General features: G+C 33.2%; 10 protein-coding genes, 1 long non-coding RNA gene and 4 other non-coding genes across 21 annotated transcripts; 11 read left to right on the plus strand and 4 right to left on the minus strand.

Annotated features, from left to right (window-relative positions):
• Positions 1-1,891: 1,891 nt before the first annotated feature.
• TRNAD-GUC (transfer RNA aspartic acid (anticodon GUC)) lies at positions 1,892-1,963 on the plus strand. The gene has a single exon. It is a non-coding gene; the product is annotated as a tRNA-Asp (tRNA).
• A 9,576-nt stretch (positions 1,964-11,539) lies between these two features.
• Positions 11,540-12,226, minus strand: LOC145611017 (uncharacterized). The gene has a single exon (XM_081666257.1). It carries the CDS (start codon positions 12,224-12,226, stop codon positions 11,540-11,542), a length of 687 nt encoding a protein of 228 aa, XP_081522383.1.
• A 1,117-nt stretch (positions 12,227-13,343) lies between these two features.
• Positions 13,344-18,538, plus strand: LOC145610269 (farnesyl pyrophosphate synthase 1-like). The gene is made up of 12 exons (XM_081665580.1): positions 13,344-13,466; positions 13,577-13,601; positions 13,774-13,895; positions 14,255-14,341; positions 14,436-14,552; positions 16,258-16,346; positions 17,166-17,217; positions 17,555-17,647; positions 17,886-17,930; positions 18,042-18,131; positions 18,244-18,315; positions 18,410-18,538. The coding sequence occupies exons 1-12, from the start codon at positions 13,344-13,346 to the stop codon at positions 18,536-18,538; spliced, it is 1,044 nt and encodes a 347-aa protein (XP_081521706.1).
• A 7,346-nt stretch (positions 18,539-25,884) lies between these two features.
• Positions 25,885-28,951, plus strand: LOC145610242 (farnesyl pyrophosphate synthase 1-like). Its single transcript, XM_081665540.1, has 12 exons — positions 25,885-26,007; positions 26,227-26,251; positions 26,469-26,593; positions 26,733-26,819; positions 26,906-27,022; positions 27,259-27,347; positions 27,463-27,514; positions 27,783-27,878; positions 28,307-28,351; positions 28,458-28,547; positions 28,647-28,718; positions 28,823-28,951. Exons 1-12 carry the CDS (start codon positions 25,885-25,887, stop codon positions 28,949-28,951), a joined length of 1,050 nt encoding a protein of 349 aa, XP_081521666.1.
• A 2,165-nt stretch (positions 28,952-31,116) lies between these two features.
• TRNAD-GUC (transfer RNA aspartic acid (anticodon GUC)) lies at positions 31,117-31,187 on the plus strand. Its single transcript has one exon. It is a non-coding gene; the product is annotated as a tRNA-Asp (tRNA).
• A 1,003-nt stretch (positions 31,188-32,190) lies between these two features.
• On the plus strand, positions 32,191-32,262 carry TRNAD-GUC (transfer RNA aspartic acid (anticodon GUC)). Its single transcript has one exon. It is a non-coding gene; the product is annotated as a tRNA-Asp (tRNA).
• Positions 32,263-32,299: 37 nt separating this feature from the next.
• Positions 32,300-35,622, plus strand: LOC145611220 (uncharacterized). The gene is made up of 3 exons (XM_081666516.1): positions 32,300-32,368; positions 32,897-33,839; positions 35,181-35,622. The coding sequence occupies exons 2-3, from the start codon at positions 32,915-32,917 to the stop codon at positions 35,222-35,224; spliced, it is 969 nt and encodes a 322-aa protein (XP_081522642.1). The 5' UTR covers positions 32,300-32,368; positions 32,897-32,914; the 3' UTR covers positions 35,225-35,622.
• Positions 35,623-35,772: 150 nt separating this feature from the next.
• LOC145611019 (uncharacterized) lies at positions 35,773-44,155 on the minus strand. Its single transcript, XM_081666258.1, has 11 exons — positions 43,768-44,155; positions 42,468-42,647; positions 41,374-41,455; positions 41,183-41,290; positions 40,757-40,915; positions 40,099-40,293; positions 39,804-39,894; positions 37,737-38,022; positions 37,527-37,649; positions 36,428-36,718; positions 35,773-36,283 (listed from the first exon to the last, which is right to left on the minus strand). Exons 1-11 carry the CDS (start codon positions 44,017-44,019, stop codon positions 36,080-36,082), a joined length of 1,971 nt encoding a protein of 656 aa, XP_081522384.1. The 5' UTR covers positions 44,020-44,155; the 3' UTR covers positions 35,773-36,079.
• Positions 44,156-44,927: 772 nt separating this feature from the next.
• On the plus strand, positions 44,928-47,253 carry LOC145611453 (endonuclease 4-like). Its single transcript, XM_081666784.1, has 10 exons — positions 44,928-45,041; positions 45,304-45,484; positions 45,692-45,802; positions 45,894-45,949; positions 46,055-46,154; positions 46,219-46,244; positions 46,276-46,368; positions 46,629-46,690; positions 46,789-46,862; positions 47,110-47,253. The coding sequence occupies exons 1-10, from the start codon at positions 44,928-44,930 to the stop codon at positions 47,241-47,243; spliced, it is 951 nt and encodes a 316-aa protein (XP_081522910.1). The 3' UTR covers positions 47,244-47,253.
• A 269-nt stretch (positions 47,254-47,522) lies between these two features.
• On the minus strand, positions 47,523-47,594 carry TRNAM-CAU (transfer RNA methionine (anticodon CAU)). The gene has a single exon. It is a non-coding gene; the product is annotated as a tRNA-Met (tRNA).
• A 1,594-nt stretch (positions 47,595-49,188) lies between these two features.
• On the minus strand, positions 49,189-52,443 carry LOC145612380 (uncharacterized). The gene is made up of 5 exons (XR_014106592.1): positions 52,282-52,443; positions 50,639-50,678; positions 50,450-50,522; positions 50,090-50,155; positions 49,189-49,547 (listed from the first exon to the last, which is right to left on the minus strand). It is a non-coding gene; the product is annotated as an uncharacterized LOC145612380 (long non-coding RNA).
• Positions 52,444-55,472: 3,029 nt separating this feature from the next.
• On the plus strand, positions 55,473-61,816 carry LOC145612006 (uncharacterized). The gene is made up of 5 exons (XM_081667388.1): positions 55,473-55,632; positions 56,398-56,586; positions 58,976-59,074; positions 59,187-59,338; positions 61,205-61,816. Exons 2-5 carry the CDS (start codon positions 56,407-56,409, stop codon positions 61,590-61,592), a joined length of 819 nt encoding a protein of 272 aa, XP_081523514.1. The 5' UTR covers positions 55,473-55,632; positions 56,398-56,406; the 3' UTR covers positions 61,593-61,816.
• An 861-nt stretch (positions 61,817-62,677) lies between these two features.
• Positions 62,678-68,282, plus strand: LOC145610253 (endonuclease 4-like). Of its 4 annotated transcripts, none has more exons than XM_081665559.1 (11): positions 62,678-62,796; positions 62,881-62,964; positions 63,089-63,216; positions 64,985-65,165; positions 65,430-65,540; positions 65,612-65,667; positions 66,198-66,281; positions 66,679-66,771; positions 67,150-67,217; positions 67,459-67,532; positions 67,852-68,282. In XM_081665559.1, the coding sequence occupies exons 3-11, from the start codon at positions 63,100-63,102 to the stop codon at positions 68,001-68,003; spliced, it is 936 nt and encodes a 311-aa protein (XP_081521685.1). In that variant the 5' UTR covers positions 62,678-62,796; positions 62,881-62,964; positions 63,089-63,099; the 3' UTR covers positions 68,004-68,282. The 4 variants fall into 4 exon arrangements, with proteins under 4 accessions (XP_081521685.1, XP_081521686.1, XP_081521689.1 ...); XM_081665560.1 differs by having other exon boundaries at positions 62,727-62,796; positions 62,905-62,964; XM_081665563.1 differs by lacking the exons at positions 62,678-62,796; positions 67,852-68,282 and having other exon boundaries at positions 62,803-62,964; positions 67,356-67,478.
• A 634-nt stretch (positions 68,283-68,916) lies between these two features.
• On the plus strand, positions 68,917-72,112 carry LOC145611862 (endonuclease 1-like). The gene is made up of 9 exons (XM_081667243.1): positions 68,917-69,128; positions 70,147-70,327; positions 70,446-70,553; positions 70,677-70,732; positions 70,817-70,900; positions 71,038-71,133; positions 71,277-71,341; positions 71,445-71,518; positions 71,720-72,112. The coding sequence occupies exons 1-9, from the start codon at positions 68,991-68,993 to the stop codon at positions 71,842-71,844; spliced, it is 927 nt and encodes a 308-aa protein (XP_081523369.1). The 5' UTR covers positions 68,917-68,990; the 3' UTR covers positions 71,845-72,112.
• Positions 72,113-72,547: 435 nt separating this feature from the next.
• LOC145611465 (internal alternative NAD(P)H-ubiquinone oxidoreductase A1, mitochondrial-like) lies at positions 72,548-81,975 on the plus strand. Of its 4 annotated transcripts, XM_081666796.1 has the most exons (9): positions 72,548-72,684; positions 73,429-74,060; positions 74,193-74,406; positions 74,791-74,951; positions 75,050-75,115; positions 75,196-75,359; positions 75,458-75,572; positions 75,892-76,071; positions 76,178-76,519. In XM_081666796.1, exons 1-9 carry the CDS (start codon positions 72,627-72,629, stop codon positions 76,259-76,261), a joined length of 1,674 nt encoding a protein of 557 aa, XP_081522922.1. In that variant the 5' UTR covers positions 72,548-72,626; the 3' UTR covers positions 76,262-76,519. The 4 variants fall into 4 exon arrangements, with proteins under 4 accessions (XP_081522922.1, XP_081522919.1, XP_081522920.1 ...); XM_081666793.1 differs by lacking the exons at positions 74,791-74,951; positions 75,050-75,115; positions 75,196-75,359; ... (1 more) ...; positions 75,892-76,071; positions 76,178-76,519 and adding exons at positions 80,143-80,341; positions 80,903-81,975; XM_081666794.1 differs by lacking the exons at positions 74,791-74,951; positions 75,050-75,115; positions 75,196-75,359; ... (1 more) ...; positions 75,892-76,071; positions 76,178-76,519 and adding exons at positions 80,143-80,341; positions 80,903-81,975 and having other exon boundaries at positions 72,562-72,684; positions 73,386-74,060.
• Positions 81,976-114,961: the final 32,986 nt, after the last annotated feature.

Consider the following 114,961-nt stretch of genomic DNA (forward strand, 5'->3'; position numbering starts at 1 on the left):
ATAATAAATATGTAAATTGTTCATAGTTTCAACACTAAATGTTCGAAATAATTCAACTTTCAACCTAATGAAATGAACATTTCATAAAAATATATACACTTTAAAAAATGAACAATTAGTATTAAAAAATAAAAATGTACAAAACTGAACATGCAAAAAAAAAGTTATGAACATTTAGGATATTAAAAATGAACATGATTTTCATATAGGTTCAAATTCATTGTACATAATTATTAATGAAAAAAATAAAGATATAATAAATTGTTGAAATATGTTCAATTTTTATGTACTAAACGTTCATATTCAATGTACTAAAAGTTCATTTTCTACTAGATGTTCATTTTTAAATTACTACGTGTTCATTTTTTTTTGTACAGAAATTATACTCAAGTTCGATCGTAATTATTCTAACTCCAAAAAAGTTGAATATAATCAAATTAATCCTGATTCATCATAGAGAAAATAATTATTGATTTTTTCTTCAAAAACAATAATAATTATTAATTTTCCGTAGAGAAAATAGTTATTGATTTGTAACATGATTGAGAATCTAAAAACCACCAACAAAAGAGAGAGAAAGAATACCAAGAATTTAATTATTTTCAAAAAAAATTAAGCAATTCAATTATTAGTCACATCAAAATCAGAATACCAAGAATTAAAATTAAATCATAAAATCAAAAACCAATTTATCAAGAGTATATTGAAACTCCTCAAATTATAAATTCAAAAACAATTATAAACTCATCCAAAGTCTAACTTAATTAAACTAATTGTAAACAACACAAAAACTAACCTTCATTGATGATCTCATTAAGATTAACAACCAAATCCATAGTGTTGCATATAACAGAGGAGAGAGAAAATGTCAAATGAAAGAGAAGAAAGAGGAGAGAGAGAATTTCGAATGGAAGATAGAAGAGAGGAGAGAGAAAATTGAGATCAAAATTATTATTATGAAAGTGAAGAAAGAGAATCATAAAAAATGAAACTTGAAGAAGAAGATGAATTAAGTTTGTGTTTCATTCAGTGGAGATTGTGTTTTGCCTTGATGCAGCTATCTTGGATGCATTAGAATGCAGCCAAGAATTTGTACTTAAATTTTAAACCTAATGGGTCTGGGTCTAAGTTTAATGGGTCGGGTCTGGGTACGGGTCCAAAAAATATAGACCCAGATCTGATCCATGGACCTGTTTTATTTATTGATTTATTTTATTTTATTATGAATAATAATATATATATCAGATGTAATTTTATTAAAAAAAAACCACTTAATCAGATATACTTTAATAATATACTACGGATAGACTTTAGAGAAAGTCGGTACAGCCAAGAAATATAGTTTTTAAGATTTCTTTTTTCATGCATTGTCTTTACTTTTTAATGAACAAATTATTTGTGTGTCAAAATTATGAACAAGTTTTTTTAATGCATCTTTAATTATTTTCAAGTATTAGTATAGTTATAAATTTATAATATATATACTTCGTATAAAAGATTATAAAAAATTAGTAAAAATTAAAGTTAGACCAATTTTGGACCCGTTTTAGACCCAAGACCTGATGGATTTGTGTCTAGATTTGATTTTTTAGGACCCACTAGGTTTAGGTTGGATCTGGGTCCACCTCCAAAATTTCGGGTCTGGGTCTGTGTCAGGATCAGAGTGAACCCGACCCAGACCCTACCCATTGCAATCCCTACTCGGGTGTGCTATCTTATTTTCATTATTGATGAAGTTCAACTATTATTACAAGTTTGTATAGTGTAATGAACCATATGGTAATCTATTTGATTTTGACATTCCTACTTTTTATACTACGTAGTTTTGAATGAAAGTAGTCCAGTAAGATAGTAGTATACATTCTTTCATCGATTCCTTTATTCATCGCAAGTCGTTGTAGTATAGTGGTAAGTATTCCCGCCTGTCACGCGGGTGACCCGGGTTCGATCCCCGGCAACGGCGTTTTTGTTTTTTTTTGATATATTTGAAGCATCGGACAGTTTTATTCTTTGATGCACATTTTCCACAAGTCTCTTGATACCAGCACTGCTTGGAAGGCTGCAATTGGGCAAGCAGAGATCATAAGTTGATCGTATTTATTACCTCAATATAGGCCTTTTCTACTAGGATCGGACATTCGAGAGCAAGTATATATTGACAGGTTTGATATCGAGAAAGAAACACCTAAATTGTGCAAAGAAATGCTGAAATAGTATTACATATACTGATCTATGTGGGCAATGTGGCCTCCTGCTCGAGATGAGTAAAGAAATATGTTATATACTCTCAAGTCTCAACATTATTGATAGTGAACTGTATTTTTCCCTTATTGTTGAATTTTCCACTTGTACGTTATTTTTATCAGTTTGTAAGTTTTTCCCTATTTGTGTTTATTTGTTGTTCCAATCCCAACAACTCAAATGCAATTCGCCCATACTATGAACAAGGATCTAATGCAAACAACTTGAATACTTAATATATGATCATGCATAATGCATAATAAAACGTAACGATGTTGGGATAGAAATCCCTTATTAAATAATAATAATTAAAAAAAAAAAGGATAACTAGATTGATTACTACACTTAATTTTATAAGCTTAAAAACTTCGAGTTTTTCCAAAGCTCAGGTAAGTTGAACATCGTTAGATCATTAGTCAAACCATATATTATAGGACTGTTTTGGTGGTTCAGCAGTCCCATTCCTGAGGTCGAGGGGAACATTTCCAATCTGCAAAAAAACCGCAAGTACATTCTCCGCAACACCAAGTCGCAAAATTGCACTTCCCGTCTCTAGCGACACAAGTAAGAGGTTTGGTTCCAGCACCAATCCCTTCAAACATAATGTTCGAGAGCGGATGATGGTAATCGAGTGGGCGGCCAGCCGAGTTGGTTGTCAAAACCACCAAAAAGGTGAGCATTAGTACAATACTAACACTCTTTTTCTTCACCATCTCCATCTAAGCTTCTTTGTTTTGGAGTTTTGAATAAAATGTTTTTTGTTACTTGATAGTGAGTTCGTTGCTTGATAAGATTGAGTATGTGTCCTATTTTATACTCCTTAGTCCTTACATAGATAGGCCAAGGCATTCATTTACGTTGCATGTGCGTGCAGGTGAAGTGATCAGATTTACATTACTCATAAGTATTGGTACTCGTAATTTACTCGGTAACAACATTTATTTATGTAAATATTTACTACTGTATACAAGATAGTCGTCGATAATATTCTTTATTACGGATTACAAAGAACTACTCCCTCCGTCCTATACTACATTTCTACTTCTAACATATTCCTCACATAATAGAGATAAGTAGGAATGTGATTTAGGGACGGAGGGAGTACAAAAGATCTAAAAGTTATTCTGTTTGAGCTAAGTTTGAAATGGATTAAGCTTAGTTTTAATATTTTTGTGCGAGCTTGTCTTGATAAGAGGATGTTGTCATGTTCAAGCTTTGTTCATTAATGAGCTTTATCCATTAATAGAAAGACACATGATCGATCTCACGTTTGTATTAATTAGAAGTGTTTCGGGGTTTTTTGTGAACTCCTCGGATACTGGTCGCGTTTTCCTGACAATGAGACTCGGACACCTGCAAAATTCGCCTCCGACGATCAAGTTAGAGATCGGAAAAGCTAGAGAGAGAAAGTAGAGAGAAGTTGGAGCTCTTTAATGCTCTATTTTTATGTTATGTCACAATCCACCCCTCCCATCATAAATGATTGGGGTATTTATAGGGGTGGGAACATGTGCCCCTCTAGGGTTTGTACCCTAGAATTCCGTGACGTGATTGGCTGCGCAATCAGGAGCCGCCACGTGTCATGGGGGGGCGCGTTTTACGGCTTTCAAGGTTTTCTCGGGATTTGAGCCTGATGTAATAAAGGTCTTTTTCTCTTTCTGATGCTGTATTGTGTACTAAAGGCAGCTGACACGTGTCACCCTAACAAGAGGACACGTGTCGCCCTCTCATAGGGCCACGTGTCAGTACGAGATTGGGCCACGTACTTGGGGTATTTTTACCCTAAACAAGAAGTACGATTACATATGCCTAGAGTTGACTGTTCTTAGATATGTAATCGCGTGCAAAAAGCAAGACATATATATTACATATATATATATATATATATATATATATATATATTTGACACGTATTTAAATTAATTGATTACCATTTAAAAATTTTGAACGCTCAACTATTAGCTATGCTTAGACCATGCAGAATGGGTCATTCGGGTTGGATACGAATCAAATTTGATTTTATTTTATAGAATTTTAGAGGTGTACTGTTGAAAATATTTTTTCTCTTAAATTTCGTCAAAATCTTTAATTTATTTTCTACTAAGAGCGAGTTTACATTTACCGAATTGAATTGATTGGAGCTGAAATGAACTGAATTTAGCTGAAATGAACATTTTATGAGAGAGGGAAATTAGGAGCTGAACTGAACTGAACTAAACTAAACTGATTGGAGTTAAACTAAACTAAAATTAAGTAAATGTGAACAGACCTATACAACAATTTGGATTTACAAGTGAGATTTCATTCTTGGACTTGATGTAGGTGTTTATGGCCTATTTTTAGGCTTCATGTTGTAAGGTTAATTATTGGGCTATTTAAATTCATTAATTCATTCTTGGAAATTAAATTTACTAAAAAATAATCCAAGCTATTTTTGTTGCGTGAACATTTATTGAAACTAAAAATGAATTTTGCTATTGATGATATGAATTACGGAGTATTGGCATATCTGTGCAAAATGATATGCCGAATTAGCATTGCTAGTCATTCAGACAATGAGACAAGGTTAGGATTAAGTATCTACTTGAATATGGGTGTTCAAGTGTCGGACTCGGTCATTTTATAGAGAAAAAGTGGAGTTTTTAATTAAGATGAAGAATTCGAGTTTCGAGTCCATCACAATACAACACGACATGAATTTTTTTTTTATGTAAATAAGGGTGTTGTAAGTAACATAGCCCAATTGTCATTCTACCAAAAAAAAATAGCCCAATTGTCATTTTATACGGAGTACATAGATACTAGATCATCGAACCATGCATACAACAACATATTAATGTAGTTGGGATAAATTTCCCTTATTTTCATGTTATAATACGAGTACGAAGTACGTAAGAAAACAATATAACTAAATTGAAGAACTACACTTCATTTGTAAGCTTTTTTTTTTTTTTTTTTTTTTTAAATTTATAAGCTTAAAAACTCTTAATTTTTCAATTCTAAAGGCAACTTGATCTAAACATCGTTAGATCATTAGTCAAAATATATTATTGTTGGACTTAGCTTGTTTTGGTGGTTCAACAGTCCCAATCCTGAGGTCGGGGGGAACACCTCCAATCTGCGAAAAATCCGCACGTACATCCTCCGCAACACCAAGTCGCAAAATTGCACTTCCCGTCTTTGCCGACACAAGTGAGAGGTTTATTGCCACCACCAATCCCTTCTAACATAATGTTTGACAGGGGATAATCGAGTGGGCGGGCAGCCGAGGTGGTTTGAGGTATAGTTGTCAAGACCACCAAAAAGATGAGCGTTAGTACAACAACGCTCGTTTTCTTCACCATCTCCATCTAAGCTTCTACTCGTAAGATATTTGTTTTAGAGAGTTATGAACGTTTAGTTGTTACTAAGATAGTGAATTCGTTGCTTATTGATAAGATTGAGTGTGTGCCCTATTTTATAAATGGGCCTAGGCATACATTCACGTTCCATGTGCGTGCAGGTGAACTGGTGAAGTGATCAGATTAGCATTACTTGTAGTATTGGTACTCGTAATTTACTCGGTAACAACATTATTTAATTTATTGTATTACCCTGTACAAGGATAACATTCTTTATTATTCGTACTAGAAAGTTAGGGATAGTTCAAGTGGATAAAGCTCCCCTTCCGGTTTCAGGTGATCCTAGGATCGATTCTCATCACTCGCCCTTGTGGCTCTTTAAACACCAAAAAACATTCGTTATTACTACAAATGATTGAAAGTATGCAAAGTTTATTCTGTTTGAGCTGAGCTTGAAATGAAGTAATAATAATGTGTGAGTTAGCTCTAGCTTTTAATTTTTTTTGTGAGTTTTTCTTGTTAAGAGATTGTCATATTCGACCTTTGTTCACTAACAAGCTCAATTTTGCAAGTTGAGTTAAAGCTCGAGCTTGAACAAACTAAATTCGGGCTTATAATCCTTGAGACCTTGAGTTACCACCTAAAAAATTGATTTCTTTAATTTTTTATATATCCTCACCCCATGACCATACTAACCCTGACCCATCACATCCAGCCTGCACCCTTTGATCTAATGCTAGCGAAAAATAGAATATATGAATGAATAATGTATACAAGTACATTGTAAGATGAGTAACATCTATTGCATGTATGTCTGTATGATATGGATTTGATCTTTATAATAATATATTTGTATAATCGAAGTTTTACTAGTTGATCACAAGGTCAATATGTGTCAATGAACGAACTAAGTATTAAGTACAACTCGTTTTGAATCATGCCTACACGCATCACATAACATATGCCATAAATCCACATCACGTACAGGAGTGCAAAAATCGGAACAGTATCAATCGGCTTCATATGATTTATATCAAATCATTTTATATCAAATGGAATCGTACCAAAGCAATGGTTGGCCTGAACTACTTCATGTAACACATATTTTAAATCTTTTTTTTTTTGTATGAAATCTTTAATTATTTTAGTTTAAAAGATTTTCAGATTAACACATAATATATAATTATATACTGTACAAGCTAAGAATAAATAATGATCAATTTCTAAATAAAGCGATCCGCAAAACAAATAAAAAGGCACTTGATCGATCTCATATTAGGAAGTAGTAAAATTATGCCTAAAGTTGACTTTTCTTAGATATGTAATCTCGCATCTATCTTTTAATTCTTTTATTATTAGTTAACACGTATTTATATCTACGAGGTATATTATTACTATTTTAAAAATTCCCAATTCTCAACTCTTAGCTATGCCACATCAACACTCTAAATGCCTACGTGAACAACACACATGTAGTTGAAGTTGCTTGGTTCAGGGAATTGACCTTTTAACATGAAATTAAAACCTGATATAAGTTGTTGAGATGAGTAATCAATTTTGATTCGATTTGATAGGAATTTAGAGGTGCTGAAAATATTTTTCTCATGAATAAAACTTGTCAAAATCTGCTACTAACTAGGTTAGGTTTTGTGCCATACACGAGTTTCATTATTTAATTGTTTTCAATTTGACACTATATTTGATTATAAAAATTTAATGTCTAAAATAATACTTTCTCCATTCCATTAATATTGCGACAAGGTCACAAGGATGTAATTACGTATTCCAAATCACATTTTATATGTTAATAATTGTATATAAGAGGAATTTGATATTGTGGATGTTATCAGTTGAAGAATTTCAGGGAAAAATGCAGAGAGAATTAAGAGAAATCAGAGGAAAAGCTAAATAGAATTTGTGTTTGTTTATTTCTGAATAATCGATTATTACAACTTCAGGGAATATATATAGATTCTAATACATAAGAAAAGCTAGAAGAAAACTTCTTGATCAAGCTAAATCTAGCTGGCAAAACTCATAACAGAATCTGTAATAACCCGAGCCTAGCTGGCATTCTTCATAACAAACTTTCTAACAACCCGAGCCTAGTCAGCAACCTTCTAGTAACTTCCAGCAGTATGCTCAATGCCCCCCCTCAAGTTGGGAGGTGAAGAATTCATACCCAACTTGGGCAGAAGAGAATTCAACTGGGGAGAGGGTACAGACTTAGTAAAGATATCTGCTAGCTAACAATGAGAAGGAACATAGGCCAAACTGAGAAGTCCTTCCAACACTTTATCTCTAGTAAAGTGACAGTCAATTTCGATATGCTTAGTCCTCTCATGAAAGACAGGATTCTTTGCAATGTATAGAGCTGATTGACTATCACAATGCAAAGTAACAGGTTTCAAATTTTCAACACCCAATTCTTCCAATATTCTAACAGCCCATGTAACCTCAGAGGCTGCAGCAGCCATTGCCCTGTACTCAGCCTCTGCAGAAGACTTAGATATCAGGCTTTGCTTCTTTGACTTCCAAGCAATAGGTGAACCACCTAATAAGAGAATGTAACCAGTAATAGACTTTCTAGAATCAGCATAACTAGCCCAGTCAGAATCAGAGAAAGCCTGTAAAGTCAGCTTGTTAGATGCTCTGAGTAGAATACCTTCCCAATCAGAATGAGCAACATAGCTCAAAGTATGAATAAAGGGCCTGGAAATGACTTGTCCTGGGAAGATGCATAAATTGACTTAGAGCTTGCACAGAAAAAGTAAGATCTGGTCTAGTGTGTGTCAAGAAATTAAGCTTCCCAACAAGTGACCTGTACTGTTCTGAATTTGAGATCAAATCACCATCATCATGTTGTAGCTTAAGAGTAAGAGGTAAAGGAGTAGCTGCTTTGGATTTCAAAGGAACACCACAATCAAGTAACAATTCCTTAGTAAACTTTTTCTGGCTCAGAACAACCCCTTCACTAGTATACCCAACTTCAATACCAAGAAAGTAGCTCAGCCTGCCCAAATCTTTAATACTGAACAAATGGTGTAAATGATGCTTTAAATCTGAAATAGCACCATGATCAGTACCTGTCAGAATTATATCATCAACATAAACTGCTGCTATTGCCACCAGTCCATTATTCTTCCTGATAAACAAACTGTAATCATTCTTGGATTGCTGAAAACCCAATAGGTTAAGAGACTCAACAAGCTTCTCAAACCACTGTCTAGAAGCTTGTTTCAAGCCATACAGTGACTTCTTTAACCTACACACCTTGTTCTCAGGATTAGAAATGCCTTCTGGAACCTTCATGTACACTTCCTCTTTCAATTCTCCATGCAAAAATGCATTATTGACATCAAGCTGAAAGAGATCCCAACCTTTACTAACAACAACAACAAGTAGGCATCTAATAGTATTCATCTTGACAACTGGGCTAAAGGTTTCTTCATAATCAATCCCATATTTTTGATTGAATCCCTTAGCAACTAGACTTGCCTTGCATCTTTCCAAGTCACCATTTGCTTTTTGTTGCATTTTGTAAACCCATTTGCACCCAATAGCCTTTTTTCCTTTAGGCAAAGAAACCAATTCCCAAGTTTCATTCTTAAGTAAGGCATTAACCTCTTTTTCCATAGCATCAACCCAAATAGGGTCAGCAGCAGCCTCAGAATAAGTGAGAGGTTCATGAACAACACAGGAATTTGCAAGAAAACACATATGAGTAGAAGAATAAGATCTGAAAGAAACTAGACCACACCAGTGTTCTGTATTCTGAGTGTCAGCAGTAGCTGTATGACAATGATATATGTCAAACTTGGATGGAAATTTGTGAGGTCTAGTTGATTTTATGAGAGAAATATCTTGAGAAGTATCTTGTGAAACGGAAAGTAGTAAGACAGGTGTAGTTGCAGGGAAGACAGGTGATTGTTCTGGTGAAGAATCAATATTTTGGGAAAAAGAAATCTCAGAGGTTGTGGAAGAAATAGAAGAAGAAGGAGAAGAAGAAAAAGTAGATTCAGAGGAAAAAGAATGAGAAGGGAAATAAGAATCTGAGAGAATCTCATCATGAGAAGGAAGAGAAGTTGAGGCTCGTAAGTAAATAGCAGAAGAAAGAAAAGAATCAGGATTTTCCTTTTTGTAGAAAAGGTGATAGGGAAAATGTTTTTCATGGAATTTTACATTTCTGGTAACTTTGATCTTGTGAGTACTAAGATCAAGTAACTTGTAACCTTTCTGACTCACCGAGTATCCCAAGAAAACACAGGGTTCTGCCCTTTCATCCAACTTATTTCTATGAACCCTAGATGTTGTTGCAAAACACAAGCAACCAAAAATTCTTAAGTGTGAAAGATCAGGAACAAAACCATTAAGTCTCATGAAAGGTCAATCATTGTTTATTACCCTTAAAGGCATTCTGTTCATCAAATAAACAGCACACAAAACACAATCACCCCAAAATCTATCAGGAACCCTAGACTGAATGAATAGAGCCCTAGCTGTCTCTAGTATATGCTTATGTTTCCTTTCAACTACACCATTCTGTTGTGGTGTGTCACTACAACTGGTTTGGTGAAAAATACCATGATCTGCTAACAACCTTTTCATATCCCCCTCAATCAGTTCCTGAGCATTGTCAGATCTAATCACCTTAATACTAGCATAATACTGAGTAGAAATCAAGGCAAAGAAATAAGACATAATTCCTGCAACTTCAGATTTATTCTTTAACAAATGTACCCAGGTAAATCTTGAGAAATCATCCACTATTGTCAAAAATTGATTACAACCAGTGTGAGTTTTGATAGGATGAGGACCCCAAAGATCAATATGAACAAGCTCAAAAGGGGAAGAAGTCTTAATGCAACTAGTAGGAAAGGGTAATCTAGACTACTTAGCTTTAGGACAGACCTGACAAATTGTAGATGCTAAGCAATTATTTACATCACAATCAGGTTTAATCACCTTAAAATGCCCAAAAGACAAATGACCTAGCCTAAGATGCCACAGCTTTGCTTCTTTAATTGCATCTTGACTAGCTTTATTTTCTGAGACTAATGTTGTTCTGTCATTAGCTTCCTAATCTTGAAATTTATACAGTCCTGCTCTCATATTACCAAGATGAAATAACTGACATGTCTGTGTTTGAACAAAACACTTGTCATGAGTAAAATGCAACTCACAACTCAGATCTTTGCACAATTTGTGCACAGAAATCAAATTAAATTTGAAATCAGGGACATGTAAAACATTAAGCAAAGAAATGTCATCATTCAACTTAATTACTCCATTGTTTTTAACTAGAATTCTGCTGCCATCAGGTATAGTAATATAAGAAGGTGTAAGGACTGATTTAAGTTCAGCAAACAGAGTGATGTCAGAGCAAATATGATCAGTTGCTCCACTATCAAGCAACCATTTATCAGCTGAACTAGAAAATAAGCAAAGATTACCTGCCATCATAGCATGACTCTTTGCATTGATCTCTTTAGCTTCTGCTTCCTTTTGAGACCTCATGTAAGTCATGAATTGATTGTACTGTTTTAAAGTAACATGATCAGAAGAAGCATCATCAACTTCCATTGCTTCCTGATCAGCAGAAGACATGGCAGCAACACGTTTATCCTTAAAACCTTTGAAATCAGCAGGATAACCTTTCAGTTTATAACATCTGTCAATACTGTGCCCTGGTATTTCACAATGAGTGCAATAGAACCTGGAACCAGGTTTAGCAAACCTCTGGTCACCAGTAGATGTCCTAAACTGTGGCTGAATATTAGACTTTGGAAAACCAGGATTAGGAAAACCAGGAGGTTGTGACCTAAAATTCCTGCCAGAATGAAAAACAGAATTTCCACCAGAATTTGGAGCTGAATTATAGAATTTCCTCTTATCAGCCAAAAAAGCCATAGATTTAGTGTTACTGCACATCTGAGAGATTTCCTTATGTTTCTCCTCCTAAGCAAACATCCTATATGCCTCAGTTACCTTAGGTAAGGTAGGCATCATCAACAAATTACCTCTTACAGTAGCAAACTGATCAGACAACTTCATCATGAATTGAATGACCATTTTCTGTTGATGCCTTTCTAAGACTCTCTTAGTCAATTGACATGTACAGTTATTGCAAGTACAGTAAGGTAAAGGATGAGCTTCATCAATTGCATCCCAAACAGATTTGATTGAAGTAAAGAATTCAGACACAGATTGATTTCCTTGACTAACTTCAGCTAATTTCTGTTCTAAGGCATAAATCCGAGCAAGTGAAGTGTATCCAAACCTTTCTTCAAGATCTAACCAAATATCTCTAGCAGATCTTAAGAACATGACACTACTGGCAATATTTTCATCCAAATTGAACAAAATCGAAGAACATACCAGGTCATTGCATCTCTCCCAAGCTTTGCGTTCAATTGATATCTCATCAGCAGGTCTGCAGTAATCACCATTAACAAATCCAACCTTATTTTTCGCAGATAAGGTCAGCAGCATAGCTCTCTTCCAACTGGTGAAGCCATCGCCATTAAACTTGAATGAAACTAACTGAGCAGAGTTAGCATCTGAAGGATGTATGTAGTAGATGCTAGCAGGATTCTGATCCAGAGGTAATGTAGCAGAAGTTGGAGTAGATTCATTAGTAGCCATTGAAATTGATGAATTCAGATGAAAAACCAAAGAAAAATCGATGAAACAGGAAGAAATTCAGCGCAAAAACAGAGAAATTCAGCAAGAATTATGTTAGAAGAAGATCTCAGCAAGGAAATTGAAGAACAAATCAGCGAAAACAAAGAAAATCAACAATTTGAAGGCTTTGATACCATGTTACCAGTTGAAGAATTTCAGGGAAAAATGCAGAGAGAATTAAGAGAAATCAGAGAAAAACCTAAATAGAATTTGTGTTTGTTTATTTCTGAATAATCGATTATTACAACTTCAGGGAATATATATAGATTCTAATACATAAGAAAAGCTAGAAGAAAACTTCTTGATCAAGCTAAATCTAGCTGGCAAAACTCATAACAGAATCTGTAACAACCCGAGCCTAGCTGGCATTCTTCATAACAAACTTTCTAACAACCCGAGCCTAGTCAGCAACCTTCTAGTAACTTCCAGCAGTATGCTCAATAGTGAAAGTGTTTTATGAGACAAATCTTAACATATAAATCATATTATATGATCAAATAAAAGTGAGGAATAGTGCAAAAACGGAGTAATTATTTTGATTGGGTAGGTTATTATTAGGTTTTGTCGATCTAGCTAGATTTTAACTCTTTAATCACCATGCAATACTAAATGCAATGACAAATAAAGGAGAAATGCTCATAAGTTTAATGATCACTATTTCTGATTATCATTAGGTAAAAATTATTAAAATTTAATTTTGTTAAAAAAAAAACATTGAGACTATTTAATATATCGTTAATATCATTAATATATCTAGATTTTATATGACTGTAATTTAATTATAATCACAAAAGCTAGTTAGTAAGAGTAGATCATCAATTTTAATATTTGTCAAATGTCAAAACATGTCAAGCTGTCACATTTCGTATTATAATGAAATGCATTTCGTATTATAATGAAACGTAACACATCGTTTCTTCAATTTCCAAAACCATGATTTTAGTATATATATCATTTGCATGCCTAGAAAATTGTTATTTGGTAGCTTGTTAAAATTCCTCCATTGTTTTCACAAAGTTCACCAAAATCAATCAATTAAGTTTTAAAAGAAATAAATCGGGTTAGCTAATTAAGGAAGATGGAGAGAGCAAAGGATGATATGAAAGAAAGATTAAATGAAGTATATCATGTTTTGAAGACGGAGTTGTTACAAGATCCTGCCGTCGACTACGATCATGTCTCCCGTCAATGGCTCGAACAGGTGGTTCGATCAATTCATTTGTTCTACTATATACATTTTCGATCTCTATTTTCTTAGCTAAGTTCATTGTTTCGCGTAGTTAACGTTCATTCTTTAAACTTGGTGTACAGATGATGGATTATACTATTCTTGGAGGTAACATATATATTCTTCGATTAACACTACAAATTCAATGTTTAATTGATTATTATTTTGTTAATCATATATACTAAATAATCATGTTATGATCTAATTAATTACACTATTATATACTTCGATAATTTGATCAAATTTAAGTATATATTAATGATCGAATTTGAGTCATCAGGTAAAATGACTCGAGGGCTGTCTGTGATTGAAAGCTATAAGTTACTAAATGACGGAAAAGGAAACCAACTCTCTGAAAATGGCCTTTTCCAAGCTTCTGTTCTTGGCTGGTGCACTCAATGGGTATGCTTGACTCCTTCCGTTCCTAAATAATTGACACATTCAAACTTAACACATATGTCAATGCACAGGTTTAACACCTTAAATAAATATGATTAAATATTAGTAAACAATTCAAACTATAAAAGGTTGATATCATTAAACATTATATTAATACCTAAAAATATATTTCATGATATTAAAAATATAAATTAGTAGAAAATAATGATGGTCAAATTTAGTATGTGAATAGTGAGAAAAAATAAAGTCAAACGTGTCAATTATTTAGGAAAAGGAGTAAGTGTTCAGTTGTAAATTGAATAATTTTTCTAACTAGTGTAAATTGAACTTAACTTCCTTGTCGATGCATGTTTGCATTGCAGCTAGTGGGATTCTTTCTTGTTCTGGATGATATTACGGATAATTCTCACACAAGGCGCGGCCGGCCTTGTTGGTTTAGATTGCCTAAGGTTTTTGCTGTAATTCTTAGCATACTAATGAATTGCATCTCTTTGAATTCTTCTTTGTTGAAGCAAGTTTAGGCGTAATAAAGTTTGTTTGCAGGTTGGCATGATCGCAGTGAATGATGGCATTCTACTTTGGACTCAAATTAACAGGATTCTTAGGAAATACTTTCGAGACCAACCTTACTATGTTGATCTCCTCGAATTATTTAACGAGGTACCGTGGATGAACTGTCTAGTTTTGTTGAGTTTAACCTCTAAATTTCAACACAAATAACATGATTAAGAATTTAAGATACTCAAGTAAATGATGAGTAATGCCTCTATTACATTTAAATGCATCACTTTAAGGGGGTGGTGTTTGGTAATAGTTGGTTCGTGGAGGCGGATGCACGATCCACATGGTGCATCCGCTCCAAAATACAAAAACGCGGAAAGAACATTCAGATATATACTAATGAACATGGTCATATAAAAGAATATAGTAGTCATTTATAATGTACATGGACATATACATAAAAGAACATAGTGTTCATTTATAATGTACATCAGTTTTTTATGTAACAATTTTGTATATTTTTTTTTAAATGAAATTTTGTATAATGAAATAGATAAATAGTACTAATTATTATTTTTTACCATATATTAATTACAAATCATTTCAATTTTTTTTTTTACCAAAATTTCACTTTCTCTTTCCAAACAAAACTTCAAACCCATTTAAATTTCTCAAACCTCAAACAAAATTTCAAGAAATTCGAAATTTTGAGCCCAAAATTGTTCAAGATGACAAATAAAAACCAAAGGTAAGACCAAATTCGACATTTATACTTGTTTATTTGACATTCATACTTGTTTATTTTGAGTTTGAGTGTTTGTTTTTTATAAATTTGATTGAAAATTGTAATATTTGATTTTATTGAAAATTAATTGCGATTTTGATATAATTTTGTTGTTGCAATGAGAAGTAAAATGAAATTCTTGAAGAAGATCAACCGATTAATATATTTTGGAAGAAGAAAGCAAGCAAATAGACAAATTTAGAAAAAGTTGTAGATCCAAATAATACAATGTACATTAAAATACAGTAAAATGTTCTTTTTTCATATACTTATATGATGCAAATAATACAATGTATATAAAACATGTAACCAACATTATAACATATATGTTCATTAGAATATAATACAATGTACATTATAATACAGTAAAATGTACATTTTCATATACATACATGATCATTTATACCAAATGTACATTTACTATATGAATAACATTCTTTAATATTATCATGTTCTTTACTAAAATTACAAATGTTCTTTAGATTTACAAAAAAACATATAAAACTGGATGTTCTTTATAAAATAACTATATGTTCTTTACAAAACAACTATATGTTCTTTACTGAATAACTGAATGTTCATTCCGCCTTTTTTTAAAGAACATTGGATGCACCAAGCATGGTGCATCCGCCTCCATAGAAAAAATTTCAGGTGTTTGGTATAATGATTTTAGATGTAGGAAACGGATTCAATTAAGTGTTTTCATTTCTAATTGTTTGGTATGGGTTAAAAGTAACAAATACTATTTTCTAAGGGTAACAAAATCCCCTTGACAAACTAGTGGAAACAAAATACGTTTCCTTATTCAATCACAATTTACTCAACTTGTTTCCATTCCACTAGGATACCAAACATATGGTAAGGGTAATGTTTATCATTATCCTTTCCCCTATTTATTTGAATCCTTTCCGTTTCATTAACAATGTTTATACCAAACTCTCCCTAAAAGAGAAATCTCAAGAAGGATATCCTTAACATCATGCATAAATAATAATAATAATAATAATAATAACAATAAAAGGTTTTATTTTTTATTTTTTATTTTTTTTTCTTGCTTCAATAGTAAATTTGCTTTCACAGGTTAAGCTCCAAACAGCTTGTGGACAAATGCTTGATATGATAATCACACTCGAGGGGAAGAAAGATTTGTTGAATTATACTCTAGCAAAGTGAGTTAAAATCACTTCAATATTTATAATCTTGAAAGAATCTATTTGTAAGTGATAGATCCATGTAATTATTAAATTTGTCCATCGATATCGATCTTTCTCGTTGCTAGTGAAGATTGTTCGATCCCAATTTAGTGAAGTAACCTTAAAGTGCATTTTGAATCTAGAGTAGTAACCATTGTGAGCTAAGGAAAGAAACTTAGCACTATTCAAAAGATCCAGGATGCTAGTGAAGATTGCAAATTACTGCTTTAAAATGTATTGCCGGAAAATCACAATTGCACATAAAAATAATCGAAGGAAGATAATGTATGTAGTAAAAAACTAAAAACTAATAAATTCGCACATAAGAATAAGCTTGTTGAATTGGTATGTCCCAATAACTTGATTGTTATTGGCTGATATTTAATTTATTTTTTATACGTAGTACATAGTTTTAAAATTAATTATAAATGTTTTTTTTTTTTTTTTACAATTTAATTTTTAATTTTTATAGTTAATTTATGATTTTTTTTTTTTTAATTTCAGTAATAATAAAAACTGACTTTATAAATAATTCAAAAATTATTTCAAAATTAATAAATAATTTTAAAATTAGATAGATGATTTATAATTAAAATTTGACATTAACAATGCATCAAAACCAGCCAATAAAGAATTAGTATGTTGGTAGTCATTTTAAGGATGACTACCATAAAATCATCCAAATGAAATAACTCAATACAAACAAATGTAAGGTGATAATTATTTTTCTTTTATTTAGAAAAGATATTACTCAGTATTTATTTTACATGCTAATTGATTATTTGGTGCTTGCAGTTATCGACTCATTAGCCAGTACAAGACTGCATATGGGACTTTCTATATCCCAGTAAGTGGAAATATTTAGCTCCCATGGCCTTATAGAATATTGAATCTATTTCTTGAAACATATAGCCTATGTTCTCATCACCTAATTTTCATATATATTAACAAAAGCAAGTTCAGAAAAAACTTAGAAATACCTTAGGCCAGTTCAATTCCCAAATAAAAATAAGTTTTAAGAAGTGTAAGCTGATTAAAGTTTAGATATGTTTCAAGTTCAAATTTGCGAAAAAAAAAGGTGAAGAGAGCATAGCATTTATTTGCATATGTCGTTCTCACTTGCATAATACGTGTTTACGTCAACATGCATTATTTAAGAATTTTAAATTAGAATTCTTGTGCAGTTTGCATGTGCTTTGCTCATGCTAGGTGATGAGAAGCTAGCTGATAATGTTAAGGATATCCTTCTTGAGATGGGCATCTACTTCCAAGTACAGGTACTTTTATGTGTTCATGCAGCTAGGAAATCATAAAATTCTACAGTATTTAGAAACTTGAATTGCTCCCTACTAATGTATTCTATCGATTAATTGATCTGATGCTTCGTTTATGTTGCTTGGCATGAATGAGGTTTGCACTGTCATAAATCCTCATTAGCATGTTTATGAATCCTTCATGCTTGTTTGCAAAGGGATCAATCGTATTGGAATGATTTATTTTTCTATTATTTGGCAGGATGACTATTTAGACTGCTTTGGTGATCCTGAAATGAGTGGCAAGGTTAGTTTGTGAATTGAAGTGTGATGATCAAATTGATGATTAGTTACTCAGTTCATTGGCTGATGATAAATTAACTAATTAAGGGAACTTGTAAAATTTTATACTTATCAGATTGGATCAGATATTGAAGAATTCAAGTGTTCTTGGTTAATTGTGAAAGCTTTAGAAGTTTGCAACAAGGAGCAAAAGAAATTGTTATGTGTAATAACTCTAATTCGATCTTTTTTACAAATTACATGGATAGTGTTAAAACTTAAAAGTGATACAAACGCACATTATTACCTCAATGATGAAGATGAGTCTTGTTTTACAGGATAACTATGGGAAAGCGGACCCAACAAATGTTAATGTCGTCAAATCTATCTATAAAGATCTCAATCTTCAGGTATAACGACGACTGAATATAATGATAGAAAATATCATGCACACAAAAATTGCTAATTCTTCTCCCCCTCGTTCAATAATTTGTGTTATGGTAGGGCATCTTTACTGAATATGAGATTGATGTATATGAAAAGCTAACAACTAGCATTGAAGCTCTACCCAACAAAAGTGTGCAAGCAGTGCTGAAGTCTTACTTGGATAAAATTTTCAAGAGGCAGAAATAGGCCAACATAAAAAGGGCTCCAAATTACAGATCAAGACTACTTATATAGTCATATGACTATTTTCATAGTTTAATTTAGAAAGTGAAACTCTATTATTGGTTTTGCCTAGCTTATTCTTAAGAATGGTAAATATTTACCAATTTACAAACGAGGTTTTTATTAAATTACTGTCCTTATTATTATGGGAATTGCTTTGGCTCCACGTTCTTAGTCTTGTATGTAAGGATTAATTATTATGCAGCACCAATTTTAATGGCATTGACCTATAAACATTCTTGCGAACAATTTCTAATTTTAAAAGCAAATACTTCGTATTTTATAAGCACTGTGTGTTTACTTTAAGCCACTGGCAAAATAATTTCCAATTTACATACCTTGCATTTTTTTTAAAGACATACCTTACATTTTAAATCTATTTAATTATTGTTATTATTCAAAAAATAATTGACACAATCAAACTTGACACATATCATGAATATATGATGATAATAGCAAGAGTACGTCGTAACTTTTAATTTAACCTTATACTCATGAAAATAGTACAGTGCACCCGGGTGCACCATGCGTATGGTGCACCCGGAAAGAACATTAGGCTTATTTTAAAAAGCATGAGAAAAAAAAAAGAACATATGAGTGTTTGAAAAAAAACATGCTAGTATTTGAAAAAGAACATGCACAATAGTGTTCAACAAAAGAACATGTTTGTGTTTGACAAAGAACATGGCCTCCGAAAATAACATTAGGCATATTTTAAAGAACATGGAATAAAAATAACATATTAGTGTTTGAAAAAAGAACAAGCTAGTGTTTGAAAAAGAACATGCTAGTATTTGAAAAAGAACATGCATAATAATCTTCAACAAAAGAACATGCTTGTGTTTGACAAAGAACACGGCCTCCAAAAAGAACATTAGGCATATTTTAAAGAACATGGAATAAAAAGAACATGTTACTGTTTGAAAAAGAACAAGCCAATGTTTGAAAAATTAACTTTGCTTGGTTATTTTCTAGTTGGCTTCAATTCGTTACTATTCTTCTTTCTCCTCCAATTGTTCTTTTTTGAACAACTTGTACTTCATAGCTTTATTTTATTTTTATTTTTTTTAAAAAAACCCCAAATTCACAAAATCAAACACTTTGACTTTAAAATTATTGACGAAAAATAATTTGCATGTACAAAATTTATACTTACATTTTACTTGAATCCACCATTTGTTCAAGTTTGAAGGTTGAATTGTTGAAACAAGTTCAATTTTTTTCTTGGGTTTCACTTTGAAGATGAACAATTTTGCTATTTTGATATTTTTTGAAAAAATAGAAAAAGATAGAGAGAAAAGTTCTAGAGAGAGAAAATTAGTACTTTGGAAATGGTTTTTACCCAAACAGTAGAAGAGGTACCAGTATTACGAGATTGAAGTAAAATGAGAGCAATTTGAGAACTTCATTGAAATTTTAGATGAAAACAATGGTGTAAAGAAGAGAGAAAATTGGCAGCAAGAAAGAGAGTGATAGGGAGGGAAAGAGGAGTGAGAAATTGCAGGAGAAGAGAGTGATGGATTTACAGTTGCAATAAAATAAAAACATGTTCATTTTTTACCCATGTTCTTTTAAATATAGTAAATGTTCTTTTGGGTGCACCATGTGCATGGTGCACCCGGGTGCACCAACCATAATTAAAAGTTTAATTCTCTCTTCTTGTATTAATATTCCATTAGATACTTACCTATATGGTGTTTGGGAAGTTCAAACTTCAAAAATTAATAAATAAAACGTTAAAAAGTACTCCCTCCACTTTTTAAATACTTGCTCCACTTTTTATTTTCGGTCGTTTTTTTTTTTTTTTACGAAGTACTCTCTCTGTTTTTAAATACTTGCTCCACTTTTTTTTTTTTTTTTTTGCGGCTGTTTTTAAATACGTGCTCCATTTCCTTATTTGGAAAGCTTAATAATATTTAACTAATTTCTTCAATTAGTGGGACCCAATTTTATTACTTTAAAATTTTCTCTTCTCCAATCTACCTTCCACTAACCTCACTACCTCTATATTTTATTACTTTCTCTCCGCGGATGGAGAAATTAAGCAAGTACGAGTATTTAAAAACGGAGGGAGTACAATTTTAAAATTCTTCCACCTACCCTACTACTTCTATATTTTGCTCCATTTTTTTCTTCAATTTCTTTTAAAACTTCGCGTATGGAGAAATAAAACAAGTACTTCCTCCGTTTCTTTTTAGTTGACACGTATCTTTAATCACGTTTGCCAATACACTTATTCGATCATTAATATCTTTAATTATCGATAAGCAAAAATTATGAAAAGTTGATACTGTGAAAGTATATAACGTGACGAATCTAGCTAACAATATCCTACATGACTATATTTTTCATTACATATAGAGCACAAAACACGGTCAAAGGGAGGTCAGAAAGACTTGCGTGGACCTGGTCCACAATAATATTATTGTGGACCCGAAGTTCATACACACGCAACTGACATTATATTGAATATAGTGACCCTTATTTTTGACTTAGTAATCTTATTTTTAGCATAATAACCTTTATTAAAACTAGTATAACGCTTAATATTACTATGAAGTTGAAGTACGGCGTATGATCCTAATTTTAATATAGTGATCTTTATTATTTATATTGACCACTAGATAAAATATTTCATTGAAAAAAATTAACCTCTTATAGCGTATTATTTCAACATAGTGACCTTATTTTTATTATAGTGACCTTGTTTTAATTAATAAAACAACCATAGTTTCTCTAATGTTAGTGGTCCACAATAAATTAGTGTGTACCAGGTGTGAGGACATGCGGAGGGTTGACAAAAGATTTCCCTATTACAATCGGATTGCATCAAGGGTCTGCATTAAGCCCTTTTCTTTTTGCAACGGTTCTAGATGAATTAACTAGACCAATTCAAGATGAGGTTCCATGGTGTATGCTGTTCGCAGATGATATCGTTTTGGTGGATGAGACTAAGGATGGGGTTAATGCCAAGTTGGAGCAATGGAGGCAAAGGTTGGAATCTAGAGGGTTTAAGCTAAGTCGGAGTAAGACTGAATATTTGGTATGTCGTTTTGGCACTCAGAGGGGGACAAGCAATGAAGTGGTGAGTTTGGATGGAAAGGATTTGACCATGAGTGAATGTTTTAAGTACCTAGGGTCGATCATCCAGAAGAATGGTGACATTGATCAAGACGTGACCCACAGGATTAAGTCAGGGTGGCTTAAATGGAGAGCGGCCACGGGAGTGTTATGCGACCGCAGCATTCCCTTAAAGTTGAAGGGAAAATTCTACAGGACTGCCATAAGACCAGTGTTGCTCTATGGTACAGAATGTTGGGCTTCTAAGAAAGAGCATATTAAAAAGATGGAGGTTACGGAAATGCGCATGTTAAGGTGGATGTGTGGAAACACTTTAAGAGATAGAATCAGAAATGAGGTTATTCGCAAGAAAGTAGGTGTGGCGGGCATTGTAGATAAATTAAGGGAAAATCGTCTGCGTTGGTTTGGACATGTAAGACGGAGACCCGAGGGTGCACCGGTGCGAAGAGTGGAAGAGTGGGACCATGGAGGGATTAAACGAGGAAGAGGGAGACCAAAGATGACTTGGTTGGAAGGAGTGAGGAAGGATATGAAGTGCATGGATTTACGTGAGGATGAAGTTTTGGATCGTAAGGGATGGAGGAGAAAGATTTATGTTGATGACTACACGGAATAATCAAATTTGGTTCATGTTAGCCGACCCCACTTTTGGGATTAAGGCTTTGATTGATTGATTGATTGATTGATTGTACCAGGTCCATTTAAGAATTTGTAAAGGGAGGTGGATGAATAGTGCTAAAGTCAAAACGTGTCAACTAAAAAGAAACGGATGTAATATTTAAAAGCAGAGGGAGTATAATGATAAAAATAAATACATAGATTGTACAATTTATGTATAGTATCAAATACCAATATGAGATCTGATAGTAGTATTGAAACTGCAAGATTACTACAAGTTTAACAGATGTAGAGTATGTTAATTTTTTACAAATAAGATACTATTCATTATACTACGTACATACTCAGTAAGGCAGTAACACAGAGAGGTCAAAGTAGGCAGAGTTGCTCCAGCATTTTTTTTTTTTTTAATCTTCAAATAAAAAATTTATATTCTACACAGATATTAACTCACAGATTATCAAATCTGACTAGCAATAATAAGAAGATCCGCAAATCGAATAGAATCCCAATCAATGTAATTTTAAGAACACATACCATGTAATAATAATCTGACTACACTTTTTTTTTTAATTATATAAATATTGGGTATGGAATCTTCAAAGAATCATACTGTATCATACACAGATTATCAAAGATTATTAAATCTGATTTTTAAAAAAATTAAGGAGATCCGAAAACAAGTAGAATGGCAGCCCATTAACTCATGTTATTTTGATTATTATAAACTTGACTTTTCTTAGGATTCTAATCGCACACAAATAACAGCTACTCCGTAATAATCTATTGTATTAGTAAATAGAGGTGTTCTAAATTTTATAGAAAAAAGATATATACAGCCATAATAAGAAGGTAAAAGTAGAAAGAATTAACAACAAACAAGCATATATTACACCGATTTACTCGTGAATTGTCGATAAATTGCCAACTTAGTACTAAAAAAGAAAGTATATTAAATGCTTATATGCAGCCCTTAGCCGGGCTGGCTGCATATAGCATTACCTAATTTATTTTATATACATATATATATATATATATATATACTTTCGAAACAAAATTTTATATTAGTTCAATTAATACATAATTGGATTATTTTAATACGGAGTACATTATATACTACTCAGTGAGTTTTAAGGATTGATGATAAATAAATTCAAATTTCAAAAAAAAAATAAAGATATTATATAAGTCAATTTATTTAAACTAACGTTATTTTAATTAACCTTTATTATTTACAAGTCATTTTATTATGAATCCGTGCATTACACGGGGCAGAAGCTAGTAGTCTAGTGAATAATAGAGGTGTTACAAATTTTTGAACGGTGATTTTATACAATTAAATTTGTCCAAGAAAATTTAAAGAAATTTTGATTTTTTAATTAACACCACAAAAATGACAAAAATGTTAAAAGTTTTATTTAACACCACTAAATAACAACAAAAAAAAAAAAAAAAAAAAAAAAAAAAAAAAAAAACGGATTTGAGCACCATGTAACAGATTCCATCAAAAAATCCATTTGTGAGAATCCATTCAATGGGGCCTGTATCGTGTCGGCAAAATTGATAAAAAAAAAAAATAAAAAAAAAGTCACTTATTTGCTGTTGAGGATTTTACTAAAACAAGGGTCACAAAGATGAAGGAAATTAACAACAATCGAAAACCTTCGAGGCGTGAACGATATCACTTTCCCAAAGTAATATTTTGACCCTAATTAAACACATCGGGTATCACAAAATTTACTTGGAGATACAACGAAGACAACCACAATAGTGTGTAGTTTATTTGTGGTCTAATGTAAGCAAAACTTTTAATAATTTATGATGATGATAATACAAGAAAAACGAATGCAATACAAAAGAATAAAAAGAAAGTTACTGTCCTTTTTTCATCATATGTTACTAGAACATATATATAGCAAAGCAAATAATCTCCTAGCACCGTTTGGTAAATGTCAGATACTTTGTGATGTCTTTATGAGTGGATAATGACAACCATTCTCAAGAATCTTAATTTCCATTTAAGCCAAATGATGCAATATAATTTAGTATCACAAGTCCACAACTGTCACTTGGTATTACTTGGTCTCAACCGTCACTTAGTATTATTTGGCCATTTGTGCCAAATGATATAAAGCATTATATAGCCAAATCATACGATTAAAACCAAAGACAACAGTTAATTATAGTCATTTGCTTTAACTACTTATTTATTTAATTAATAATACAACACCTTAACCTAAGTAAATTAATTAAATAACATGAAAATAGTCTACAATTCTCTAAATAATTCAACATTTGCTAATTAATTTCGAGCTTAACTTGGATCAAAATAGGATCAAAATGACGCCAAAAACCTTATCGATCTAATCAATGTCCCAAACGACAAAAATAATGACAAGCAAATTGACACAATTCTTACTCCATCTGTTTTAAAAATAATTGACACATCAACCTTTGCACGCATGCCGATGCGCATTTTGACCCTATTTTTGTATAAATAAATATAAATGAAAATTATAGTAAAAGTAATATTATAAACTTTATATTAATACCTACTATCAAACAACATATTTTATGACAAAAAATGGATTTATTATCTTTGTAAAAACTACAGTCAAATTAAGACATTTATGGTATTGTTCAGCCAATTTCGAACTTATCCAATTTCGAACTTAATTTGGATCCATAATGGGCCAAAATTACCTCCAAAATCATACCGGAGCAATTTTTGCGGCTAAAATATAATAAATTGGGATATTTTTTACATGTAAAATGAGGCATTTACATTTTGTTGTTGTTGTTTTTTTTTTTTTTTTTTCGCCAATTTTGAGCATAATTTGAAACCATTAAGGTCCAAAATGACCCTCAAACCTTACTCAAGCAATTTTCATAGCTAAAAAATAAATATTTTGGTGAATATTATTGTCTATACACTATTTAAACAATTATGACAAACTTTTTAAAAAGTTGAGAAATATTAATTAACTGTGATTCCATAGTTGGGTATGAGTCTGGTAGTCTGGGTTCAAACTTATTAAACCCAGACCCAAACCCGACCCATAAACTTTAGACTCAACCTTACCCAAACCATTGGGACTAATAAAACTACAGAAACTAAAAGACTATACCCATGCCCTTAAAATTGGGTTGATCTAGTTTTGGGTCTTGACCTTTTGTCATCCTTTCCTGTTCCCTCTATACTTGTATTAATTTCTGACTTAAAATTCTTTTATACTCTCTCCATATTTTGTAAGTGGTATCCTTATTAAATACAGCTGTGTTTTTTTAAGTACGAAGTATCACATTTTTTTCTCTTAAAATTATATCTCTGTCCTCGCAGGCTCTCATAATCCCCACCCAAACCCACTACCACCTTTTTATTATTTTTTTTTCTCTTACATTCATTATTTTTTAAATATATCACTGATATAATAGTTGTATACAACTGATAGAAAAATGATATCGTTTGCATGCCCTTGAAAATTGTTATTTGGTGTACTGTCTTGGTTAAAATTCCTTCATTCATTGTTTTCACAAAATTCACCAAAATCAATCAAGTATTCCTATTGGAAAACATAAATTGGGTTAGCTAAGCTAGCTAATTAAGGAAGATGGAGGGAGAAAAGGATAAAATGATAGAAAGATTTAAGAAAGTTTATTATGTCTTGAAGACGGAGTTGTTGCAAGATCCTGCGGTCGACTATCACCATGCCTCCCGTCAATGGCTCCAACAAGTAAATAGTACATTTGTTCTAATTCTTTCATTCATTTTTTTTAATACTTTCTCCGTTAATGGTTAATTACAACAAAGGGGTATTATTTGTGAGATATAAAATATTCCTTTGTTGCAATTAACCATTAACAGAAGAAGTAGATACTTTTTCTTTTCGGTTGTTGCTTGCTAATCATAAATTTTTTTTTTTTTTTTTTTTTTAAAAAAAAATTTGGGACAGATGCTGGATTATAATGTTCTAGGAGGTAAGGTTATTTCTGCTAGTTACACAATTTAAGCTAATAATTAGGAAAATTTGTGGGGGATTGTAAATAAATACCTTATACACTGCAAGTTTGTTTAATTTTTTTAAATAGATATCTTATATGAACATTTTGTGTTGTAAAACTAACAAACGAAATTCATTCAATTTTCATTCAATGAGATTTTTCAGCTTGTAATTGATTTTAAAATTTGCTTCAGGAAAAATGAATAGGGGGCTATCTGTAGTTGAAAGTTATGTATTACTTAATGAAGGAAAAGGAAAACAACTCCCAGATGAAGATGAACTTTTCCGCGCGTCTGTCCTTGGTTGGTGCATTCAATGGGTATGCTTGAAATTCATGTTAGAGGACCAACTCAATCAGAAGTTTTAGCACGCAGATTTTAATTTGTTAGTTCATCGATCACATGCATCGATCTTATGTGCTAAGTAATCCTTTTGATAGATGTTTGTATGCATTGCAGCTGGTGGGCTGTGTTCTTGTTCTTGATGATATCATGGATAGTTCTCACACGAGGCGCGGCCAGCCTTGTTGGTTTAGATTGCCTAAGGTTTCTTAAATATTATTATTGCTTCTTTCAATTCCTCTTTGTTGAATCTAAACAAGTTTTTATATATGTTAAATGTTTGTTTGTAGGTTGGGATGATTGCTGTGAACGATGGTACTCTACTTTGGAATCATATTAACAGGATTATAAGGAAACACTTTCGAGACCAACCTTACTATGTTGATCTCCTCGAATTATTCAATGAGGTAGTTGTTTACTGTTTTGTTGATTACAGTATACGTTTCAACCTGCAAAAGCTTTTTTTTTTTTTTTAGTCAATAATTCGCAATTATAGTCATGATTTGTTAATAATGACGAAAATCACAACATGTTGATAGAGAAACATAGATTTCAATTTGTACTAGCATGATTAAGGTAAATGAGTTGTTATTTTCCGATTTTTTTTTTTTCCCTTCTACTCCGTATAAATTTTCCTGTATAGGGCCTGTTCCAAACAGCTTGTGGAGAAATGATTGATCTAATCGACACAGTTGGGGAGGAGAGAGACTTGTTGAAATATACCCTGGCACTGTGAGTGAGATCAGAGTAACTTCATTATTCAATTTTGATGATTTCCAATTTCATCGAGTAATAATATGACTAAAGTCTTTGCTTCTTGTTAATTGATTATGTCTGCCATTTGCAGTCAACGACGCATCAGCAAATACAAGACTGCATATGGGACTTTTTATACTCCAGTAAGTAAACATATCTAGTTTCACTAAGCAAAGCTCGGGTTTACTAACTTAAATCTTACAATCATAAGTTATAAACCCATGGACCAATAAGAGGCAAAAAGGCCTTATTTGAATTTCTAACTAAATTATAAGCTCCAATAAGTATAAATTTATAAAATGATCATTTATTTCAGGAAAACATAGCGTTTCCATTGTCCATCCTATTGCAATATACGGAGTACGTATATTGTTAACATAATACATTTATAAATAAATAATTCTTGTGCAGTTTGCTTGTGCTTTGCTCATGCTAGGTAAGAAGCTGGAAGATTACAATGATGTGAAGGACATCCTTCTTGAGATGGGCATCTACTTCCAAGTACAGGTATCTTTATGTAGCATTATGCTCTTCATATCCTAATGCTTCTTTATGTTATTGCTTGAATGAACCATGTACGGATTACTCATTAAACAACAATCTTTCAGACCTTGTCAAATTTTGAAACAATAATATGAAATAAGTCTAGGCAACCCAAAATAAGGAGGAGGAGAGTTTGGTCCATAAATAAAGCTTAGGAGCTTCCATACTAAAACCAATAGGCAATAGTAGGAGTAAGTCCTCTACCTTATAAAGTGGAAACACTTCTCCTCTTTCTCTAATGTGGCACACTCACAAGTGGGCTATAATGGTTCAACATATATCATCGACAAATTGTTATAATTAAGTTAATATCATGAATATTGCCATATTGGGATGCTTATTTGCTGTTCAATGAATGATTTTTTTTTTTCTTTTTTTCCTTGTATTGACAGGATGATTATTTAGACTGTTTTGGTGATCCTGAAATAATAGGCAAGGTGAGTTTGTGAAGTGCTATGATTATAATTATGATTATGATTATGATTATTCGTTGGCCTATATATATTAGAAAATTTAAAGGAACTTGTGAATTTTGATTTTTAGATTGGAACAGACATCGAAGAATTCAAGTGTTCTTGGTTGGTTGTGAAAGCTTTAGAAGTTTGCAACGAGGAGCAGAAGAAATTGTTATGTGTAATAACCCCTTCTTCTTACCAAGTGTTTATGTAAATAGTGTTAAGAGTACTGCAGATACACCTTAGCTCGATGACGAGCATGAGTTTTGTTTTACAGGATAACTATGGGAAATCGGATCCAGCAAATGTAGATGCTGTGAAATGCCTCTACAAAAATCTCAATCTTCAGGTATGTTAAATGAACAATGTTAGGATATATCATGCACAATAATTGTTAATGCTTTTTATTTCTCCCTTAATTAACTATTTGTGGTATAAATTGTGTTATGGTAGGGCATCTTTGCTGAATATGAGATTGAAATGTATGAAAAGCTAACAATTAGCATTGAAGCTTTACCGTACAAAAGTGTGCAATCAATGCTCAAGTCTAACTTGGGTAAAATGTTCAAGAGGCAAAAATAGACAAATGCTTAAAGGGGGTCCTATTGCAGATGAAGGCTTTTTTATGAATTCCTTTACAATTTTATTTGAAAACTATCTTGTTCTTGCCTTTTAATTTTAATGTATGGATTTACAAGTGAGATTTTATTAATTGACTACTACACTTGTTGTAGGTGTTTTTGGCCTATCTGTAGGCTTCATGTTGTAAGGGTTAATTATTGGGCTATCTAAATTCATTAATTCATTTTTGGAGATTAAATTTGGTAAAAAATAATCCAAACTACTTTTGCTATGTGAACTTTGATCAAAACTAAAAATAAATTTTGCTATTGATGGTATGAATTACGGAGTGCTGGTATATTTGTCCAAAATGATATGGCCAATAATTAGCATTGCTATGTTATTCAGACAATGATACATGTTAAGGATTAAGTGTCTACTTGAATATGAATATGGGTGTCCAAGTGCCGGACTTGATCATTTTATAAAAAAAAAAGTCAAGTTTTTTATTAAGATGAAGGAATCTGAGTGTCAAGTCCATCAGATACAACACGACATGGATTTTTGAAGTAAATGAGGGTGTCGAAGTAACATAGCCCAATTGTCATTCTACCACCCCCACCCCCCCCCCCCCCCCCAAAAAAAAAAAAGAAATTAAATAAAATTAATTAATAATAGCCAATTGTTTTTTTTTTGTTGCAAATGAAGCTAACAGCCAAACGAAAGAAAAAGAAAACAACAAAAAACTAGCTAGTCTATCAAGGAGGAACAAGGCGTGGGAAACCAACACCTTGAACATCCTCACTAAGAATCCTACGAAGCTCCAAAGGAGCACTACCAAGAATACGAAGACTAGAAGACGAATGAGCCACCCCTTGATTAGCAAGCCAGTCAGCAGCCCTGTTGCCTTCACGGAAAACATGAACCACTCTAACTTCCCAATCATCCTTATTTAACAAACTGTGGCAGAAATTGATAAGGTGAGCACACTCACCTCCTCCTTGATCATCAGAATTCATGGCTTGAACACAAGCTAAGTTGTCTAACTGGACTATAAGTTTGCTAATCTGGAGATTACGTGCTAGCTTAAGGCCACGAGTAAGGGCCATCACTTCAGCACGGTAAGCTATGCAGCTACCATAGTTTGCTGAAAAAGCTGAGATAAAATTCCCAAGATGGTCCCTGATGATTGCACCCCCACCAGCAGGACCTGGAGAACCCTTAGCAGCTCCATCTGTATTCAAGACATACCAGCCTGAGGGTGGAGCAGTCCAGGCTATGCATCTCTCTATCTTTGCACAGTTAGACCCTTGCATTTGATCATCTTCTGGGTGGAAGCTACGCCAAGTCTCATTGAATCTCACATGAAGAAAGGCACCTATGTCAACAGGGATGTCTTCACCATTCCTGAACACATTAATGTTCCTCCAACGCCATAGCCACCATAGAGTGATTGCAAAGAAAGTAGGCCATTTATCCTCATCAGCAGCATCAGAATCCTCCAAGTTTTGAGTAATCCAATTTTTTAGATCACTCTGGAAAAAGGCAGGGGAATTACTTCTCCCTCCAATACGTTTCCAGATACTTTTAGCATAGGCACAATCTCTTAAAATGTGTAAATTCGATTCATCATCTTTGCCACACACAAAACAAGTGGGATTAGTGGTCATCTTCCGCTTGAATCTATTAAGATTACCCATAAGACGATCATGGCAAGTTAACCACAAAAAGGTTCTAATTCGTTGTTGAACCGGGGCCTTCCAAACAAGATTCCACATGTCTTCATTAATCACAGTTGGCTCCTTACGAATAATCTTAAGAGCCGATTTGATAGTAAACTTACCCTTTGGTGAATTACCCCAATAAATCAAGTCCTCAACATCTGGATTGTCACAAACTTCATGCGCTTGGATGAGGTGCAGGGTGCTTTGGTCCAGCAGATGAGCAAACACCTCCTGTAAGAAGACAATTTGATAATGATCTTCTTGTTAACATTTTCCAAACCTTAAAAGAAGACAATTTGATAATTTATTTTTTCTAAGTGAAAATAAGGTGATTACACATGGCCTAAGTTAAAATATAGAAATAATTAGTTTATGGGCTTCCTTTACAACAGTTGTATCTACCTTTTTGAAACTTAAGCTCTGTCAAAAATCAACAAAATTCACCACAATCTCCTCATCTAAGTCGTTGTAGTATAGTGGTAAGTATTCCCGCCTGTCACGCGGGTGACCGGGTTCGATCCCCGGCAACGGCGATTTCTTTTTATTATTATTATTTGTCTATTTTAAACAATACTAATAGTTGATAACCAAATTATAATAAATTAATAGTATTAATATTTATACCAATTTCACTTCATAATTTGCAATTTTATCAAACATTTATATGCGACATGCGGTCGTACCAAATTTTAAATATTTTTCTTCTCCTTCTTTCATTAATTTTAGATAATATATATTTCTACTTTTACAATATTCTTGTAAATTTTTGTTGATGTATGCATAGTAGTCACTTGTTAAATTTGCTTTAGGTATATTTTCATTATATCAATTCCAGCTTATGCTTATGCACCATACAATTATTGATTGGAAATTTTGCTCATTTAACTTAAATAACATATTTGTAAAATTGCATATATTTTTAGCTTATTATTGATTGGAAATTTTGCATATATTTTAGCTTATGCACCATACAATTACCGCTTGTAAAATTTGCTTATTTAATTTAAATAAGTAAAAGTTGTACATTAGTACGGAGAATAACTGACATAAAAATTTTACTTTGCTCATTTAACAAAAAAGTATTTGTTTGAAAAGTGAATAACTTTATTTAATTTGAGTTAAAAATTTGGACATACTATGGTGATTGATGCGCATAATAGCTAGCCTTATCAGAATCTCTTTCAATTGGTTTTATATCACAACTTTAGTTTTAAAAGATATAATTATCCAAACGATATTTATTAGAGTAATCTCTAACTTTTTAAAAGATAGGGAAAAAAGGCGCAAAAAGAAAATAATGTCAGTGATTTTCATGTATAAATAAGAGTATTTATATAAATAACATATATATATAAATAGACATTATAAGGGTCTAACAAATATAGTTGACATTATTCATAAGCGTTTGTTTTATAAGATAGGGGATAATTAATATTGTTTGCTGTACTCGTATTCTCGTAATAACATGAAAACGTACTTCTGTAGTAACTATTGATATTAAACAAGGATTAAAATTTTAATTTGATGAACAATCAAGTCGTTGTAGTATAGTGGTAAGTATTCCCGCCTGTCACGCGGGTGACCCGGGTTCGATCCCCGGCAACGGCGTTTTTTTTTAATTTTAATTTTGTTCTTCACTTGAACTCTGTAATCCACTCAAAAACAGATAAACCTGAGATTAGGGTTATCAAAAAGTTATACTCGTATTCATCAGGTAAATTACTTGATTCCAACTTAACTCTAAAATTTTCTATATCTTATTTCTATTTACTTATATTATTTAAGCTGAATTTTGATGAACTTAGATAATTTTTATTCTTACTTTCTGTATTATGTTCAGTTCAGTTTTTAAACGAATTGCGTTTACTTTTTATATGCAAGATTACAAGTATTAATTCGCTAAAGAGCTGAATTTATTCACTTAAAAATTACCCCAAAAAAATTGTTGAATTGGGTTTTATCTTAGCTTTTTCATTCTTTATGGTGCCAAAAGATTATGCTGAAACTTTCTTTTAGTTAATTTTTGCTTTCTTGTAAATTGGCTGATGATATATTACATTTGAATGTTTGTCCAATTTTCTGTGTTTCTTCATCATAAATATGTAATTTAAGGGCTAAATTAGCCTTTTGCAGTATAATTATATGATTACTCAGCTAGGTAGCTTTAGCTGGATCAATTTTAATTAGAAAGCAGATAATTTCATTGTTAAGTACATCACTGTGTGTTTGATTGTGAGGGTAGGTTGCCTAGAGCGAGGCGATGAAACTGTTTGATGCACATTGTCACCTCCAAGACCCCAGGATTTTAAGCCTCACCCCACGATTAATCCGTTCGTCTGTTGATACCGGCATTGCCCATTTTGCTGTTAATGGGGTTTCGGAGAAGGACTGGCATTTAGTTAAGCAGATGAGTGAGTCTTATCCTTCTGTTGTTCCGTGTTTTGGTGTTCATCCATGGTCTGTTCCTGAGAGGACGACAAACTGGTTTACCATTTTGAGACAGTTTTTTGAGTCTACACCTACTGCAGCTGTTGGGGAGATTGGTTTAGATAAAGGGTCACGGGGGAAACAGATTGATTTTGATGATCAGGTTGAAGTATTCAGGAAACAGCTAGAATTAGCGAAAGAACTGAAAAGGCCGGCTTCTGTTCATTGTGTTCGCGCCTTTGGTGACCTTCTTGATGTGATGAAGGCTACTGGGCCTTTTCCTGATGGTGTTATTCTTCATTCTTACTTGGGGTCTGCTGAGATGGTCCCTGAATTAGCAAGGCTTGGTGCTTATTTTTCCTTGTCTGGATTTCTTATGTCAATGAAATCACAAAAGGCGAAGAAGATGTTGAAGGCAGTGCCTTCTGATAGAATCCTGCTCGAGACTGATGCACCTGATGCCCTGCCTAAGTCGAATTTGGGTGAGTTGTACTTAGTGGAAGGTGATCCTTCCCTTACTCCTGAACTGCAGGCACTAGGAGAGAATCCACATTTGAGGGCTAACAGTAACGTGTTAGAAGTTGAGAAAGAAACACCAGAATTGCCAAAAGAAATGCTGAATCATCCGGCTAATATTCATAATGTACTTACCTATGTGGCATCTCTGCTCGAGATGAGTAAAGAAGAACTTGCAGGATTAAGCTACTCAAATGCAATTCGTCTGTTCTCTTATGAAGGTTCTAAAATACCCCAAGAAGGTTAGTGCATTGTTTTCCTTGTATCCGTTATGAGGATATATGTATCAGATACTTTCCATTTTCCTTCTTCTGTCCCGTCATGTTATGGCTTTCTGAATTACATTCTTTTCATAATGGTCTATCTGTGAACAAATGGTGTATAATTTTAGTAAACAAAACATGAATTAATCAGGGCACTAATGTCATTCATGGGATTTCCTTGGAATGACATTAATTTAGCTGAAGGCCTTTGTTATATCCACCCTAATTATGCATAAACTTATGTATATATGAAGGTTATAGATGTCCAGTAACACCATTATTTTCTTCCACTGAGCCACAAAAGTTGTTTAATTTCAGTAAACAGCTAGTTTTTTTCATGAGCACCGTTTGTTCCCTGTACCGAGCCCATATATATTGTTCCGCCTAAAATCTGCTATATTTCTCAAATGATTTGCCTTTAATTGGAAAAATAACTGAAGCTTTCTGAGGTCTAATCCTGCTGATAAGTATACAAATACTCATAAATTAAGGCCTTTTTTGGAAATTAGAAATTTGAACTAGAAAATCAAATCATCTTTTTGGGAACATTATTAGAGGATTGTACTTAACATGATGAGTAACCTGATTTGCATTTATAATTCTAATTGAGGCCAATCAACTGATCAATTTTTTTTTTTGAGAGAATCAACTGATTAACTTGTTGACATGATGCAGCTAATTATGGAGGATTAGTTTCAAGTCCATTTGCCACTATTCCCCTCTCTTAGCTCATGCTATCCTCTTATAAGATTTCAAATACCTGATAAATATCGTTGAAACGAAATTCCTGACTATGTGCAAGTGCAGTAGCGAGTTGCCTCTTAATATTTATATCAGCCATGAAAGTGATGAAATTAGTCTTATGTGGCTATGTTAGTATATTGTAGTTATGTTTGCTAATGTGAAGATTGCTACGGAAGGTGAAAGTCTCTGCCAGATTAAGGCAGATGAAGCTGAGTTGATATAAAAATCCTTATCAATATGTTGTTCTATCTAATTACTCTTTCATTTGAGTGATGGGGAGGTGAAAATCATGCTATAATACAGGTATTCCTGTTAAGTTAAAGTCTGTATAATATTAATATCTTAGTTATGAGGGGTACGAGCAATGTGACAGTATCTTTTTAATGGAGAAAGTACTCTTTAGGTAGTGTTATAGCCTTATAGGGATACACTAGGAATATCTGATTGATTTATTGAGCTGCTATCCCTTTCCATCACATCATCTGGTTCTCTATCTGGTTGTGTGAAGGAATTTCTATTCTCTTAGGATGTGACCCTGTTATTATCTTGATACAAGTGGCATTATATGTTTCTCAGGTAACACTGAAGGTCCTGTTCTGGAGTACACTGTGGAAAACTGAATCTCTCTCGTCTGCATCACAAACTACTCAAGATCTGTGTCAAATGTTCGGCCAACAATTGTGGCATCTGCCCTTCGCTGCTAACTCCATGTCACATACATACATCTCTTGAGTGTGGTGTCATCTCTGTGCTGTTGCTCTCCATAGTTGTCGACGTCATCTTGTGGATGTGGTTGTACTAGTAGTTTTGTATTAAGATCTCTTTGGAAGAGAGGATGTATGGAACTTTGTTTTCACCCCACAATGATGTGTACAAGAGATGTGTAAAATCTGTAAATATGTTTTGACAGCTAAATGTTATCCTATTACTTGGCAATTTTGATGAGCAGCGAGTCGTGTTAAATGCTCCCTCCATCTGAAAATGATTTTACAAACTGTATTTTGAATTGTCCCAAACAAAACTTCAAACTTCCTTTTCATACTTTGGTTATGTTTCGTTTAAAGAAAATTTCCAAGGACATCAATCAATCTCGATGATTACCCTTAGTCTTTGTGGCATTGCACCAATTTCAAGTGTGAGCTACATTTTGGAACGGAGGGAGTTTAAGTTAACTAAACCAAACGATTCTTGTCGTATGTTACTTGGCCTCTAATCTGTTAAATAATGCAGTACATTATTACATTCATTATAGGCATCGTTATTGTTCTGATACATAAGGAGCAATTCCTAAGATTCAACTAGACTATTCAATTCATCCATATTACTTCAAAATATTCAATATGATAGCATTCTAGCAATATGTTTCTCCCTATAATACTGCAAAATACAGGGCCACAACCCCAATAGTTTTTCTTCAGCTACATGTGTCGACCGAGGTCAAACTAATAAATAATGACCAAACTTGATTATTCTCATCATTCATTCTTCTTCGTTTTCCATTTACCAACATCTCCCATGTAAGGTTGAGCGCTGTAAGCATATTGTTGAAGAACAGAGAACACAACCATCTCTAAGCAAACTAGCACATTCTGGATTCCTTCTTCAATATGTTCAACATCCAGCCAGGAATATCGAGATCGTATAATTCCCACAGCAACCAGAAGCTCAAGTACAATGCCCTGACAATATTAAGACAATGAATGAGCTTTTTGTGTGAATTGAAGTGGACTAGCACAAAAACTAATGTACAAAAAGATTGCTACATAAAAGCCAGCATATTAGATTGATGGATACACACACAACATGATTTGTGAAGGTTTTACCTGCCAAAAGCAAAAGAAGACGATGCCCTTAACACATAGGAACTTAGCAAGCGGCTTGTGTGGTTCAAGTTCCTTACCAAACACATGATAAAAGACCACCAAAGAATATAGAGCCAGTGATACTGAAACATTGAGGACTATTGTGAAAATCCAGCTGATTGTAGTGGTGTATAGCCCAGCAAGTTGTAATGCTATCATTAAGATGGAGCAAACTGGCCGAATCATGACAAATTGCCATGTCCATAGCTTCAGAAGCTTCAGTGTATGGTGGTCTAGGCGTACAGTGTGAGGCTGCATTAGCAGGCCAGATCAGCATTAGACTTAGCAAGCAACTTATCAAGTTAATAAATTCAACTGACCCTTATCAAACACTCATTCAGGATTGTTCTAATTGTGATATATGCTTAAGAAAGTTCAAATATGCATGGAACCATACAAGCCAATTCCTGATCATATTTTTACACAAAATATGCTACCATTTCCATATTACTTTCTTTGAAGTCATCATCTCAACAGAATATTCATGGTCTTTCTAACAGTCACAACTAAATAAAGGCCGATGCATGCATGAATCCAAACCTCACTAGACCTAGAAAGCAGAAGGATGCACATTATGGTGTCGGCAGTGAAGGTGGTATTGAATATATTGCAGTATGATGTGTCTCACCCACAAGCAATCGGAGTACGCACTAACTTGTAGTCCTAGCTTAAATCTATTACAAAAGATGCCTTATAATAACATAAACAAAGTGTGTGTGTGTGTGTGTGCGCGCGCGCTTTTTTCTGTAACAAGACTGCTATGTGTGAAATGTGTCGATGTTATACATTTATGCTTCGGTATACTTAACATTCTAGTACGGCATCATGAAAATTTTAGCTTAGAAAACAACTTGCAAATTTCAATACTACTACTACAAGAGACTTAGAGAGACTGGGCTGCCAAGTGCAAAGTTTGCTTGCTTAAAAACTGCCAAGTTCAACAGATCTCAGTAGGATTCAATTTGTTTGCCTTGAGAAACACCTTCACAGTCCTGTTATCCTGTCCTTTATGTATTTATATTCAATTATGAAAAGAAAAACTGTCGGTATATAAACTCACCTGAAATAGTGTCATTGGAAAAGAATGGTGGATTTCTCTTCCTTTGATTTCATCAGGCACTATATTTTTGCTGATTGATATATTTAAGTAACTATACATTAATGCCATAAATTTAGCAATGACCTGCATTAAATTAATGGGGAAAATTAGATTTATAGTAGTTAAGCTAACAAATCACATCATTAGGAGTTATGCAAATAAGAAACTTACCAAAGCCTCATAACATTCCTTGATCGATTCCAAGGTCATGAAAAATGCTTTGCTGCCACGAATATCCATCAGACCCACAAAAGACACAACAGCATATATGGGAGCCATGAGGATAATCACAATGATAGCCTTTTGTTCCTTAGGGTTTTTCCAGTAAAAAAGATGCTGTGATAGAAGTTGTATCGTGAAATGCAGTGAGAGCAATACACAAAATGCATTTCCCACTATGATGATCTCACCACGATTCATTTTAGTGAAATCCAACATGGGCAACATCTTGAGGATTTATGAGAATCCACACAGCAGACCTGCTAAATGGAAATCAAAGCATCATCAAGACCGTAGTTCAAATTTATGGCACTCACTTTATGATATTACAATGAGCGGTGGTGTACTGAACTTAGAAGCAAAAGCGGAGTATATCAGAATAATCAACGATATCTAACATGTTCAGAATCAAAATATATTGCCATAAAAACAGAGACCAAATATCATTGCTTGCTTGTTAATCATCCGATTAGGCTCTGAAAGTAACCATACAGGGCAAGATCAAGTTCACACTACAGAAAGTTTACAAATTACAACTATCATATCCCTTTTCAAACTTTCTTCTCCAGTTTTAAGAAATGTAGGTTACCAATTTGCCATAATCTTCCTCCATCCCAAAGAGTTACACTGTCGGTTGCCATAATTGCTATTCACGAATATCCGAACAAGCACTTAATTCACTGGTAGTAAGTGACTACAATGTAACAACTACCCTAATCCAGCAGAAAATTGATAACATTATCCAAAAACTAATAACAAGGTATAACTTGATCATTTAAGATGACTAGCATGAGCTAAATGCTTGAATAAATCGAATTTAGAACGACGAATTAATTACGAAAATCAAAGATTACTTTATCAGTAATAGCTTCTCATGTGTCTAAATGCTTACTGCCATCTTAATTTCCCACAATAGAGGAGGTAATACAACAAACACCCCTCATAATTTCGTCAGTTTTTGCTACTGCAAATTCGAAACACCCAAACACACATTTGACTTGTATTCATCAAAATTGTGATTAATCATGGTGAAATACAAACAATTGAGCCAAATTATCTGCAGAATCATGGTAAAATACCCACACACACAAAAATAATTTAAAAAAAATATATTAAACCCTTTGATTTGTTTAGTTTAATTATACAGCAAGCTCATTATTACATTAAACCCCAACAATCTAAATCTTTATAAGATACACCAAAATTAAAGCCAGAAATAATTAAATATGCAAGATCCAGAAAGTTCCAAAACCAAAATTTTAATTCAGAAAAAGTAAATGACTGAAACAGCACCAGCTTAGTGATTATGCAAAGAAATACAGAAAATTGCAAAAAAAAATAAAAAAAATTGAATAGTAAGGACTTACTTTGATAGATTTGCAGAAAATCAATAATCAAATTGCAGTGAGTAAATGTAATTGATCAAAAAGATTTAAGCAATTTAATAGAAGCGGGGTTCAGACTTGATGTGGGGAAAAGAGACTTTGAATAGTTTGATAATTGATAGAAATAATGTCAGGCATTTAGGCAATGGGTCAAGCCTCGCTAATCACGTGTACCATATCATCACGTCTGATTTTTATTACTCGTACAGTCGTACTCGCTTTGTCCATCAATGCTACCCGTTTCATACAAGTATTATTTACAACGATTTGACGTAAAATAAAAAAGTAAAATGATCCAATCGTTGCAAATAATATGAAAAGAGGTAGTAAAAAAAACATGTTTCAAAAAAGTCAAAATAAAGTTTCAATATTTATGATTAATTTCTTTCGTTTTTTATGTTTAATTAAAAAAATTCAATCATACAACCCATGTAGGTAGATAATGTAGTAAGATTATAAGTAGTATGAAATCATATTGGATTATATAATGAAATCATACAAGATTCTACACAATCATATACTTTGTAGTTATCAAAAGATCTTATAATAGGGGGTTGATTCTTAAATAAATGTTGCATAAGAATTTTTGAATGAGAAATGGGGCGACATTTTTTGTCTCGTGGCATGAAATTACCTCAAGCTTGAATTGGCCTTTTCCTCAAGCTTGAATTGAGAAATAAGGACACTTATATAGTCGTTTGTAACAATCCATACACAAAACACCACTATGTGTACAAGTAAAACATATATGTCACATAAGCATCTTAACTCTTAAGTAAACAAACCATTAAAATCTCAACAATGTAACATAATACAATGGAACTGCGGCTAGAACAATCGGCCATTAAGGTTGTTTCTACTCTTTCTAGGGGTATATTTACTGCACTTGTTCTTTGTCGAGGCTGATTGGGAGAACCATCTCATCTATCATGGAAGAAGCAATATTTTGCCAATGTGCTTGCTACTTTCCATAAGCTGGTGGGCTTCAGCTGCCTGTGAGAGAGAAAAGTACTTGTGAATTACCGGCTTCACCTTCTTCTCTTTGATAGCAGGCCACACATTCTTCTCTACTTCCTTCACAATAAGTGCTTTGTTCTCTGGAGTTCTATTCCGCAGGCCAGCAGCTAAAAAATGTAGTGAAACGTTATTGATCAATGTAACAGTCGATCAGGAGTCTAAATCATCTTATCTTGTCCAAACTAATAAGTATGCCAATTGTAGACTTTGCAGTGGGCGGTGAAAATGAAAAACATAATTAAATGTTAGAAGGGTTTATAGGTGGAACAGGATGTTGTAAAATGTATATTAATTTTTCTTAAGCTAAGGTTATGTACTCTTTACAGAACTAGACCTGCTCCACATTGACCAACAGATTGAACAGGTCCAGCATACGCAGGAAACTATCATAATCCTCGAAAGTAATGGAGACTCCAGTGGGACATGAGGTTCCTAAAATTTGTCTATCGCTTAAAGGTAGGATGTTCGAGATCATGCTGCTAAATACAACAGTGTTGTGATTAAGAGAAATTCCTACAAAACTTTCTAGAGCAATAGAATGCCAGCTTTGTGTAGAAAAAATCTGCATACCTTGCACGGTGAGTCTCTTTGCTGCTAAACTTGCAAGGTTGATTTGTGAGGTAGATCCACCTTGGAAGCCAATAATAAAAAGCCGTCCATCAAAATTCAAGCTGTCAATGTTTCGCTGCAAGTAAACTCCTCCCATGTTGTCCAATATAACATCAACACCTGTTTGTTCAATACAATCAATTATTCTTACTAGATAGCAAAGATAAAGGGAAACATTATCCCCTTGCCAAAATAGTTCACTTCTCTGTACCAGACATTGGCTGGGTCGTAAGAAGAGTATATCAATCATAAGAACGTGGCCAATTATGTAACATCACAAAACGGAAGTGAAACAATAGATCGGTAACAAAGCAGGTTTCAGACATCAAAAAACAATTTGAATACCCCGTACTACAGCATATATGATCTGATCCTCACAAATAATACCTTTTCCAGCTGTTTCTTCTTTTACTCTCCCAACAAAATCTTCTGTCTTGTAATTGATACACACATCAGCTCCAAGATCTTTACAATATGCCAACTTTTCTTCAGAACCTAGAGAAGAGAGCAAATAACAGACCTTTAAGCTTAATTTAACCCACTCGATTCTCCAAAAAATACAACTTAAGTCTGTCAACCTGCTGTTACAAATACTTTGGCTCCATAATATTTAGCTATCTGAATAGCGAAGGTACCAATGCCACTAGATCCCCCATGAACCTGTAAACATAGTGATTGTAGAGAGAATCAAAAATTACAAGAATAGTTCATCAGCCACTTTCAAAGAAAGAAAGCTTATGAACAAATCATTAAATGAGATAGCACCTAATGATATGAACAGATATCAGAAGATGGTAATTTGACAGCAAACTTAAAACTCTCTTTGGTAGTTCTCTCAGCAGACCTTTTGACAAAAGAAAATCAAGTATTTCCCGTGTAGCATGAAAATCAATTACATATATTCATCAAAACATTCCAAAGGGATTTGAAATTAGTAAGAAAACTGCAAATCACATGTTTGCAATTGCATTTTCCTACAGCTTATGTCATTTAAATGCTTCACAGTATCTGATGATACTAGAATCTCTTGAAATTTATATATGAACCTCCATTCTCATTTAATCATGTGGGCAACAGCCAAAACACAGCCTAGAATCCTAATTGAAACAAATTTTTGTACATTGAGACATTTTAGAATGTAGGAAAGGGATACGGTCACTGTTATGGAGTCACGGAACTAAGCAGCAGTCACTACAAAGCCTCCCATTCAGGTGTACAGCAGGCGCAAGAAACAGGACAAAAGGGAAACAGCAGTATCAGAGGTCCAGATGGCAGAAGGTGACAAATATAATCAATGAAGCACGAAGTGGAGGTGTATCAAAAGCCCTGTAGTGAATCTCTGCTAAAGGGAGGTGAATGGCAAATATTTTTAATGCTGTAGTAGGTGAACAATTGTAGCTTGAGTATATATAAAGAAGAAGGAATAGTAGTATGTTTATGTGAGAATTGAGATATTGTTGGAGACTTGTAACCTTAAGTTACTTTTGAGAGTGATAACCTCAAGTATCAACTGTCTTGTATTCCTTGCCATTAGTGAATCAAAAATCAAGCTTACAACCTATATTTTTGCTCTGTGTTCGAATATATCTGTTCTGGTCTTTAGTTTATAACAGTCACATAAAACTTATAAACACTGACAAAGATACAAAATCAGAGTAGCCTTGTAAGTTACCAAAAATGCCTCTCCTGCTGAAAGCCGGCTTGTCATGAAAACAGTCGACCAAACAGTGCATGCCACCTCTGGGAAACTTGCAGCATCCTTGAGAGAAACACCATCTGGGGCAGGAAGAACTTGTCCGGCAGGAACAGCCACTTTCTCAGCATAACCTCCTCCACTAAGAAGCGCACAAACCTACATTACAACAAACACTCTTCATCATCAATATAGCATGATAGCTTACTTCTGAGACTCTGATACTCAAACACCAATTCCAATCCAAAGTACTAAATTCTTTAATAAGTATGATATAATTGATTAGACATTTTACCACTTTAAAGGAGAGCAGAAGCAAATGAGATTTATAACAGTATAGCCAAGTCTGATATCAAATACATGCACTTGTAAAACCATCCGAAGTCCGCTGTAAAAAATTAACTTACTTTTAAATGAATCTATAGTACTAGGACTCAGAACTCATGACTCAGGGTTGCTAAATAAATACAATAGTAAAATTATATTTAGATAACTACAAGTCTACAATGCTTTTGGGTCAGTCATAGTCTTGCATGTCTGCGATACATTTCTCATGTTCTTACAGAATAGCAAGTGAACAACTGCATCAGAAATCAGCAAATGATAGTTATTACGAAATAACAAAAGAGGCCATCAGGCAATCCACCATTACATTGACAATGCTATAATTGTTCACCAACAGACTATTGGGTATACTAATCAACATGCCTAGTTTACACCATTATACTCTCTATTAATTCCATAAATACCACAATGTTCCAACACAAGCACCTTTGGGGTTGGTTCCATTCTTTTAAGGTAGATCCCCCCTCTTCCCCTTCATCCATGCTTTACTTAATACAGATTCCTTAGGTTTTGCCAGCTTTTGGACTTACAACATTCAAAATCATAACTTTCAGGGACGATTTTCGGCCAGCTCTAACTGCAATTCATCTCTAGCATTACTGATTATTCTGCTACATCAAACATACAACCAGCTTATATAATAACAATTAGGTTACCTCCACTATCAATCAATCAACAATTTATTGAACCAAATTTAATCACAATCCATCCAAAATAACCCATATCAAATGCAAAGAGAAAATGCACAAATTAACATGATAAACTAATCAATTCAATCGCATACAATTAAAACTACCAGTTTATCAACACCCCCACATATAAAAAATTGACAAGATTACAACTTTTCTTTAAAATTATAAAAACCCAAATCACCAAACTCCAAAGAATAGCAAATAATAGGAAAATTGAAGCAGAAAAGGTAAAAATTTGTAACCTGATCACCAACTTTCCAGCGAGTGACATTGTTTCCAAGTTGAAGGATGGTTCCAGAACATTCTAGACCAGGATAAGGACTAGCCCCAGGTGGGGGAGGGTAAGAGCCCTTCCTCTGAATGGTATCTGCTCGATTAAGGGCAGTTGCTTCAACTTTGATTAAAACTTCATCGTCTTTGATTTGGGGGTCTTCAACCTCTTGCAGTTGCAGTACTTCTGGACCTCCTGGGCTTGTTATGACTACTGCTTTCATGGTTAATTTTGCAAAATTTTAATGGGTTTTGGGGGAAATGGAAATTGGGAGAACGATTCTACAAATGTTTATTGAAATGATGATACAGCGGTGTTTACGTTTGAGCTTTGGACACAAAGACACAAACCGATGTCTAGACTCTAGAGTCTATGACCTCACTTATATTGATGTAGTTTGGAAATAATGATGGAGCAAGCGATTTAGATTCACGGGGCAATACTCTGTACAACCTTACAATTGGAAATTACAAATGGGATAACATAACAGATCCTGATTTTTAAGCGCTTAGTCACTAAGCTAAGACCTCATTGGTATATACTCTGTATAGTTGATTACTACGAAGTACTCACTAATGAGTAGGCTAACTCGTCCAGCACGTGTGTTTTACTTCATATTTAGTTAATCTAGCAGCTTTACGTTAACTTATTGTTTTTATATCTACTACTCTACTGGATACTAGTAATCAATTGCAAGTATTAATATTAAATCCTTAACTCAATAGGGTGTATAAATTTCTGTTTATTTTAGTCCCTAAAACACAGTTCACATGTCAAATTGTCGATGATAAAGGATGTAGTAGAAAAATACAAGTAGCTGGGAGTAGCTCCAATTCAAATTAAAAATAGTACACAGTATAGAATATTGGGTAGATAATGTAACATATAATAGTGAAGTATATAAAAAATGAACAAAAAATCTCAAAGCTGATCTCAAAGTTGCTTATAATAATAAACAAACTCAAATTTCAACAAAATCGTAGTTTGATTAATCTAGCCAACCACTCTAAAACACTTCACATTGTATCTTGGTTAAGGTGATAAATGCAAATAGTTTATACAAATTTGAGTATTTATGAAAAGTTGATTAATTTTATTAAGTATTCTTGTTGGATAACAATTTCAGAAGCTATGGAGTCTATGAAGCTTAATTGGATTGCTGGGGTGCTTACTTTTTTGCACTTGTTTCCTGCAATTCTTTGTTGGGGACAACATGGCCATTATGCAACTTGTAAAATAGCCGAGGTAAGAACTCGTGTGTAATCTAACATGTACTTCGTATTAGACTACTTAGACGTGTCAAACAAGTTGTTCGGATCAGATTAAGGTTGATCAATCTAACTTTTTCGAGTTTGAAGTGAAGTTTTTATGTACCAATTTCTAGTAAACTTTCAAGATTTGACAGTCAATGTAGCTTGCATAAGTTTTATGATTAAAATTATTTATCGGATCCATATATGGATTTTGTCTGATGCAATGTTGCAAATGATAATGCTATTGTTTTTAGGAATTTCTTACTGAAGATGCTAAGGCTGCAGTCAAAGAATTGTTGCCTGAGTCAGCTAAAGGCGAACTAGCAGCTGTTTGTTCTTGGCCTGATCTGCCTGAGATTCGTAAAGGATATCCCTGGAGTTCTGCATTACATTATACTAACACCCCAAATTTTGTCTGCAAATATGATTATTGCCGTAAGCTTTACTTCATTCATACTATTTACCATGGATGCAGTGGCCGATCCAGAAATCCAGCAATAACTTGACAGTTTAGCTAGTTTTCTTTTTACTGTCAATATTGTCTCAAGACTCTGAAGAGTCTGAACTCAGCTAACCATACTATATAAAAAACTCGATAGTATAGTACAATGTTGACTTCTTATTTTCATTCTTACATTACAGGAGACTGTCATGATTCTGCTAACCAAAAAAATAGATGTGTGATTGGAGCAATGTACAATTACACCATACAACTTGCATCAGCTTACCATAACTATGGTACTCAACAAAAATGTACGTCGTATATGCTCTACAAATATGTTTATTACTTTGTCTTTCAGTTTCTATTAATCTAACTCGTAGAATATGTACTGTGTATTCATAGATAACTTAACAGAAGCTCTCATGTTCCTGTCTCATTTTGCTGGTGACATTCATCAAGTAAGTCCTGAGTAATTCCCTAAAACATTTAGTAGAGTTTCCTAACTAATTGAATTTGGCATCATCAATTTATAAATAATGGTGGAATATTTATTTTTAATGCAGCCTCTACATGTTGGCTTCATCGGAGATCTAGGTGGAAATTTGATTAATGTCACCTGGTACAATCAAAGCACTAACTTGCATCATGTACGTTGTTGTATTGGTTCCTCTTTTTCCTTCTCCTTTTTTTCTTGCTTACTGTAAATAAATGCTAAACCATTCTTTAGTCTTATACCCCGATGTATGTATGTATGTATGTATTAAAATGAATTTTTTTTCCTTAGGTATGGGACACAGAAATCATTGATTCTGGCTTGGAGAGATTTTATGATTCAAATCTGACAACCATGATAGGAGCGCTATTAAGAAATATCACGGTAGGTTTCTTTGTTGAATCAATGTTTTGATGGCCCTTTCTAGCTAAAATTCTTTATTACATCAGTAAAAATGTTTTCAAGAACTGTATGACAGTATATACTATATGGTAGATCAGAGATGTAGTTTCAGCATACTTTCAAATGTTGCGCTTGTTTGATTTGTTTCCTCTAGCATCATATTGTGATGCACTGCGCAAAACTTAACAAATTGTCTGTGTATCAACATCTAATATTCATGTTAATTTTTTGGGTATAATCAGGATGACTGGTCCAACGAGATCAAAATCTGGGAAAAATGTAATCATACAGTCTGTCCTACTCCGTAAGTTTCTACTTACACTCTCCATGCTGTGTGTTTTCAGAAATTTTCATAAGCTCCCCTGCTCAACAGAGGTAAGGTAATACTCTAAACTTGTGCAGGTACGCATCTGAGAGTATTTCTTTGGCTTGTAAATACGCGTACAAGAATGCCACACCAGGAAGCCACTTGGATGGTATATATACTTAGTTTCCCATCTTAGTATTACATAAATATGCATTTTCTTAATCAAAGAAGATACTCCATGTAAAATAGAACAAAATGTGATCTCTTGGTTGCACAGTAAAATGTAGGCTACTAACCTAGTTGTAGATAAAACTTGTCATTACACTACTGCCATACAAGCATCATTGTTAGTCTTATTGGTGCAAATTGCATATATTTGCTTCCTAAAATGGTTATCTTGGTTTTGTTTGTAACAGATGAATACTTCCTTTCGAGGCTGCCAATCGTGGAGAAAAGGTTAGCTAAAGGTGGAATTCGCTTAGCTGCTACGCTTAACCGGATTTTTGATGCCCAAGTCACAATGGAGAATCATAAACTTAGTATCTTGTAGCAGGATTGGTGGTGATAGTCAGTGAGATAACTGTTCTGAGTGCCACAAACATTTTTATCAGCATTATGCATTCAAATTAAGCTTTGATTACTGTAAGATTAAATTTGATTTTGTGTAAAGATATCAGATTCAATGCGAATGCATATTGATTCAATTTAGATTTACAAAAGCATATAAGAAAATACAGATTCAATACATGAATATTATTAACAAAAAAGTCAAGAGTCAATACATAATATTGAAAAACCAAAAAAATGGGCAGGAAGCTTTCTCATAATCTATCAGAGCCAGGTTTCGATCCTGGGACCTGTGGGTTATGGGCCCACCACGCTTCCGCTGCGCCACTCTGATGTTGTGATTATATTTACGCTTTAAAATATAAGACAGAATCATTTCACTTCATTTACAATTTTTTTTTTGGAAGACCTCATTTGCCTTTATACTCATTCTATTTTAAAAAATTTCTTTACTATTCTTTTGTTTAATTCGAATTTGAAATTTGCTTATCCGTCTTAAGATAAGATTAAAAATATTGTTGATTTTTTTTTTTATTGTTAAACTAGGTTAAGTCCCGTGCCATGCACGGTAATTTTTAATACATATCATTAGTTTCAGACTGCTATTTAATTATTAAAAAAACCTAATTGCAAAATAAGATGAAAGTTCTGTAATTACAAAAAAAATAATTAAAAAATTTATCACACTAAAGAAAATAGAGAGAATAATATATGCCCGACTAATAAAAATAACTCTGAATTACATTACAAAGTTATAGATAGAAAACTATTATTGCATATGAATAAGATATGCTTATCAAATAGGAAGTGAATTATTATTATATAGTTTGTATTAAAAACTTCTCTAAGAAGCTTTGGCCAAAAAAATTAAAAAAAAAAAAAACTTTTAGAGGGAAAATTTTTAACCAGGAAATGACATGTGTCATTTCTGGTTTCGCCTTTAGTATAAAGTTATAGATTATAAACTTGTGGTTTTAAACTTACATTAGACTATAATTAGTTTTTTTTTTTTTTTTTTTTTTTTGAAAAGAAAAATAAAATCTAAATAGTACTCCATAACTTTTTTTATTATTTTTTTTACAAGAGAAAAGATTTCATTAATGAAAGATAGCAAACGGCACTTACAAACAATTCCGAAGAAATCTAAAATTCCAATACAAATACAATTCACCTTTGAACTAGTTACATCGCAGATTCGATCAACGATCGCCTTTATAAAAATCTTCATCTGAAGCAATACAATCTGTGAGTTAGCACTAATTCGGCTTGAGATCCACATATAAATAGTTGTTTGGGTGAAAAAACTCATATGGCCTTCTAGACACTTTTATAGATTGTAAAACCCTAAATCTTTAAACTTTGACGGACAAACAAACAAATAAAATAAATCTAATAGATCAAACTCCATCATAAAGATGTGATCTTTTATTGAAAGCAATTAAAAAGGTTTTTTGGGGCTTACCACCAGTAAAAATACCGATGGAAGCCCCTACAAAAATTTACAATTGATATCAAAAGAAAAGAGATGGAAGAGAAAGAGAGAGAAGGAGAAGATTGAAGGAAACCTTCAAAAAAGTAGAGAAAATCTAGCAATGAAAACTAGAAAAACCCTCCTAAGGGAGAAACCCTCGAGGGAACCAAAAAATCCTCCCAAGGAGAAAACCTGGAGGGAACTTCTAAAATCCTTTGTGATAGATTTTTAAATAGTACTCCATAACTGAATACATCTATTTTTACTTTTTTGTATTTAAAATTACAACAATTAACATTTTCATACGGTGAAACTTGTCAAAAATTATAAAGTACTTGTTACCGTAAATCTGTAATGTGATTTTTATAAGATTAATGTTCTCCCCATTTTCTTTCTCTTTTTTTCTTATAGACACCGAAGTCGCATTTGTTGCTGGAAATGCTAACCAAAATTCAAGTTTTGTTAAGAATTTGAACTTTCTCTATTGAACTAGTAAATCCTTACATACTTCTATATAATTTTCATCTAAACAAATTCCCCTTGTAAGTATATACAAGTACAACTTTATACAAAAACAAGAAACAAGATATTAAACTACTTTCAAAATTCTTGAATCCCCAGAATTCTGAAGCTAATAAGTATCTTAGAAGTTTACTACTACAATGCTGTTCCTTTTTGCAACTACTAGCCAATTCTGAGCTGATCCTATCCACCAAAAAAAGCTCATTCCCGTTCATTCCTTTCATCAGTTTGAGTGTTAGGTTCTTGCCGTTCTTCATTCTCTGTATCAATATATGCTATTCTGTTCACTTCACTCTGTAAAGTGAAACTCAAATATCAGGAAATTCATTATTGAAGAACTTTACATAAAAGGAAGAACTGAATAAGGGAAGAGGGGGTATGTTCGAGAGCTGTATAGAATGTAGCTACACTAGCTAGTGGCTTTGCAACAACTCCATAATTTATATGCCTATGTGATTTCAATGATAAGCCTATGCTTTGTTCGTTGTTATTTTCATCCCGTTAACCCAACCTTTTACATAAAGGATAGGATTTACTAAAATGTTCCAGCGAGCCAGATGGAAGGAGTATATATGATAGTTTGGAAAGCATAATCAAATTATTTTTGGAGAATATCACAATTACAGAGAAACTATAAGGAAACTCAAAATGAATCGATCACGGAAAAGCTATAACGATAGCACTCTTAAAAGTAAAAGGATCACATGAAATGGAACAGGCTATATGTTAATCAACAAATTTGATTCAATTGTCTAACATACAGATTTAACATCAAAGTAGATATACAGCTGAAAATGTAAAGTGTAAACACATAACATCAAAATGTATGAACATACCTTTTTATTCAAGCCCAAAGCAGATGTGAGCTCATAGAATTTACGCATTAGCATTTCTTCTTCTACCTGTAAGTCCATGAGATCATAATAATCATGATTGTGCTTAAACTCATTTAAAGAGGAAAACCAAAGAAATAACTATGGTGTTCTAACAATTCAACACCAACATAATGTCAGATCCTTCAAAATGTACCATCAGTTCATGTTTGAATAAACTAGAATTAAATACAAAGATAAATTCTACTATATCTTTCCCTAAATGTCTTCTATGTTCCACCGAGAAATCATGTATGGTTAACATTGTAAGCTCCAATATCTGCAATAAACACGGATATATTAACGATTAATATAGTAAAAGACCTGCAGCCTGTGCAATTCATGAGCCATTTTCTTATGAGCATCGTCGAGTAACTCATTCTGCTTCTCCAAGTGCCTACAAAAACAAAGAACTAACTCATTAAAGAAGGACAGAAAAGAAAGTCGAGCTAATATAAATATATAATAAAAACTTAAGAGAGTGTGAAACAAAAATTCAAAGACAAAACATACTTCAACATCTCTGCAGCATTTTTGGGATCCATGAAGTTTTCTACAAAAAAAAAGATAGAGGGTTAATAAATAGCTATTTGGTACAATCACAAGGAGATTGAAGGAGAAAGAGCATATTCTCAGGTCAGGAGGAAGTGCTAAATCGACATTGCAACCAGCTACCAGCCAAGACTTGACAATAAATTTTAAACCTCAAAAAAGGCATGCACGCAATGATCAGTTCCATAAGAGAATCAATATTTAATTCCATAAGCTAGCTTAGCCAACCAGGTTACCACAAGAAGACACACATGTTAACACATACTCAAGCCTCTTTCATAAGCCGTATTATGATAATAAAAAAATATATAGGTTTTAGTAAGCATGTGGATGGCATAACATGTTAATACATATGAGTTAAAGCTATAAACATAAAATTAACCAGACAAGATTACTCAGCCCAGACTGCCAACAACCAAGGTAATGTTCAATCTGACCAAGCTTATCAGTTTCATCTCATCCTGCATTGACAATTTGACATCATGCCTCATGCTTTTATGCCAAGGGACCCAAAAATCTAGTGTACACCAGTTAATACTTGCGGCATTTCCAATTGTATAAACTCTTGGAAGCATATATCCAGCAAAACCATCTTCTCCCACTACTTCAATCTCCAAAGAACTTCTCCTCCCCCTTATTTGGGAAGAAGTGGAAAGATCAAAAAACCACTCCTGATATCACCCACCCCACCCATCACGAAACCACCAATCTACAACTGAAAATCCACAGTACCCACCCCAAAAATCACCTCACCAAGGCACATGCCATACACCCTCTTCAAAACCCCACCTCACCAACCCACAAAATTATACCCAAGAGTGAAAAATGGGAAGATGGTGGTGGTAGACCTGGTGGTGACCTCGTAATTATGGGTATTAGGCTTTTCTATTGAAACTACTTCATTTATTAAGGAGCCAGTATCTTCAGCTTCTACAGTTTAACACTTAACACGGCTTACGTTACTTAACATAAAAACCATTAACAATCAGATTCTATTTCTTCAATCAAAAATACATTATGATGAAAGGGTAAAGCTCATTAAACATGTACCCAAATACACCCATGATGCTAGAGTTAACAATACCAAACAAGTCTAAACTGAATTCGCCCAATAAGTTTAGCTATAAGCTTTTATATTCAGCCAAAACTCATTCAATTCATTCATCATAAGTTCATAACTATCCTTTTAGAATATAAAATACCCATTTCATCAAAATCTCAAACAGAACACATCTAAATTTCATAGCAACATCACAAATGAGGCATGTGTACACGATTAGGTCATATGTTCAAATTCTTCCTCTGACATTCGTAATTTATAATACCCTTGTAGCTCATACGTAAATGCAACACAAAATTAGTCAACAATACTCCATCAATCCAATCCAAAGCTAAATAAACATCCAAAAAAATTAACACAACAACAATATAACCACCAAAAATACCTATATCATATTAGAGAAAATAAAAAAGCAATATAATACGAAGTAATTAGAACAATAAAAGAACCCAAATTTCAAATATGATATACAGAAGGTGCAGGAAATATCAATCAAGATCCTAAACTAAATAGAAAAGAATTTCGGAATTTAATGTAAGCTTACCCGTTTGATGAAGAAAAACCCAGAAAGTATGACAATGGGAGAATAAGGTTGTGTCTTTATGGTTCGAATCCTGCCAATTAAAAGGTGCTTAGCGATCGCCCAAACTATTTCATGAAGAAATTAATACTTTCTTGGGGGTATTTGGTAAATGGGAATAGAGGGTGGGAATGGGAACAATAATCTCTAATCTTTGTAAACCCATGTAGGCCATGTTTGGTTGGTAGAAATGGGAATAATAATTCCTAATCTCTATTTTTTTTTTTACTTGCTCGTTTTAACTTTAACACTATGTATCTCTATTTTGAGAGCGGTTTCATAGATAATGTTAGAAGAGAACAAAATTCCACAAATATGATAGAGAGTGGTTTCATAGATAATGTTAGAAGATAACAAAATTCCACAAATATGCTACATTTTGATAAAGTATAGTCCATGTCAACAACCGTATTTATTAATTTTTTCTGGTCTATAACAAAACCGTTAATTGAGGGCATCATTTTTGGTTTTCAGTTTTCTGTTTTTTTTTAAAACCAAATACCAAAAACAGGAAACAAGAAAAAGGTGTTTCCACTTTTCTGTTGTCAATTTTCAAAATTATCATGATTTTAATAAATCTATATATTTTTGATTCATTATGTGACATATATAATACACTTTTAAAAAACAAAAAACCAAAAAACAGAAAATCACAGCGATGACAAACGAACCCTGAATTAGCGGTTCCAAATTATACAAAACCGCTAATTATACAAAACCGCTAATTGAAATTAGCGGTTTGAAGTAAACTAGTAAACAAAAAAAATTGAGCGAATCAACACAATCATGAAGCTTAACAATGATACACAGATTTAAACTATTGTCAAATTTGAATCTAATTAGCATTTATAACATCAATTATACACTTATTAAAAAAAATCAAATTAAGGAAAACTAAGGGCTTGTTTGGCATCAATTTCTGTTTTCTGTTTCCTTTTTTTTTTTAAAACTAAAAACCAAAAACAGGAAACAAGAAAAAGGTGTTTCCACTTTTTTGTTGTCAGTTTTCAAAATTATCATGATTTTAATAACTCTAAATATTTTTTGATTCATTATGTGACATATATAATATACGTTTAAAAAACAAAAAACCAAAAAACAGAAAACCACAGTGATGCCAAACGGACCCTAACCTTTTTATTTGCAGAACCTGATTGCCGATGCTATGGTTGCCACGGTTGGAAGTTGACGTCGAGGGGTGATCAATGGTGGTCGAAGAAATCGTGGTGGCGGCCGGTGGTTGCAGAAATTGTGGTAGCGTTAAGGGGTGATCGATGGTCTGAGAGTACCACGCCAGACTGAGCGATGTTATTTTTTTAAAACATATTCAATTTTTATTTTCTTAGTAATACTGAGGAAAAATTGACATTTGCTACCAGCGAAAACACTCCGTGTCACATTTATTACCCGTTTTTTTTAAAAAAATAAATTATTTTGTTACCACACAAATCCCTAAAATATATATTTCACTACCAAATGACTTTACTGTTACTGTTTCTATTAGTTGGGTTTAGCCACCGTTCAACCACCTTGCAGCCACCCATCCACTTCACTGCCACCTCCTCCCCCTTGCCGGCGCGACCCCACCCCCACCTACGCAGCCATCCCCCTCCCTTTTCCCGTTCTTGCTACCCCTACCCCCACCCCGAACCGGACTTTCCCTTTCGCGCACGGGAAATCGCCCCTCCCCTTCCCTTACCCTTTCGTCCATCCTAATCCTAAACCACCAGCCCCAAACTGCCCTAAACGAGGGTTTCGATTTCGATTTCGGTGGTTGAATCTAATAATGGAAATTTACATTATTCACGTTTATTGCATTTGTTGATCTACCGGTCGGACAAAGGCAAAGTTTCATATGTGGCGGGCCATGTGGCCGGCCACAATATTTTTTTATATAAAATTGACAATTATTTAAACAAATAATGGGCTACTTAATTCGTGCAACGCACTGGACTAAATTAGTAACCCCTATTACACTTGATTTCTTACACAAAAAAAAAAAAAAAAAAAACCTATTACACTTAACGAAGTAACTCCTGCCACGCGGTGTGGCTAGCTACATACTCCGTATAAGACTTGGTGGAAAAAAAAAAATTTAAAAAAATGCTAGTAATTCCCAAAACATACACAAGGAGAGTGAAAATGAGAAAATACTGGTTAATATGCCATATTAACGAGTAACGTTTATATGAGGGTCAAAAGGTCATTTTTACCTATTTACTAAGGGTAAAGTCGTAAAAATGCGGAAGGAGCTTTAACATCATACTACCGGCGTTAACTGCTTCCATATCTACACTCCGTTGCAACACCTATTGTTACTCCGTTCTCCTCACTCTTCTGACTCTCCTCCCTAAGATACTGGCCATACTGCAATTCGAGAGCTTCTTCTCTACAAGTCCGGTATGTCGCAATTCGAATCGAATTTCAAATTAATGAGGCGGTTGTTCTGGCGAGGAATTCTGGGTATGGTGGTGGTAGTGGTGGCGGAGGGGGGAAATAGGAAGGGGAGGATGAAGGAGTAGATGAGTATGAGGAGGAGGATGGTGGAGGGAGAGAGGATGCTAGTGGGCTGTCGAAGAAGATAAGAGGTATGGTGATGGTAGTGGTGGCGGAGGCAGAAGCGAGCATGATAATTATGGGTTTGGTGGTAATGGTGGCAAAGGTGGGCTTTCTGGAACCAATTTGTTCCCCTTTCCTTTATATTTGACTGTGAATGGTTGATTATGCAAATTTACTGCAAGTTTTATTGGACTTGATTGTTTAACGATTGGTTTTATTGATTTGATTTTATGAAATTGAAATTGACGGAATTGCAAATGGTGGGATGTTATTGCTATAGTATGATTTAATTTGCTTTGGTAGTTGAATGATTATGTTTCCGTAGTTGCTGAGGTTTGTTCAATGGAGAATGTTTGCTAAATTACAGAGAGAGGAGAGAGGAGAGAGAAGAAAGGAACGGGTGAATGATGAAGAAACGGAGTTTGTAAATCGTTAGAAAACGTCCAGTTAATGTCACATCATTGAAATGCATAAATAACATTAAAATATTTTGCTCATTGCTCATAATTGCGAATATGCCACTATATTAACAAAGTTGGTTAATATGGCATATTAACCGGGTACAGCTCGAGTGAAAATAAAAAGAAAAGAGGAAGTACAGCACATTGCACAACGATTGAAGAGCCTACATTGCTCTTCGTCTTTTCCATCTACAAACCCTGTCCTTCTTCCTTGTTCCTTCCTCCTCCTCCTAAATCGAAATTCAAAGATCCTTTTTCTGGGGCATTTTCCGCTATTTCCAGATTCCACTCGCAGGTAAATCAATGCATCTACACTATTTTCTTAGATTGCTTAACTCTTTCGAATTCAGATTTCTATTTTTAAATTTCCAGATTTGTGTGTTCAATCGGATTTGCCACTGATTTTTTTAGGGTTTTAACGATTAAGGGTTCATTCTCCTTCAATTTCACTGTCATTTCAATGGATTTTTAGGGGTTTTCAAGGTTAATCAGATTAGTGAAGTAATTTGGGTTGTCTTTTCTGTAACCAATTAAAATCTAAGGGCATTTGACAATCAAATTATTCGATTTTGTTTAGGGTTCTTGAAGGTCAATTGTTGTTCTTAACATAATCTAGATAGTGGGATTTTAATAATTGCCTTTTTTTTGTACTAACCAAGTTCTTTGGAGGAAGAGATTTGATTTTAGCAATTATATTATTGCTTGAAATAGACAAATGGCTGATCAAAGATGTTACTGGCGGTCTTTTTTTGATGTCGTTTGAAGTTTTACGCAGTTTCGCGCTAGATCAAGAAAATTCTATTGCATTGACATTCTGAACTTATGAGTGATACTCTATAGATTGGTTATGGGTAGCTTAAATGTAGTTTTTGTGCATTGAAATTTCGAAGGGACTTATGATACAGAATAAAGAAACTTTGTTAAGTTGTTAGGTAATATGCAATGGAGTTTGTTTACATGCTTTTGTAATTCTTTGAGGAGATAGCTGTATTGTAAGGAATTTGTTGTATGTGCTTTTGATGATGTTACTTTTAGATGACTTTTGGCCAAACTTTTACAGATAATCAACATGTATAATAACGTGGGAGTTCAGCCTGGGGGCCAAGCCGGTCAACAGCCACAATTTCCTCCCCAAGCTAGTCCATTTGGGACTGCTTTCACTGGAGCTGGTTCTGGGTTGCTTCGTAGTGGATTGAGTGCATATGGAGAGAAAATTTTCGGTTCGAGCTCAGAGTATGTGCAAAGCAATGTAAGTGCCAGTATTCTTCCGCTTTAGAGATCAGTTATGGCTGTCATGCTGTTTTGTGTAATGATTTATGATTTATTAAGCTTCTTGATTGGAATCTAATTTTCTTGAGCTTGGCTAAATTCATTACTATGGGATTGTCACACTGTTGTTTTTACAAACATAGAAGGATGCAGATTTTAGGAAAAACTTTGTTTGTTGTTGAGAAAATTCGGTGAAATTAATCATCATTTAGAATAGTGAGAATCCTGGTACTTACTCTGAAATTGCTTGTTGATTATTCCATATGTTTATGAGCTTCTTTAACATCTCAAACTCTGTATTGACACCCCCCCATGTACACTAAAGAGATGGTTCAATTTTTAATTTAGAATGAGCTACAACTGCTATACCTTTAGTGAATTAGAGCTGCAAAACCAATCAGACTAGCTAATAAAAGAGTGTTTGAACACTTGTATAGTTGTATCTATATGTTGGAATGGTGGTTGTGTTTCTGAGTGAGCAAACGTAAACATGCTGATCATGTTGCTTTATAAATTACTTATTGGGTTTGATTTTCCATTATATAAATTCACCTGCAATACAGTCATTGGAAATCAATGGTGGAATGTTAATTTCTTTGGCTACATATTGCATTTGCTGATAGATATATTCAAATATCTATACATTAATGCCATAAACTGCACGATATTGGTTGGAAGTTTAAATTTAAATCATTTGCGTTGAGATTTCACATGATTAGTCATGTGAGTGCAAGACCAAAGCCGCATTACATTTTTTTATCGTTTCCAAAGACATGAAAAATGCTTGCTGCCACGAAAATCCATTGGACCCACAAAAGACTCGGCTGCATGTATGGGACCCTTGAGTGTCATGAAACCTTCTAGTTAAACAGATGCCTTGACATAAGTTGTATCACAAAGTTCAATGTGAGCAGTACACAAAATGAACATCCTGCTACGATAATTTTGCCACGATTCTTAGTTAAATCCAACATATTGAGGGTTAATGAGAATTTGGACAATGGACAATGGAGGCAATCGTAATGAAGACCATAATTCAAATATATGGTAGTTTTGGAAAAATACCTCTCTCCCCCTACTTGTTTGCCCAATTTGGCTTTTTATGGTCTTCAATATACGTTTTGAGACATAATTATCGCCAGTTCTATATGCGTAAAAATTATGACAATTTGATATTCTAAAAGTAGATAGTGTAACAAATGTAACAAGGTCCCACTTCTTGAGTATATTATTGTGGTAATATTTTTTTTTATTTTTTTTTTTGAAATCTGATCCAAAAAATTACAATGGGGCAAACTAATAAGGACATAGGGAGTAATAATATCGGTGACTTGAAAGCACAAAAAAGGAAGATTTGTGACCATTTGTGACTAAAAGCAAATATTCATTATCCAAATCTATGTTCAAAATTAAAGTATTTCCTCTGTTCTAGAATTATTGCATCATTTGCACATTTGACACTATCCACATGATCCTTTTCAACCACATATTGTGATTTATACATAAAAAAAATAAAAAGATATAGTCATGTGAGGTCTTGTTAGATGTGTCTCGGAATATATTTTCATAATATCAACTTTTTATAATTTTTACTTTTACATAACTAAAGATATTTAAGGTTAATGTGAATTGGGATGCGTATTTTTATTTCAAAAATAACAGGATGGAGGAAGTATATTTTTATTACAAAAATAGCTATCCTTTGCTGTCAAAATAGAGACCATATATTCTTGTTAGCTTGTTACTCAAAGAAACCATTGGGGCAAGATCAAGTTCGAACTACAGATTTTATTACAGCCCTCTTATCCCTTTTTATCCTTTTATTCTATGGCTGTTAAGAAGTTAAGGTTGCAAATCTTTCATAACTACCTCCATCTCATAGAGTCAAACTACTTCAACTTAGAAAAATGTGAATTACAAGTCTTGAAGTAGGCAAACATGTAGAGGGCATACAAAAATAGTAAATAGCTTTTATTGCACAGGGAGTATTATATGAGTGATAAAGTTACTAAGTAGAAGTAAATCTGTTAGTTGCCTTGAAATGTCATTAAAATGGCTCTGAGTAATAACTTTTTGTTGGTGCGGACTCAACTGTCTTGTGTCTTGACCATTTTTTTCCCCTCCCCTGACATTAAATGTCATTAAAATAGCTATCATATTGTTTTAACCCTTTTTTCCCCTCCCACATGTTCTGCCTAATGATTAAAATTTTATAGTGCCATTTGTTGGAGAAACTACATTTCATATTGTTTATATGTGGCCTATTTCTGGTCCCTTTTTGCTCCTCAATCATTTATTGAACTGTAGTTCTGCTCTCCAGTTTCAAGAGTTTAAATTTTTTTTACTTGCTGTGATGATAAATCTGACAGATAAGTAGGTACTTTGCTGATCCGCAATATTATTTCCAAGTGAATGATGACTATGTGAGGAACAAGTTGAAGGTTGTTCTGTTTCCTTTTATGCACCGGGTAAGCTTTTCATACTACAATTCCTATATTGTCTGGTTGTTAAGCTAATATTTTCTGTATTTTATTGTAATGTTGTTCTTATTTTGTTTCTCTTGATGGTTTTTTAATATAGGGGCACTGGACAAGGATCACTGAGCCTATGGCAGGCAAAATCTCTTACAAACCTCCAATTTATGATATTAATGCACCAGATCTTTACATTCCTATGATGGCATTTCTTTCCTATGTTGTGCTTGCTGGATTATCCTTGGGGCTGAATGGAAAGTAAGTATTTGGCTTACTTGTGCATGTCTTGGATCAAACTTTAATATGTCTATTCTTTGTTTTGACTTCCCCTTATATGTATCATAATTGTTTGGGATCCGTTATCTAGAATACGTAGGACATAAATATTTGTGGACCCTGTGAGGTGTGAGCTTCCCTGTATGGAGGCCTAACACCTTTCCTGTTAATAAAGAAAGACCCCATTTTAGCACTTGGAAGTTGGAACAACTTTTAAAACCCATGTATAGTGTATTTCTTGTCTGAACTTGGGTTCAGAAAATCTCTGGAAGTTTGTAACCGAGTCAGTAGAATGAGACTCTTTTGACCTCAATGTTGTATGATTTAATGTGGAAATTATACTAGTTAGGTCATTGGTGGCTGGTTGTACCAGTGTATAAAAAGGCGTGCCTGGGCGCTAAGGCACTAGGATTAGGGTAGAGCTCCTATTTTGCTCTAGGCGAGTTGCATATAAAGAGGCACATGAGGTGCACTTGAGGCGTACCCGGAGGTGCTCATAAGCAAATTTCTGTGCACTTCATTTCAAAGAGGAGCACTGAGGAGCCGCACCTAGGCGCAGAAGGACCTTCATCTCCTCATTGTCCTTGAGCTTTTTTATACATTGGTTGTACTGCCAGGTTGTTGAAAAGGTTTGTGAAATTATATTGAACAAACAAGATGTAATTAACTCTGGGGCCTGGAGGTATTTTCCAAATGTGAGACTAGGTTTCTTATGTTCTTTGTAAAGATGACTGCTGTATCACAAGTGTAATGGTGGCCAATACCCATTTGTTTAGTTTATGCCATCTTAATAAAATCTCAACACTTGCAGATGATTTGATCTGATTCTGGCCTTTTATAAATCGAGTGCCTTTTTATCATAACTAGTTTTTGGCCTGACGATGTCCCAGGTCATTACTTGTATTGTGTTATAGATATTAAAGGGAGTAAGCTAAAAAGTATGTAGTAGGAATATTTGATGCCCATCAACGGTTACAAAATTTCAATAGTAAATTGAAGTTGAAATTAAAAAACTAAATTTAGGTTTGCTTATTAATTGTATAATAAATAATGAAACAATAGTATATTGAGTAGTTTATACAAATTGCGAAATAAGGAGCTTTACAATCAAATTAGTAAGTTACAACGCGTAGTTTAAATCATTCTATTAAGCACAATAAGTATTAAGAGGCATTGATAGTTTGATGGTAAATGTCGTTCTTAAGTTCAGTGGTTCAAATTATATTTCAATCATAAATTTGCATTGAATTATTGTATATAGTGTACATGAATAGGTCTTGACATGTCATTGCCATGTGGCGCAAAGTTTATAAAGGATGATGACACATGGCGATACCATGTTATCCCATTGAGTTTTAATAATATTATAGATTAGCGTGCAAAAATTTAGTGATTGATATGGGCTTCAATAGAGGGATAAATCCTAAAATTCAGTAAATAAGGAAGAATAAATCTTTCTTTGATGACTTTGTTGTAGCTTATGCAAGGGGTTTGATGTCATGATCTCAACCTAGGGAAAAAGGTGAATGATGGCTTTGTTTGATTTTTTCGTTGATCAGTTCTCATCTAGTTTGAATTAGGAAGCTGTAATTCTTGTGTTTTCTGATGCTTAGATTTCTATTGTAATGGTTCTGTGGCCTTTTTACTTCAATAATTCTTTTCATGATCAGAAGTAGTACAAGTATAATATTTGAACCTCCTTACTTTTCTAGTTGTGTAAAAATTTTGATTTTCTTTTTCTGGGTTTCTATTTGTCTTTATACTCTGAACTTAGCCACTTGTTTTACCAAATTGGTTTCTGATTATCATTATACTTTGAACTTAACCACTTGTTTTACCAAATTTCAGGTTTAACCCAGAGACTGTAAACTGGCTGCTCATGAAAGGATTAGTGGGGTGGTTTTTACAGGTTTTACTACTCAAAATGTCGTTACTGTCACTCAGCAGTGGGGAAACACCACTGTTGGATATCGTGGCATATGCAGGGTATGCATTTACAGGCATATCTTTGGCTCTTGTTGGAAAACTATTGTGGAGACACTCTTATTACATCACATTACTCTTGACCTGCCTTAGCATGGGAATTTTTCTGGTGAAGACTATGAAGAGAGTTTTGTATGCAGAGGTGAGGAGTTATGACTCAGGCAAACATCATGTGCTCTTGCTCTTGATTGCATTGGCTCAGTTTCCACTCTTCTTGTGGCTTGGGAACATAACTGTCAACTGGCTGTTTTAGCCCCCGAATATCTAGTTGCTTGTTGTATAGCTCTAGCCTCTAGGTGATACAGACTCCTTTGTCAAGGTTTTTTTATTGTTTGTGTGGTGCGTACTTGGAGACTACGTTGTCCGGACCATACTGTTGTCTGTTAACAGGATAAAATAGGAGTTATTCATTGTCTATAGGATCAAACTGTAACCTCTAATGTTGTTATATTGATAATTTTTGGTAAATCAGGAATAGATATGATATTCATATGCTGTTGAATTTTGGGTTTTTCATGGGAAAGACAATCGATGCCTTTTAAGCTTATATTGCTATAAGCTCTGTTAATTTAGTGTGCCGAATACACAAGGAATCTGTTCAACTTATCTTTCATGTTTGCCACTTCCAAATATCGAATGTGGAAGTTGTTAGCCCACTGCAACCTTCATCTAAGGAAATAGATGGAAACTGTTGATTGTGAAGTATAATTTCAGGCACTTCTGGGGAAAGTAATGTAGTAATTTCATCTAGCAAAGTTCGTCTATAATAGATTAATAGCAAAGCAAAAACACATTGTAACCTTGAGGCCTTGTAGTTGTCACATTATGTTAACATAAAGTAAATTAAATTTTTTGTTAGGACAAAAAAGTAAATCTTCCATGGAAAATGTGTGTCCATACTCCATAGGCACAAAACAATACTTCCTATATAAAAGATTCATAATCTATAAAGTTATAACAGATATAATGAGAATATTTTGTTGACTAAGGGTCTGTTCTCTTACGTTGAAGTTCAGTTCAGCTCAATTTAGTTCAGTTCAGTTCAGTTCAGCTCCTAATTTCCTTCTCTTGTAAAATATTCAGTTCAGCTGAGTTCAGTCAATGAGAACAGGCCCTAAATAAATTATATAAACGATTTTTTAAAAAAATTGTTGAATAATTATTTTTTACATTGGATTTTTCTTTAAAAAAAAATATATTTTTGTAACTTAATATGTGTCCATGAACATGTGTTAAACAAACTATTTGGTAATTAATCAATTCGTTTTGAGGAACACCAAGCCAAAAACCCAAATTTACTTTTGAAAGATTTTACTTACCTAATTTTAGATAGATTTTGTTGTTACGAAATCTCTCTCACACGCACCCAAAAAAAAAGGTCAAAGAAATTAGACGGGTAAACGTTCTCCAAAAGAAAGAAAATGCGCACTGATCACTCTGATAATAACGGGGATCAAGTAATATTTAATTTCCCCCAAAATATCCGAATTTTCTTTTGCTTATTAGTTATTACAGTATGATTGATGACCAATAATTTGCAGTTTACTTTGGTGCTCTTTCTTCAGCACCAGTACAAGCTTCGTAGTGTTGACTTTTCTGGGTTTTGAGTAGCAATTGAAGAACAGGTGAAAATTGTTTCATTTCATTTTTTAATACTTTAATATTTTATGACCCTTTTACCTTTATTTTTGTGGGGATTAATTTCTGTTAATTAAGATTTTTTTTTTTAAAAATATAATTTCTGTGCAGGTAATTGGAAAATGGGGTTGTCCAAGTTTTCATGGGTAAGTGGGATGGCAATTGTGTTTCTTCAGTTGATTACTGGCAGTTTTGGTTGGGGACAACATGGTCATTATGTTACTTGCAAAATTGCTGAGGTAAAACTAAGGTAGATTTTGTACAATTCTTGACAATTTGATTTTTTTTTCCCCCCAAAAAGAATTGATTTTTGAGTTATGATTGATGAATTGGTTTTGATTTACAAATACTTTAATTTTATCTATGTATTGGTTAGTTCTGATTGTAGAGTACTAAGAGTAGTAAACTATGCAAGCATGGTTTATTGGTTTATTGTTGTTTAATATGATGATGTAGGCCATGTAGCTGTGTTAAGATAGATGAGTTTGTTGATGGTTGTATTATCTTGTGGGGGTGTTGTGGTATGATTCCTTTAGCGAGGACTTAGAATTTTCGGACGAAGATTAAGATGCTGGATTAAGGCTTTGCTTCTGAGTTGATGATTTTTCTAGCTTGGATATTGCTGTGCCCAAGTGCCATACTTTGCTCGGCTACTTAGGTTTGAGTAAATAGAAGTGATCAGGCGCGAATCAAATAAGAATGTGCACTGATCTCTCTAAATATAAGAGGCATTTGATTTAGACAAGATGATCCCCTGGTTGATTATAGAAAGACCACCTGAATATCAATTTTGTGGCTAGTTGTTGCTGTTGGTTGAAAAGTAGATTGGAACAACAAAATAAACAATGGATCTAGGCGTGTACGAGAACACTTTCCTAAAAACGTTATTCGCCCCACCGTACTAACAAGGCTATGATGAACACGTTTTTGGGATACAAAGATTGAACACTCAAGAGCGTTTAGTACTAACGATCTTGAGACCCTAGACTTTTTGAGGAAAAACAGAGAAAAGGGGAGAAAAAAATAGATCAAAATTGGCAGTTAACGAAAAGATAAGAATGAACAGTTATGATAATTGTAACTGTTCAATTTTCATTTAATTAAATATTAAATAATATATAATTAAATAATCAGAGTTAAAATAAACTGACAAAAATTAATTATCGTTTTAGGCTTTAATTCCCGTGTCCGTGTCAAGTGGCCAAGTGCTAAGTCTTTGATTATAAATATATATAAGCCACTTAGCCCACATGTCCAAAAACACCACTTAGCCCATTTCATAACTCATATCTAATTGTTTACAATATAAACAATACATTCCCTTCTTACTTTTTCCATGTGGGATAACCTCTCACACATAACATTATTATTGGAAATATTCCAACAGTTGCCCAGTTTGACACTTTGTAGTGTTAGAACCCAGCACAGGAAACTTAATATGGCTCAGCTCCACTTGAGAGATATCTGCAAAAATAATGTACTTCTTTCAGATAGCATGGTTCTCAGTTTTATTTGCCATATGTTTAAGCTCAGCAGCTAAGTTGAATTGTCTATTGTTCTTTACCTTTTCTTTTCTATTGTCATGTAACTTTGTATTAAATGTCGAAGGCTTTGATTAGTTTGATGCAGATTACATCAATACGAATTATATTTTAGTTTTTATACTTCGGATGAGTTTCACCTTTTGCTTGACCAGCCAAGAGTTGAAATCCATTCAAGTGATATATTAAGTTGTTACGCGCGATATATTGATCATTTTGAACATTTTTCCTCTTGTCACTGCTAAGTACGATTTAATTTCTTTGAAAACTCATTTGATTTGAAGGGGTGACATCTCTGGATTAGATTATCCCTTTCACTCATGTCCAGATTTTTACAGCCTGTCATACTGCTCAAGTGCTCATTGTTGTCTCTTTTTCTTTCTTGTCACAGAAAACCCATTAAAAAAATATTAAATGAAATGCAAGGAAAAGGATTAATTTTCTCATGTGAATTTTCATATTTCAGGGATATCTTACTGAAAATGCCATGGCTGTTGTGAAAGAACTGCTTCCAGAGTCCGCTGAAGGAGAACTAGCTGCTGTCTGCTCCTGGGCTGATTTATTTGCAGTTCGTTCCCACTATTATTGGAGTCGTGCGTTGCATTTTGTTGATACACCTGATTTCAGGTGTAATTATGACTACGCCAGTAAGTTTATTGCCGGATATGATCTCCAGTCTGCACAATTGCCTATCTGTCACAATCTGAATTATTGCAAAAACTTGATTGAAAATATGTGACATTTGGTCAATTTAAGCTCTCAGTTGAAAAAACATGTTTCTAATACTTGTTTCCTAAATCCTGATCAAGTTGGCTTGACACTGGCTGTAACATGTGAATTTACATGTTTTTCTACCTTACTGTGTTTCCTATATCTGTTCACTCTTACAATGATTCGATCATATTCTGCAGGAGACTGCCATGATTCTTCTGGACGCAAGAATAGATGTATGACTGGGGCAACCTACAATTATACGTTGCAGTTAATGTCAGCATGCCATAACTCAGCTTCTAAATCAAGATGTATGAGTACCAATATCTTCTCATTTTTGCTCTGTCTGTGATGCTGAGAACTGATGATTTACTAAATACAGATAACTTGACCGAGGCTCTCATGTTTCTGTCACATTTTGTTGGTGATGTTCACCAGGTTAGTGTTCTTCCTTGTTGGATTAGGCTTTGTAGCAGTGAAGTCTTTCTTATATTGCATATAGTGATGCAGAATATAACATTGAAAAACTGTACACAACATATATGTATTTCTTAGTCAAGTGATCTACAGGACTAAAGTGATCTATTCTTTTGTTCCTTTTTACCAAAAAAAAAAAAAGTTTATGCTCAAGATAGAAAAATGTTCAAGTGATCTTATTCAAGTTTCTGGTCGTTGTTTCATTTTAGCATTTGAATGTAAATTTGTTAATTCTGAGTTGTTTTGAGTTTTATAGTGTGTATTGTCAAGCTAAGCTTTCAAGTCATTAAGGATAAGTTGACACAGGAAGAAGGGTTTGTGGCAATATTTTTCCTACTGGAAATAAATTCTTCTTCATGTGTCTCAGCTGTCTCTTTCCACTATTTTTTTTGACCTGATAGTTGTCACAGATGTGTGTGTATTGATCGGTTGCCTGCTTTTATTTACTTATTACTGTAAAATAAGCCATTATTTGGGTTTGTCCTGTGCAGCCTCTGCATTGTGGTTTCCTTGGTGATCTGGGAGGGAACAGAATACATCTTCATTGGTACCGCAGGAAGGCTAATTTGCACCATGTATGTTTTCTGTGTCCCACGATTCCCATTTCCTTATATGAACTATGAATTCAGTGAATGACTTTAAGACGGAAGCCAATCAATTTTTAAAATACATAGTGAGGCGGACATGAGATTTCCTTTCATTTGGCTGAATCATGTGAATATATGTGTACTGATGACAAAAAAGATTACTGTAGTCTGCACAGAAAGTAATTAAAATGGAAGTATTAATATCTCGCATCCTCACACAGGAAGAAATGATAATCTATATGGTTGTGTAGTTTAAACTAGTAAGGTGACTACTAATTCAACCGTATAGAATCATACTGAATAAAATTGTGCAGGGTTTATTTGGTTTATGTTCTTTCGAGTTTGAGACAACAAAAAAAAAAAAAAATGCCTGTGTTTGTTTCAGGTGTGGGATACAGAAATCATTGATACTGCCTTGAAGAGGTTCTATGGTTCAGATCTGAACATCATGATAGAATCCATGCAGAAAAATATAACGGTAAATTTTCTTTTATTAAATGTTGTCTTAAAATAACTGAAAATATTTCATTGCATAAATAAAATTTCTTAAACATAGATTCAATTTTCTGCGAAGATTCAAATTATTGTGTATGCTTATGTATCTTCCAACTTTTTGATTTCTGCTAATTTACTAGTCTTCAAGTCCATCAACATGCTCAATTATCATTCTTTAAGATAATTTTTGTCTCTATAATGTCTTGGGTTCATTTTCCATGTAAATCTCCTCGAGAGAATGGAAAAACAACAAAATGCTGCTATCTCCCTTCTCTTTTATCAGTATCTGCAGTTTCACTAACTTGTTTTTGCTATCTACCTCCCGTTAACATTTCTATTTCTATTCAATTGGTTTTTTTAGGAAGATTGGTCTAACTATGTTGAGTCGTGGGAAGAATGTGATGCAAACCGCACAGTTTGTCCAAATCCGTAAGTATGCTCATTGGAAATCTTCTCTAAATGTTGTTTGTCATTTGGAATTGGCCATTTGAGATTTTTGTGCAATTCATGTGCTAGTATTTTTCCTCTGCATGCAAAGCTAAAATCATTCTGTTCTCATGAAAGCAGAAGGCGACAAGAACCATCAATACTATAGTTGCCAATATTATGGCAATTAAAGACAGTAATCTCTTTGAATTGAAAAGATTCACCACAGAATGTCCTTCTGCAGGTATGCATCTGAGAGCGTCAAACTTGCTTGCAAATATGCATACAAGAATGCCACACCAGGAAGTGTATTGGGAGGTGAGTATTACAAAATTATGCGCTTTATGGTGTCTTGACTAGCAAGACTATAAAATTGCATATTGCTGGTGCGAGGCAAGACTAATAACATTTATAGACACAAATTGACCTTCTGCTTTGTTAATTTTTTACTGCTGCTTGAATAAGGAGTATAGACTGCCTGAATGTTGGGATAATCAAGTAGTGGGAAGGTGGACTAGAGATGGAATTTATGATCATTTGCATTGTATCACTATTACGGTGTATAGTCATACAAAGAATGTTCCAATTTGTTCTCTTTATCTAATTAGATTTCTGCTGTCTGCATTTTGTGTCATAGACGAATACTTCCTCACTCGGCTACCCATAGTGGAAAGGAGGCTGGCTCAAGGCGGAATTCGCTTGGCAGCTACTCTCAACCGTATATTCAACAGTTCTTGCGGGCTGATCTCCAATGCCGGAAAAGGAGAGCAAGGAGTCAGTTTTGCATGAGACTGCATCATTCATTCTTATTTAAAAAGGATACACGCTCTTGATATATTGAAGAAAACCATATCATCATTCTTCATTGCTGTATATATTGAGGTAATCTACTGAGAAGTTAATTACTGGATCATGTATATATTGATGTACGAAGTAAAATGTATTCTTCATTCGAATACTGATTCATTCAGTGACTGTATTGCTTATTGTAAAATATCTTATATTAGTTGCATTTGTTCAGACATCTTCAGGCATTATTTATTACCTGTTATGTACAATACAAATCGATTGCCTCAATAAAGAACATAATTTGTTTTATTATTTTTCTTCTAATCCTTAATTGTTAAGTTGATAGCCTTGTTTGACAATTGGTTTATCGTTGGCTTTTAATTAATTAAGTAGTCACACGACCATTAAATTTGTTTTGAGAAGTCTTTTCAATTCCATAGACAACAAATAGTTGGTCGCGAGTTCTTGAGGGGTTAGGACAATGTGATTATTCCCTGAATATTAATTTTGGATATGATGATGCAAAATTATTTTATACGATCATATAATATGACTTAGCTAGCTTATTACTACACGCCTGTCTTGTTCTTGTTCCATACGTTATTAAGCTATTATTCAAGTTTTCTTAGCTCATCAACTCTTAGACTCCCATAATATTGAGTCGCACATGATTGAACATAATAAGCGCCATATATTATTACCTTAATATAAATTAGTAGGAAATTAAAAGATGCTGTTATAATAGAAAGTATATGCTTAATTCGCTTGTACAAAGTCTTAACTTATTAATTACTCAAGGACTCAAAAATGGTTGATAAATGAGACTTGTACTCAATGTTAACAACTATATGACATGTATTATATATAATGGTGGTCTGCCAACCCATAACACATAGGTTTACTTGTGTGTTGCTTTCATTTGGAGAGTCATATATAGTTTCACATAAATTTCATAAGTTGCATAATTTAGATTAATTAAGTTGTTTCATGTTGAATAAGATTAAAGGTTTTTCAATGTCGCGCTCAACGTGTTTTGTTTCTTGTCTAGTTTATTGCTTGATCTTGATCGCTGGTGTTCAAGCATGGAGCAAAGAGGGTCACACCATCACCTGCAAAATTGCTCAGGTTAGCTACTACGTCACGTACTCTTTTTTCGTTGTGTGTTACTCTTGAAAAACACAAGGTCTAGTATGTACTATGTAGTACTAGGGATGAAATTTATTCTCCGATTTTAGCCATATATTGTATTTGGATGTCGTTACCTCGTCTCTCAAATATACAGAGTATATGAGATTATCTTAGATTATGGTCTTACTCACTACTAGTTCTTTCATTAAAAATTATTGTAGCATAGTATATCATGTTGCATCAGGGTGCTGCTATGAATTCCTTTGTTCACTTTTGTCGTTGATAGTCTAGCTTTAAATTTGGTCATATTAATATCGTAAGTCGAATTGGTTGGAGTAAAAGAGATAGATAGTACGAGTTTTGTTTTCATTGGTTGTTAACATCGTTAGTATTGATAACATAACGTTTGCAATTTGACGCATACAAGCTTAGTGATGTAACGCCAAGAAATGAAATTTCCCTTGTACAACATAGAAGCTTACGTCGAATGGCTTGAGTCATTTTCCACCCTACCAATTTTGTGATGTGATGAACTTTTGTTGTCGTAATACTTACAACTTGCTTGCCTTGTACTCAAAAAACAGTCTTGAGTTAAGCAGACTCCAAATGTTTGAAAACAGACAATTCAAAGAAATTAAACTCAAAAATTAGTACAGAGCTTCTATTAGGATGAAGTATAAGCAACTACATACACAAGGGAAAACAATTTAATTTACTATCTTTGGAAATTAAACTATCTTTCAGCAAAATCCGGTTTATTTATTAATTAGTCTCTGATTGTAGTTGGACTATCAATTATGATCACATATCAACCTTCCTTGTATATCATACGTTAGGAGATGTCTATCCTATCAGTCTATGTACGTGTCACGTACGTGTGTGATGCTCCAAATGACTAATATCGGTTGTTATTTTCTAATATATCTAGCCCACATTTAATTTAATGTATAACAAAATTGATTAATGGGAAGTTAATTAAACTAAACAACATTATGTAATTAACTGTGTTATGCAGGATCTGTTGGAACCAGAGGCACTAGATGCAGTGAAGAAATTATTACCAGACAATTTAAATGGTAACTTATCGGCGTTATGTGTGTGGCCAGACCAAGTAAGGCATTGGTACAAATACCGCTGGACTAGCCCTCTTCACTTCATTGATACTCCGGATGATTCTTGTTCTTTCAATTATAAACGTAAGCACTCGAATCTGTTACATGTAAGATCTGATCATATTATAATATAAGCTGATCATATTACAATATAAGCGCGATTAGTATGTCTTTAGTAATATATGGTTGGATTGATTTATAGGTGACTGTCATGATCAACATGGTGTGGAGGATATGTGTGTTGCTGGTGCTATTCAAAATTACACTTCTCAACTTCAGCATTACCGCGAAGGAACTGCTGATCGACGATGTAAGATCTTTGTACTCGTTTATATCTGTTCTTTTTAGCTTGCACATATGAAGTATGGTACTCACTTCGTCTCAAATTACTTACAACACTTATTTTTGACGTGGTATACCTTAAAAAATGCAGATAATATGACTGAGGCACTGCTATTTCTGTCACACTTTATGGGAGATATTCATCAGGTATGTGATGATTGAAATTCTAACTATCATAAATGTTCTAGCTTAATTGATCATTATATTTGTTAATCATTGTTACACGTACAGCCAATGCATTGCGCGCATACCAGTGATGAAGGAGGAAATTCTATTGATTTACGTTGGTATAGACATAAATCAAATCTCCACCATGTATGTATTCTACTGAAACTGAATACCACAATCTTTTACAATATGTTTCTGAGTTTGTCATTAGAGCCTTCTTTAGTTGTCGCGCTATATCAAGTAAAAACTAATCTTTATTATATGGTTGCTATTGTATTGTCCAGGTATGGGACAGAGAGATCATTCTTACAGCCTTGAAAGATTACTATGACAACGACGTAGATCTCTTACAACAAGACATTGTAGGAAACTTCACTAATGTAAGACTACTTAGACATGACTACTTATTTCATTAAATTATTTGCAATATGTGATAACATATAACTAATTTCTGTAAATCATAATTGTAATGAACAATAATATAATGTACTAAATTATGGATTACCTTATATTTTTACTACAGGGAATATGGTCGGATGATGTCTCACATTGGACAGATTGTAACAGTCTTCATACTTGTGTAACAAAGTACGATTATTTTTCCTATAGAATTCTTTTATTCGAAGTGTTAATTCGCATTTCATTAAGTAATTACTTACATAAGATTTTGTGTTTTTCCCTTGTCATATAGGTATGCCACAGAAAGCATTAACATAGCTTGTAAATGGGGTTACAAAGATGCTGAGCCTGGTGTAACTCTTTCAGGTATGTAACCAATTAGTTTTTTGTACTCTTTTCATAACCTTATTATACTCGTAAAATGTTATGTTGTGACATAGTACGTAGTGATTAGTTTTGAACAAGAGGCCAGGTCCAAATCATGACCCTTCCAATTTATGTAATATTTCCGGCCAAAACTTGCCACTGTTTGCTAACATGTATTTATTTTTGATGTGTTTATTATAGATGAATACTTCAATTCAAGGCTGCCTTTCGTGATGAAACGTATTGCACAAGGAGGGGTTCGATTAGCCATGATTTTAAACAAGGTGTTCAACCAAGGGCATGAAGCAATGATAGCAGCAACATAAGATCACTTGCCTTAACTATATGATGATCGGCAAAAGAAAGAAATTGCAATAAACTCAATAGTCTTTGGCTAACTACAAGACTAATTTCATCCTGTTTTTCTTTTCCATATCTAGATTTCATAATTCATTGATATATAAGTATAAAAGTAGCATAGTTGTACAATATTTAGATTCATTTAATTTGTTGAAAATTTGTAATTTAACTCTTTGCTAAACAAATTGTTATATTACATACTTCCTCTGTAATATGATTTCAATAAGTGAAGATAGCGAATATTATACTACTTGAACAGTGTTTTTTTTTTTTTTTTTTTGGGGTGTTTAGAGAGGTATAAGGACAGGAGTGAGAATCGATCCCAAAATCTCCTAGAAGCGAAAGAGAAACTCTAACTACTTGAACTATATATCCCTCACTTTTAGCAAACATTATGATTACTTATTACAAAACATAACAATATACGTGTGGAATTTTATAGTAGCCATTAAGACAAATTTAACAAAGACAAAATAGTTACTTACCATTGTGTTTCCGTAAAGTTTTGTACCTTCTTAATGAATCTGAACAAACCAAAATTATAAAGGTAAAAATAACGACAACCAATTTTTTAATTTAATTAAAAATACCAAATTGAAACATTTATTATTCCTTTTTAATTGGGAAATTTCTTGTTGCCCAAGCCTCCCTTTTCAGATCTTTACTAAACAATTTATTATTATTACATTCTTAATTTAGTGTCCTATAAAACGGTCTGTATTTTCCCATTTTTTATGAAGGAGTTTTCATGATTTCATCACCATTCACCAGCCGCCAAACACTAAGTTGTTGTCTTACAATCCCCAGTAATATTCCTTTACTCTTAATTCTTACAGTATTATAATTTCTTTTTATAATTATTCTAACAAGTTTTTCATATTTCTGTTATTAATCATTTCATTACATGTATTATAATTTGAATTTTCTTTGTATGTTCAAAACTAGGTTGTGATTAGGTATGTCCAAGTTTACTAGAGGTTGTCGTAACAAGTATTACACAATTTCAGAAACAAAGTAAAATTATTAGCATAGGTCGCGTACGTGTACGTGCAGCTATCCTAACAGTTATAGTGTACGTGTTAGATTCAAGTGTAAGATTGTGATCATCGACCCTCTCTTGTATGTTGCATAACTTGCATTGTTGCACCATGTTGATGAAATGTTGCACAAGTAGTATAGCGTAGGTTTAAAAAGGGTGCTTGTAACATTGGTGCATGATATACTTGAAATAGGAGCTCTGTGATTTTTTTGATGTGTTGATCATTGCTAAAATTTTGGTTTATGGAGCTCTATTTCGTGATTAAGTTTTATTAGATTAGAATATTAGATGTAATGGCTGTGTTTGGTAACTGCTAGATTCTCAGCTTACAATTTTAATATTTAAATCAGCAATTTTTTGAACTGTTTTCTCACATCTCAAATGATTACATGAATGCTAAAGTTTTTGCATTCTTGCACAAGTATGCCATGATTGATGGTAAACTTTATATGAAACTGTTCTCTGCAGGACAAATTCAAGTATATTGAAGCATATAAAGTTGGTTTTACAGGAACTTTTACAGCACAAGATCTTGTAATAAAAGCTGAAGTTTTCGAAATGGCATTTGCAAGAATTGCAAGGACTGGCTTGAGAAGGTCAGGAGGTGCCAAAGGCAATTATACAACCGAAAAAGATGCAATATCTGAGGGTATATCCTTCTCTAAGTACCAACCTTCACTAGAAAATGCAATGCTCAAGCACAATAATCCATACATCTTCAGTATAGGAAAGATGGATATTCTCAGTTTCCAAAGTAGGGGATACCAGGCCACTCTCTCTTCTCAACTACCTTCTACAGAGAAGATTGCGTGTCAGCAGTCAGTTTCAGAGCCGGAGAGCATGAAGTACCCGGGGCTAGAAGCAACTAGGCCAGGGGAAAAGCCAAGGGTTGTGGTCCTTGGAACTGGTTGGGCAGCATGCCGCTTCATGAAGGGACTTGATACCAAAATGTATGATATTGTTTGCATATCACCAAGGAACCACATGGTTTTTACTCCTTTGCTTGCCTCAACTTGTGTTGGGACATTGGAATTTCGATCAGTAACTGAGCCTGTGGGTCAGATTCAGTCTGCTCTTGCAACGGATCCCAATTGCTATTTCTATTTGGCCTCCTGCACTGGCATTGACACCTCTAAACATGAAGTAAGTCAACCAATTAATCTTATTGTAAGGGGTTGATTAGGATAAAACTATCTGTTTAAGCAATTATTTTATTTTATTTTTTCATTTCTGCTTATTTCAAGGGACTTAAGTACAATCTTTCTTTTAAATCAGGTTTACTGCGAAACTGTGGAGAATTTGGGGCAAGCAAATGAACGACATCGATTTAGGGTGGCATATGACAAGCTTGTAATTGCTGTAGGATCTGATCCCCTGACATTCAACATTAAAGGGGTGCAGGAACATGCTATTTTTCTGCGAGAAGTTAATCATGCACAAGAGATAAGAAGGAAACTTCTTTCAAATCTTATGCTTTCTCAGAGTCCAGGTTTTTACTTGAATATCTTAGGATCATTTGTTCAAGGCTAAAAAGCCAAAATGCTTATTTAGATTGAGTTTCTGGATATCAGTTTAACACTTTGGCCTTGTTCTTTTCACCTTGAAAAGATAATTTTCAGGTGAATAAGTTCATATAAGGGCCAATAAGTTCAAATAAGAACAACCAAGTTCGATTTTCAACTAAAATAAAAGGTTTATATAAGTTCAGCTAAGGAGTTCTGAGGTGAAAGAACCAACAAGCCTTAATGTATGAGGAAATCATTTTCTTTTCATGATGTAAGGCTTGGTATCATAATATTGTCTTTTAGCTTATGACATAAACAAGTTTCATTAAAGTTTTTATTTTTTTGGTCTTTCTGCTTGATGGTCATAGGCATTTCTGATGAGGAAAAAAAGCGCTTGTTACATTGTGTTATTGTTGGAGGTGGTCCAACTGGTGTAGAATTCAGTGGTGAACTGAGTGATTTTATAAAAGGGGATGTTAGCCAGCGGTATGCTCATGTTACAGACCGCATCAAGGTCACTGTTATTGAGGTATATAAGTATATCATGTACTCAACTTGTTGCTTCTCTAGACATTAGTTATTTTGCTTGTAATCTGAGTATCACCATAATTACCTGCCTTGAAACAGGCCAATGAAATTTTGTCATCGTTTGATGTGGGATTGAGGGAATATGCTGCAAGTCACTTGATAAAGGTTATTCATAAATTTCTGTTATTAAATTCTTTGCAATGTTTATGAGTTCATCTTATCTGACGTATAAATTTTTGCATCAGTCGGGTGTGTGTCTTATGCGTGGGATTGTGAAAGAGGTTGAGAGGGAAAAGATAGTACTTATGGATGGAACAGAGGTGCCCTATGGCATTTTGGTCTGGTCAACAGGCGTCGGTCCTTCTGAGTTTATTAAATCTCTTAATCTCCCAAAGTGCCCTGGTGGAAGGTGCCTTACCTGCCTCAAAGTTTTGGTTTCATTTCTGGTGTTTCTGATGTTAGTAACATTTGACAAATGCAAAATTATGGTAATTATGACTGTTTCAGGGTTGGGATTGACCAATGGTTGCGAGTTCCTTCAGTGGAAGATGTATTTGCTCTTGGTGATTGTGCTGGATTTCTGGAACAAACTGGAAGAAAGGTTCTCCCTGCTTTAGCTCAGGTAATAATGCATACCTTTCTGCAATCTATGTTGCTGAAACTTCTGATTTTCATGTCAAACATGGGCGCGTTTCCAAGTGTCACACTATTACGAAAAAATCATTGTTTTTGGTCCAAATTGAAGCATTTGAGGTGAAATGAGGAGTCCAACTGTCCAAGTAACATTGCTGCAAACTATCATTGTTGCAGTATTCTTACCCCCATATCAATATTTCTTGAATTTATCCTTAGATGATCACATGTTTCATGCACAAACACGGTCTTTTGAAGTGTTAATTGGTTTGTAATCATCATATATAACTATATATCTGCTCATATAGGTGGCTGAAAGAGAAGGCAAATATTTGGTTGAGCTATTTAACAACATGGCCAAGCAAAATGCAGGAAAGGCTTATTCAGCAAAACTTGTTACTTTGGGAGAACCTTTTGTTTACAAACATGCTGGTAGCATGGCTTCAGTAGGTAGCTACAAGGCTCTAGTTGATCTCCGCGAGTCAAAGGTACTCCTTACAATTATGAATAGCAGAAGTTTCAAGTGATTTGTTTTTTTCTTAACAATTAACATCTCTTGTTTGACGAATTTTTCATTTTAATTTTGATTGTCAGGATGCTAAGGGCATCTCCATTGCCGGGTTCCTCAGCTTTCTGATTTGGCGCTCAGCATATCTAACGCGTGTGCTTAGCTGGTGAAACAGATTCTATGTTGCTGTAAACTGGGCAACCACTCAAGTGTTTGGCAGGGATATTTCAAAGATAGGAAACTGAAGATATTAGATTCAAATTTTGCTGTTGTTGTCCCTATTGCATTGAGGTCCTTTTACTTGAAGCTTGTGGTAAAACTTTGAATGTTATATGATTTGTTGTACGTAGTAATCAATTTTGCAAAACTGAATTCTTCTATATATGATATTATGATGGAATTACAGTATTACACAAACATATCAAGGTCTTTTGAACTAATTAAGTGTGAAATACAAATACTAATTAGTAGTCCGATTTATGTAGTTTCTCAATTTTATTTTGTTTATTCCGATTGCTTAACCTTTTTTTTTTCTTTTAATTTTGTTTTGGCATAAAGTATCATATGTGGTTGGTCATACGGTGTGAGTCAGGGGTTACTCGATCAGTGATTTGGTATGGGTCAACTTACCGCACGGTGTGGTTGGTAATACCAAAAAAAAGTGTGTTGTTCTTTTTGTGTTTTCATTTCAAGTAGTCCTTATCAACGAGTGGGTCGGACCGAGGCTGAGCCCAAAATAATCATCCCATTTCTTGGAGTGGGCCAAGCTTCGGGCTAGAAATCGCATGCCCAAACCAGCCCAAAATGGCCGAGCCATACGGGCTTTTCAAGCCGGGCCAAAAATATCAACTAAAAATTATGCATAAAAGCGCATGTCTAAATTTGCCAAAAAAAAATCAACCCACCCAGATTTGGGCCGGGCTGACTTTGATTAGCTCTATTTCAAGCTCTTATTTTTGTTTCCAAAGTTGTTAATACATTCAGATGTAAGGTACATCAAAGATATTTTTTTCTCATTTTGTTTGTTAAGGGATGATTATTATTTTATTTAATTTTCCAATGAGCGAAAATTAGCCTTGACTGCATAAGGAGGTTTAAACTGATAAGTTCAGCAAAGATAATTCTGATGATTGATAAAAGATATCTAAGCTCAATTTAAAGTAAGTTTTAATCTTGATAAGTTTTAATCAATTTTGATAAGTTTAATAAGATAGGATAAGTTTGGGTGAGGTTGTGTTTTATTCACCTGATTTTCAATAATCTAGACTTACCAAAACTTTGGGTAATTGGACTTATTATCTCAATTAAATAGAAATAATCTTAAGTTCTAAACTTATCAAAACTAAAACAAGTGAAAAATAAGGTGAACAGACCATGTCTTAATATAATCATTCAAATAAGCAAATATAGGTTAATTAATTAAAATGCACTAAATGTGTTTATTAAATGACATGAACTTCCATTCAAAAAAAAAATATATGACTTGAACTTTTTTAAAACCTACTTAGAACATAACTTTTCTCTGAGAAACAGGAAGTTTCACCTTCTAAAATTTAACGCCCTCTAAACAACCATAACATTAGGTATCCTACAATTTTTGTGCATGCACTTTTGTTTAAATTCCTCTGTAATTTATTTACTTACTCCATACAAGTTACACCACATCCACACCAACTAATTAAAATAGTTTTACCACCTACAAGAAATAAGGACAAGATATTACCACTTACCTTTTATAGCTTAATTTGTTTGTTTAATTTTCAATACACTTTATCAAATAACATGCCAAAGTGTCCTTAGTGATCTAGTAGGAATTGAACCATTAACGTACCCTCGTAGTTAAAAGATTTAAGGGGCGTTTGGTTCACAAAGTGGTATGGGGTTGGAATCAGGAATGGGGTTAAGGTGGTATCGGGTTGGAACTTGATACTTAATACCATGTGTTTGGTGTAATTCTGGAATGGAATATCTCACTATTCTCTCCTTTTATTTGATACCTAAGGGAATGGAATGAGCCAAACATACCTCCCCCCCAAGGTTTCTAAACCCCATACCTCATGGATTTGAGGTATGGGTTTGAAATTCATATTTTTGTCAACCAAACATATGGTATGGGTTTTAGTCATTCTAAACCCATACCTCATACCTATATTTCGTGAACCAAACGCCCCCTTTAACTACCTAGAAATTTGAAATGATAATTAAATTTCACTTTCTACAAGTAATCAAACACTATTTTTTATTTTTTTTTAAGTAACACTTTTAAAAACTTCTTAGGAGATCCAATTACATATGTAAAATTAATCTAACTATTGCATTGATCAGTATGAATAAATCAAATCAACATGGTTTCACACAATCTAAAAAGAAGGCTGGCTGAGCTGCTGATAAGACTACACGAACTTGGAACTTGACAATTACTCCGTATTACTACTTCCGTTTTATATTATTTGCAACGATTTGATATAAAGAACAAAAAAAAAATGTCTAATCATTGCAAATTTAATTTATATGAAATGGAGGTAATATTTTTATTGGGCTTTAAAACCAGGCCGAAAATTAAATTTACACTAGCGAGAATATAAGTTGTACTCCCTCTTTGCTTTTTTTTATTTTGTTTTTACAGAAGGTCATAAAGATGGAGTCTTTTCATCTTCAACCTCCATTGATGTCTTCGAATAGTAATAATAATTATAATTATAATAATAATGGTTATGAAAATTCAAGTTTGGGAGTAAATATGGTAAAAACAGAGAAGTGGGTAAAACATTATTCATCAAATCATGAAATATTATTAGTGGGTGAAGGTGATTTTTCTTTTGCATTGTCTTTGGCTATGGCTTTTGGTTCTGGCTCTAATATTTTGGCCACTTCACTCGATTCACTTGGTCAGCATCTTTCTCTTTTTCTCACTATTTTTTTTTTATTTGATTATTGTTTATATTGTGGAAATTTGATGAGAAAATAGTTGCTGTCAAAATGATTAGAAAATAGTTGAAATTTACTGAACTGTAATTTTTTGATTTTTTATTTTTATTTATATAATCTGGATTATGAATATTGATTTTGCTTATGGTTTTTTTTTTTTGAATATAATAGTTTTTGTTCTAAAGTTTTGATCTTTATATGGTATGCATGTGGATGAGCAAATTTTTAATTTTTATTATTTTTTGTCAAGAGGAATTGTGAAGTGTAATTCATTAATGGATCCTTCATTAATTCAAAGTGCTGCCTGTAAAAACTCGAATTGAGGAAACTATTCAAATCTGGACTATTGACTAATTTGTGCCACTTCTATATTTCATTGAAGTTTCATGTTAAAAAAAAAATAAATAAAAAAAAAATAAAAAATAATAATAATCATTGAAGTTTATAATTAGTTGTTTTGTTTAGGTAAGTAGAAGGGGGCTGATTTGAGGGTTTTCTCAAACGAGCCTCGTGAAATTTAATCTCTAGACTATATGGATGTGAGGGGAATAGCGATACCACTACTGCTCCACCTTGTCTCGTGTGTGCAATTAGGTTGTGTAATGTATGGTAAAATGTCCTTAGAGATAATGTTGATTTGAGTGGGTCGTGGAACGAATATACCTAGTAAGAAATCGAGTAAAACCAAGTATACCTTCAATTATGTTTACTATGAACCTTTGATACTTCGTACTACATTCTCATAAAATATTCATTCCAGCTCAGTTCTCACCTCAACTCAGCTCCAATCATATGTGAATGATGAAAATTTCACACAAACTTTAGATATTTTCCTTCCATCAAATCAAATTGTAGAGAATTTTTTTCACCATTTTGTAATCTAGACTTATATTTTCGTGGTCTGTTAATTTTAAATTTCTTGAATTATTTTCAGTTACAATTATAGTGATTTTATAAAATATAAACATTGTCAAAGAATGTCACCTACAAAGAAGAGCAATTTGATTTACGAAATGGTAAAGCAACACTATTGTACGGAGTAGTGAATGTTAAATAAAAGGGATTTAATCTAGTGTTACATGTCAATATAATTCCTATAACACAATGTTAAAATTGGAAACAGATTCGTTGCTCAACACATATAAGAAAGCAGCGTTAAATTTGCTGCAATTGGGAATTTTGGGAGCAACCATTTTCCACGAAGTGGATGCTAGAAAGATGAACGATCACCCCTTGCTCAACTGGAGAAAGTTCGATTTCATCATCTATAATTTTCCTCATGCTGGCTTCTATGGATCGGAAGACAACCCTGATATGATCAAGTATGACCACTTGTTTTCTCTATTCTATCTTAAGCTGATTGATGCATTTGTTTTCATGACACTTTTTATTCTAAATGTAGCTGTCATTTGATTGGATGGTAGAATTTATGCTTTCCTAGAAATTGTAGTTTTGGTTGACTCGATGAAGAAACCACCAGCTGCTTTCATAAATGGTAAGGGAGTTGTTTGAGCTTAATCGAGGAATTCAACACTCTTGGCAGTAGGAGCTTTGTTCTGTTTAGGTTGTGACCTGTTTAGGCTGTTTAGGCTGTGACCTGGCTCGACTTAATATTATGCTATTCTTCTTTAGTTATACTTTAAGGAGTTGTGCTTTACAAATGTAATTTAAACTTGTGTATATATAATTTGAGCTTAATTCTGTTCGAGTATGCCCTGCAGACAGAAGCATGGCATATTATCGTTGGAACTTTCTGAGCTAACCCTTGTATTGGTACATGCACAATACAAGTTTTTCTCCTTGTATTCATGATTCCTGAAATAACCTTAAGTTCATGAATTTTTATTCATAAATCTTAATTAACGTTACCTTGTTATTTGCAGGTTGCATCAGAGTCTAGTATATGACTTCTTCAGCAATGCTAGATGGATGCTCAAACACAATGGCCAAATTCATGTTACTCATAAAACCAAGCCTCCTTACTCGACTTGGAATCTCAGAGAACTTGCACACAAAAATTCTCTACTGCTTAAGGAGTGTGTCCCTTTTGATATCAAAGACTACCCATTGTATGAAAACAAGAGAGGTCATAGCTCAGCAATCGATGAACCTTTCGACTGGAGAGACAGTTGTACATTCAAATTTACTGTCGCGCCACCTTCCCCTGACATATATTCTTATGATTACTCTTCAGCTCATTTCAACCTGCAGGGTTGCAGGGACGCTCTACCTAGAGTAAAATTTGTTGTCAAAGCAGAAGTTAGACACTTTCCAAGGGCAGCAGGATATGCAGGTGTCTTAGTAGACGAATATCATTCAGTTCGAGCAATGTTTTGGGGGCCATTGCCTTACATGGGTGTCAATTTTGCTGAATTGCTTGCTGTCAAATGTGCATTACTGATGTATGAGAGATCACACTTGTGCTACAGAAATGTGGCACTCGATGTTGAAAGCAATTCCAATGTTGCAGTGTCATGGATCAGGTCAAACTTCGGAAACACCTTAGAGTTGTCCACAGAGCTTCTGGAGATTACTATGGCCCTGGGTCGTATTCGGAATCCTGTTGAATTCTTCTGTAGTTACGGAGAATATGGAGGCGAACACTACCATTTGGTCCATCGGTTGGCATTGACAGCATTAGATACAACGAATATGTGTGAAAGATGGTACCCTGAAAATACTGGTTACTGATCGGGTTTGTGCTTTTGCAGCTGATCTGAAGTCCTTGTCAAATACAAAAACGGAGATTCAACCTATGTAAGTGGTCATTTAGTTTACAAAAACATGGGAAGTTGCACTTCTTTGAAACTTTTGCATAGATTATCTAATATTCCTAGGCAAACTAACGTCCACTAAGTCTAGCTTAGCTTAGCTTATTTTACTCGGATTATCTAATATTTCCAGGCAAATTAACGTCCACTAAATCAAGCTTAGCTTATTCGGAGCACCTAATGAATCAATCCCAAGTCATTGATAATGCATGATGCTCTCATTTATTTTTCCCCTGAAATTTGGGAGTATTTTTAAGGGCTTATGGGCCAACTGCTGAATTTGAACAAATTTAAACGATATGATCTAATATAAGGATCATTACTGCATTTCTTCTAAAGGATCATTACTATTAAAAGCAATCTCACTAAAAAAAAGACACAGACCATCAAATGAAGCCCTTATTATTGAATAATGAAACGTTACAGTTCTTTTTCTTAAGTTCTCCCCTTCATATAGATATCATTTTTTCCATAGGGCAATTACTTTCTACCATAACAGTTTGAAAATCTGATGCGGAGTATCATATTTATTTCTTAACGTAAAGGAAAGGTCAATCGGTCAATCAGTGGTGGATCTTGAACCAAAAGTAAATGTTGACAAAGATTTGATTCTCAATCGGCTACTCCGTGGTTTAATGAACGTCCAAGAGTAACTTAAGGGTTCATGACTTCAAGTCTTTGTCGTCACTAACAAAAGTCCACCTTTAAAGTCTCCCACAATAAGGATATTAAGAGAAAGGATAAAGGAGTCTACTAATTCTAAAAATTGCATCAAACTCTTAATGACTTCCAAGGTAATGCAATACTTTTATCATCTACAAAATATTATTTGACGCATAAGTTGAATGATTTAGTATGGATTACTATGTAATTTAAAGATCGAAATTCAAAATATGTTACGAGTACACAACAAGTCAACAACACAACATTAGGAATATTTACACAAAATCTTAAACAAAGCGAGTGTACTATAAACATTATAAGCATACGGGTGTAAACTTATGGGTTATGATCCGCAAATGTAAGTTCAATATACAAGCAACTGAACTTCTATTAAAAAAACTTATGAGTTATGATCATTTTTTAGGGAAAAAAAAAATCGAAATGAAAGTTTTACTTAGCAACGAAGGAACTTCCTTGGCTTTGGATGCATTATGAAGTTTGTTATAAAATGGCCTACAAAGTCAGAGGCCGAAACTATTCACTCCAAAAAACCTTCAATACTGATAAGACTACTCGAACTTAGACTGTTTAAGAGCTGTCATTTTGTCAACGAGCCGAAAACTACAGTAAATGGACGGTTAAAGAGCAAACGCCAAACCAGTACAGTTAGGGCCTGTTCATATTTACTGAACTGAGCTGAACTGAACTGAACTGAACTGATTGGAGCTGAACTGAACTGAACTGAACTGATTGGAACTGAACTGAACTGAACTGAACTGATTGGAACTGAACTGAACTGAATTAAGCTGAAATGAATATTTTATGTGAGAGGGAAATTAAGAGCTGAACTGAACTGAACTGAACTGAACTGAACTGATTGGAAGTGAACTGAACTGAACTGAACTGAAATTAAGTAAATATGAACAGGCCCTTACTCCTTTTTTTTTTCTTTGGAAAAACGTCAGCAGAAATTTATTCCAAATCAAGATTCGCCAAAGCTAAAAGGCTTTACGGAATAGTACCAATACAAGCTAGGTCCGAACTAACACGAGTATATATTTCAATTTCCATATTAACAGAGTATAAAATATATTATTGGATCTTAACCATCAGCTTAAGCTTTTGGTTGAGTTGATCTTCTATCAAGGTATCAAGAGTCAGCATGACACAAAGTTCATAGGTTCGAATCTCATTTGCCCCTCCTTTCACATTGGATTATTAAAAAAATATTGCGATTATTTCGATGAATTTTACAAGATTCTCATGCCTATAGTATCTCTTAATGATTAACCATAATTTATGGTCAATAATCAAATATTTCACTTGTCACATATAATGTGAAACTGTGACAGGGGATAGCATCTACCCGTCTAGAGGTGTTAAAAGTACACCTGATTCGATCCGAAATCGATTCGAAAAATATCCGATTTAAATTTGGACTCGCGTGGACATAACAATTTAGTATGACTTACCTTTAAAAATTTACCCGATCCGATCATCCGAATTGACACCCCTAGCCCCTAGTCCGTCTACGTAACTGTAAACTATGTGACCACTTGGTAGTCCACATTTTCCCCACCTAATACAGTTTTTGATAAGCACTGTTCCATACTTTTTTTATTTTATTTTATTGGGCTCATTTCATTGCATCAAATAATTTGAAGGCCATAAAATCCTCTATTAAATGAATGGGCCGCAATAATAATTCCATGTATTAGAATTCTACTTTAGTACTCCGTAGTGAGAGAAAATATAAGAGTAATTTGAAAATTCGAAAACCCTCTTCGTTTTTTTTTAAGAAATTCCAAGAAGATCATAAATATGGAGTCTTTTCATCCTCAACCTTCATTGATGTATTTGAATAATAACTACTACTCGTATAATGTTTGTGAAGAAATAATAATGGGAGAAAAAATGGTAAAAAAAGAAAAGTGGGTGAAACATTATTCATCAAATCATGAAATATTATTAGTGGGTGAAGGTGATTTCTCATTTTCATTGTCTTTGGCTGTTGCTTTTGGTTCTGCGACTAATATTTTTGCCACTTCTCTCGATTCATATGGTGAGCCCCTCTTAATCTCTTTTTTAAAGTTAGTTTAATTAATGTTTAAATGTGGTAATTTGATTTGACAAAGTTGAAATTGACTGAAATTGTGTTGATTTTGATTATAAATAAATTGATTTGTTCAAAAGTTTTTATCTTTTTTTTAACTTTTTTATTTGATAGGGGAGAGTGGAAACTATAATCAATGTATTGCCTAGAATAAAATATTTGAATTGAGAATATTGTGCTCCAAATCTGAACTATTAACTACTTTGTGTAACAAATCTGGTTTGTATTTTAAAATGTATGTGCCGAAGCTATAGTGAGGAGAAGTGAGTCCTTGTTTTATTTAATACTAGGAAATTTTGCAAAAAACCACCTTTTAAATCTTGGTTTTTGCAAATAACCACCTTTTAAAAAAAATGTTGCAAAAGACCACCAATTTCAAAAATTTTGTTGCAAATTACCACTTTTTCAGCCAAATTTATCAATTGTTTTACATTGAATTGGTGGTAAGTTGCAACAAAATTTTTAAAATTGGTGGTTTTTTGCAACATTTTTTTAAAAAGGTGGTTAAATGCAAAAAACAAGATTTGTATAAAAAATCGTGGATTAGGGTCAATAGACTACGAGGGAGCCCTAGTTAATCTCCGAGATTAACATTCCAGGTTAATCTCCTCTCACAACTTTTTGCATTTGTTTTCGTGCCACTTTACTATTTTACTTTTATTATTTGAAAAAATAAAAGTAAAACAATATATTGTGAGAGGAGATTAACATTTCATGTCAATCTCAGAGATTAACTTGAATTCTCCCATTATAGAGAGAAATCAGAGGATGTTGATTTGAGTGGGTCATTTTTTTTATTTTTTATTTTTTTGAATCGGTAAGGTACATGGGGAGGGCCCCCGCCCTACCACAGGAAGGGAGAGATGAGAAGTCGAATTCCAACCACTTGGTTGGGGGGAGATGGAGGGACTAACTATTCTTTCATCTCCTACATTATGGACCAATGGAATAGATTGTGTTTACCTAATGTTTTCTCCGTCGTAAACATTTAATGTTTGTTCAGTTGATATTAAAGTTAATTTTAAAATTTGTATGGATTTTTTTTTTTTATTTTGTTAAACAGATTTGATTTGATAAGTCGTGGGAAACGTGAATTCTCGTGAATTTCTACTTCACTATTTTTACCTTTTTTTTGTGCGAGATGATAATGATTTGTATTCGGATCTAAATCTACTTTAGCTTCTTACATGTGGATCCAGATTTGGATCCACATGTAAATGGAATGTGGGAATTTTGTAAAAGGAGTGTTTGGTTGACAAACAAAAATTGAAAAAGATGAAAAGAAATTCAAGGGTATTAGGCATCTTACAATTGGGGAAATTAAATTTATACCTATAAGGTTAGAGTTAGAAAATTCCTAACAATTGCCATGTTAACCGAACAATCACTTTTAGCTGACTCATTTTTACCTTTAAAATTGGTGGTTTATCTTGTCTCATGTCAATAGTAATACTAGGCTTTTGCTGATACATTGTTTAAACTGGAAACAGGTTCTTTGATAAACACATATAAGAAAGCAACAATAAACTTGGTACAGTTAAGAGTATTAGGAGCAACCGTTTTACATGAAGTGGATGCTAGAAACATGAAAGATCACCCCTCGCTCAAATGTCGAAAGTTCGATTGCATCGTCTATAATTTCCCCCATGCTGGCTTCTATGGATCAGAAGACAATCCTGATATGATCAAGTATGACCACTTATTTTATCTTAAGCTAATTGATGCATTCATTTTCATTACACATTTAATTCGAAATTTAGCTGTCATTTGATTGAATTTTAGCAATTATGCTCTCTTAAAATGGTAAACTTTTCATGTATTTTTTAAGATCTTCAAAATTGCTCATACTACTTGTTTGGTTGACCCAATCACGTAATCAGTCTAACCACCATACGCTTTGATAAATGGTAAGGGAGTTGTTCGAGATTAATCAGGGAATACGTTGTTAGAAGTTCTATCCTATGTACCTTTAAAGTTTATACTTGTGAATATAATTTGATCACATTTTTAGTGTATGCCCTGCAGCATTTCAGATTATTGTTGGGAAATTTCTGAGTTCACTTATCTTGTACTCATTTTTTTTCTCGATTTCTGATGCAACCAGAGTTTGATGAATTCATTTTTGGAATATTGGTTAACCGCGACTTCTTGTTCACAGTATGCATCAGGGTCTTGTCCACGCCTTCTTCAGCAACGCTAGGTGTTTGCTACGACACAATGGCCAAATTCATATCACTCATAAAACCAAGCCTCCTTACTCATCTTGGAACCTTGAAGAACTTGCACGCAAAAACTCTCTACTCCTTAAGGAATGTGTTCCTTTTGATATCAAGGACTACTCGTTCTATGAGAACAAGAGAGGACATGGGTCAACAATCGATGAATCTTTCGACTGGAGAGACAGCTTTACATATAAATTCATAATCGAACCACTTTCCCCTGACATACATTCCTATATTCATTCTTCGAGCCATTCAATTTTACCTAGAGTAAAATTCTTTGTCAAGGCGGTAGTTAGACCCTATCCAAGGGCAGCAGGATATGCAGGTGTCTTGGTGGATGAAAATCATTCAACTCAAGCTATGTTTACCAAACCACTGCCTCACATGGATGTGGATGTTGCTGCATTACTTGCTATCAAATCTGCATTACATATGTTTGAGAGATCACACTTGTGCTATAGAAATGTGGCTCTCGATATTCAAAGCAGTTCAAGTCTTGCTGTTTCATGGGTCAGATCACACTTCGGAAACCCCAGAGAGCTGTATGCAGACCTGCAGGAGATTACGATGGCTTATAATCGTATTCAGAGTCATATTCAGAATCCTGTTGAATTCTGCTATAGTTACAGAACATATGGAGATGAGCATGAACATATCGTCCATAAGGTCCATCAGTTGGCAGTGGACGCAATGGATATGCCAGAAACATATTGGCCCTGACTCCGATCCCCTGAGACAATATTGGAATCTGAATCCTGTCAAACACTAGTGAACAATTTTAGAACTACTTGATCTGAATATATGAGTTTGAAAGCATTTCAGTATATCACATTCATTACTCAAGTTTAATTTGGTAAAACCAAATTTATGGGACATTCATATATTGAGAAGTCATGATATTGTGTATACTAACCGGGTTTTATTGCGTTTTGCAGTTGAAGCCCATGTCATTTACAAGTTACAACCACAATGATTATTGATTAATCTCATATTCTCATGTAAGTTTACAACTTGTGATAGGTTCTGTTGGGAGTTTTCCTTACCTAGAAAGCTTGTAAATAATGTGCATGAGTTGTATACATCGATGTGTATTGGTGCTAGCCTAGCTCATAAAAAATACATTAGAATAACACCATAACAAAGGGAATAAAGAGGGGAAAAATATCTATTCATAAACTAAGTTCTTACCTTAATGTTAGGAAACCTAAGATTCTTTTACTCAAGTTTTCTTCTTCATATTAAAGCATCTAATTTTTAGTCACAAGGCCACAACCATTGTTTTAAGAATTGCACCTTCTTAAACTTACTTGAGGCAGGGAATGGAGCTTTCTTAGGTTAACTTTTACGAAAAATTAAAAATCGCCATGGAAACTAGTAGTTAAGGCTTGAGAGATGGCTTCCAAAAACTCTCTAGGAAACTCCATGCTCTCTTTCTTGCATTGAACCACCTTTCGTTGACAAAATCGGGTTTAATGCAAGAAAGAAAGCAAGGGGCCATAGATGTTGAACGCTATCTATCAAGACTTCGGGCCTGTTCACATTTACTTAATTTCAGTTCAGTTCAGTTCAGCTCCAATCAGTTCAGTTCAGTTTCATTCAGTTCAGTTCAGTTCAGCTGTTAATTTCCCTCTCACATAAAATATTCATTTCAGCTCAATTCAGTTCAGTTCAGTTTAGTTCAGTTTCAATCAGTTCAGTTCAGTTCAGCTCCAATCAATTCAGTTCAGTTCAGCTCAGTTTAGTAAATATGAACAGGCCCTTCATCTACTAATTTTCTTAGCGAATACTTCAAACTTCTATATTACTGAGTATTCATGAACAAATGTATGTGAGAGGTTATGCATTTATAGCCATATAATTTAGTAACATGGTATTTTAATACGTAAGTACTTATTACGGAGTACTATTTTAATTTCTATTAAGTTTTGATCATTAAGAAGGGCATGCAACTTGCTAATAAAAATTGAACAAATCTGCTCATTGTATCTCCATGATCTACTTAGTGTTTAGCACGACTTATATAAAATCAGAACAATTAGGTTCAAAAATATGGAATCTATTCATTAATTCTACCTAACTACATTGACCAAAAAGTTTTTAATCAGCTATTTATAAGGATGAAGAATTTAATTGCTTCTAATACTTGTTTTTATGCTTTATTTTGTGGTTAGCTAAATCAGGCAAATCTATACATGCACTAAACCAAATTAACCAATACTTGGTAAAGATTGCATTGTGAAATTGAAGACAATTTACTTCGTTTTTTATTAGATGCATCGCTTTCTATATGTGGAAGTTTCAATTTAGATGCATCACTTTCCATTTTAGTCAATAAATTCTCTCCATCTCTCATATCTCATGGGCCTTCTTTTTGTTTCTCTCTATTTCTCTCTACGGTAAAAGTGTCTAGGACTAGGTGTTCGCAATTTTAAAAGTGATGCATCTAATAAAACACGGAGGAAATATAATGTAATAAGCCCCACAAGGCTGGCCTATACAAGAATTCCAATGCTAATCAAACCAGCCCAATAAAGAAAAGTTTCTTTGTGGCCCAGTTTGACCCAAACACCTGGCCCAATCTCCAACAGTCTGAGTTTGAAATTATTTTGCTGACTTGCAGTTGAATTCCCAATCTCCAACAGTTTGAGTTTCTGATCGAACCTCTCCATTTTTCTAGTCCGGACCGATTTTTAACACAGTGGATAATCATTTTAATATTCAATATGGATTTTTATCTTGTAATTCACGAGGATCATCGGGTAAGTTATTGATGATTTGACATAGTAACATGAAATAGCCCAAATCAATTTGTATAACATAATGCAATGAGATGAAAATGTAAGATTCACTAGAAAAAGAAAAAAAAAATGTTTACACCACAAAAATTGTCACTAAATCTACTCCTATCTAAAAAATCTCTCCTTGGCACACACATTATGATAGACTAACAAGTTAATCAATTTTACGATGATCCACTTCATTAATTATGAGGTCGAATCCTTCCAGCACAAGTGTCTAGCCCGCAAATATTAGACCGAAGGAATTAATGAAAATGGTGGGGTGATCCAGGGTGAAGGCAATATTTAACAGAGAAAAACGCGACAAGAGAATGAGCAAGTGCCAAAACAATCCCAGCCTTAACTCGTCCTCTTTTCGGAATCAAACGGTCCTGATTACTATTGCAACTCATCTTCAACGTGATCATCGTTATATTTGTTGCTTCTTCTCTTGTTACAACCCTTCGATCTTGTAATGTTGCTACTAATTGCTGATTACTCACCATAATCTTTCCTCTGCAACTTAATTAATTACTACACCAAATTAGGGAGATAGAAGAAAATGAAGGATTTTAAGGTTGTTTATTAAAGAAGATGTGATGAATGTTTTATTTCTATTTCTATGTTGGTTGTGTATGTTGCTCTTTTATATTACAGTGAGGTGAGTAATATTGTAAACGTACACCGATTTTGACTAAATGGGGTAGCAATTTTGACGTTGACCTAAACGCCGCGTTTTGGAAAATAAGCAGCTTATAATTTGGTACCTCATCGACCCTTTTTTTGTTTTACCATGCTTTCGGCAGGGTGGGTACGTGTGTGTGGAGCCCTAACAGCCTGGATCACTTGCTTCGGTATTTACAAGTGCTTGTCCTTACTATAGATGCTACACCACTACACATTTGGCTATATGGTTCTATAACATCTTCGAGATTCAATTTAGTTCTTATAAAATATTCAGTTCAGCTAGGTTCAGTCAATGAAAACAGGCCATAAGAAAACAAATAAGATGTGCCAACAATCTTACTCCCCCCGTGTTTTTTTAAGTGTTACAGTTTGACCGACACATAGTTTAGGCTATTTAATTGACTTAAATAAAATAAGAGATAAGTGGCGTAGTTGGAGTATTAAAAAATTGTAAAAGAAAGATAGTGAAGTCAATAGTTCATTGAAAAGTACGAGTAATGAATTTGAGAGAAAAAATATAGTAGTAGCTAGTGGGTTTGGGTGGGGACTATGAGAGGAGAGAAACATAATATTTTAATAAAGTTTTTTGGCAAAAAAGAAAGTGTAATACTTATTAAAACACGGCCAAATTTGATAAGTGTTATACTTATTAATACATTGAGGAAGTAACATTAATTGAATTGTAACTTTTTCGTGGCTATATAACAAAATATTCCGGCTTTTATATTACCTCCACACTATTAGAGTATTAGGGATGCTGGATGCACATTTTTTACTATACTTTCAAATGTTTGAAATAATGTTGTTTGAATTGTCTTACAATTCACAAACCTATTATAATTCTTGGAAATTCATCACATAAAAAACCTAATGATTCATTTAGCATTCCTTTATACTTTCATTGAATTTATCATTAACATTCGAAGAAAATTACATTGCTTTTGTACTGCAACAAAAAACAAATGGTAACATGAAATAGAGGAAATATATTCATATAATCATATTATCCAACTTAACCTTGTTATCTTATAAGGTGCCAATGTGCCATGCAATGTCTTCAAACAATGAGTCGGCAAACATGGATCTTAATTAAATGCTGATAATATCTAACTTGTACGGGTCTATTCATATGATTGCTAAGATATAATCGTACAAATTAAATCATCAAAAGAATCCAATATATTGTCCATATTTTTGTTTGCAAATGCACCATATTCCATGTTCAATGAATTAAATAGAACAAATTAATGGAAGTAGCAAATAATGGATCTTACAATTCAAAAGTACAGGTTATGCTAATTTTGTACAGCTGCTTTGTTTAGAGAAGTGAGTACATACTGAGAATACAATATCTGCTTATCTGTTAATCGAGGGTACGATTCTGCTAATTCAGCCGATTCAAACCATTTAATTAATAAAATTGGAGTATTTATTAGCAGTAGACAAAAAACTCATGGCCAGCTTCTAAAATTAATAATAAGTTACATCACTCCATAATTGGCCTATCTTCTAAGCTAATTATGCTATACTTGCATAACTCTAAACTCAATTATATGGACATATATACTAATATCTCAAACATGCACATTATTATACTTGGTATGAAGTACTACACAAGTACAGTGCATATGTGCAATCATCCTAAATATTAATTAGGCTGTGAGGGCTTGTTTTGATTGACTGAACTGAGCTGAATATTTAATGAGAGAAGAAATTAAGATAAGAACTGAACTGAAAATAAGCTGAAGAGAACAAACCCTCAAAGAAAACAACTCTTACACTTTTTTTTTCTTTTCTTTTTTTTTTGGCTTAGGGCCTGTTCATATTTACTGAATTGAGCTGAACTGAACTGAACTGATTGGAACTGAACTGAACTGAACTGAACTAATTGGAACTGAACTGAACTGATTGGAACTGAACTGAACTGAACTGAACTGAATTGAGCTGAAATGAATATTTTATGTGAGAGAGAAATTAAGAGCTGAACTGAACTGAACTGAACTGAACTGAACTGAAATGATTGGAACTGAACAGAACTGAACTGAACTGAAATTAAGTAAATGTGAACATGCCCTTAGTAGTTACTAGTTAGTGATATGAACCAGAATAGTAGAATACTACTTCGTATGTTATTGCTAGGGTTTTTTATTTATGTATTTTTTTTATTTTTTTTTTATTGACACATCTCAAAATACTACGTATGAAGTATATGATTATGCACAAGCATCACGTGGTTACCTTGTTTACTTGTCTACAATATGGGATTATTTGATCTGACACAAAGTTTAGTAAATAATTAATCTGATAAGTAAAGGTTCAAAAGCTAAATAAAGCAAAAGAAGACAAATGAATCGCAATCTACCAAATCAACTATGTAGATTATATGATAGATTATGTGGCCAATTCTTTAATCTTTCCCACTTTATTCCATTAATTTTATTTACATTTAATTCTGACAAACTTTATTTGCTCATGTTAATCTCCGAATTTAGCAGTACAATAATACAAATGAGCAAGCAGTGTTTTAAACATACACTGACATCAAATAAAATCATGAAGTTAATTAATTACTCATGTTGTACTATGAATTTTTGGACGGTAGTTGAACATTACATTGAACTAAGACTTAGCTTTTAGAGTGGTCTGTCCACTTAATTAAAAATTTGGAATTTAATTGATAAACTTTTACTTTAATCATGTCCTTATTGATCTTTTTATGTAACTATTTAATTCACCCACTTAATTGGTGCTCATAGGTTGATTCTTAATACATTACTAAAGAAACTGTATATATGAACTAACAAAAATTATATATATGAAGTCTATATTAAGATGATATTTTCACATATAACATTGTTAACATTATATACTCTGTATATGGTTCCTAGAATATACAGTTTAACTCTAAGTTTATACGAATTACATGAAAAACGCAAGTTAAGTGTCAAACTATTTCTCAAAATGGTTGTAAATGTATGGAGTATCATAAGTTTAGTTTAAGCAAAGGCCTTTTGGGAGTATCTAAAGGCCACAGCACAAACCAATGTTCACTTACAATCTTATAATTAAGGGCCTATCCTCTTTAGCTTAATTTCAGTTCAGTTAAGTTCAGTTCAGTTAAGTTCCTAATTTCTTTCTATCATAAATATTTATTTCAGCTCAGCTTAGTTCTAGTAAATCAGAATAGGCCCTAAGGCTTTCATTTTACAATCAATTAGTAATAGGTTTAGTAAGTTACTTGCAACGTTGGCAAACATACATGAAATTTGAAATTTTCCTAGTTCTATTTGGTAGAGAATAACGTTAGACTGTGATATGGTAGTAATTAATTTTTACATAACGTAGAAGGAAAGTCTCATATCAATGTCCATAATAATAAACTTCATACATGTCAGCTCAAATAAGTTACAAGGCGATTATGATTGTTGTATGGTAAATATGGTAATATAGATGATAACAAAACTTGTACTAGTACTTCCTGCTTATAAATAGCGAGTTCTCTCTATCAACTTGTATAGAGTTAGGTCATGCAAACTTCATTCGAACAAATCAAGTTTTGATGATTTAAGTTACAATAAGATTAGATAAAATCACGATATTAGTGTTGGTACGTCTACTTGCCTAGTGCCTGCCTACAATGCCAATAATTATGCAATCCCTAATTTCTAAATTTGGAGTGGATAAAGTTGAAATTTTTGTCAACATGCTCAACCATAAACTTTAAATATGTAGGTGAAACCGAACAAACAAAGAGAAAGGAGCTACTGAGCAAGTGGCTGATGCAAACGTTTCCAAGTGTCTAATTTGGTTGACTCACTCTCCCCATTTAGTTATGGGATAAGTAATTACACTTTTTGCCTACAAAATATGTGTGTATTAGCCAGCTAAAAACATTTGAAACTAGCACATATTCTTAGTCTAATTAAATTAGTTTGATTTAGATTAGTTTCTTTTCGGGTGAAAATAATGGGATCTTCGGACAGGTACTTTCAATTGGACCTTCAGCCCACCAGAAAGGACCTGTCTGAAGGTCATGTTATTTTCACCCATTCAATATTGGAATGGTAGACTATCAATTCATACCATAATAGGACTTTAGTAATGTACAGTAACTTTTTTCTTGAGATTATAAGGTCTGTTCTTGACCGGTTAGTAATATGACAACTAAATCCGAACATAAAAACTCAAATTCAAAGCCGGCAAAATGGAAGATTAAAGAGTGATTCGATATATAATAGCAACGAACTCTCAAAATTTTGCAAGTGGAGTTCTGAAATATATACAGGCTCCAATCTTTCTAACATCCTACATCTACAAAACTTACATACAAATAAAAAACAACAAAATAAAAAAAACCCAAAAAAACAGAGTTTGATATCAGGATCATAGATGAGATCCAATCAAACGGTGGAGATTCATCGACGATTTGATGATGCACCAAATGAAAAGATGGCAACAACAGAATGAGCCATTTTCATTACAATCTGACCCTTAACTTGACCTCTCTTTGGAATCGGACGGCCAGGAGAATTACTACTCTGTGAACCACTTCCTCCGTTTACCATGCTCCTTCTTATTCCTCCTGCCATTATTTGATCAAAAAATTTGTGATTTATTTCTTTGAGATAATAGTAGAGCAACAAAGTAAGAAGAAGAAAATACTTTAATTAGTTTTGGTGGTATTGGAAAATGTTTGATGGTTTTCTTGGTTTGCCACTTTGGTTCTTTTATAGTGCTGATTTTCTCGAAAAGACCAAATTACCCCTCTATTTTTGCAATTTTTACGCTACGCACTTTGAAGTATAATATCTCATGTAGACATGTTGATGTTGTTACAAACTTACAATGACAGATGTGGCCACGTGGGAGATTAATGGGAGGAATAAGAAGCACATAATTTTACGTGGTTTACTAGCAATACATTGTTATGTCCATAGAAGATAAAATCAAGTTTTTATTCCTTAATGATCTTGAAAAATAATACAGTTTACAAAATGAGCTAGATTAATAACATGAAGAGTTTATATGGCATATCAATACTCATAAAAATAAATACTGAATAAATCCTAAAATAGACGTAAAAAACTAAAAACTGAAAATCATTGCTTCCTGCTAACACACATATCGTAAATTTTCAAGAGTGTGAATAACTGAATATCCAACCCAAGTTTCTTTTAGGGCACGCAACATGTAAACATTACTCTAAAACATTTCATTAGATGTCATAAAATTAGAAGTATATGGAAAAAAAAAAAAAAAAAAAAAAAAATTGCTTTCATAAGTGTTTTAACGCTTTAAGGTTTTTTTTTTTTTTTTTCACTTAAAAGTTTTTTCATCTTTCCATTTTTATGGAGCCACCATGTTTATTTCCTTATAAAATACTATATCTGAACTCGTATTTTTGGTGGATAAATATAATGTGTAATTTAGAATTAGAGATGGGTTTAATTTATAAATAGAATGTTGTAATATAAAAAATTGAGCCCGATCCATTTTTCTATATTTTGGATTTGAGTTCGATGTAACACTTTCGGATTGAGTAATTCCTAATTCCTACTAATTATAGTTGGTGTCTTTTTAAGGAAACTCCTGATTTTTATGTGAGATTTTCAGTTAATTCACGCCAAATTTGGATGAAATCATATCACATGAAGTTGGATTTGGTTAAGTCTAATATAGAGAACAGTGGTACGGTGTATACTTTAAAATATCTCTTCTGGATAAATATTAAAAAGATACTTTTAACAGAAAAATAAAAATCAACATAAGGTGGTTGTACGTACCAATCAAAGGTGGCGTCTTGTAAAGATGTGTTTTTGTCTAATAATAAAGCAATTAAACTAATCATCTTCATAAATTCTTAGACCAAGTGTATGAATATGAGATATTTATTTTTTAAAAAAAAAAACAATATCTCATCCCTAATCTTATTTTGATGTTTATTAAATGTCATTTAAAGTTATATATTGACAGATTATATATTGGTATTAGAGCGCCAATAATTACTCCGTATAATATAAGCACAAGCACTTCCTAATTAATAGATAAAATTTACTCTATAATTTTTATTTTAAATAGATTATACTCGTATTAGTGATTGAGCACATATACAACTATAAGTATTGTATATAGGTATTGTGAATGTATAAGTATCGTATATATTATGTTGTTTATCTTGTAATTAGGAAGCCATTAACAAAAGCCTAATCAAGTGATGAATAACTAATTTATATTAATTGACCCAATAATGATGATAAAGCTGCGCTACTAGAAGAGTGTTTCTTAAAGATGCTTGTCCCCTTTACCAAACATAACCAAATAATGTGAGCAAGTTGCAAATAAATTCACGTGGTATTATAAGCTTCACGGGTTGAATTAATTAAATATCTGAAAATAAAAAAAAAAAGCAGGCAAATTATGTAATGAAAAATATCAGCTTTTTATATATTTTAAATTTATTTAATGTCCCTTAGTCTGTGGTACTGTGGTAGTGGAATCTATGTTTTCTTTGGTTTACGGTTGTTTTGGAGTGTAAAGTTTTTATCATATTATGTCTGTGAATGTCATTTAAAGTGACAAATTAGATATTACATGTTTAGAATTTAGATGCATGTATGAAGGTAGGACATATCTGGGGAAATTGACTGCTACAAAAAATTTAGGTACAACTTTTTTGATGTCAATTTATTCTTGGTGAAGTTAATTGAAAATGACTTATACTCGTGGTAGATGCCATATTCTTTAGGGAATTTGTTGTAAGAGACGATTAATAATAACTTATCGTGAGATTGAACTACTAAATTGTAAAATTGATGTTTTTGTTTTAAATGATATTATTAGTTGCCGACGTAATACGTACCACCATTGATTTATTGTTGTTGTTGTACCCATACAAATAAGTTGTGTATATTCCTTTGAAATTTAGGTTTTTGCTCTCAATCATCGATATTATTATTAATAAAGTCCCACACCCAATTCCTTTCTTCGATTTAATAATTGTGTTAAGTTTTGTTTTGAGTCCGAGTGGAATAGCTAGAGCAGAGCTTGAATATTTATTATGGTATAAAGTACAATTAATATTTTTCATCTCACTTAAAACTTATTCTAAATAAAATATAAATGACTAGAAAGAAAAGTGAATAGAAAAAGGGAAAAAAAAAAAAAGTATTTAAGAAGAGAAGTAAAGTGTAGCCAATAATTTCAAATGATCAAGTAAATTAACTGCTTTTCAATTCTAGCTAATAATTTTCACTTTAGCTTTTTAGTTACCGTAAAGAATTCTACGTATAAAGATTTAAATTAGGGTCTTTTCTCATTTACTAAACTGAACTGAACTGAACTAAACTAAACTGAAGTGAACAAACCCTTAATAAGAATGTGCATGCATGGGTTAAAATTTGAAAGTCCTAGTATGGCTGTATGGTGCATTGGTGCTAGATTTAGACAGCCATCAATTTCAGTTACATGTGTTATACAATAACAGTAAGATACTTGTATAAAAAGTTGGTGACCACCTTGTTAGAATCTGAATGTAACACGTACCAATTTGTTTTCGTTCTTTAAATTTAGTGACTTAATCAAGTGCTAACAGCTAGCTAGCATCACCAAGAATGTTGTCCTTTTTATTATACAATCATCAAGATAGTGACTTAACATCATATCAAAACCAATAATTTTAACTTTTTGTTTAGTAGCAATGTGAAAATAAAAACAACCTACTTTCACACGAATCATTATATTTGAGAATTGAGAATCTATTGTTGGGAGGTTGGTATGTACTATGTATTGTAGTATTCTCCGACTAGGATGTCACTTTTAAATGGATCCGTCCATTTAGCTAGTTCTCGAGAATCTTTAGCTAAATTCCAACAAAACCAAAGTGTCTTACAAAATTCGAGTTTTTTTTACATAAAATAGTACTCGTATTCTAGACATATGAGAATATTTGTGTAATTTTTCTATTATTTTAAATAGATTTGAGGTACTCAAAATCATTATTAATAAATAACTAAAGTTTAAAGTTTTTTATGTTGGAAGAAATTGTCTCCAACAACATAAGCTTTACTTCATTGATTGACAATTGTTAGCAAAAAGTACACATTTCAATTGCAATATGTTTGGATGTAAGCAAACAATGAAATAAGTAATTAATTTGATCCAAGTACAAAAAAAATTAATGTCGTAGAATGAAAGTGCACCGGACATAATAAATCGTTTGCAAAGGATAAACTAAAAAAAGAAAAACATTAAGTAGCCCTCCTAATCTAAATGAGGAAATAAAATTCTCAATACATTAGATACAAATATACAATATAATGATTGTTTGGGTGCAACCATTGAATTGAGTTTTTAGGTAGGGCATGTTCTTTTCAGCTTAAGTTCAATTCATTTCAGTTCAGTTTCTAATATCCTGCTCTCATAAAATATACAATTTAGTTCAGTTCAGTTCAGCTCTAATCAGTTCAATTTAGTTCAGTTCAATTCAGCTCAGTTCAGTGAATCAGAACAGGCACATACTCAGTAGCTCTAAAAACACTCGATCTTAATTTAAAAGCCTAAAATTATTAAGATGTACGTAGTGGAAGGAGTTGAACATGTTTAATTGTTTATATGAGTGGATCTGCTATGCGGCATGGGAGCTCGTACGGTGGCTAGTGACATAACGGACTGACTCCGTGTGAACATGGAATTTTATACGAAGAGTTAGTAGTTGGTTTGTAGCATTATTGTAGTATGACCTTGTTTTGACCATTCTCCAAAGGACAACGGCAACGGTCAACAGTCCTCAATTCTTTCATTTCTTGTCCAATGTTCCTATTTATCCATTCCTATTTAAATACTCGAATAAAACAATTGATTTTGACACCCTAATTAATTGTAACAAAAATTGTCATGTATTTACTACTTCATACTTCTTATTATACATTAATTCTACCTCAAATAGAAATCTCATCACTCCAAATTGTCCATATATATATATATATATAACACTAGTATATTTAGAGCTGTCAAAAACAGACCCGAACCAAGAACTCGACCTGAACCGGCAATGATCTGAACCCAACCTGTACCGGACAATGAGGTGAAACTAGTGACCTGTAAACTGACCTGAACCTGACCATATGTTAACCGACAACCGATTTGATCAAATACTTTTTAACCTGAACCTGAACCTGCTCCCAACCTGAGAGTAACCGTCAATCGATTTAATCCGACCCAACAACAATCTGTACCCGAACTAGTACCCGACCTAATTAGAACTTGTACCCGAGTCATGGAAGGTTTAATAAAATTTATATGCCTTTTGTTCATCTTATATACTGGCACAAATCTGTAAACCCACAATCCGATTCAGCTTGTATATTTTTTGTTCTCTACTACTCATATATAGGTTTAATAAAATCTTGATAAAGGTGATCAAATTATGGAAGACGTAATTATATAGGTTCAACTTGAGCACATCGATATTTATTGGAATTGAACTTGAACAAAACCCAACTCAACACTAACTCAAACCCGAATGTACCATCTATTAACCCACTCAAACCTGACCCACACACAACCCGAACCTGAAATTGAATCTGATTTGAATTTGGCTCGAATTGAACCCGACAAATATCCGAAAAGGTGAACGACCTAGAATAAACTCAACTGAAATTGACCCGACCCAAACTTGAACCTAATATGAGGCTAGATTGACCCGGCATAACTAGATCCTAATTTAACCAGAGACATGATTTGAACCAACCCAAATCCGACTTGAATACCCAAATCGACAACTCCACTATAATACACGAAATCGGAGCGATTTAGGAGGTGTCGGGAGCTGGTGTTCGAATTTCATGGAACACTACAGGATGAATGCTGGGACCAGTATATGACCGTTATCCGGAAACGTAAAGGCCCCGTGAGAGCTTATATCCAATACAAGAGGCATGTACGAAATCGGGCAAAACCATTTAAAAGCAAAATGGATGGTTCTACCCACCCATTTAAACTCTCGAGGGTATTAAGGACCACGGTAAACATCTCAGAAATTTTTATTTCCAGGCGAAAAAAGGTTAAAAAATTACAAAATTGAAGGCAATATAATCCACAGTTTTTAATGAATTTTTGAGATCTCGGGGCCCGGTAGCAAAAAGTGTTGAGACCCTAAATCTGTCAAAACTGACCTGACCCGACCCGAGGACCCGACTTTAACCGACAATGATCTAAAATCCAGCCTATACTCGAACAATGGGGTGGATTATTGCCTTCATTTTTGCCACTTTTCACCACTGGCCCAAAACCTCAAAATTTCCTAAAAAGCGTGGATTATAACCTTTAATTTTGTAATTTATATACCTTTTTTCGCCTGGAAGTAAAAATTACCAAGATGTTTACCATTGTCCCTAATACCCTCCAAGAGTCCAGTTGGGTTAGTGGAACCATCCAATATGCCCTTAAACGGTCATTTTACCAGTTCTTAACTTGAAGAGATTTCGTAAAATCAAGCCTACCACGGAAGTTTATGACAACATATAATGATCATATGTGGTTTCAAACTGAACTATATGACCCCAAGATGTATCCCATAGGGTTTCAACGCTTTTCGCCACCGGGCCCCGAAACCTCAAAATTCCTCAAAAAACGTGGATTTTAGCCTTTAATTTTGTAATTTTTTGACCTTTTTTCGCCCGAAAATAAAAATTGTCGAGATGTTTACCATGGTTCCTAATATCCTCCGGGAGTCAAATTGGAACGGTGAAATCATCCAATATGCCCTTAAACGGTCAATTTACCTGTTCACAACTTGTAGTGATTTCGTAAACCCAAGCCTACCACGGACGTTTATGACAACATATGATGATCATATATGGTTTTAAACGGCATTATATAACCCCAAGATGTAGCCCTTAGGGTTTCAAGACTTTTTGCCACCAGACCCCAAAAGCTCAAAATTTCTCAAAATGCGTGGATTATAGCCTTTAATTTTGTAATTTTTTGACCTTTTTTTTCCCGAAAATAAAAATTGTCGAGATATTTACTATGTTCCCTAATATCTTCCGAGAGTACAATTGGGTCGGTGGAACCATCCAATATGCCATTAAACAGTCATTTTACCCGTTCACAACTTGAAGTGATTTCGTAAACTCAAGCCTATTACGGACGTTTATGACAACATATAATGATCGTATATTGTTTCAAACGGCATTATATAACCCCAGGATGTATCATTTAGGGTTTCAAGTTTTTTCGCCACCGGCCCCCAAAACCTCAAAATTTCCTAAAAAAAGCGTGGATTATAGCCTTCAATTTTGTAATTTTTTGACCATTTTTCGCCCCAAAGTAAAAATTGCCGAGATGTTTACCATGGTCCCTAATATCCTTCGGGAGTCAATTTGGGTCGGTGGAACCGTCCAATATGACCTTAAAAGGTCATTTTACCCGTACACAAGCTGTAGTGATTTTGTAAACTCGAGCCTACCACAGACGTTTATGATAACATATAAGATCATACATGGTTTCAAACTGCATTATATGACCCCGAGATGTATCCCTTAGGGTCTAAAGGCTTTTCGTCACCAGGCCCCGAAACCCAAAAATTTCCTCAAAAAGCGTGAATTATAGCCTTTAATATAATTTTGAAATTTTTTGACCTTCTTTCGTCCGGAACTAAAAATTTCCAAGATGTTTACCATGGTCCCTACTACCCTTTGGGAGTACAATTGGTTCGGTGGAACCATCCAATATGCCCTTAAACGGTCATTTTACCCATTCACAACTTGTAGTGATTTCGTAAACTCAAGCCTACCACGAACGTTTATGACAACATATATTGATAATATGTGGTTTCAAATGGCATTATATGACCCCGAGATGTATCCCTTAGGGTTTCAAGGATTTTCGCCACCGGGCCCTGAAATCTCAAAATTCCTCAAAAAGCGTGGATTATAGCCTTTAATTTTGTAATTTTTTGACCTTTTTTCGCCCAGAAATAAAAATTTTCAAGATGTTTACCATGGTCCCTAATACCCTCCAAGAGTCCAATTGTGTCGGAAGAACCATCCTTCATGCTCTTAAACGGTCATTTTACCTGTTCACAACTTGTAGTGATTTCGTAAACTTAAGTCTACCACGGACGTTTATGACAACATATAATGATCATATATAGTTTCAAACGGCATTATATGACACCGAGATATAAACCTTAGGGTCTCAACTCTATTCGCCACCGGGCCCTGAAACTTCAAAATTTCCTCAAAAAGCGTGGATTATAGCTTTCGATGTTGTAATTTTTGGACCTTTTTCACCCGGAAATAAAAATTTCCGAGTTGTTTATTATGGTCCCTAATATCCTCAGGGAGCCCAATCGAGTCAGTAGAATCATCCAATATATCCTAAAACGGTCATTTTACCCGTTCGTAATAACTTCCACTGATTTCGTAAACTCAAGCCTACCACGGACGTTTATGACAACATATAATGATCATATATGGTTTTAAACGTCATTATATCACCCCCAAGATGCATCCACGGACGTTTATGACAACATATAATGATCATATATGGTTTTAAACGTCATTATATCACCCCAAGATGCATCCCTTAGGGTCTCAAGGCTTTTCTCTACCGGATTCCAAAACCTCAAAAAGCCTAGATTGTAGCCTTCAATTTTGTAATTTTTTTTACCTTTTTTCGCTTGGAAATAAAAATTGCCGAGATGTTTACCATGGTCTCTAATACTTCCCGAGTGTTTAACTAGGTCAGTGGAACCATCCAATATGCCCTTAAACAATCATTTTAGTCGTTCGCAACTTGCATTGATTTCGTAAACTCAAGCCTACCACGTATGTTTATGACAACATATAATGATCATATATGGTTTCAAACAGCATTATATAACCTCGAGATATATCCCTAGGATCTCAACACTTTTTGCCACCGGCTCCGAAACCTCAAAATTTCTTTAAAAACTGTGGATTATAGCTAGAGCTGTAATAACCTGACCCGACCCGAGAACCTGAACTTAACGGGCAAAGATGTGAACCCAGCCTGTACTCGAACAATTAGTGAAATTATATAGTGACCTGTTACCTGACTTGAACCTGAGCTGATCTTAACCGAAAACCCATTTGATTCAATACTTTATGACTTGAACCCAAACCTGCCCCTGATCAAATTATGAAAGGCGTAACATTGATATTTATTATTAGAATTGAACTTGAACCGGAACCTGTCATAGATCCGTCACCGTGTACTTCGAGCAATAGTGTATGGTAACTTTTATCGAGTAGTACTGGGGATTAGTTAGCTTAGTTCGTCAAATCTCTACCAAGAATGAGTAATTAATAAAAATAAATAAATAAAAATTCAAACACAAAAATAAGATTAAAGAGCAATAATCCATATATAAATAGTACGACTAGTACATAATACTAATTTCTCAAAATTTTCCAAGATATATGTACAAACTTCAAACTTGATTGAAGCCCAACTCTACCAAAAAAAAAAAAAAAGGTTTGATTCAATCAAAAGGTGATGATTCAAGTACGTTGTGAAGATGCACTAAAAGAGAAGATGGAAGCAACAGAATTAGCCATTTTCTTTACAATCTGACCCTTGACTTGTCCTCTCTTTGGGATCGGACGCCCAGGAGAAGTTGCACTCCTCTGTGATTCACCTCCTCCATTTCTCATGTTCCTTGCTCCCCCTGCCATCTTATATTATTTGATTAAATTAATCAAACTTAGAACTCGATCTTTAAATAAGGGACGGCTTAAAAGGAAAATGTGTGCGAATTGAATAGTAAGAGATGGAAGAATAGCAAACTAGAGATTTTTTTTTTTGTTGTTGTGTTTTCAAGTGTTGGTTCTACTAGAGAGCTAGTGTGATGTTTATATAGTGGTTGAGGAATTTTTTTAAAGGAAAAAATATGAAAATGTGTATAAGAATATTTAATGGTATTATAGCTTATCTTTAAAGTAAGGGAGGCAATTAATAGTGACCCAAATGTTAGATGAAAAAGATGGGCCTTTTTTAAAGTTGTTTTCTTTACCAAATGCAATGAAAGCGGTACAAATTAACTTTGTTTTAAAGTGTACATATAATAGAGCATCTTCTATTATAATCACGTGGTATTGTTCAATATTTTAAGTATAGCATACCCAACTTTTGTTCATAAAACATGGAGTATGGAGTAATGTACACAATGAAAAAAAAATCTATCACCTTTCTCGAAAGATCCTATGCAAAGTAATTTATTTTAATTCTTAAGATGAACGGTTTAATTTTTGCATTGTAGATTGGTTAATATAATATCCAAACTTAATACGGAGTAGATAGTACTATTTATGAATACATTCTATTCCTCATATCATATTTTATTATGATTTATTTCAAAATGAAATGATATAATTATGTGCGACCCCTTAAAGCCTTAATGTTATTTTACTCATTGTGAAGTTGGATTAATGAAATTTAAGACGACTAAACCTGTAGTTTACAAGTGGCATTTGCCTTGAAGGGATTTCGAATTTATGTACATTGGCACATTGCTGGTAGCTTGCTTGTAAGATATTTAGATATCTGGGTGGTTGGTTGGATCAATAAAAATATCTGCTGTAATACATGTCACACTGATATAAAAATACGTACATGATTAGCTAATTAAAGTCAAGTAGGAATACATAATAAGCAGAAATACAGTTGTATTCCGTATTGCCCCAAAAAAAAATACAGTTGTATTTGGTATTGCCCAAAATAATTCAGTTGCCTAAAATACATAATTTGCTAATTAAAGTCAAGCAAGATTACATTGCATTAAATTCAGATTCATGCATGAAAGCCAAGTTGCTAATATTTCAGGAGACTTTGGTTACTTTTAAAAGTAGTTAGGTACTACTTTTATTTGGCCGTTATTTTATCTGATCTTCAAAAATAGTCGTAGGATATATATATATATATATATATATATATATATATATATATATATATATATATATGAAGATGATTAATAAAATCATTTAAAGTGACTTCACATAATCACATACAAAGTATCACAAATAATGTTGCACTAGCTTGCATCACTAAGAAAGTGACCTATACATCCAATAAGATCAATAATAGTACAGTACTAGAATTATTTTATCCATAGTAGTGTGAATAGGGAAGGTATTTCACACAAGAGTTGGTTAATTTTATTATATCAATGAAATACGGAGTATATAATTAGTTGATGGTTGGAATTTCATGTTTGGTTTATACATTATTACACCGCGCCCTCTCATATGAGAACCCACGAGAAATGTACATGGATACAACATGATATGCTTTGATACTACGAAGTATATTAGAAGACTGACTATTGTAGTCAATGTACTAAAAAAAATGGTTGAGTTATGTGTGAACATGGAATTCGATCTTTATTACAGGAGTACTGGTGTTTGGATAGTAGTAACGTGACCCTTTCTTGTTGGTCTGTAATCGGGAGGGTCAATTGTCAATCGACACTTTCAAATATTTTAGTGTTTGAACCTAACTATTCCCATTGCTTTTGAGCTTGCTTTCACTACAATCATGTTTAGCCGTTTAGGTTAGTAGTCACTAGTCAGTAGCATTTCAACCTTCCAAGATGAATGGTAACATAAAGCTTGTTTGGTTCATGAAAGTTTGACTACATGAATAGTAATGTCTCAATAGTCAATACATAGGCCTTGTTTGGCAAATCGCTGTTGATGGTTGGCGGGTTTACTTGGCTGGTTTGATCAGCTGTGATGTTTGGCTGTTTATAATGGCTTTTGAATTTGGCTGTAAGCTAACTATATAAGCAAGTGTTTGGTAAATTTTTTTATTATTATTGTTGGTTGTTGACTGTTTATTTTAGCTTAAAGACCAGCTTTTTTGCTGACTAAAAAGTCAATTACCAAACACTTTTTTAGTTATTTGACCACATAATAAAGCCGCCGAAATTAAACACATATTTTTATTTAGTACGGAGTAAATGCTTATTAAATCAAATATTTAGCTTTCAACCGTTGATTTACTTAAGAGGTGGCTAAATTATATATTGTCTAATGTATAATAAAATTCATTAAAATTAGTTAAATACATGTCATTTTGGTTGAAGTTTCTTATAAGTAATATTGGCCTACGGCAATAGCCAAGACAACAATCTTAGGGCTTGTTCTGATTGAGTGAACTGAACTGAACTTGTTGGAGCTGAACTGAACTTAATATTTTATGAGAAAAGGAAATTAAGATAAGTTTTAAAGTGAACTGAACTTAGGGCCTATTCTCATTGACTAAACTCAGCTGAACTGAACTGAACTGAACTGAACTCAGCTGAACTAAACTGAACTGAACCGAACTGAAATGAATATTTTATAAGAGAAAGAAATTAGGAGCTAAACTGAACTGAACTGAACTGAACTGAATTGAGCTGTTTTGAACTGAACTGAATGTCAATGTAAGAGAACAGGCCCTTATTAGAGTTGAATTGACCTGAACTGAACTGAAAATAAGCTGAAAAAACAGGCCCTAAAACTCTTTACTCGTAAAAGTTTTTTCTTGAAAAAAGGAATTATCTACTTCAGAGTTCAGAGTATCCGGCAGAGATTGGTCTCATGGTTGTGAGATTTGATAATTTGAAGTACAATTTTTTATTTGGTGTCACATACTGTGTTGCGCCTTGCAAAATACGGAGTACTCCATATTATCACTCCAAATAATTTTTTTTCCTTAAAAAGAATAGTAGACATAAATTCATGTGCAACATGAAGGATTAAACTATTGGAGACATAACAGAGTGTTGTTGTAGTCACACTTGACCACTTGTACTCTGTATTATTATAATTATGCTATATTATTATTAGATGCTAATTTTGATCCCAATTAAAAATGACTCTACTAAATCGGTCTGAAAATTAATACGGAGTAAATACATACGAAGTACTCTGAACCTTAAATTTGATTGACAATTCAATTCCAAAATGATCCAAATAGAACACCAATTTATATTATTATCATTATATCATATTGTATACCCATATCCATCACCTTTGTATCTCACTAGAAGTTTGGTATTGACATATTAGTAGTAGTAGTATAGTATTTTAAATTGATGGGACAGTGTACGATAGGTCACAGATTCAAATTCATCGTCCTCCAAATTAAAGTTTCATTTGCATACTATTGGAAAACAGTAGACCAATAAAAATTCCGAAAAAAAAATAATACTTAATTAGTAAAATAAAAGATTAAAGATTGATCTTTTATAAATAGTGAAGTAATAACAATTAACAAAATCTAGCAAGTGGAGATATGTACAAGCTCCAAACATTTGCACCCTAAAACTACTCAAACTAATCAAAGATAACAAAACAATTAACCAATAATTAATTAAAAATCTAAAAAGCTTGATTTTTTAATCAGAGAAAAGATCCAATCAACTAGATTGTGAAGGTGCACCAAAAGAGAAGATGGAAGCAACAGAATGAGCCATTTTCAATACAATCCGACCCTTGATTTGTCCTCTCTTAGGGATCGGACGGCCAGGAGAAGTTGTACTCCTCTGTGATTCACTTCCTCTGTTTACCATGCTCCTTCTTGCTCCTCCTGCCATCTGATTTAAGCTTTCTTGATTTGATTGATTAAATTTGTGATTGATTTTTGTGAACTTGTGATTGAGAGTAGTAGAACAAAGTTGAGTAAGAAAAAAAGGAGGGTTTTTTTTTTTCTTTTCTTTCTTTTGAATGTTTGTTGGTGTTTGTCAAATGTTTTGATGATCTTCTACTGAGCCAGTAAGGTGGTTTATATAGGACTTTGCATTCCGAAAGTACCCCTTAATTTTGTGATGTTTTACTTTGGTACCCTTGCTAAATACTTTATGATATAATCCACTTGTGACTTGTTACATACTTCGTACAATAATATGATAATTGTACATGTCCACTAATTAATTCTTCCCCCACTTTCAAATTTTCTAGCCCGCAACCCAAGTTGGGTTGGACCTGTAAGAGGTTCCACCTCAGTAGAGCCCTTTTCCTTATTATCAAAAAAAAAAGTGTCCACTAATTAATTTTTACAAATAAAATAAAATCTAATCACTTGATTTTATACTAGTTGGTCAAGCTTTGGGGTCTTGGAGAGTTGGAGTATTATTCAAGATTTGGGGTTTGAATATCTTGTATAAACACAAGTCTTTGTAAATTGAGGATTGAAGAAAGAAAACATTGATTTGTTATTTCTAAGCTAACTTGATATACAATATTTTTACTTACTACGTATATAGGGAGATTTTAGTATGTAATTTTTGCTTGAAAATATAAATTATTAAACAACCAAAACTTAAATCTGTAGTATACTCTTTAAATATAATTATAGTACTCTACAAAGCAGAACAGAAGTCAACATAACAGAGCAAATTTAAATAAAGCAGAGCAAATCACAACAGAAAAACACAAAAGCTTAGGGTTCGTTTGACATCACTGTGGTTTTCTGTTTTTTGGTTTTTTGTTTTTAAAATCATACGATATATGTGACATAATGAATTAAAAATTAGTCAAACTTATTAAAACCATGATAATTATGAAAACTGACAACAAAAAAGTGGAAACACCTTTTTCTTATTTCCTGTTATTGGTTTTTTGTTTAAAAAAAAAACTGGAAACTAAAAACAAAAAACAATGCCAAACAAGTCCTTAGAAAATCATTCCACGAGTACAAATAATTATATTTTTTTTCACCCTTTTATTAAGGAATAAGGAGTGGTTAAACAAGTACTCGTACACAGTTAACAGTAAACACTCGGACTCTCGGAGCATGAGCAATATTGACGCGCTCCTTGGGTTAATTGCCTATTGCATATTTGCATTAACTACAAGGTTGACACTTGTCTGGTGTCGAATGGGCTTCCCTCTTACCTTGTGTAACTTATGCAATCCGCTAAGTCGCTAACACGAGGCAGCATTCTTTGTGGGTCATGTGATACTTGTGATAGTTGTGCTTCACTATGTTGTTATTTTTATTTAATACCTCCGTTACGGCGGATTATGTACAATGATTAGATATTTTTTCTCTCTACTTTATGTTAAATCGTTGCACATAACCTGTAACGGAGGTAGTATGTATTTAATACTTGCCTCCGTTTTTTTAAGTTAACATGTACTTTCTCTGTTTTTTTTATAGTTGCAATAGTTTGACTTTTACATTATTTATGTGGTTTATTTTGACTAACTTTGATAATTTATACATAAGTAAAAATATAGTTATGTGGAATCTTGTTAGATTTGTCTCGACTTATACTATTTTAATATCAAATGTTTATAATTTTTACACATTGGTTAAAGATATTAACGATTGAAATCATGCATCGACAAGCGTGAAAAGAGAAGTGTTACAATTATAAAAAAAACAGATAAAATATTTCTTTTTAAGAAATTTATTTTTAGCTGACACTTTTCTATTTGGCTAAGTTTTATATCTTGTGTTTTTAAATATACCCCACTTATTATTATCCCTCCCCTCCTTAATTTGTGTGCTTAAATTGAACGTATCAACTAAATAGAATGGAGGAAGTAATTTTTTCCCTTTTTTAATACTCACAACATACAAGTATAATTTTTTTTTTTTTTTTTTCACTCGGTACATATTTAAGAAAAGTGGATCTCACACTCTCATATAATAATACTGCATATAAACACTTAATGATGTTAAGAGATTAATAGAGTATAAATGTATAATGTGAGGGACAATTATAACCCTTTTGTGCTAAAGTTGTGGGGAAAAAAGTGAAATGAATTAAAAGTAGGTCAAATTAGCAAAAATTAGTTAGAATAACAAGAACGAGGGGAGACATGTATTGACCCTAGTCCAAGGGTCAAAAGTGTTGGTGCTCTTTTAAACTTATGAAATTAGGTTCATATACAATTGATAATCAAGCTTATCACTAATTAGTAAGGAAGCGTATGTTTAACAAAAGCTTAAATAATAATCTAAGTGATCCAATAATGATGTTATTTTTTTGTGTTTGCTTTTCATAAAGTCGTAATCTTTATTTTAATGCAATGAAAAAGAGGCATACTTTGTTTGAAAGTGAAATATTTAAATTTAATTAAGCAAGTTGCATAAAAATCACGTGGAATTATAAGGGTAACGGTATGGATTATTTAAAATATATCCAAGTAGCAGCCAACTCCCGTGTATTAAATACAAGAATCAAACTTTTTTATGCTACTTTCTTTTGTTTTTATTTAGGTAGTGGAATTCAATTTTGATTTTCTGGTAGGACTAAAAAGTATTTCGTATAATTTGTTATTTCATTTTTCTTTTCTTTTTTTTAATTTGGTGAAAGTCATGATTTTCATAATTTACGGTCAAAAAGATGAACGAAGTAGATAGAATTAAGTTCAGATGCATGCATGGAGGCTTAATATTATGAGATTTTGACTATTTACTCGTAGAATCATGAACAACTTTTTTTGAACAAATAATGATGTTTGAAAATGACTCCTAATAATTTAAAAAGTTTGTATAAATAACTTTAGACGGAGTTGTTCATGACCGGTCGCCTATACTTCTTATATTTTGACATGTAGCGATCTTCATATTTAACTTTGCTCGTTTTATTTTAATAAATTTGAGCTTGTTATTATCAATTATCGGATTAAAAAAATGACCCCATATGTAATAACATGAACTATACCTAAATTGTGCAAAGATTAATTGATTCAAATTGTAATATATCTAACCATCTTGTTTTCCACCTAAAAAATCTAATCAATCATAAATCCATTTGTTAAATTTGCACATCATATGATCATATTAGTATAGAAATGGTTCTTTAAATATGTTGTTCAACTTATCATTGGAGATAGCTCGAAACACCTACATAGTACATACTACATATATTAAATATTAAATTTACGTACTTGTATTATATTTGAAAAGTAGTTTATCGTTTTTGCTTGTATGGCTCAAAACAAATTAATGGTCGGTTTACTAGTCTATTATGTAAAAGGGCAATTTAGGTGTTATATGAAGTATTCAAAATGCTCAAAGGGTGTAGCATCGTCAATCTTGTCACTTGCGAAAAGATTATGGGATTGCTAAAATAGTTCCGTTTGCATCACCTAATTGAAAGTGACTTAAGATTGACAAACAAAAGTAATTCACAGTTCATACTTGTCACGAGAGTGAGGGCAATAGCAATAGAACAAACCTCACCTGCTACATCATCATTACATAAACCTCTCCCCTAACAAACCTCTCACCAACAATAGATGAACCTATTTACAGGTTTATGTAGGGGACCCATATCAATACTATTCATTAAATTCATCCAAACTAAAAATAAAAAAAAAAGGAAAAAGCCCCAAAATTTTGCCAACTCACATGATCAAACCGGTTTGTATTTACAAACCTCTAAAATACAAACCTTTACCCACAACAAGAGGTTTGTTGACAAACCTCTAAAAAATTCCAACAAACCTCACACAAACCCCACCATTGCTATTGCCCTCAGTAAATCTCACCAACAATTGACCTAATTTAAGTACAGTAGTACATACTATTTCACATAGTTGATAAATCTTACCAAGATTTGAATTAGACAATGTATAGCTGGAAAACTCCAGTTCTATTGTTGAACTTTCTACTAATAGGAAGTCATTGTAATTATCTTTAACAAAGCCAAGTAAAAAAAATATAATTAACATTGAATTAATTACCTTTCTTTAAAATCAAGCTTAAATCTTTCAAAAAAAAAAAAAAAATAATAATAATAATCAAGCTTAAAGTAGAACAATCTTATGTGTGAAGAATTAGGGTCTGTTCTCTTACGTTGAAATTCAGTTTAGTTTAGTTCAGTTCAGCTGAGTTCAGTCAATGAGAACAGACCCTTAGTTAGTACTTCCCTCCAAAAAAAAAAAAGGTACTTTCCCATTTTACCCTAAATGGGTCTATTAATTAAATAATTCTTTGAATCATAAGTTTGTTCATCGATTATATAAAGTGTCGGTTATGTTTAATGAGAGTTGGATAAGTGGATTTCAACCTCTAAAGTTTTGTAATAGAATTTATTTCATATGTGTCATTGTAAACCATAGTACCTAAGATATACTTCTCGTATTTGACTCACGAGATACAAATCTTACTACTAGACCATATACGAATGCTACTCTGTACGGAGTAATTCCTTGTGTGAACTAGACCATGCGTGTGAACACAGAATTTGTCACGTTACTCATGGACTGTGGTATGACCCATTCCATTAAAAAGCGTCAATGGTCAACAGTCACTTTCAAAGAATTGACCTTGAATTAGTTGGTTTCACACTGCTTTTGAAGTTGTTAATATTTCTATAATCATGTTTAAGTCAGTAGCATTTCTATAGTTTTAAATTTAATCAAGCCGCCAAGGTTAGGTTAAGTAATTACGGATTAGGCTTATCTAAATGTTTATAATATACCTTATACAAAGTACTTTAAACCTTAATCAAGTACGAATACTCCGTAATCAGTGATTAAGATTCGTAATCTAATATTTAATTTCCACGCACACTTTCAATATTTCATCACTGGAGTCATCTCAAGACATGATGGATTATGGAATATGGATAATGAAAAAAAAATCATCAGATTTTCAATTATGTAGGATTTGGAAATTTTGGTATCCCGTCACATTTTCACCTCAATCCCAAAAAAACATCCTAGGGCTAAGCTATGTCCAATTAATATTTTATTTTATTTATTTATTTTTTTTTACCATGTTTGGTAAGAGCATTCTCGAGTGCTTTTAGCTTATTAAACCTATTATTAGAAATTTGAATATCATAACAAATACTACTTTAGTGTTTGGTGAATGCTTATTGAAAGAGCTTTTATGGCTCAAAGTCTCTTAATGAAAAAGCTAGAATATTTTAATTGGTTATCGAACATTTAGTTTTTTGACTATTTTATTTATATTACTAAATAGTAACAATTATTAACCAAATACTTTTATACAACTTGATATTCATAACCACTAAGTCAAACCAGTTATTACAACCAGCTAGTAAACAAAACACTGGAGCCACTTAACTATATATATTTGGTGTTGTTTACGCTAACCATATCAATTAGCTACCAACTAATTTCCAAATGTAATATTTAAGAAAAGTTTGTCAATTGGAGTGTTATTTTGCCTTAAGATTGTGCACGTGCTTCTATTTTTTGTTATCGAATTTAATTTGCCAAACATTATTACACAGGACTATGTATATTAATTAAGTAACGTAAATACGAACATATATGATGGAGTATTGGAGTTTGACCCAATTTATTCCGATTTGGTATAATACTTTATTTTCTTACTTAAGGGAATGTTCTCTCTAGCTTATTTTCAGTTCAGTTCAGCTCCAATCAGTTCAATTCTTGATTTTCATCTCTCATAAACAATTCATTTCAGCTCTATTCAGTTCAATTGAGTTTAGTTCAGATCAGCTTTAATCAGTTCAGTTCAGTCTAATTCAGCTCAGTTCAGTAAATTAGAACATCCCCCTATTTCTCTGTGCTTCGTATGAAAAATTATCAACTCTATTAAAAGAAGGTATGACCTATTACGAGCCTACAAATCTTTTTTTTTTTTTTTTTTGGGACGAAAGTTAGTTTTAGGTGAAAAATTCTACTTCGTAATGTACTAAGATCCATCCTAAGTTTCTAACTCTTATAAACCCAAAAAAAAAAAAAAAAAAAGGGAAAATAACAATATAAAAAGATAATAGCAAAATAATTTCATGTAATTCATATCCAAACTAAGTACAACCTCAAGCAATAATTGCCTAGTCGGAGTACCCTCTAAAAAACCTAATTTATATACATAATACAAGTATCATACACTAGTAAAAAAAGGATGATAGAGCTAGTTATCCAGTGTAACATGAATAATAGATGTACGTTGATGAGATAAAGAGAAAATAGATGCAACTGAATGAACTAAGCCTTTTACAATTTCAGCTTTAATCTGCCCTCTCTTTGGAATCAGACGGTCAGAATTTGACTGCCTTCTCTGTGATTGGTTGATCATCATATTACTCTGCTTTGTTTTCTCAGCCATTTGATCTTTTTTATGGTAGACCTCTTTTGCAGCTGATTATTTAGGAGAAGTACTAAAGTTTATGTTGTATGTGTTTTGAAGTAGATTGTTCTAAAGTGGATGATGTGTATATGATATATATAGCAACTTCTTAGAGATTTCGAGTTTCCAAAAATGCCCCTTGTTTTTTTGGCAATTGGTATTATAGAAGTATATAGATTGTCTATAAATAGAAATAATGTTGTTGACTAATGATTTTTAAGGTGTCCAATGACAATAGGCAAGAGCCATGGTGTGCTTTTATGAATTGCCCCATTATCCTTTTGCCAAATGTTAGGTTATTTGAAGTATTAGTTGTAGCTTTTGCTTTACTCAATAATATTTTTAATAATATAATTAGAAATATATAGATTATTTCTCGATATTAAAAATGCAATACTCGTAGTATATATCATTTAGAGAAAAACTAACACATCTATGACAATTAAGTTATAACACGAACCTGGCTATTAGAATTCACCTTAAAAATCACATTGAAATTCATTACGGAGTATACTGTTGTCATTTTACTAAATGTTTTCTAAACACCTCAAAAAAGAATATTATAAATGATATTCAAAGTTTAATACAGTAATATTTTACTAGGTTGAGTAATATC

The sequence above is a fragment of the Chenopodium album genome, chromosome 24, assembly GCF_948465745.1.
Source record: "Chenopodium album chromosome 24, dcCheAlbu1.1, whole genome shotgun sequence".
Lineage (NCBI taxonomy): Eukaryota > Viridiplantae > Streptophyta > Magnoliopsida > Caryophyllales > Amaranthaceae > Chenopodium > Chenopodium album.

Bases quoted from the DNA above. Each gene is read 5' to 3' on its own strand.
- LOC145611017 (XM_081666257.1), bottom strand. From the start codon at position 12,226: ATGGCTACTAATGAATCTACTCCAACTTCTGCTACATTACCTCTGGAT.
- LOC145610269 (XM_081665580.1), top strand. From the start codon at position 13,344: ATGGAGAGAGCAAAGGATGATATGAAAGAAAGATTAAATGAAGTATAT. The intron at 13,467-13,576 runs GTGGTTCGATCA...CTTGGTGTACAG, and splicing joins CCCGTCAATGGCTCGAACAG to ATGATGGATTATACTATTCT. The intron at 13,896-14,254 runs GTATGCTTGACT...TTTGCATTGCAG, and splicing joins TTGGCTGGTGCACTCAATGG to CTAGTGGGATTCTTTCTTGT.
- LOC145610242 (XM_081665540.1), top strand. From the start codon at position 25,885: ATGGAGGGAGAAAAGGATAAAATGATAGAAAGATTTAAGAAAGTTTAT. The intron at 26,008-26,226 runs GTAAATAGTACA...AATTTGGGACAG, and splicing joins CCCGTCAATGGCTCCAACAA to ATGCTGGATTATAATGTTCT. The intron at 27,348-27,462 runs GTGAGTGAGATC...TGCCATTTGCAG, and splicing joins TTGAAATATACCCTGGCACT to TCAACGACGCATCAGCAAAT.
- LOC145611220 (XM_081666516.1), top strand. From the start codon at position 32,915: ATGAAACTGTTTGATGCACATTGTCACCTCCAAGACCCCAGGATTTTA. The intron at 33,840-35,180 runs GTTAGTGCATTG...TATGTTTCTCAG, and splicing joins TTCTAAAATACCCCAAGAAG to GTAACACTGAAGGTCCTGTT.
- LOC145611019 (XM_081666258.1), bottom strand. From the start codon at position 44,019: ATGAAAGCAGTAGTCATAACAAGCCCAGGAGGTCCAGAAGTACTGCAA. The intron at 41,291-41,373 runs GTTGACAGACTT...TCTCTTCTCTAG, and splicing joins CAAAGTATTTGTAACAGCAG to GTTCTGAAGAAAAGTTGGCA. The intron at 38,023-39,803 runs GTAATTTCATGC...TGGATTCTCATA, and splicing joins AAGGCCAATTCAAGCTTGAG to AATCCTCAAGATGTTGCCCA.
- LOC145611453 (XM_081666784.1), top strand. From the start codon at position 44,928: ATGGAGTCTATGAAGCTTAATTGGATTGCTGGGGTGCTTACTTTTTTG. The intron at 45,042-45,303 runs GTAAGAACTCGT...TATTGTTTTTAG, and splicing joins CAACTTGTAAAATAGCCGAG to GAATTTCTTACTGAAGATGC. The intron at 45,803-45,893 runs GTACGTCGTATA...GTGTATTCATAG, and splicing joins CTATGGTACTCAACAAAAAT to ATAACTTAACAGAAGCTCTC.
- LOC145612006 (XM_081667388.1), top strand. From the start codon at position 56,407: ATGTATAATAACGTGGGAGTTCAGCCTGGGGGCCAAGCCGGTCAACAG. The intron at 59,075-59,186 runs GTAAGCTTTTCA...TTTTTAATATAG, and splicing joins TGTTTCCTTTTATGCACCGG to GGGCACTGGACAAGGATCAC. The intron at 59,339-61,204 runs GTAAGTATTTGG...ACCAAATTTCAG, and splicing joins TCCTTGGGGCTGAATGGAAA to GTTTAACCCAGAGACTGTAA.
- LOC145610253 (XM_081665559.1), top strand. From the start codon at position 63,100: ATGGGGTTGTCCAAGTTTTCATGGGTAAGTGGGATGGCAATTGTGTTT. The intron at 63,217-64,984 runs GTAAAACTAAGG...TTCATATTTCAG, and splicing joins TTACTTGCAAAATTGCTGAG to GGATATCTTACTGAAAATGC. The intron at 67,218-67,458 runs GTAAGTATGCTC...GTCCTTCTGCAG, and splicing joins CGCACAGTTTGTCCAAATCC to GTATGCATCTGAGAGCGTCA.
- LOC145611862 (XM_081667243.1), top strand. From the start codon at position 68,991: ATGTTGAATAAGATTAAAGGTTTTTCAATGTCGCGCTCAACGTGTTTT. The intron at 70,554-70,676 runs GTAAGATCTTTG...TAAAAAATGCAG, and splicing joins AGGAACTGCTGATCGACGAT to ATAATATGACTGAGGCACTG. The intron at 70,733-70,816 runs GTATGTGATGAT...TTACACGTACAG, and splicing joins TTATGGGAGATATTCATCAG to CCAATGCATTGCGCGCATAC.
- LOC145611465 (XM_081666793.1), top strand. From the start codon at position 72,627: ATGATTTCATCACCATTCACCAGCCGCCAAACACTAAGTTGTTGTCTT. The intron at 72,685-73,428 runs GTAATATTCCTT...TTGGTTTTACAG, and splicing joins TTGTTGTCTTACAATCCCCA to GAACTTTTACAGCACAAGAT. The intron at 74,061-74,192 runs GTAAGTCAACCA...CTTTTAAATCAG, and splicing joins TTGACACCTCTAAACATGAA to GTTTACTGCGAAACTGTGGA.